General features: G+C 42.8%; 4 protein-coding genes across 7 annotated transcripts; all 4 read right to left on the bottom strand.

The window, feature by feature from the left end:
• Window positions 1–30,542: 30,542 nt before the first annotated feature.
• LOC139535471 (amyloid beta precursor protein binding family B member 1-like) lies at window positions 30,543–49,444 on the bottom strand. Of its 2 annotated transcripts, none has more exons than XM_071334894.1 (14): window positions 49,323–49,444; window positions 47,852–48,645; window positions 47,448–47,653; window positions 41,723–41,785; window positions 41,495–41,571; window positions 41,356–41,416; window positions 41,081–41,227; window positions 40,862–40,989; window positions 39,035–39,149; window positions 38,782–38,866; window positions 37,925–38,005; window positions 37,335–37,450; window positions 37,010–37,186; window positions 30,543–36,194 (listed from the first exon to the last, which is right to left on the bottom strand). In XM_071334894.1, exons 2-14 carry the CDS (start codon window positions 48,624–48,626, stop codon window positions 36,033–36,035), a joined length of 2,193 nt encoding a protein of 730 aa, XP_071190995.1. In that variant the 5' UTR covers window positions 48,627–48,645; window positions 49,323–49,444; the 3' UTR covers window positions 30,543–36,032. The 2 variants fall into 2 exon arrangements, with proteins under 2 accessions (XP_071190995.1, XP_071191006.1); XM_071334905.1 differs by having other exon boundaries at window positions 37,910–38,005; window positions 49,323–49,429.
• Window positions 49,445–49,956: 512 nt separating this feature from the next.
• LOC139535448 (fibroblast growth factor receptor homolog 1-like) lies at window positions 49,957–61,737 on the bottom strand. 2 transcript variants are annotated; one of them, XM_071334866.1, is made up of 13 exons: window positions 61,568–61,737; window positions 57,386–57,541; window positions 57,201–57,297; window positions 56,809–57,061; window positions 56,572–56,710; window positions 55,114–55,212; window positions 54,841–55,001; window positions 54,577–54,714; window positions 54,381–54,492; window positions 53,818–53,917; window positions 52,118–52,217; window positions 51,873–51,979; window positions 49,957–51,104 (listed from the first exon to the last, which is right to left on the bottom strand). In XM_071334866.1, exons 1-12 carry the CDS (start codon window positions 61,578–61,580, stop codon window positions 51,893–51,895), a joined length of 1,455 nt encoding a protein of 484 aa, XP_071190967.1. In that variant the 5' UTR covers window positions 61,581–61,737; the 3' UTR covers window positions 49,957–51,104; window positions 51,873–51,892. The 2 variants fall into 2 exon arrangements, with proteins under 2 accessions (XP_071190967.1, XP_071190959.1); XM_071334858.1 differs by having other exon boundaries at window positions 49,957–51,979; window positions 61,568–61,736.
• Window positions 61,738–62,444: 707 nt separating this feature from the next.
• On the bottom strand, window positions 62,445–96,722 carry LOC139535861 (ubiquitin carboxyl-terminal hydrolase 32-like). Of its 2 annotated transcripts, XM_071335726.1 has the most exons (34): window positions 96,523–96,722; window positions 91,583–91,710; window positions 82,003–82,108; window positions 81,622–81,740; window positions 76,305–76,464; window positions 76,077–76,208; window positions 75,884–75,991; window positions 75,671–75,786; window positions 75,456–75,518; window positions 75,272–75,355; window positions 75,103–75,164; window positions 74,886–74,988; window positions 74,585–74,777; window positions 74,243–74,400; window positions 73,969–74,109; window positions 73,711–73,831; window positions 72,546–72,700; window positions 71,901–71,982; window positions 71,738–71,812; window positions 71,359–71,497; window positions 71,091–71,196; window positions 70,768–70,941; window positions 70,260–70,434; window positions 69,790–69,941; window positions 69,569–69,686; window positions 69,144–69,349; window positions 68,844–69,028; window positions 68,623–68,709; window positions 68,409–68,529; window positions 68,097–68,288; window positions 67,650–67,893; window positions 67,158–67,549; window positions 66,925–67,017; window positions 62,445–66,797 (listed from the first exon to the last, which is right to left on the bottom strand). In XM_071335726.1, the coding sequence occupies exons 1-34, from the start codon at window positions 96,578–96,580 to the stop codon at window positions 66,624–66,626; spliced, it is 4,722 nt and encodes a 1,573-aa protein (XP_071191827.1). In that variant the 5' UTR covers window positions 96,581–96,722; the 3' UTR covers window positions 62,445–66,623. The 2 variants fall into 2 exon arrangements, with proteins under 2 accessions (XP_071191827.1, XP_071191834.1); XM_071335733.1 differs by lacking the exons at window positions 81,622–81,740; window positions 82,003–82,108; window positions 91,583–91,710; window positions 96,523–96,722 and having other exon boundaries at window positions 76,077–76,224; window positions 76,305–76,417.
• A 452-nt stretch (window positions 96,723–97,174) lies between these two features.
• Window positions 97,175–128,201, bottom strand: LOC139535871 (amyloid protein-binding protein 2-like). Its single transcript, XM_071335747.1, has 13 exons — window positions 127,823–128,201; window positions 127,322–127,410; window positions 123,576–123,727; window positions 123,370–123,493; window positions 123,088–123,256; window positions 122,895–122,984; window positions 122,662–122,729; window positions 122,461–122,566; window positions 121,766–121,890; window positions 105,474–105,559; window positions 105,009–105,199; window positions 104,569–104,734; window positions 97,175–104,439 (listed from the first exon to the last, which is right to left on the bottom strand). Exons 1-13 carry the CDS (start codon window positions 127,958–127,960, stop codon window positions 104,183–104,185), a joined length of 1,761 nt encoding a protein of 586 aa, XP_071191848.1. The 5' UTR covers window positions 127,961–128,201; the 3' UTR covers window positions 97,175–104,182.
• Between the last annotated feature and the right edge of the window lie 15,978 nt (window positions 128,202–144,179).

Raw genomic sequence — 144,179 nt, 5'->3', positions numbered from 1 at the left:
TTCCCTGGCCCTGTTGGAAGAGGAGGCTCTGGAGATTGCTGCGGTGTCTCAGCCAAAGACCTTGAGGGAGTTGTGATCTATTGGAGATTTATTCAAATGTATTTCCTGAATAAGTACACAACCCGCTGGGTTGCAGGAATACCAACTGTGCTGACGACTGAGTCAGACCCAAAGAGAGACAGAGCCGGACCCATCAAACCATCCAACCAATCACAGTGATTTAAACTGCTGGAACCAGCAGACTATTATACTCATCTGTAGCCACTGCTACACAATGCTATGAATGCTAAACTTAATCTATTGTGCATAAGCTCTGTGCTCTCCTACCAAGACCTATGACATATGGGCTTTTCCCATAGTCCACCGCAACAGTACCTAAAGGCTGAAAAGGGGTTACCACTGCAGAATAAAGACATCACCCAGGGGTGCCGATAAATATGCATTACAGACAAGCGATTCCTTAGCTGTGAATACATTAGCATTCAAAGTGGAAGGATGAAGAGACAGAAATCCATACATGCCATCAGGCAGCGACACAGTGGTATTGAGTGAAGGCAAGGCAGGAGCAGAGAATGGCTGGATAAGCTTAGATAACTCTACCAATAGCAGGGTGTAGACTGGGCAGTCATTCCCCATCCTTCTCTCCCTTCTTCAGCTAACAAGCCTGGAATTGGCTTGGACTGTATTGAATGGATCAGTGAAATACAAAGTTATTTTGATGCAATAAGTGGTTTACTGTAGGTAGGTTGCTATTACAACAGTTTACATGTAGTGTTCATGTGTCTCAGTCCGCCCTACCTTCACATGTTCTCTCACACACTACTCCCGATGCCCCACCCCCTTGTTTTTTTATGCAGAGGCTCATTGACATTTCTCCACTCGCCACATTCTCCTGATATCTGGTCAGCACCTCTGGCCAGTCACATCATGTAAGGACACACAAAGACCTGCAGAGAGACAGCCAGGATCTGTGGCCACTCAGGCATGAAGTCAAGGTGCTTTCTCTCTGTGTAGCGTGGCGAAGACCAAGATCTGTAAAGACCACACAGGCTTTACATGAGCTGACCACCAACATCACTGGCACAGCCGACATTCTGCTGATACAGAACAACTGTATTTTGTGTGTTTGACACCACAAACAATGCAAACTCAAATACTAGAAATCCAATATGTGTTATTGTGTGATACCAATGTACAGCCATTGTCTGTGTGGCCTACATGGTCATGTTTCATCGTTACCAAACACAGAGAAGTGAAATACAATAGTTTGATTGTGGACCAGCCGCTCCTGCCTCTCCAACTTTGGTAGTGTCACTGCCATACCCATGGATATCCATCACTCATACAGTATCTTATTTATTAAACCATCTCTCTATTTTTACCATCACCCCATCCATCACTATATAACTCTTTGTTTTCATCTGTCAAACCATTCATTCATCTACTCAAGCCTCTCTGTCCATCCCTCAAGGTATTCCAATTATTCTGTCTATTTCACTATTGCTTTCTCTCTATTGTGTGCTCTCTTACCCTATCCTTAGTTTTTCATAAAGAATAATCACCTTGATGATTGTAGTATGCTATTTTTAAGTTCATGCATTCTTGTTGATTAATAAAGGTCAGTGTAGATAAGCATCTCCTTTAGATAACAAAACAACATCATTAATTGGAGGCCTCTTGGCTGTTGGAGACTCCCGGTGCCTCTTTGGCTCCAATACAAAAGCTCATTATCCAACTAAATGAGACAATTAAAAACACATCGAGCTGGCTGTTACCTCCCTGGCCTTCACAGGGTCAGAGTTCATCTGAGCCAAACACCTCTCGATGCTATTGTGACAATAGCCAAATGAAAAGAGAATGGAGGATGTGCTGTTCCTCGACTTAAGTGTCTGGGTGATTAATTCCCTCTCTTATTATGATTGCACGAGTTCAGCTTGTACTGTAGCGATCTGTGATATTAATAAGATGGAGTAGCAGACTTATTCCCTACTCCCCTGGGATTTTAGAGAGGCATTGTTTAATGAGTTTGGTCCATCACAACAGGATCTTTGGGTGTCTCATTTTTAACCCAGAATACAGTTACACAATCAACAAGCAATAGAATAAACAGTTACTGATTCACACGTGAGAGCATACTGGGTAGAAACAACAGTTACGTATATATGGCTGGATTAATGCAAAATATCACTCCATAAACTATTGAACGATAATGATATGCTATTGCTTGTTGATGGCATAAATGAATTGTGAGCAGGTCAAAATGAGACACCTAAATATCTCGTAATTCAATAGCTTATGCAGTAACTTTGTTTATGCGTCAATATAACTGTTGTTTCTACCTCTGCTGCCACCTTCCACATGTGAATCAGTAACTGTTGCTTGACATTAGTAGATGATCTCCAAAGACCACAACTCTTCTTATTTAATCGAATTTAGATTAATCAGATATACAGTAGTTCTGCATGGGAATGGCAATTAAAATAATTAATGGAATTCTTGACCTGTTGTCTTCTTTATCTTCTGTGAAGCAGATAGTTTTGTACAGGTACATCACAATGGCTGAGTGATGGAAGGCTTGGGGAATAATGGAGCACCCTGTCTCTCTGCCTCCTAACGCCAGTCTCTATCTGCGCAGACACAGGCCTTTGAGCTACAGCCATTTCTATGGGAAGAATGGGGCGCTTCTGCAGTCTTTGAAGTCACTGGATGTTAGAAGCCCTAGCCACTCACAGAGACCTGTATGAGTGTGTGTGTTTGGACTGGATAATGACTCGTCGGGGAATATGAGAGAGAGAGAGAGAGAGAGAGAGAGAGAGAGAGAGAGAGAGAGAGAGAGAGAGAGAGAGAGAGAGAGAGAGAGAGAGAGAGAGAGAGAGAGAGAGAGAGAGGGAGAGAGAGAGAGAGGGAGAGAGAGGGAGAGAGAGAGAGGGAGAGAGAGGGAGGGAGAGGGAGAGGGAGAGAGAGAGAGAGAGGGAGAGAGAGAGAGAGAGAGAGAGAGAGAGAGAGAGAGAGAGAGAGGGAGAGAGAGAGAGAGAGAGAGAGAGAGAGAGAGAGAGAGAGAGAGAGAGAGAGAGAGAGAGAGAGAGAGAGAGAGAGAGAGTACCTAATTTCTGCTCCCTAAGAATGTCTGATATGGTTGGCCAGTACAAAGGAGAAGGCACACACACAACCACACATAAATATACATACACTCACAACAAAGACAGGCGGCAGACACGCAGACACGCACGCACACACACACCCCCACAATCCCCCATCACACACGCACACACAACCCGCCCTACACACACACAACCCACCCTTACACACAACCCCCCCTACACAGACTATTTCCTGACCACTTCTGTTATTATCTTTCTAATTCACTATGTAGAAATGAGGCATTCATTTTCAGCCTCATTGTGTCAATATTCAATATGCACTCTTTGTTCATATTGTTGTTTTGCTAAAGCGCTTCTTGTCTAGCCATTTATTTCCATCTGGATTGTGATTCTTTTCAAATTACTGTTGTTATATTTGTCCTTATCTTGCTTCTGATGTGTTTTGTTCATTCAATAGTGTAAGTATGTATACAGCTTTTGCTGTCCAATAAAAAACATAGATTTTGACCAATGGGTAAAATAGTTATCCGTTCAAAAATTATTGGAATTTTTACCCTTGTAGGATGGCCAGAATTAGGATGATTTAATCAATGTAGGCCAGAGAAAAAAAGCGGTCGATAATCAGGAAAGTTGCATAACATCAACTAAACTGGATTCTGTGCAAGAATTACTGCTACTGGCTACCTGCCAGGCTCACTTTCCCGTTAATCTCGTCATCTTTCTTGTCAAATCCGCAGGACATAAAACAATATAAAGGTAAGATGGACATCGATTTTGAGACAGACATGACATAGTATTTTCATATTTTAGTATAAAATTTTCATAATATTTCAAAAGATTTCTCACAAAAACAAGCGTATCTCTGTGAAATGTCAACGTAGCACTGAGCCTTCTACATTAAAACTTTGGAAACAACTTTTGAAGACGACGACAACAAAATCTTCAAAAGGTGTTACCTACACAAGAAACAGAGTTCGGAGCGTATTATCGGATGTATTAGGTAATGAAATCCGACTTTTTGATATACACTGGGTATATAAAACATAATCTTTCCATAACATAGACTGACCAGGTGAATCCAGGTGAAAGCTATGATCCCTTATTTATGTCACTTGTTAAATCCACTTCAATCAGTGTAGATGTAGGTGAGGAAACAGGTTAATAAAGAAGGATTTTTAAGCCTTGAGACAATTGAGACATGGATTTTGTATATGTACCATTCAGATAATGAACGGACAGGACAAAAGTTGTACAGTAAGTGCCTTTAAACGGGGTATGGTAGTAGGTGCCAGGGGCACCAGTTTGTGTCAAGAACCGCAACGCTGTTGGGTTTTTCACGCTCAACAGTTTCCCGTGTGTAACCCAACTCAATTCATCGGAATCCAAGATGGAGTAGCAGTCAGACGTCTTTGTCTTTGTCTTGTCGTGTCCTGAGTATATATCTTTTTTTTCTTTGTATATCTTTTTTATATTTTTAACCTCAATTTCAACATACTCTCCTGCAACCCGCCTCACCCAATGTGGTATGGATCTGCTGTTTTCTATACTTTAGAACCGGAACCCCCAACAGAAGCTAGCCAGCTAACTAGCTACTAGCTAGTAATCAGTTAGCCTCTGCTAGCGGTCATCAGCTAACCTCATCCTGGTCAACTCCTGCCAGTCTGCACAGCGCGATTCAACCCAGAGCATATCGGACTTCTTTTTCTCTACCACATCTCCACATCTCCGGATTCCTACCGCAAGCTCTGAACCTTTTCACCTGGATCATCGTAGCTAGCTAGCTACTATCCGAGTGGCTACTCCTGGCTAACGTCTCTGTCCCGAAGCAAGCATCAGTTAGCCTAGAGCTAGCCTCGTGCTAGGCCCATCTCCCGGCTAGCTGGAGAGGTTCATCAGCCACTTCTTGGGCTGCAATACCTATTATGCCAATTGGCCTGGACCCCTTTTACTGCTGACACGAAGCCCTGCCGATCCATCACGACTGGTCTACCGATGTAATCCACCCGAGGGGGTTTTAACAGGCTCCTCCGTCGCGACATCCTCTGAAGGCCCATCTGATAGTCTGCTAGCCGTGGCCCGCTAGCTGTCTGAATCGCTGTGTCTCCAGCTCGCCTAGCTACTCACTGGACCCAATGATCACTCCGCTACGCATGCCTCTCCCCAATGTCAATATGTCTTGTCATTGCTGTTTTTGGTTAGTGATTATTGTCTTATTTCACTGTAGAACCTCCAGCCCTGCTAAATATGCCTTAGCTAGCCCTTTTGTTCCACCTCCCACACATGCGGTGACCTCACCTAGTTTAAATGGTGTTTCTAGAGACAAAACCTCTCTCATCGTCACTCAATGCCTAGGTTTACCTCCACTGTATTCACATCCTACCATACCCTTGTCTATACATTATGTCTTGAATCTATTCTTCTGTGCCTAGAAACCTGCTCCTTTTACTCTCTGTTCCAAACGCACTAGACGACCAGTTCTTATAGCCTTTAGCCATACCCTTATCCTACTCCTTCTCTGTTCCTCTGGTGATATAGAGGTTAATCCAGGCCCTGTAGCGCCTAGCTCCACTCCCATTGCCCAGGCGCTCTCATTTGTTGACTTCTGTAACCGTAAAAGCCTTGGTTTCATGCATGTTAACATTAGAAGCCTACTCCCTATGTTTGTTTTATTCACTGCTTTAGCACACTCTGCCAACCCAGATGTCCTAGCCATGTCTGAATCCTGGATTAGGAAGGCCACCAAAAATCCTGAAATTTCCATCCCTAACTAAAACATTTTCCGACAAGATAGAACTGCCAAAGAAGGCGGAGTTGCAATCTACTGCAGAGATAGCCTGCAGAGTTATGTCTTACTATCCAGGTCTATGCCCAAACAATTCAAGCTTCTACTTTTAAAAATCCACCTTTCCAGAAACAAGTCTCTCACCATTGTCGCTTGCTATAGAACACCATCAGCCCCCAGCTGTGCCCTGGACACCATATGTGAATTGATTGCCCCCTAACTATCTTCAGCGCTCATACTGTTAGGTGACCTAAACTGGGACATGCTTAACACCCCGGCCGTCCTACAATCTAAGCTAGATGCCCTCAATCTCACACAAATGATCAATGAACCTATCAGGTACAACCCCGAATCCGTAAACATGGGCACCCTCATAGATATCATCCTGACCAACCTGCCCTCCAAATATACCTCTGCTGTCTTCAACCAGGATCTCAGTAATCACTGCCTCATTTCCTGCGTTTGTATTGGGTCTGCGGTCAAACGACCACCCCTCACCACTGTCAAACGCTCAATAAAACATTTCAGCGAGCACGCCTTCCTAATCGACCTGGCCCGGGTATCCTGGAAGGATATTGACCTCATTCCGTCAGTAGAAGATGCCTGGTTATTCTTTAAAAGTGCTATCCTCACGATCTTAAATAAGCATGCCCCATTCAAAAATGTAGAACAAGGAACAGACATAGCCCTTGGTTCACTCCAGACCTGACTGCCCTTGACCAGCACAAAAACATACTGTGGCGTATTGCATTAGCATCGAATAGCCACCGCGATGTGCAACTTTTCAGGGAAGTTAGGAACCAATATACACAGGCAGTTAGGAAAGCCAAGGCTAGCTTTTTCAAACAGAAATTTGCATCCTGTAGAACAAACTCCAAAAAGTTCTGGGACACTGTAAAGTCCATGGAGAATAAGAGCACCTCCTCCCAGCTGCCCACTGCACTGAGGCTAGGAAAAACTGTCACCACCAATAAATCCACGATAATTGAGAATTTCAATAAGCATTTTTCTACGGCTGGCCATAATTTCCACCTGGCTACCCCTACCCCGGTCAACAGCTCTGCACCACCCACAGCAACTCGCCCAAGCCTCCCCATTTCTCCTTCACCCAAATCCAGATAGCTGATGTTCTGAAAGAGCTGCAAAATCTGGACCCCTACAAATCAGCTGGGCTAGACAATCTGGACCCTCTCTTTCTAAAATTATCTGCCACAATTGTTGCAACCCCTATTACTAGCCTGTTCAACCTCTCTTTCTTATCGTCTGAGATCCCCTAAAAGATTGTAAAGCTGCCATGGTCATCCCTCTCTTCAACCTATATCTATCCTACCCTGCCTTTCTAACATGTTCGAAAGCCAAGTTAACTAACAGTTGACCAACCATTTCGAATCCCACCATACCTTCTCCGCTATGCAATCTGGTTTCCGAGCTGGTCATGGTTGCACCTCAGCGACACTCAAGGTCCTAAACGATATCATAACCGCCATCGATAAAAGACAATACTGTGCAGCCATACTCTTTGACCTGGCCAAGGCTTTCGACTCTGTCAATCACCACATTCTTATCGGCAGACTTAACAGCCTTGGTTTCTCAAATGACTGCCTCGCCTGGTTCACCAACTACTTCTCAGACAGAGTTCAGTGTGTCAAATCGGAGGGCCTGTTGTCCGGACCTCTGGCAGTCTCTATGGGGTGCCACAGGGTTCAATTCTCAGGCCGACTATTTTCTCTGTATACATCAATGATGTCGCTCTTGCTGCTGGTGAGTCTCTGATCCAACTCTACGCAGACGACACCATTCTGTATACATCTGGCCCTTCTTTTGGACACTGTGTTAACTAACCTCCAGACAAGCTTCAATGCCATAAAACACTCCTTCCGTGGCCTCCAACTGCTCTTAAATGCAAGTAAAACTAAATGCATGCTCTTCAACCAATCGCTGCCCGCACCTGCCCGCCCATCAAGCATCACTACTCTGGACGGTTCTGACTTAGAATATGTGGAAAACTACAAATACCTAGGTGTCTGGTTAGACTGTAAACTCTCCTTCCAGACTCACATTAAGCATCTCCAATCCAAAATTAAATCTAGAATCGGCTTCCTATTTCGCAACAAAGCATCCTTCACTCATGGTGCCGAAAATACCATCATAAAACTGACTATCCTACCGATCCTCGACTTTGGCGATGTCATTTACAAAATAGCCTCCAACACTCTACTCAGCAAATTGGATGCAGTCTATCACAGTGCCATCCGTTTTGTCACCAAAGCCCCATATACTACCCACCACTGCAACCTGTATGCTCTCGTTGGCTGGCCCTCGCTTCATATTCGCCGCTAAACCCACTGGCTCCAAGTCATATATAAGTATTTTCCAGGTAAAGCCCCGCCTTATCTCAGCTCACTGGTCACCATAGCAGCACCCACACGTAGCACGCGCTCCAGCAGGTATATTTCACTGGTCACCCCCAAAGCCAATTCCTCCTTTGGCCGCCTTTCCTTACAGTTCTCAAATGCCAATGACTGGAACGAGTTGCAAAGATAACTGAAGCTGGAGCCTTATATGTCCCTCACTAACTTTAAGCATCACCTGTCAGAGCAGCTTACAGATCATTGCACCTGTACATAGCCTATCTGTAAATATCCCATCCAACTACCTCATCCCCATATTTTTTTTTCTTCTCCTTTGCACCCCAGTATCTCTACTTGCACATTCATCTTCTGCACATATATCACTCCACTGTTCAAATTGCTAAATTGTAATCACTTCGACACTAAGGCCTATTTATTGCCTTACCTCCCTAATCTTACCTCATTTGCACACACACTGTATATAGGCTTTTCTGTTGTGTTATTGACTGTACGTTTGTTTATCCCATGTGTAACTCCGTGTTGTTGTTTGTGTCGCACTGCTTTGCTTTATCTTGGCCAGGTCGCAGTTGTAAATGAGAAGTTGTTCTCAACTGGCCTACCTGGTTAAATAAAGGTGAAATTAAAATTAAAATATTAGGAAGGTGTTCCTAATGTTTGGTATACTCAGTGTGATGTTAATGATATGGTAGAGAAATACCCCACGAACGATACACGAATAATCATATTTGTCTTAGTAAAATGTATTTTATAACATAAGGAAGTGACATTTCATCACCAAAGCGCGTTTTCAACCAATCTGGGCAGAGTGGGTGGACACACCCTATACAGTATAATACATACAGTATAATGTATGTATTGTATCATCATCATAAAAAATGTAATTGTTTCAGTATGTAGTTATACAAATCTATTTATTCAAAGTACTGTATTATTCATTAGTACTCATTATTTGAACTCATAATGAGAAATCTGAACACTTTAATTAATCAGAAGGAAAACATGAACAAAACCATCAATTCTGAAGTATATCAAAGATAATTACACTCCTTGGAATGCCTCAATGTGTTTGCTGAAGTAGATTGATGTGATTCAGGTTATTGGAGTGGAACAGACACACTTTTGCTTTAATCACATTTGTATGAGGAATTACATTTTGAGGGGAAAATTGCTTGGAGGCCTACTCCATGAACTGACACCAATTTGGTTCCTTGAATCAAGAGAAGGCAATGTGATACGTTTAACTTATATGGATGTGAATATCAAACATGCTACATCTAAAGGTTAATATTGATTAGATTGCCAGGGATAAAGATGTCCTCCAAAAAGATAAAGATAAAAAGAAGCACATCAAAAGAAAATTGTCTTTCTCTAACACAGGGATCATCAACTAGATTCAGCCACAGGCCGATTTTCTTTCTTTGAGTGGAAGGTCAGAGGGCAGGAACATAATTACAAATAATTTGTAGACTGCAAATTGACCTCAAGAAGCCAAAACAGATATAATACTTGACTAAAACATAATAATTTCAAACCTTACTTACATTTATATATGATCACATACAGTGCCTTCAGAAAGTATTCACACCCCTTGACTTTAATTGTATTTTTTTTGTCAACGATCTACACAAAATCCTCTGTAATGTCAAAGTGAAAAAAAATGTCTAACATAAAAAAATATATGGAAAATAAAACGAATATATCTTGATTAGATAAGTATTCAACCCCCTGAATCAATACATGTTAGAATACCTTTCGGCAACGATTACAGCTGTGAGTCTTTTTGGGTAAGTCTCTAAAAGATTTGCACACCTGGATTGAACAATATTTGCACATCAATCTTTTTCAAATTCTTAAAGTTCTGTCTAGTTGGTTGCTGATCATTGCTAGACAACCATTTTCAAGTCTTGCCACAGATTAACACGGCGATTTCGGTCAAAACTCTAACTCAGGAACATTCAATGGTGTCTTGGTAAGCAACTCCAGTGTATGTAGTGCCTTCAGAAAGTATTCATACCCCTTGACATATTCCACATTTTGTTGTGTAAAATATACACTGCTCAAAAAAATAAAGGGAACACTTATACAACACAACGTAACTCCAAGTCAATCACACTTCTGTGAAATCAAACTGTCCACTTAGGAAGCAACACTGATTGACAATAAATGTCACATGCTGTTGTGCAAATGGAATAGACAAAAGGTGGAAATTATAGGCAATTAGCAAGACACCCCCAAAAAAGGAGTGATTCTGCAGGTGGTGACCACAGACCACTTCTCAGTTCCTATGCTTCCTGGCTGATGTTTTGGTCACTTTTGAATGCTGGCGGTGCTCTCACTCTAGTGGTAGCATGAGACGGAGTCTACAACCCACACAAGTGGCTCAGGTAGTGCAGCTCATCCAGGATGGCACATCAATGCGAACTGTGGCAAGAAGGTTTGCTGTGTCTGTCAGCGTAGTGTCCAGAGCATGGAGGCGCTACCAGGAGACAGGCCAGTACATCAGGAGACGTGGAGGAGGCCGTAGGAGGGCAACAACCCAGCAGCAGGACCGCTACCTCCGCCTTTGTGCAAGGAGGAGCACTACCAGAGCCCTGCAAAATGACCTCCAGCAGGCCACAAATGTGCATGTGGCTGCTCAAACGGTCAGAAACAGACTCCATGAGGGTGGTATGAGGGCCCGACGTCCACAGGTGGGGGTTGTGCTTACAGCCCAACACCGTGCAGGACGTTTGGCATTTGCCAGAGAACACCAATATTGGCAAATTCGCCTTTGGCGCCCTGTGCTCTTCACAGATGAGAGCAGGTTCACACTGAGCACATGAGCACATGTGACAGACGTGACAGAGTCTGGAGACGCCGTGGAGAACGTTCTGCTGCCTGCACCATCCTCCAGCATGACCGGTTTGGCGGTGGGTGAGTCATGGTGTGGGGTGGCATTTCTTTGTGGGGCCGCACAGCCCTCCATGTGCTCGCCAGAGGTAGCCTGACTGCCATTAGGTACCGAGATGAGATCCTCAGAGCCCTTGTGAGACCATATGCTGACACCTGCACATTTGTGGCCTGCTGGAGGTCATTTTGCAGGGCTCTGGCAGTGCTCCTCCTGCTCAAAGGCGGAGGTAGCGGTCCTGCTGCTGGGTTGTTGCCCTCCTACGGCCTCCTCCACGTCTCCTGATGTACTGGCCTGTCTCCTGGTAGCGCCTCCATGCTCTGGACACTACGCTGACAGACACAGCAAACCTTCTTGCCACAGTTCGCATTGATGTGCCATCCTGGATGAGCTGCACTACCTGAGCCACTTGTGTGGGTTGTAGACTCCGTCTCATGCTACCACTAGAGTGAGAGCACCGCCAGCATTCAAAAGTGACCAAAACATCAGCCAGGAAGCATAGGAACTGAGAAGTGGTCTGTGGTCACCCCCTGCAGAATCACTCCTTTTTTGGGGGTGTCTTGCTAATTGCCTATAATTTCCACCTTTTGTCTATTCCATTTGCACAACAGCATGTGACATTTATTGTCAATCAGTGTTGCTTCCTAAGTGGACAGTTTGATTTCACAGAAGTGTGATTGACTTGGAGTTACGTTGTGTTGTATAAGTGTTCCCTTTATTTTTTTGAGCAGTGTATATTTTTTCTCAACCATCTACAATACCCCATAATGACATAGTGAAAGATGCTTTAAGAGATGTTACCTAATTTATTGAAAATGAAATACAGAAATATCTATTTGACATAAGTTTTCACACCACTGAGTCAATACTTTGTTGAAGCACATTTGGCAGCGATTACAGCTGTGAGTCTTTCTGGTAAGTCTAAGAGATTTCCACATCTGGATTGTGCAACATTTGCCGATTATTCTTTAAAAAATTATTCAAGCTGTCAAATTGGTTGTTGATCATTGCTAGAAAGCTATTTTCAGGTCTTGCCATAGATTTTCAAGTAGATTTAAGTAAAAACTTTAACTCGGCCATTCAGGAACATTCACTGTCTTCTTGGTAAGCAACCCCAGTGTAGAGTTGGCCTTGTGTTTTAGGTTATTGTCCTGCTGAAAGGGGAATTTATCTCCCAGTGTCTGGTGGAAAGCCGACTGAACCATGATTTCCTTTGCCTGTGCTTAACATGACGCAGCCACTACTATGCTTGAAAATATGGAGAGTGGTACTCAGTAATGTGTTCTATTGGATTTGCCCCAGGCATAACGCTTTGTTTTCAGGACAAAAAGTTAATTTCTTTGCCACATTTTTTGCAATATTACTTTAGTGCCTTGTTGCAAAAAGGATGCATGTTTTGGAAAAAATAATTCTGTACAGGTTTCCTTCTTTTCTCTCTTTGTGGCGTAATTATAATATTGTTGATCCATCCTCAGTTATCTCCTATCATAGCCAATAAACTCTGTAACTCTTTTAAAATCCCCATTGGCCTCATGGTGAAATCCCTGAGCGGTTATCTTCCTCTCCGGCAGCTGAGTTAGGAAGGGCACCTGTATTTTTTGTAGTGATTGGATGTATTGATACACCATTCAAATTCTAATTAATAACTGCACCATGCTCAAAGGGATATTCATATTTATTTTTTTACCCATCTACCAATAGGTGCCCTCTTTGCGAATCATTGGAAAACTTCCCTGGTCTTTGCGGTTAAATCTGTGCTTGAAATTCGCTACTCGACTGAGTCACTGCTCGACTGTCCTTCAAAAGTCATGTTAAACACTATTATTGCACCCAGAGTGAGTCCATGCAACTTATCAAATCAAATCAAATTTGATTTGTCACATACACGTGTTTAGCAGATGTTATTGCGGGTGTAGCAAACTTATTATGTGACTTGTTAAGCACATGTTTACTTTGGACCTTATTTAGGCTTGCCATAACAAAAGGGTTAAATACTTATTTACTGAAGACATTTCAGCTTTTCATTTTTTATTAATTTGTAAACTTGTTGAAAAGGCACTGTATACTGTATATGTGGGAATACTTTGGAACAAATTTCCAAAATTAAAATCACTTGGAGATGATTTGCTGGTATTTTTACAGTCTTTTATGTCTAATGCTCAGAAAACTTGGGGGGCCAAATGCCCACTGGCTGCCAGTTGGGGAACCCTGCTCTATAGCTTGACTTATAGAGCTGAGCCCTGTCTCGGAGAGTTATTCATCATTAAAAAGACATGGCGAGAAAGCACCTGATCAATGTCAGTAGTACAAGGCAGTACTTTTTACAGACTTGGAAATCAGCCAACACAGCCATTTATAATTGCATTATCCCACTCTTAGTCAGGGTGACCTCCCTAGCTGTATTTCATACAGTGGACTCCCTCCTTAGAGCAGATGTCTTTCACTTGGTCACATTGATCTGGTTGACTGACAGCATACACAGCATACACAGGACAGGAACATCCCATGCTGAACATATATGTTACCAAAGGGAATACCATTTATACCAAACATCCCACATTAATTGATTCCCATCCCCACAGTGTTAGTGTTATTTGACAGAGAGACAACCATCACGCTCTCACCATTTATTAACACCCTTGACCAGGGCCAAACAGAAACCCTTACCTCTACCTCTTTGAGTGTCCAGGCTACACAATTCACACGCTCTCGGAGAGAATCCTATTCATCCTCACAGTCAATGAAGAGAGTCTAGAAGTGAGATAAAGATTGTTGCTTGGCTTTTCTCCCTGGACTGTTCAGAAACTAACTGAGAAACTTTCTCTGCAGTGTATCACTGCAGTGTATCATCTCTGCAGGAGAGAGAAATCAAGACCAGTGCATTTTCTCAGTTTCTCAGACATCCGCATCTGACAACATAACATGAGTTGAATGTTTGGATCCATCTGTCTCACTCTCACTACAACCCAGTGCAGAGTTACTGTGATGCAAAGGCTAAAAAGGTTAACAGTTCCAATATAGACTAAGTATACCAAATATCTGAACTACAGTCTGCCTTCATTGTATTCCAGAAAAACTTTATCGACCCGAAATTAGTACTGAATGCAGGTAAAACTAAGTATATGTTGTTCTCTAGAGCGCATAAAATAACTGATGAATTAAGCTTATGTACTTTGGATGGTGTCCATATCGATCATGTCCCTGCTTACAAATATCTGAGCATGTGTATAGATGAAAAGCTGTTTTTTTTTTAAGCATATTGATGAGTTAGTTAAGAAGCTGAGAATAAAAACGTGCTTCTTCTATAGAAATAGATCCTGCCTCTCGTTAAATAGTAGAAAGCAGATTATTCCGTTGACGTTCCTATCGGTCCTAGACTATGGCAACATCATCTATATGAACGCAGCTGCCCCTTCATGAAAGCTGGTAGATGCAGTTTAACATAGCGCACTGCACTTTATTACGGGTGAAAATGTTAGTACTCATCACGGCATTCTCTACAAGAAAGTTGGTTGGTTTGATGTCACACAACATTGATACATTGCTATGTTTTCATTTATAAAGCCCTTTTCCAAAAAAGTTAGTCTGTAAAAAATTGGACATACGAGTCTCAGGAATGGCTAACTCTGAAAATGACTTGTTCTCTACTGAGTTAGATAAGTCAGCTTTTTTTTTTTTTGCAAATTATTTGTGGAACCATTTTCTAAAAGTTCTTAAATGTGATGTTCTGGTGCCTCTAGGGAAATTCAGAAAGCTGATTGAGAACCTTATTACTGACGAATGTGATGTTTTATTTTATTACCATGTTCTTCTATATGCTTGCATTTTGTATTTATATTTTGATGTGTGTATTTTCTGTCATTTATGTCATTTAGGGCTCATCTGTAAAAGAGACTCCCTGATAAAATATAGGTTAAATAAAAATTAGGAACACCTTCCTGGCATCAGTAATGGATCATAGCTTTCACCTAGATTCACCTGGACAGTCTATGTCATGGAAAGAGCAGGTGTTCTTAATGTTTTGTACACTCAGTGTACTGTAGTCAGCCAATTACTACAGTCCTTGATAATCAGTGTTTCCTCTCCTCAGTTGTACATGTGGCTTGTGTTTTTACAGTAGTTGTTAATGCTGAGGAGCAGGAAGTGACTGTCTCTGACTCCACCGTGCAGGCGAAGCTGAAGCTGCTCAGTAAATCTCTGTTACAGCCTCCGTGGCTTGTGGCACTGATAGAGTCTAGGTACTGTTCCCATGTGGGAGGAGGAGTTATTCATCCCAGTCGCTGACCTTCTCATCCTCCGATTCAGCAAAGTGTCACATCCCATCAGGCCACATTCACTCCAATTTTCACTATCAAGCTGTCTGCAAAGACATCCTCCCACTCTATAATGATACCACTGCACATACTCAATCTAGCTATTCCTCTATGTGTCACTCTGTGTGTGTTTATCCCCCCACCCCTCTCTCTCTCTCTCTCTCTCTCTCTCTCTCTCTCTCTCTCTCTCTCTCTCTCTCTCTCTCTCTCTCTCTCTCTCTCTCTCTCTCTCTCTCTCTCTCTCTCTCTCTCTCTCTCTCTCTCTCTCGCCCTCTCCCTCCACCCCACGCCTCACACAGACATGCACCTGTCAAACACGTGGATCCTTCAACAAGGTCAGAGTATAAGTTTTTTTTTTAAACGGACTTGCGATGTCAGCAGAACTGGTCTTTAAGCTAACACTATTTACCGTTTCTATTAGATTACTGTAGAGATTCCAGACCTAACTCAGCACAACTCAGAACCACCCTGCGCGGATGCAGACTGTCAATGGCTCACCGCATGGGCTTCACTAATAGTCAACCCCTGTTGTGATGTGCTGCATTCCAAAATAATGACTATGTGAGATTCATCAGCCAAGCATGACCATGCACTTCCTGATGACCTCACATCTTTACTAAGTCATCTGTATCTAAACACTTACCTCTAAGCAAAGATGTTTCAACTTTGTTTCAACACTGAAAGGGATTGCTTAGTGTCTGTTACAAACAGCTATGCTGGGTAGACTTGCTGACTTGGGTATTGTTGGCATCTAAATCCGGTTGTTGAGAGTTACATTGGCGATTGAGAAAGGATAAATGACAGGATATCCAGTACTTACTGAAAGGTCCAACTAGCAGCTGGAGAATGGAGTATTCAGCCATTTCTCTAAGCTCCAAAGCTTTCTGATTACACTGCTCAACACTGTGGATTTTGCTGAGCGTGATGTAAAAATTAAGCACACACTCAATTACAGAATAGGGGCTTTTCCGCTGACAGATCTGCAGGTGAATCCCTCACACCTAACAGGACTTTCAAATGAGCCATAAAACCCTGTTAGGACATTCATTGTACACACAGCACAATGAGGAAAAGTAAGTCATTTCAAAATCAGAAATACAGTACTTAGTTAGTACAAAGAACCCTACCAAATCATTGAGTTACAATGGGATTGTGCAGTCAAGATACTGTACCTATCAAATCCAGCTATAATGGCCTCATCCCTACCTGTTCCTTGTAAAAATTGTAAGATTTGCATGTAAGAAATACATTATCTCCAAGAAATTCTGGTGACAGTAAATTGATAGATAATATAACATATATTCATTTTCCTCCAAGTTTTCATGAAGGTTTTTTATTATGGATAGTGACGTTAGATAAATTATTACTTTGGCAATCTGTTGAAAAGTCCTCTGTGAGTGTTCCTCCTAGATATGAGACTGAGAGAAAGACCGACAGCTAACACTCAGTAACTTGAGGCAGACAGTAATAGAACGAATGCATCTAACCTGTCTCAGCTCTGTGCCATGCATCGTCTCCTCTGTGACACATTCTGCACAGGTTCTGCTTTGAATCTCACTTTTCCTTCGTACATTGGGGTTTTCAGAGAGATGCCCTATCTTTTGGTGGTACTAAACTTTCTGTGTCCAACCTGTGTTGGAACTTTTCTCTCTGCATTATTGAACCGTGTTATTGACCTGCATGCCTGTCAGCTTCTGTGCTGGATACTGCAGTGGCATTACAGAGCTGCCTGATGGAAAGATCACACACACAGGCAGGAACACAGGCAGCATACACAAACACACACAGACTCGCACGCGCATATGCACTTGGGTTTGGTAACTATGGGTTTAAAACCACAAGCTCCTTTGTGTTAAAGAGAATTCACAAGGCTGTCACATCCCTTTCTAATATTACATCCTCTATTTAAAGCTCTCTTTTAGCACACACACTCTAATTACTGATGCAGTGCCAGGGTAGATCACCACAAGCTAGTAACTGTCAATCAGCATGGTTGCCCAGGTAACCCTCCCTCTCCTGGGTGGCATGTGAGCTTCAGTAAGCAGACCCTCCCTGTTGTTCCACCTGGCAGCGCCTCCCCCAGGCTATACCAGGCAGGCACAATCCTCCGCAGCAGAGTGGGCTTCTGGGAAGCCAAACTCATACTCACTCATGCATAGAGACTGGCTCTTAATTTACCCCCTCGAGGAGTGAGGAAGTCTCCCTCGTGAACGGCCTAAACAAAACAGCCCGTCAAATGGTTGATACGCTCTCACTAGCCTCTCTTATGCCCCCCTCTTCTCCATCAGTAATTATGGTTCTGCTTCAGAAGGATATTATGATGACAAAGGGAAACTGAGAGAGCGAGAGAAGAGAGATGAGAAAAATAGAATTATTCTTCAAATCAATGTTGTAATTACACAGATAGAGGCCATGTGTTTGTGAACAGATAGAGGTACTGATGAGGAGAGTTGAAACATGGGGAATGATTGCTCCATGACCTGGGATACATAAACTATGCAGCAAAATGCTAAATCCCGACTGGTTATCAAATTGGCATTACAACATTTTAATTTGAAGATACACACACCTACATACTATATAAAGAACTAAAGAAAGGAAGAACACTGTACAGCAATTACCCAGCTACAGACCAAGCTATGACTTTTCAGCCACTTTTCTCACCACAAAGCCATGGTTGCAGTGTGAATTTCTGATGAAGGAAAATAAAGTATTGCCTTACTTTTGCGTCAGAATGCTCTGCAGTTTGGTTGTATGGTATCTGTCTAGAACTATCAGTTAGATGTGATGGTGAGTCACATTCTGTTCACCTGCCGGAGAAGCATATCCCCTGATTGTGTCTGGTACCTAATCCGGAGAAACCCTGGAGAATAGGGAAATATGACGGAGTTGATTGTGAATGAGACAATCAAGAGCAACAATACAGAGATGAATAGTGTCAATCACAGGAGCAGGAAGTAGATTAGAATGCTGCAGTGTCTGGTTCAGGGTGTTAGACAGTGTTTGGGAGGCCTGTGGTTCGTTGGAGAGGAGGGCTATGTGCGGATGTAGTGAAAGGAAGGGCATGTCTCTGCTCTGGGCCTGACCTTTACCTGTGGGGAGCCAGACAGAGCAGACAGAGGGCCTCGATAGCACCAAACACTGATAACATCCTGGGATTGAGCGGCTGAAGACATGACAGCCATACAAAAAAGTCTAGCCGTCTGGTGATATAAACAAACATAAACAAACACTGGCTTCATGCCCCCACACCTGGCCTGTTGAATATCTAGCTCCAGTCATGCTGCAGGGCCCACAGAGCCATCTGAAAGGATAAAGGATTGACACTCAGATGTCTTCTCCTTTATGTCTCCTTAAATGTTGTTCCCTTTCTATGGGAATGCCTTTGTTTGGTCGAAGCATTCATCAACGTTTTTTGGGAAACCAAGCAGTAAATATTTAAAGTGGCAGCATTTGCATATGACAAATGAGACAGATGATGGAGATGAGAGGTGATGATAGTAGAATAGAAAAGCAATGATCAGACAGAGGAGATGAATCGCCCAGGTTTCGCTCAGGTGAGCGTGACCTGTCTGCTTGATGACAAAGAGACGTGTGATTTCCGGTGCATAGCCCCTTCTGTCAACTTCACAAATAGCCTCCATTATGAAAACACAAACACAAAATGGTATCATTGTAATCTTTTATCCTTTTATGTTGCAATATCCTTTTGAAAGTTCTCCACTAGAGTAAAACCCATAACTTCCTCATCTTTAAGCCTCATACACTCTCCTGGTAGGTTTTTGTGCATTCCTCTTACAGGTTGGAGGAGAGGAGATAATTCGATTATTTTATCATCCATCCAGAATTGTCATTCCTCTCCTCTTTAGACCAGTGATTCATAAGTGAGCTAGCATTAGCATTCATGAGCTATGGCAGTCCTACACCTCCACAGTTCTCCACATTGCTGATCCCCCCTAACTTCGGCTCTCCTGATGTGCATGTCTCTGTGTTTAATTTCAGCCATAAATCTTCTCTTTCCACCTCTACGCACCCCCAAAGTCCTGTTCTGGGCTTGGAGGAGAGGCTGGGGGAGGGGAGGGGCTGTGAGCCTAGTGGGGCCACAGTGGAGGAGATATGGGAGAGAAGCTTTGGGGGATACAAAGAGACCACAGTGGAGAAGCATTATTCAACACTGGCTCCACCTGCTTATTATGTCAATATCACCACAGGACTTGGTGCACTGGGCCAACTGTGAGAAATCTGACCAGCCTCCCAACCCAGAATCAAACGTTCACTCAACCGTGAAACATCATCAGTGTACTTGGAGCACAACCAATTAGTCAATGAGATCAATTACAATTACACTTTTTGCTATTTATTCTGCATTGTGATTGGCTGACCTTTTTCCATTGTTCAATAGCCCAACGCGCAATATTCATCTCACCCAACGCAGGAAGCAATTGATGCTTAAAACTGTTTAAAAAGATTATTGTCCAAACACTTCAGAAAGTCTGAGGTACTGAGCTGCCAATCTAGTGGAAAGAGCAACTGGCACATTTATATACTATGTTTAAGGTTTTAGAACAATGTATGCGCAATATCAATTTTTTGGCATTTTTCACAAACTCCCTCCACCTTAAAGGAGAGAGTAAGAGTACATAATGATGTTGTATTCCTCACCGACAGGGTCTTTGATGCAGGATGAAGTCTTGGAAATGTTTGATCTTGTGTGGCGAGTGAAGGGGAGGCTGTACCTTTAGTGTGTGTGTCTGCCTCTGTCTGTGTGTGTTTGTGTGCTTGCGTTTACGTGCAGGTGGTTATGTGCAGCTGGTTACATGTGTTTTTCTAACAAGCCGTGTGATGGTCTTTCTTTGATCCAGAGGAGCTCAGAGAGACATGTTTTTCTCCTCATTCACTATGTGATGTATTATGGTACACATGCCTCAGTCAACTACTGTAGCAACTCCTCCCTCTCTCTTTCTGTATTTCAAAATGTGGACAAAGGAGAGTTCCAGCCTACAAGCTCCAAGCTAGCCTAGCATTGCAGACTGAGCATAGTGACATGGAAATAAAGGTTGGTGCAATATATAATTTGGTTTAGATGTAGTCATGTCTGCTCTGTAAACTATGTAGCTATTTACATGCTATTTTCTCTCCAGGTCTACCACCCATTCCTTCTGTTGCCATACAGAGACATTACCCATCAACAGAGGTCACATGGAATGCTCACTTTTTATTTCACGAAACACTGGATTAGCACAGAAATAAACATGCACCAAAGCACACTGACTGATGCCCCCCATGCCCGTGTGTGTGACTCCATCTCTCCTCTACTCTCAGCATCTGCTGGGACAGCTGGCTGTACAGGCCATGTGTGTCCCCACATCCACTACAGGGATTAGCGTGTTCCCACACTGCCCCAGTCCCCCCCAGTGGGGTCCCCGCCCGTACTGGAGCTCAGCTGCACCATGTCCTGACCATGTTCAAAACAACAAGACAGTAGAACTGCACAGATCAGCAGAAAGATCATTGCCAATAGACCTCCACCTCATTGAGGTCTGACTTAGATGCTTGGTAGACAGTTGACTAATCAAGATAGGCTTATTGATTAAGTGTGAGAGAGACAGTGATCTGGCATCTGCCTCTGACACACATAAAGCCAAATAGAAAGCCAACATCTATGGCTGGGCTGGCCCAGAATTCAACCTCCCACTGGACAACAGTGATGGTTAGGAGCAGGTATAATGCTGAGGATCATGCATTACAGAGGACCTAAGCCCTGTAAAACATACACTATTCCTCCTTTGAGTGGCTCTCAGGTATATCTAATCCATTGGTAAAATAGTATGACAGGATCAGGTACATCCAGAGGGTCTGGACTCACAAAGGAGAAGAGAAGAAAGGTGAGGCTCATGATTGCCCTCTGCTGGTATCTGATGAATGTGCATGTATGTGGGTGCAAATGTGACTCTGTGAGCTTAGAATGAGTACACTTTTGAGGGGCTTAGGCGTAAACAACATCCTCAGATAGATTTCCATGGTGCTCGGTCAATGAGCTTAGGTCATTTAGTCATAAGGGGACGGGTGTTTGAGAGGAAGACAAAATGCCACTCACGGAGCTGCCTAGCTCACACTCAAGCTCATTCAAGTGGAACTCAGCATCTATTCTGACAAGCCTCTCAATACCGCAAAGCTGCTGCTTCTCAGATAACATGGAACTAGAGCCCATTTCGGTATTCAGACCATAACCTACAATATTTTCTAATCTGTAATGTTCTCCTCCTGAGAGTATAATTTCACAGACTCAACTGAGAATGGTACTGTAGTATTCATAAATAGCCTCCAACCCACTCAACACCCTGGGGAGTATACATTCACAGAAGAGAGTCAGTCATATGTCCTTAGTTTAGCATCCACCCACATTGGATTTGACGTTACAAACTTTCTTTGCCATGAAAATTACTTCACACCTTCATGGATAGGTGAGTGAAGTGGCTAAATGAATGAGTATATGTATATACGTCACCCCGCTCCTCCGCTCTCTCCACTGGCTTCCAGTTGAAGCTCGCATCCGTTACAAGACCATGGTGCTTGCCTACGGAGCTGTGAGGGGAACGGCACCTCCGTACCTTCAGGCTCTGATCAGGCCCTACACCCAAACAAGGGCACTGCGTTCATCCACCTCTGGCCTGCTCGCCTCCCTACCTCTGAGGAAGTACAGTTCCCGCTCAGCCCAGTCAAAACTGTTCGCTGCTCTGGCACCCCAATGGTGGAACAAACTCCCTCACGACGCCAGGTCAGCGGAGTCAATCACCACCTTCCGGAGACACCTGAAACCCCACCTCTTTAAGGAATACCTAGGATAGGATAAAGTAATCCTTCTAACCCCCCCCCCCCCCTTAAAAGAGTTAGATGCACTATTGTAAAGTGGTTGTTCCACTGGATATCATAAGGTGAATGCACCAATTTGTAAGTCGCTCTGGATAAGAGCGTCTGCTAAATGACTTAAATGTAATGTAAATGTATATGGACACATGGCTAAGGGAATGAGAGGACTGGATTTATTCCCTTCAGCTCCTAGTGGAGCAAAGGGCCTAAATAGTATATCGCCACTCTCCAGTGAACTCTGGTCTGGGCGGTTTTCTTGACCTCATTCCATGTGGTTCCTGTCTTCTTCATCTCCTGCTCATTTGTCCTTCTCCATGTCTTCTGAGAATGAGAGGAGATCATGTCGTCAAACATACCGTCATAAAACTTACTATCCTACCGATCCTTGACTTCGGCAATGTCATATACAATATAGCCTCCAACACTCTACTCAGCAAACTGGATGCAGTCTATCACAGTGCCATCCTTTTTATCACCAAAGCCCCATATACTACCCACCACTGCGACCTGTACGCTCTCGTTGGCTGGCCCTCACTACATAACCATATCCAAACCCACTGGCTCCAGGTCATCTATAAGTCTTTGCTAGGTCATCCCCAAAGCCAACACTTCCTTTAGCCGCCTTTCCTTCCAGTTCTCTGCTGCCAATGACTGGACCAAATTGCAAGAATCTCTGAAACTGGAGTCTTATTTCTCCCCCTCTAACTTTAAGCATCAGCTGTCAGAGCAGCTTACCGATCACTGTACCTGTACACAGCCAATCTGTAAATAGCACACCCGACTACCTCATCCCCATATTATTACTTATCCTCTTTCTCTTTTACACCCCATTATCTCTACTTGCACAACATCATCTGCACATCAATCACTCCAGTATTAATTGTAAATTGTAATTATTTTTGCCTCTAGTGCCTATTTATTGCCTTCCTCCCTACTCTTCTAAATTTGCACACATTGTGCATAGATTTTTCAATTTTTCTTTTATTTGGTGTTATTGACTGTACGTTTGTTTATGTGTAACTGTGTTGTTGTTTTTGTCGCACTGCTTTGATATATCTTGGCCAGGTCGCAGTTGTAAATGAGAACTTGTTCTCAACTGGCCTACCTGGTTAAATAAAGGTTAAGTATATTTTTTTATTTTATTATTTTAAATCACGGTACAACGTATCATTGTTCTAAACTACAATAGTGGAGCAAGTACAAGAGTTGTTCCTTTCATGAGAGTTTAAAGCTGTATTTGGTATTGCTACATGTAGAACTCTTTCCACACATGCCATCTGATCTCTAGTCTTGCCTATACCAAGTCCAAAAGGATTTAAAATTGTGGATATTTCATGCCAGCAAAAACAGAATAGAATGAGCATTTCTGTAAATTGAGGAACTGTGAAAGTGTGTGTGGAATTGAGTGCTTTAAGGGTTGAAGGTGAGGACACAGGTGAACTCCAAATCACCCCGTTCTATTTCAACAGAACCATCACTCATGTGGATAGATTGGTCCTGAATCTGAGCTGATGATGCCGTGCAGGTGAGATATGGTGTGCCCACACTCCTCTATCAGTCAAAGCTCCTTCAGTTGTCATACATTTTTAAAAATTATCTCCTTCAGCTCTCCCCTCTCTATAGTGTTCAGTTTGTGTGTGTGTGTGTGTGTGTGTGTGTGTGTGTGTGTGTGTGTGTGTGTGTGTGTGTGTGTGTGTGTGTGTGTGTGTGTGTGTGTGTGTGTGTGTGTGTGTGTGTGTGTGTGTGTGTGTGTGTCTGTGTCTGTGTGTGTGGTTGTGTGTCTGTGTGTCTGTGTGTCTGTGTGTCTGTGTGTCTGTGTGTGTGTGTGTGTGTGTGTGTCTAACAGAAAGCTCACTGCCAGCAGCTAAAAAGGTGATTAATGAAGCACCATTAAATCTTTAATCATCAAGTAGGAGATCATTTAAGTCTAATGAGTCTATGAGCATAAACATCTGAACCAAAGGTAATACAAGGAGAGTAGGACTGCATGGTGGAGGGTCAAAAACAAATATGTCTTTGATAGTCTATAGTGATTTTAAAGACTTACAATTTCACCGCAATACAGTATTTTAAGGAACGTAATTCCTTAGTCTATACGCATTCATTCTGTGACATAGGCAACAGAAATGTAACTTGTTACATGGTAAATTACAGGTTCCTTATCCAGGCGTGAACAAAATGTCCTGTATTCAGTACCATGAATGTTGTATCTCTGTGCTTCGACTGCGAGCTGAAAACAGACTATCGTTGTGGGTTCATGTTTACTAGATTTCTTCTCTTGGCTGTGCGATGGGCCTCTATTCCCCCTGGCTCTTATAGGCAGGCAGCATCCTCCGGTTTTGACAATAAATCATCATTAGGTGATCCTCAACATTTTATTAAACTCACACATTTATATGCAATTAGAGGCATCCCCTAGGAGTGACTGCTTCACAGCAGAGAGCTGGGGGCCATATCTCACTGCTGCCAGAACCACACACACTCAGGCATGCCACACCAAGATAAATACAAACAACAGTTACAGTACACTCTATGTTCTCTGTGTGTCATCCATTGCTCCAAGGCGTCAAATTCAAGGAGAAAACACAAGGCAGAAATTGAGAAAAAAAAGAAGGTAGCTGGGTAAAAAAGGAGAGATGATCAAGAAAGTAAGTGTTTAGAAGCACCTTGGATGTGTCATCTCATGTCATTCCCAGAGATTACTGCCCATGGAAACCCCCTAACAGGCTAGCAGACTCCCTCTGGAGCCAGTGCTGTGGATTAAGGCTAGCTTGCCCCTGCCTCACATCCCCCTCTCCCCATCACCATTAACCCAAGGACAAAAAATATATAAAAAATTCACTCACCAGCTTCAGCATCATCACAGCCATGGCAGGGCTCACCAGGGTAATCAAAGGCTTTTGGCAGGTATACTGTATGCTGGAGGAAAAAGGACAGGTTAGAAAAGGATGGAGGGAATATATTGTCTTGGAACAAAGTGCTTCTTAAACAACAGACAGATGTTTTGCATAAAGATATTAGAAGTATCTGGCAACTGTCATTCTCTCAATGGTGGAGGTGAAATGAGGAAATTATTATTCATGCATTATTCCACCGTGGTGATTCTGAGAGCCTGGGTGTATGAATAGCACACCGTTGCAACATCGGCTTTGAGGCAAGTGGCAGCTAAAGTGAAAATAAAGAAGCATACATTTCTGTTTTGTCATTCATTTAAAAATGTAATCAGGCAGCCCTGTACATGGCTAAGTCTTTTCATTGTGCTGCTGTGACAGTCTCTGTGAGAGCATATCCTATTTAAAAGACTACCTCGGGATGTTTCCCTGCTGTGCTCTGACAGAAACTAACATCAACATGTGTATTTGCTGTTTAGACACCCCCAAGATTAATAACATCAGCATGTGCACAGCTCAACAGCAGCATAAACCGCTTGCAATTCCCTTTGGTGAATTTTGTGATTAATGGAAGGAAACTATTCTGTTGGAAATCAGAATTGTGGAAGAAGTGAATTTCAGAAATAGGAAGCATAAGGAGAAAATTCCTGGACTGGGAAGATACTTGAAAGGTCAGAGAGTGTGCAATTCCCTGAACTAAGACATTTTATGAAACCATTTGCATAATTAACATTTCATGTCAACCCACAAAATTAAATTAGCACACATTAATGACCTTCATTTGGTGAAAATCAATCTAGACTCGCTTGATAACATATTTCACGCATGCCTGTAATAAACCCTCATGGAATAATTACAAGATAATCTAACTGTTTTGATTGCAAGTCATTTTAACTCTGAGTAACATTTATAAGACTTTTAATTTCTCGTTTGTGCTGGGCTGGCATGTGGTGCAGTTTGAATAGAGATACAGTACTTTGTGAATGTGGATCCTTCCTCTATGGTCCTTCTCACTCAGACTATTCCATCTATTCTCATTCATGTAGAGGAGAATGTACAGTAGGGACACTTTACAAACACCACATCCCCTTGGAGACACAGACTTCTTATTCCTCGTTCTAACAAGACTCCAAATAGAGGAGACAATTATGGAAATAATTAATGATGTGATTAGCATCTTAGGAAGATGAATAATATCAAATCATGATTGGCAGAGTATCAAAACAGAGCTTGTTTCCCAATTCCTCCCAGGGAATCTGTAGGCCTATCAGCTACAGTGCCTTCAGAAAGTTTTCATACTGCTTGACTTATTCCATATTTTCTTGATAAATTAAAAATTGATTAAATATTGTTTTTTTCTCATCCATCTACACACAAGTGTTTTTTACAATACAGGTATGGAAAGCTCTTAGAGACTTACCCAGAAAGACAGTGTAAAAATATTTGTCGAATTTTTTGCAAATGTATTGAAAATTAAATACAGAAATATATAATTTACTTAAGTATTCACACCCCTAAATCAATACTTTGTAGAAGCACCTTTGGCAGTGATTACAGCTGTGAGTCTTTCTGGGTAAGTCTCTAAGAGCTTTCCATACCTGTATTGTAAAAAACACTTGCCCATTATTATTTTCAAAATTCTTCAAACTCTATCAAATTAGTTGTTGTCATTGCTAGGCAACCATTTTCAGGTCCTGCCATAGATTTTCAGATAGATTTAAGTCAAAACTGTAACTCGGCCACTCATTCACTATCTTCTTGGTAAGCACTCCATTGTACACTGAGTGTGCAAACATTATGAACACCTCCCTAATATTGAGTTGCACTCCCTTTTGCCCTCAGAACAATCTCAATTAGATTGGGGCATGGACTACAAGGTGTCAAAAGAGTTCCACAGGGATGCTGGCCCACGTTGACTCCAATGTTTCACACAGTTGTGTCAATTTGGCTGGATGTCATTTGGCTGGTGGATCATTCTTGATACACACAGGAAACTGTTAAGCATGAAAAACCCAGCAGTGTTGCAGTTCTTGACACTCAAACCGGTGCACCTGGTACCTACTACAATACCCTGATCAACACTTAAATCTTGTCTTGCCCATTCACTCTCTGAATGGCACACATACACAATCCATGTCTCAATCGTCTCAAGGCTTAAAAATCCTTATTTAACCTGTCTCCTACCCTTCAACTACACTGACTGAAGTGGATTTAACAGGTGACATCTATAAGGGATCATAGCTTTCACCTGGATTCACCTGGTCAGTCTATAGCTAGGTTTCCATCCAATTTGCGATATATTTTCATGCAAATATTTAAAAATCCACATAAAGAAAATATGCTAAGTTTTCCATCAGTGGACCCCATTTTGCTCCTCCATTCCTATAGGCAGAAATTCAAACAGGAAGTACCCGTGTTAAGGTATTCAACGCTGGTCTGACCAATCGGAATGCATGCTTCAAGATTGTTTTGATCACGCGGACTGTGATATGTTCTGGGTAGCCTTGGATAATAACATCGATGTATACACGAACACGGTGACTGAGTTTATCAGGAAGTGAATTGAGGATGTTGTTCCCATTGTGACTTTTAAAACCTACCTAAACCAAAAACCATGGATAGATGGCAGCTTTCGTGCTAAACTGAAAGCACGAACCCCCACATTTAACCATGGCAAGGTGACTGGGAATATGGTTGAATACAGTGTAGTTATTCCCTCCGTAAGGCAATCAAACAGTCGGTGTCCGCGACGTGGCTGTGCAGAGACAAAGTGGAGTGCAGTTCAACGGCAAAGATACGAGACGTATGTGGCAGGGTCTACAGACAATCACGGATAACATAGGGAAAACCAGCCACGTCGCGGACTCCGACGTCTTGGTCCCAGACAACCAAACACCTTCTTCGCCTGCTTTGAGGATAACACAGTGCCATTGACGCGGCCTGTTCCCAAGTACTGTGGGCTCTCAATCTCCGTGGCTGACGTGAGTAAGACATTTAAGCGTGTTAACCCTCTCAAAGCTTCCAGCCCAGACGGCATCTCTAGCTGCGGCCTCAGAGCATGCGCATCCCATTGTTCCTGTACACAAGAAAGCAAAGGTAACTGAACTAAATGACTATCACTTCTGTCATCATAAAGTGCTTTGAGAGGCTAGTTATGAACCATATCCCCTCCACCTTACCTGACACCCTAGACCCACTACAATTTGCTTCCCGCACCAATAGATCCACAGACGATGCTGAGGAATACCTATGTAAGAATGCTGATCATTGACTACAGCCTTGCCTTCAACACCATAGTACCCTCCAAGCTCATCATCAAGCTCAGGGCCCTGGGTCTGAACCCCATCCTATGCAACTGGGTCCTGGACTTCCTGACGGGCCGCCCCCAAGTGGTGAAGGTAGGAAACAAAAGCTCCACTTCACTGATCCTCAACACAGCGGCCCTACAAGAGTGCGTTCTCAGCCCCCTCCTGTACTCCCTGTACTCCCTGCTCACCCATGACTGCGTGGCCACACACGGCTGCAACTCAATCATCAAGTTTGCAGACAACACAACCATAATAGGCCTGATTACACACAATGACGAGAACCTCCTACAAGGAGGAGGTGAGGGCCCTGGCGGAGTGGTGCCAGGAAAATAACCTCTCCCTCAACAAAATGAAGGAGCTGATTTAGCTTGGCCCCTAAGACCCTCACAAACTTTTACAGATGCACAATTGAGAGCATTCTGTCGGGCTGTATCACCGCCTGGTACGGCAACTGCACCGCCCGCATCCGCAGGGCTCTCCAGAGGGTGGTGCGGTCTGCCCAAAGCATCACCGGGGGCACACTGCCTGCCCTCCACCTACAGCACAGGAAGGCCGAAAAGATCATCAAGGACACCAACCAACCGAGCCACGGCCTGTTTACCCCGCTATCATCCAGAAGGCGAGGTCAGTACAGGTGCATCAAAGCTGGGACCAAAAGACTGAAAAACAGCTTCTATCTCAAGGCCGTCACTAGCCGACTACCACCCAGTTACTCAAACCTGCACCTTAGTGGCTGCTTCCCTACAGACATGGAATCACTGGTCACTTTAATAATGGAACACTAGTCACTTTAATAATGTTTACATACTGTTTTACTCATTTCATATGTCTGTACTGTATTCTATTCTACAGTATTTTAGTCAATTCCACTCCGACATTGCTTGTCCTAATATTTATATATTTCTTAATTCCATTATTTTACTTTTAGATTTGTGTTTATTGTTGTGAATTGTTAGATACTACTGCACTGTTGGAAATAGGAACATAAGCATTTCGCTACACCCGCAATAACATCTGCTAAATATGTGTATGCGAATCAATAAAATGTTATTTGATTTGTTTCTACCAAACAGACTTGAGGGTAAAAGTCAGTGCGGGATGACGTAGCGCACACAAAAAAAACGATAGTTTTGTTCCAGAAACTGTTGTGTTAAATAGCAAGTGTGCGTACCCTGGCCTTGGCACATGCGCTCTAGCCAACAACAGATACAGTGCAGTTAGGCTAGTCTTCATGATGAGATTATTAGGAATAGCGAGAATATTTGTATTTGTCAAACTGCAGTCAAGCATCGATCATCATGTCACCAGAATAAGACCCTCGGTATTTATTGGGAAGGAGTATTAATCTCACCATTCACTTTCACCACCCTATGGAGTATATCATCAATTATTTAATCTATAGCAGACATAACACTTTGTATTCAGGACAAAAAGTGAATTGCTTTGCCACATTTTTTGCAGTATTGCCTTGTTGCAAACAGGATGCATATTTGGAATATTTCTTATTCTGTACAGGCTTCTTTTTCACTCTGTCAATGAAGTTAGTATTGTAGAGTAACTCCATTGTTGTTGAGCCATCTTCAGTTTTCTCCTGTCACAGCCATTAAAGTCTAACTGTTATAAAGCCTCCCGGTGAAATCCCTGAGCAGTTTCCTTCCTCTCCAGCAACTGAGTTACGAAGGACGCCTGTATCTTTGTAGTGACTGGGTGTATTGATGCACTATCCAAAGTGTAATTAATAACTTCACCATGCTCAAAGGGATATTCAATGTGTTATTTTTTTCTATTTTTACCCATCTACCAATAGGTGCCCTTCTTTGAAAGGCATTGGAAAACCTCCCTGGTCTTTGTGGTTGAATCTGTGTTTGAAATCCACTGCTCAATTGAGGGACCTTACAGAAAATTGTATGTCTTGGGTACAGAGATCAGGTAGTCATTCAAAATTCAAAAAATTCAAAAATCACTATTATTGCACACATTTTTTCCATAACAAAGGGGATGAAAACTTGACTCAAAGATATTTCAGCTTTTCATTTTAATGAATTTGTAAACATTTCAAAAAACATAATTGCACTTTGACATTATGGTGTATTGTGTATAGGCCAGTGACAAAAAAATCTAAATTTAATCCATTTAAAATTCAGGCTGTAACAAAAAATTTGGAAAAAGTCAAGGGGTGTGAACCCTTTCTGAAGGCAGTGTACATCTAAAAGTAATGCCCTATGATGACCGACATAAAGGTCTGTGAGACAACAGAGGAGTTTGGACTGAGGAGGCTGCATACTGAAAATCAACAGAAGCACTGCTAGGACAATTAGAAAAACGAGAAGAAAGCAAATACAGGGAGAAGAGGCTATGGAAATGGTAATCCACTGACTGTCAACTGGAACACAGCATATTTACATGTGATTATATTTACCCCTCCGGTGCGTAACTCATTTAGATTATTAACAGCAGCGTGGAGAGGAGGAAATAAAATGTTGAAATAATTGTAGATGGTGTTGACTTTGTTTTATTGACACAGCCTCATAAATATTCATGTTAGTTTTTTTTGTTTCAGCTGTAAACTGTGACAACCAGGAGCATGAGGAGAATTCCCAATATTCTTCAGTCTCTTGAACAGAGGCACTCACATTGATGATGAAAAAAACATTCCAAGTCATTCTTTGCAAACTATGTATGCATCTGGTCTTCTACAAGTAATCCGATTTTTGTTTGTTTTTAAACCATGCTTGGAGTGCATCCTGAATGAGGTGATGTACCCAGGTACTCACAGTGCTATTCAGCAGACAACGGCCCACAACGCAACAGCTCCACTTTTTATTTTGTCCTGTGACAGTTGATTTTAATATACATGTAAAGTACCAGTCAAAAGTCTGGACACACCTACTCATTCAAGGTTTTTATTTTTACTATTTTCTACATTGTTGAATAATAGTGAAGACATCAAAACTATGAAATAACACATATGGAATCATGTATTAACCAAAAAAGTGTTAAACAAATCAAAATATATTTTATATTTGAGATTCTTCAAAGTAGCCACCCTTTGCCTTGACAGCTTTGCTCACTCTTGGCATTCACTCAACCAGCTTCATGAGGTAGTCACCTGGAATGCATTTAAATTAACAGGTGAGCCTCATTAAAAGTTAATTTGTGGAATTTATTTCCTTCTTAATGCCATTTGAGACAATCAGTTGTGTTGTGACAAGGTAGGGTTGGTATACAGAAGGTAGCCCTATTTGGTAAAAGACCAACTCCATATTATTGGCAAGAAAAGCGCAAATAAGCAAAGAGAAACGACAGTCCATCATTACTTTAAGACATGAAGGTCAGTCAATACAGAACACTTCAAAAACTTTTAAAGTTTCTTCAAGTGCAGTCGCAAAAACCATCAAGCGCTATGATGAAACTGGCTCTCATGAGGACCGTCACAGGAAAGAAAGACCCAGAGTTACCTCTGCTGCAGAGGACGAGTTCATTAGAGTTAACTGCACCTCAGATTGTAGCCCAAATAAATGCTTCACAGAGTTCAAGTAACAAACACATCTCAACATAAACTGTTCAGAGGAGACTTTCATGGACTTTCATGAAACAGGCTTTCATGGTCAAATTGATGCAAAGAAACCACTACTCAAGGACATCAATAAGAAGAGACTTGCTTGGGCCAAGAAACATGAGCAATGGACATTAGACCAGTGGAAATCTGTCCTTTGGGCTGATGAGTCCAAATTTGAGATTTTTGGTTCCAACCGCTGTCTTTATGCGACGCAGAGTAGGTGAACTCCGCATGTGTGGTTCCCACCATAAAGCAGGTGGTGTGATGGTGATTTGCTGGTGACACGGTCTGTGACTTATTTAGAATTCAAAACACACTTAACCAGCATTCTGCTGCGAAACGCCATCCCATCTGGGTTGCACTTAGTGGGACTATCATTTATTTCATAGTTTTGATGTCTTGTAGAAAATAGTAAAAATAAAATCCCTTGAATAAGTAGGGTGTCCAAACTTTTGACTGGTACTCATATACAGTGGGGAGAACAAGTATTTGATAAACTGCCGATTTTGCAGGTTTTCCTACTTACAAAGCATGTAGAGGTCTGTAATTTTTTAATCATAGGTACACTTCAACTGTGAGAGACGGAATGTAAAACAAAAATCCAGAAAATCACATTGTATGATTTTTAAGTAATTTTAAGTTAAGACCCACTGTACATAACATCTAATTTACATTCTTTAGATATAATAAAAAACGAACCCTTTTTTCTTGCATTACAGTCATCAGTGGATATTAAAGGAAACAAAACATTAAATGCTCACATACTCTCACGTGGCTCACATATAGTATGAACAAAAGCTATCGCTTCAAGGTTTTCTTAATACTCTTTGAACACATCATGCAAAACAAACAAAAGGCAGACAAAAGTTCAGGTTTGTCAAGAGAATGTACATATATTTTCCATGGCTTATGACAGAGGACATGATCACATCCCTATCATATTAGTGTTGCAGTTGATTTGGATCAAAGTCTGTTTCTCATCCTTAACATGTAATCATTCAATAATATTAATCTTAAATTAAAGAAAAGCATATGACTTTTTTTTATTGCCAAGACTAATCCTTAATTAGACAAATATTTATAATTTAATGTCACCAAAGCAACCTAAATATCTGAAACGTACACAACAAGGCATATAAATAGACAATCCAATGGGTACGTTAAACGTATACTCAAGACTTCCTATCGTGTCCTATAGTTGTCCTTACAGAGCTGAAACACACTGAAGACCTCTGAGCTCCCCTGTTCTGAGTCTGGGGTCAGTCCTTATATACCATTTATGGGTCAGCCATGCAATGTGCTCCCATAGGTTGACATCTACATTGTAGTGAATATATATGGGTGAAAACAGGTTTCTCAGCAAAACTGAAAATAAACAGGTGAGAATTAAGTGGATGAGATGTGTAGTGACAGTCACTATTGAAATGGGAGGAAAAACATTTGAATTCATGTAGTCATATCTATAGCCACAACACACAACATTTCTTGAAAGTATTCTTGAGGCCTCCAGAAGCAAAGCATGGTACAACATTACACAGTGTGCATTCAAAATCAAATAGAACACCAGGAAGCTCTGTTTGTATAAGGCAACCAATGTCTGACACTTATAGTAAGTAGTGGAGTACATAGTGTGTATAGTAAGGAGTAACAATTATAGGAGCAAAGGAAATTACACAGACACAAATTCAGTTAAAAACATTTTGTTTTAAATTAATTCTGAATGTGTAAAACCAAAAAACTAAATTGTACATACACTTGTTTTTATGAGTCAATACTTAGTGACAGAGCAGCTGAAGCAAGGCATTAGCCAAATCCATTATTGTCTGGTCAAATGGCTGTCCAAAACAGATCAGAGAGAGGAAGGAGAACTGTGGTTCTATAATGCGAAGGAGGATAATTATAGTCTACTGATACAGATTTGGAAACACTGCTGCACCAGTGACCACAGTGGTAAGAACCGAGGCTAAAAAAGGCATGTCTACCTCACAGATACAGTATATTATACACACTTAGAAAAATATAATTTCATAAAAAATATAACTTATTTTGAACCAACTGCATTCAAAAAAAGGGGAAAATCTAGTCAGTCAACTATGGGATAGAGTATTTTAAAGATATCGTGTTCATATGCAGTGAAGTGTTCGTAAGACTTACACACACCGCCAGGAAGAAACTCCAACACATAGTCTAAGTCAGTCTCTTTCACAGACAAACACTGTCTGTGGGTAAGCAATACTTTCCGTATTGCAATCTCTGCATAACAAAATGCCTTCTGAAGACTGAATGTGTCCGGCTTCTTAGCTCTCCTATAGTCTTGTAAGACACACTGCTCATGAACAAGACTATTTGAAAGCCCACCCGAGGGAGGTCATACATTTCAGAAACGTAAATGTAAAAAATGTCGGTGTTAAATGAACAGTGTGTGGTAATGACAGACTTTGGTGTAATTTGAACTGTATTGTTGGTTAAGGGCTTGTAAGTAAACATTTCACTGTTGTATTCGGCACATGTGACAAATACAATTTTATTTGTCAGTGTCAGGTCTATCGCAACAATACTAACGTTCCATCTGCCCTTACACCCAATTGGTTAAGAGACAAAAGTTGGCAGATGTTAGTGTGCAGGGACACCTCGGTAGCGAACAGTAGCTCTGTCACTCTGCTTAGACGTAACAAAAAACATACACTAAACATGCATAGAGAATGGAGTAGAGGGAACAACGTATAACACTTGACACGTTTGTGTAAAAACATACACGAAAGAAAAATGTCGTTAAACAGATTGAATTTTTTTTGGTTATCTGAACATAACAAAATGATGGTAAAATCAGCTTCAGGTCGATTTCCACACAATAGATCTGAAGAGGAACAGCATAAAAACACATGATTCTTCTAGCTTTGGCATCACAAAGATGATATATTCCTTGACTCCAACATACAGTACCCTCCACTTGGTATACAGCTGGAGTGCAGTAAGAGATAGCCAAAGCTTTCTTTGAGATTTGAGGTTTCATTAAAACTTGAGCCATGCTCTAAAAGTATGCCATCTCCATTTCAGATTTGAGGAGCTGAACTACACTTTTTAGTGCAATTTGCAATACACATACAAATAAAAATATAGCTATAAAATAAAGATAATGCACTTGCTGATTTACCAGCTCCATCAGATGGAAGAGGGGATGCTAAGCTATTTAGGCATTAACAAATGTACTGTACAAAGTATAGATTTTAATGACCCAAACGATTAGCATTTTATTTGCCGAATATTATATTCGTAGCTAGCAAGTCTTAGTTCTTCCACCACTGACATTCACCATGATGCATTTTATACAGACTTCTCATGCCATTTTATTTCTCAATCATTTCTTTCAAATCTACTTTGAAATGAAAACCAACATGATAGTTCCACAAGCAAATGGCATGAGTTCAACATTCACAATTCAATTGCACATCTTCCATTTCTATCTTCACAAATAATATATTTGTTCTGCAAAACAAATAGCAGACACAATGTTACAGAACAGTACTGTTTTCCTAAGCATAATTAGTGTTGGTACTTTGCAAACTAGACCAAGTTTAACCAACTATTGCTGTCATTCAAACCACTGTCCATGAGTCCAGCAGTTTCCTCTTAATAACTCACAGATTAAATAAACAATGGAAGGAAAACATGGCCTACTTGTCCAACCAAGGATGACGTGAAGGAAGTGAAAAGCGTGGAGCAGCTGTGAGCAGTGCTAGGCTCACTGGTACCCCAACCACACCGGCAGCCCACACTGCCCACGGCTCTGACATCACATCTAAAAGAGATGACAGGTGTTGAGAGGGAAGCAGGTTATACCATAACACCTCAGGGTGGGGGGAGAGAGAGGGAATGGAGGAGTGAGGAGAGCCATGGTTGGCATGGTGGGCTGGGCCTGGACTGGAGTGGGTTAGTTGGTTGGCACCTCTCAGGGCGTCTGGGACCCAGACCTCTTGAAGCTGCCCAGCAGGCTCTGAACCCCCTTCTTGACACTGGAGCCCACACGACGTGCCACGGAGTCGGCCGGTGGGCCTGGCAGGCAGGAGCTGGTACTGGGGGGCCTGGCATCCAGACACTTCTGGTAGCGCAGCTGTCAAAAGTCACACAATATAAGCACCAAAGCACCTGAATAGAAAATTAAACTTGGACTCAAAATATTTGGTGCAACAAGGCTGTGTATGTTTAATATTGGCGCATAGTAAAACAGTCCAATCCCTGCAAACTCCTCCCATTTAGAAGAACCACTCACCTAATGTTTCTACGGAAGTGACAACAATAATTATGCAAGGAGGAATTACCAAGTGAATGTTGGCTCCTTGCACATCTCTCTGTCCATCTGGCTTATCAATATCCTCTGTTTCAGTGTCAATTTATTTGTCCACTTATCTGTGCTTCCATCCTTGGTACCATAGCTAGTTAGATAACTTAATTTGCCCTGTTTTTGGCATTTTTAAGCGAACAACACAACCAAGCATTAGACTAGCATGAGAAGGAAGCAAAATGACTTCATCTAAATACTCCATGCTGGACTCGTATGACATTTCTGTACATTCTCTTACAGGGATGTCTAGCAAAACATAAAATAGCAGAACCCTTCTCCCCTGTGTGCATAGAGCTGTCACGAACTCACTGACATGGGTAGCTTTGCGGGGCAGCACCAGTTGATACAATGTTGAAAGTTTGCTAGCGACAGTGTGAGCTCATCACAGACAGGCGGAGTAGAGAGAAGATGTGACTGAAAGACAACCTCTGTGCATAGCCAATGTACTTCATAAAGGATATTTATTTGTATAAGGATATTTTCTGCTGGACAATGTGTCCGACAAAGTTTTTATTTGTCTGCTTGTATTCATTTGTATTGGCCAAAAACCATCAATTGTTGGCTGACAGAAACGTTGCACTCACCATGCAGGCGGCCTGCACAGCCTCACTAAGGCTGGCAGCGTTGGGCTCACACCAGAACATGTGGCAGATGAAGTCCCCGGGGCCCTCGGCCATGATGAAGGCAAAGGTGTGGACGTCCTTCCCCACGCCCATGAAGGACAGGAACCGCACCCGGCACTCAGAAAGAACCTCCTCTGTCTGCAGTGAACACAACAGAACACCTTGGGTCAGACTATTCCCACAGCAATTTAAACAATCTCAGAGCTTCAAATTGGAAAGACATTAAAAATACATTTTTGAGATTGTGCGTGTACATTTGTGTGTGACTATCTGTGTGTGTGCTCACCTCAGCTGTGACTATTGTAAGTGTGGCTGAAGCCACGTTCACAGTAACTGGCGTCCACTCTTCCTTCTCTTTGGAATTGATTGCTGTGTTGAGGGCTACATTGACTAGGTCCATACCTGGATAGGACATACCACTCAGGTTAGCTGCACATCTGAGTACACTCAATACCTGAGAATTTCAGGAAAAAGGAAGGAATTACAGGAATTGTGTTAGTTCATACTTCACAGAAAACCAAGTGTTAGTTAATAGCTCAATATCCCTAACAAGAGGATAGCTCATAGCAGTCGAGACGTCACACAATAAGACATCAGTATCACAACCTGTAGAAGAAATCAGTAGAACAGATGCAATACTTTGAGACATTCAATAAGTCAATGTATATTGAGTGCATTGCATTAAGTGAATCCCAACTTAGTTGAAAGTCAGTATTCATTTAATTACAGTACCAACATATGGGAGGACAAGTGGAAGGTTAAATACAGGCAGTGACTGAGAAACATACACAAGTTTACCTGAAATGTAATTCAATACACACCATCACAACTCTAAGAAAGAGAAGAAAAAGCATTCCTTACCAAAGCGTTCCTTACCTACGGGTTTAGCCACCGGCACGTTACCCAGGTAACGTACCTGGAAGGACTGGACTAGCTCATTCTTTGGTGCAGGGAATTCTGTAGGGAGAGGAGAGAGACAGAAAACCACTGTGACATCCTGCTAAAACCATACAAAGGACCTGAAGTTGCCCATAAATACATTTGGATTTAGATTATACAGTAAGTATATAGTCATACTAGGCTCGGGAAGTATCCAGATTGTCATACCGACCTTGTACCATACCAGGATATTTGGTAATACCGGCACTGAACACAAGGGACGCTGTTTTCAAACCCCACTGATAGCATTGCTAACCTTCAGATTACAGAGTAACAAGTATATGTAAAATCCCATACAGAATGCTAACTAAATGCTAACGAGCGCAAAGCAAACATTTTATAGCATCTGACCTATACTATACAAGTATACAACTAACTCAAAATGCTACTCACAGTTTTCTTGCACGTACAAAACAAATATTAGGCACTTGATCTAGGAAGAGATTTTCTGCTGTTACCAAGCAAATGCTTGATTCTGGAAGAAGCTAACCACTTAGCTAGACGGCTAACTAGCTACTAAATTAGCAGAACAAATGCACAACTGCAGAGCATTTAACACATTTTAGACAGTAAACTTAATTGTTATAAGATATCTAGCTGGCAAACATTTAGTTGTGAATTCCATACTGTAATTAGATCACATGGCGCATGCTGCACAACAGTGAGTGACTCACATGGCTCCAGTCTCTCGTTATTCTGTGCTTGTAAACAAACACCAAGTGACTAGGGACTAACTCACAAACACACCGGTATACCACCAAACCTAAGTCATACATCAAGTGGCAGTGTTTTACCCTGGAAAGGAATGTCCACCAGTTTAGAGGGGTCTATGTTGAGTCTGTTCAGAGAGGACTTGGATGATTTCCTCTGGGCCATTATCTACAGAAAAGGAATGACAGGAAAGAACCGATTCAACATGTCAAAATATAAAGACACAAACAACCCCTGAACCACAGTCCCGACGTTATGTGAAAAAAAGGGAGATTTCATTCAGGTTCAATGTGGAGGCCTGAGTATGGTGCAGTGCACCAAAGCAGATGGGCTTACCTTAGAGCAGATGTCATGCATGCTCGTGGCAATGTTCTTAGCAGGTGTGTCACACCTGAACACATGGCACTTCAGAACATGAGTCAGTTTGTCTCTCGCCACGTAGGCAAAGTCCCTAAAGTTAACACAAACAAGGAGGCGTCTCTTGAGAGGCCGTTATAAAGGCTGATCATGACAATTGAGGCAGATGAAATGGACAATGCTGAAATCAATACATTTTGATAATATCAGGATTTTTTCAAGAGAACTAGCAACCTAATAGCGTAAGCTTTCACAAATACAACAATGAACAAATGTACTAACAATTAGGACTGAGAACACTTAGTGTTGTCACACTATTATTAATAGCTAAGCAAACATTCTCGTCTATAGAAACTGATCAGAAAGTCATGGGTGTGATTGAGAAACATTGAACATTATGGGATAGGGGTGTGGAATCAATATGCTAACTATGACAACCACAACTATGATCTATTCTACGTGACATGACGGAAGATGGTAGATACGACAATGACAATACCTCTCCCTGTGTGCCCAAGTGCAGCCGGTTAGAGAGAAAACCCCAAATCAATCAATTCAACAGAAAAAGCAGGGTTCACAAAATAAGGCAACAAAAGCCAGACAAATAAAACCAAAATAAGAAACATTGTCTATAGCAAACTGGCACACATTTTTCTAGTATTCAAATATGAAGAAAATATACAGAAATGTATACTGAAAATATAAACGCAACATCTTTAAAGATTGCACTGAGTTACACTTCATATGAGGAAATTAGTCAATTAAAATAAATAAATTAGGCCCTAGTCTATGGCTTTCACATGACTGGAAATACAGATATGCATCTGATGGTCACAGAAACCTTAAAAAAAAAGGTAGGGGCGCGGATCAGCAAACCTGTCAATATCTGGTGTGACCACCATTTGCCACATGCAGCACGACACATCTTCTCATAGAGTTAATCAGGCTGTTGATTGTGGCCTGTGAAATGTTGTCCTACTCCTCTTCAATGGCTGCGCGAGGTTGCTGGATATTGGCGGGAACTGGAACACACTGTTGTACACGTTGATCCAGAACATACCAAACATGTTCAATGGTGGAAGAACTGGGACATTTTCAGCTTCCAGGAATTGTGTACAGATCCTTGCGACATGGGGCCGTGCATTATCATGCTGAAACATGAGATGATGGCGGCGGATGAATGGCACGACAATGGGATTCAGGATCTCATCACGGTTTCTCTGTGATCTCAAATTGCCATCGTTAAAATGCAATTGTGTTCGTGGTCCATAGCTTATGACTGCCCATAACATTGCCCCGTGGTGGTGGGGTTCTCTGTTCACAACGTTAACATCAGCAAACCACTCTCCCACACAACGCCATACACATGGTCTGCGGTTGTGAGGCTGGTTGGGCGTACTCTAAAAACAACATTAGAGGCGGCTTATGGTATAGAAATGAACATTCAATTCTCTGGCAACAACTCTGGTGGACATTCACTGCACGCTCCCTCAAAACTTGACATCTGTGACATTGTGTCGTGTGACAAAACTGGACAACCCCAGCACAAGGTGCACCTGTGTAACGGCCATACTGTTTAATCAGCTTGTTGATATGCCACATCTGTCAGGTATTAATTTGGCAAAGGAAAAATGCTCACTAACAGGGATGTAAACAAATTTGCGCACAAAGTTTGAGCGAAATAAGCTTTTTGTGCGTATGGAAACTGTTTAGGATCTTTATTTTCAGCTCATGAAACTTGGGACCAACACTTTACAAGTTGCGTTTTGGTTTTGTGAAGTGTAGTTAGAGTAGCAGGGGACTGACCTGCCGTTGTCCCGGCCCACTCCCCACACTCGGATGCTGACGATAGGCTGGGTGTGCAGCAGAGTCTGGCCCAAAGGATCAATCAGGTTCAAGGTCTCATTCTCCAGAACAAGGAGCATGTCTTTTCCCTGTGTGAAAACACATTACAGAACATTCCTCTTAACATTGTTCTACCAACACTATCCAGGTAATATTCCCACACACAAGCCATTCTCTGACCTCTCCCCAGATCCCAGCCGTGTCGTGCAGGTTGTGTTTGTGGTAAGAGAGCTGTCTGATGCAGTTGTTGACAGCCACGCTGCTCTTCCCTGGAGCCATCTCCTCCTCTGATATCTCCACCCAGCCCAGAGACCGCACCGCAAAAACCTTTTGAGAGACACGAGGAGAGGGAAAGAGTGATTAAGAGCATGTTGAGTGTTAAAAGAGAAAAAAGTGTATGTGGGATGGGAGTGGAATGATTGGTTATATCTATTTGTCTGAGTGAGAGCACATACCTTAGCGTCCAGGTCATTGATGAGTGAGTTCATCTTCTCCTTTCCTTCAGACTGTGAACAGCTGGATGTGAAAGGAATCAGACAATATAAGCATATAATGATAATACACTGTACCTGAAAGGGGGGGGGGGGGGCTCACCTGAGATTGATAGACGCATAACGCAATGTGGCTCCTTCAAAATCCTTCAGGGTCTGATCAGCCATTGCATCTTCCTCCTGAAGACATACCAACAACAGTAAGAAGTCACATTTCCACATTTGAGATAAAAATTAATAAGCAGTTGATATCTAAACATTGAAAATCTCTGAATGAAGGTTTGCAAACTGCATTGATGTTAGGTTTGTTTCAAGTACATTTGGCACTTACCTTCCAGAACTCCTCGTCATTAAACCTGTTGGGGCGGGACTGGGTGAGACTACTCCACGTCAACTGAAAATACAAAATAGAGACAAGGACCAATTAGAAGTAGGAAACTAAATCCGTTAGCACTAGCAGTGGGAGCTTAAATGGAAATACAATGACTGTGTGGCTCTAATTGACACAGGCAGGCCAAAACCTAGTGTCCACAGACATGGAAGGAAGCTAAAGTAATTCCACTGCCTAAAAATAGTAAAGCACCCTTTGCTGGTCTAACAGCCGCCCAATCAGTTTGCTGCCTGTTCTTCGAAAACTGATGGAGAAAATTGTGTTTGAACAAAAAATATATGATATTTTTCAAAAGAACAAGCATGCAAATAGGAAAGGGCACTCAACTTGTAATGCACTGACTGAGATGACTGATGATTGGCTAAAATAAATGTATAATCAGATACTGTAGTTGGAGCGAGGGCTGTGGCGGTCATTACATTTTATCAGCCGGTTATTGTCATGCAAAAGACTGCCGGTCTCACGGTAACTGACAGTTAATTCAAATAAACACGTTTAACATCTCCAGGCCTCCAAGCTGTATTCAAGCCACAGATGTGCGCCATTGAATCTAATAAAAAAAGTTTAATAAAATCAATTTAATATACACCATCAGAAAAAATCCATTATTTATTTTAGGCAGGTCTAAATAAACAACGATATGAAGAAAATGTATTTCAGAAGAGCAGAATATGAGTTGGCCTACTGTATATTACATGGCTATGTGCCATGCCACAGGCTTGTCCATTTAGCAGACAAGATATTCTTATAAGTCCTGTGCCATAATTTTATATTATATGACTTTATAGTAAGAAGAATAAAATTGAACTTAGCTGAAAAAATATATAAAAAATATTTTTCCCATTCCGGAGCGAAGTGGCTATGTTGAACGCAAAAGTGATCATTTCAAACCGGTCCTACATTTGAAGTCGGAAGTTTACATACACTTAGGTTGGAGTCATTAAAACTTGTTTTTCCAACCACTCCACAAATTTCTTGTTAACAAACTATAGATTTGGCAAGTCGGTTAGGACATCTACTTTGTGCATGACACAAGTCATTTTTCCAACAATTGTTTACAGACAGATTATTTCACTGTATCACAATTCCAGTGGGTCAGACGCTTACATACACTAAGTTGACCGTAACTTTAAACAGCTTGGAAAATTCCAGAAAATGATGTCATGGCATTAGAAGGTTCTGATAGGCTAATTGACATAATTTGAGTCAATTGGAGGTGTACCTGTGGATGTACACTGCTCAAAAAAATAAAGGGAACACTTAAACAACACAATGTAACTCCAAGTCAATCACACTTCTATGAAATCAAACTGTCCACTTAGGAAGCAACACTGATTGACAATACATTTCACATGCTGTTGTGCAAATGGAATAGACAAAAGGTGGAAATTATAGGCAATTAGCAAGACACCCCCAAAAAAGGAGTGATTCTGCAGGTGGTGACCACAGACCACTTCTTAGTTCCTATGCTTCCTGGCTGATGTTTTGGTCACTTTTGAATGCTGGCGGTGCTCTCACTCTAGTGGTAGCATGAGACGGAGTCTACAACCCACACAAGTGGCTCAGGTAGTGCAGTTCATCCAGGATGGCACATCAATGCGAGCTGTGGCAAAAAGGTTTGCTGTGTCTGTCAGCGTAGTGTCCAGAGCATGGAGGCGCTACCAGGAGACAGGCCAGTACATCAGGAGACGTGGAGGAGGCCGTAGGAGGGCAACAACCCAGCAGCAGTACCGCTACCTCCGCCTTTGTGCAAGGAGGTGCACTGCCAGAGCCCTGCAAAATGACCTAACTAAAATCTGAAATAAATCACTCTACTATTATTCTGACATTTCACATTCTTAAAATAAAGTGATGATCCTAACTGACCTAAGACAGGGAATTTTTACTAGTTTTAAATGTCAGGAATTGTGAAAAACGGAGTTTAAATGTATTTGGCTAAGGTGTATGTAAACTTCCAACTTCAACTGTATTTGTTAGATTTAGAGTTATTTGGCAACTTTAGTTGTGAATGGTACAAACCTTAGAAATAAAAACATATGGGCTGCATGATTTGACTATAGGCTATTGATGATTTGAGAAAGTCTCAACAACAACAACAAAAAGCTTGCGCTCTGTTCCTTGCTTCAGGCTGCACACACCGTTCTCTCCTCAAGTGATCATATTTTCACCCATCAGACTATTCTCAATGTAATCTTGTCTTTACTATTAAGTCAAATCAGTTTAGATTTAGAATGGCCCATTATCAAGTGGGAAGGAACAGGGGCACCTTTCCAGGCGGTTCATTTTTTAATCATTCCGGATAGGCTCCTCCGGTTATTTCACTCCATCAACCCCTGTTTGTATGCCATCAACCCCTGTTTGTATGCCATCAACCCCTGTTTGTATGCCATCAACCCCAAACTTTGTATGCCATCAACCCCAAACTTTGTATGCCATCAACCCCAAACTTTGTATGCCATCAACCCCAAACTTTGTATGCCATCAACCCCAAACTTTGTATGCCATCAACCCCAAACTTTGTATGCCATCAACCCCAAACTTTGTATGCCATGGGCTCTCCAACCCTGTTCCTGCAGCTACCCAGTGCTTAATTTGGGAAACCAAGTGAAATCTGTTCAGGAACATCGTTTTCACAACTAAACATATTTCTGTTGTCAGCCCCTCTCTTTGCAGCTCGAGAAAAGAATGAAGGATAGAGAGAAGATGGAAACACATAGTAGTGAGATATTCTGTAGTTAAGGTATTGTCAGCCTATTAATTATGAAAATATATATTTTTTATCCTTATCCTCAAATTCACTCTAATTGTAGGCTAACTAAGCCAAATGAATCTTTGCCTTAGAAAGCACTGTACATTTCGTTGTGTTAAGCTTTGAAACAACATCTACAACAACCATGTTTTCCACTGTTTCAACCTGTTGTTGAACTTTTTTCAAATTGATCAATAACTGTGCGGTGAGTTTTAAAAGCATGATACTGTTTTGATAGTAATAGTGATAGTGTTTGATGTGATTTTCAATTGTATTTACACTGATGTCAGAGTGGTTAGAGGGACAATAGATCGCCGAGTACCAGGCCATTAGCGACCTAATGGTTGTTAGCGAGTTGGGTACTACCAACGCATGTCCAGAGTGCATAAAAGGAGATTACCGTGACTCAATGGTCACGTGGAATTTTATTGCGGTCATGACTCATGACTGCCGGTGCGGTGGTAATACGGTCACCGCAAAAGCCCTATTTGGAGATGTATTGTTAGATTTCAGTGCAGCCTTTGATGTTATAATTTCTTATTGAAAAAAACGAACTTGTTACGGCTTTACGTCCCCTGCCATCACATGGTTGGAGAGTTACTTATCCAATAGAATATTCTTCAATGGAAACTTCTCTAACATTAGATACAGTGGGGCAAAAAAGTATTTAGTCAGCCACCAATTGTGCAAGTTCTAACACTTAAAAAGATGAGAGAGGCCTGTAATTTTCATCATAGGTACACTTCAACTATGACAGACAAAATGAGAAAAAAAAATCCAGAAAATCACATTGTAGGATTTTTTATGAATTTATTTGCAAATTATGGTGGAAAATAAGTATTTGATCACCTACAAACAAGCAAGATTTCTGGCTCTCACAGACCTGTAACTTCTTCTTTAAGAGGCTCCTCTGTCCTCCACTCGTTACCTGTATTAATGGCACCTGTTTGAACTTGTTATCAGTATAAAAGACACCTGTCCACAACCTCAAACAGTCACACTCCAAACTCCACTATGGCCAAGACCAAAGAGCTGTCAAAGGACACCAGAAACAAAATTGTAGACCTGCACCAGGCTGGGAAGACTGAATCTGCAATAGGTAAGCAGCTTGGTTTGAAGAAATCAACTGTGGGAGCAATTATTAGGAAATGGAAGACATACAAGACCACTGATAATCTCCCTCGATCTGGGGCCCCACGCAAGATCTCACCCCGTGGGGTCAAAATGATCACAAGAACGGTGAGCAAAAATCCCAGAACCACACGGGGGGACCTAGTGAATGACCTGCAGAGAGCTGGGACCAAAGTAACAAAGCCTACCATCAGTAACACACTACGCCGCCAGGGACTCAAATCCTGCAGTGCCAGACGTGTCCCCCTGCTTAAGCCAGTACATGTCCAGGCCCGTCTGAAGTTTGCTAGAGAGCATTTGGATAATCCATAAGAAGATTGGGAGAATGTCATATGGTCAGATGAAACCAAAATATAACTTTTTGGTAAAAACTCAACTCGTCGTGTTTGGAGGACAAAGAATGCTGAGTTGCATCCAAAGAACACCATACCTACTGTGAAGCATGGGGGTGGAAACATCATGCTTTGGGGCTGTTTTTCTGCAAAGGGACCAGGACGACTGATCCGTGTAAAGGAAAGAATGAATGGGGCCATGTATCGTGAGATTTTGAGTGAAAACCTCCTTCCATCAGCAAGGGCATTGAAGATGAAACGTGGCTGGGTCTTTCAGGATGACAATGATCCCAAACACACCACCTGGGCAACGAAGGAGTGGCTTCGTAAGAAGCATTTCAAGGTCCTGGAGTGGCCTAGCCAGTCTCCAGATCTCAACCCCATAGAAAATCTTTGGAGAGAGTTGAAAGTCCGTGTTGCCCAGCAACAGCCCCAAAACATCACTGCTCTAGAGGAGATCTGCATGGAGGAATGGGCCAAAATACCAGCAACAGTGTGTGAAAACCTTGTGAAGACTTACAGAAAACGTTTGACCTCTGTCATTGCCAACAAAGGGTATATAACAAAGTATTGAGATAAACTTTTGTTATTGACCAAATACTTATTTTCCACCATAATTTGCAAACAAATTCATAAAAAAATCCTACAATGTGATTTTCTGGATTTTTTTTTCTCATTTTGTCTGTTATAGTTGAAGTGTACCTATGATGAAAATTACAGGCCTCTCTCATCTTTTAAAGTGGGAGAACTTGCACAATTGGTGACTGACTAAATACTTTTTTGCCCCACTGTATATACAGTACCTCTATTTTTACAAATGATTTGCCACTTGTCTTCCAAGAACTTAAAATGAGTATGTATGCTGATGATTGCACACACTCTGCACATCAGCACCTACAGCCAGTGAGTTCACTGAGACTCTTAGGAAGGAGTTACAGTTAGTGTCAGAACAGGTAATTAACAATAAACTGGTCTTAAATACATCTAAAAGCATTGTATTTGGTTCAAAACATTCTCTAAGACCTAAACCTCAACTGGAGATGTGCATAAAGGGTGTGGCCATTGAACAAGTTGAGAAAGCTGAACTCCTAGTAGTAACATTGGATGGTCAGTTATCATGGTCAAGTTATAATGACAAAGTTGCTGTGAAGATGACGAGAGGTATGTCTGCTATAAAAAGATAATCTGCGTTTTTGACACAAAGATCAACTGTACTATTTGTTCAGGCTCTGGTCTTGTCCCATCTTGATTACTTTCCGGTAATATAGTCAGATGCAGCAAAGAAAGACCTAGCAAAGCTTTTAATTTATTTATTTGAAATGTAATATCTTATAACTGTACTTTGTCATGTATTTGTACATTTTATGTGGACACCAGTAAGAGTAGCTGCTGCACGTGCAGTAGCTAATGTGGATCATAATAAACTAAACTCTCTCTGCCCTCTAGCTCTCACCTGTGGCTCCTCACTGGGTGTGATGACAGGGGAGGTACTGGAGGGTCTCTCTGGGGCTTCTCCCTCCTCTAGGGGAGAGGGGGGCTCCCACTGGGTGGTGCCTGTGGGGATGTGCCAGTAGTAGGTACCGGACTCGTCTCTGACCCGCATCCACCCCGCAGGCAGGTCTGTGTCAGTCTCAAACGCACTGCGATCCCAGTAAGATTCTATACAACGAGGAGGAACAAGTGAGATAAATGTAAAGAGATAACTAGGAAATAAGAGATGACAATAAATGCTCAAACCCGGAAAACAATTTGATTGTATCACAATCCCTGTTTACGGCAAAAGCAAAGCACAAGTCTTATACACAACCCTGCACTCAAAGCCCATCCATTGTTAAGATATTTTGTTGCCCCTCTTACCTGGGTCACCATCCGGCGTGCTGTTGGCTGTGCTGCCCTGAGACAGTGACATACAGCTGGAGTCCTCATCACTGGGTGCTGCATTTCTGCCCTGAAACAGCAGGCAGGTTTCCTTGACTTCTCTACTGTCATCTCGCCGAGACTCGCTGCTACTTTGCGCCTCAGACGAGTCTGTGTCCCTCTCTCCACCACTTGGAAGAAGTAGAGGCTCTTCCTCATCTTCCTCTTTCCCATGAGGGGCTTCTGAGGTTTCGATCAGCAGAGGCTCATTCAGGTCAGAGCACAGGGACCTCAGGGTCTTAGAAGAGTGATTCTGCTCACTGACCTCCACCTGCTGGTCCACCACTAAAGAGTTCTGGTTGGGGTTTCCTTCTGGGCTCTCGTTGTGATTCAGATCTTGGTCAGAATTTCTATTCTGGTCCTGCTGCCTCTCTGCCACCTTGCGCAGTTGATTCTGATCCTCCTTGAGCCACTTGGCATTGGTCCCTGTGCTGTGCTGGCCCTGCTCGTTCTCCTGGTTCCGGACCCTCTCCTCCTCTCGCTGCTGACTGCACTCATCCTCATCGATGTCATTGCCGCCCTTGGTGCCATTCAGCAGATCCAGAGGAGTAGATGTGGCATAATTGTGGCGCTTCTTGGTGGAGGTGGTGCCTTTGGCCTTCTTGCTCAGGTCAGAATCAAGCAGAGCACTATGTGGGGAGCGGAGGTCAAGGGTCAGTGAGGACGGCAGACATGTGTTCTCATTGGCCAGATCGGAGGTCTTCTCCAAAGACATAGCAGAGAGCTGAGAGCCACTTTTTGGTATGTGGGGAAACATAAACAGGAAATCACACAGAGGTAGGCCTACAGGTGTTTGTTTACCACAACATACACAAATGTATGGAGACTGAGTCCATTTATCAGTGTTTAAATGGTCTGCATTAGATAGATCTCATCTGATTACAAAAATATAGCAGGCATATGGTTGCCAACCGCTAGCTAGCTACTGGCAACGATTGTTATGCAGAGATTTCAGCTCCTCCCACCAGGAATCCAAGGCTACAGGCAACACAAACTGTATGCTAGTTAGGTAAGGGCCCACTGCATATTAGCTAGATGCTACTATGCAATAAAAATGAGGGACAGAGGACAGCACATCTAGCAAGCTCTACAGAAGAAAATACAGTTTCTTGGAATGTAGCCAGCTAACGTTAGTTTTCTAGGCTATCACTATTTATATCTAATCACGTGTGGCACACGTCTATCTATCTAGCTTTATAACTAACATTAGATTGTGTGTCATAGCTTATATGCCGTCAAAATGAATCGAGTTGGCAAGCTAGCTAGCTAATGTTTGCTAGCTAGCTAGTTGACTCGTAACACCATTATTATCCCATTATAAACACACCCGTGTGTAAATAACTTAAATGACCTGGTAACTGATACCTGGCCAGAGCCAGGTATCAAACGGGCAATTCCTTACATAACTTACCCTGAATTGTATTTTCCTCTCTTTAGTTTTCCTCCCACCTTTATATCAGTGGTAAATATATCTTCTTCGTGTGGCTTTCCGGCAGACTCGAAGCTTTGTTGCGTATTGCTGCCTTTCGCAGGTCGGAGTGCGGATTGCACATTTTGCCCAAAAAAAAGGGACATGGGAAAAACTGAAATTGCACCCCATCCCACTTTGGCCCTAAACCAGTGGTATTCATGACCGGAAGTGTCATTCTAAAGCATATGTCTGAATTTGATTAGAGCTTTGATCAGCTTGTAAAATCAAGTCTGATACTACTTGAGCCTGATGAGCCATACAATAAATATATTTATTTTATAATCCCTACATTAAAGGCATTTTATGAGCCCAAGCCCAAAAAGCCCAAAGGATTGTGCCATTATCTATTATTTATTTTTACCAATACATAGCCTATGATAGGCTACCGCACATTACACAAGACAGAAAAACATAAATGCCCATAGATGTAGCTATGCTCTCTTGGGTAAGTAAATGAAACAATCTCCAGTAAACAAATCTCTTTGAGTGTGGATTGAATAGAGTACCACAGTATGAGTCATAATACTGTAATGACCTGACAAGATCATAAATGAACAATTGTCCAGACAGAGGCTTGAGTTTGCGAATTGACGGTTTATTAAACCAACTTTACACAGGCTACTGTTTGGGCCGTAGCACACGCCAAATAAATGACAGATAACCCACAAGCCAATCGTGACCTTCTCTTGTGAAGCCCAGACGAAAAAGAGGGAGAACAAAGGCTAAACCTGGTCTTAACTTCCAATGCTCCATCCCCCTGCCCAACCCCCCTCCACGCCACTCCGCCAACCGCCAGGATGCCCGGCATCAGAACATTCCAGGCATTCCCGTGATTGGCAGATAGCAGGTTGATTGGCATGTCGGACCCCGCGAACACTGGGTACTGGTCAGTACAACACAACCCTCTACTACCCTACCACATAACACACTGACTGTCTGTGCGGGTCGCTACAATACCCATAAAACCGAAGTTTCCAATCGTTTTTCCACCATTAATATTTCCCCAAATGGGATTTTTAGCAACAATATTCAACTGATATGAAAAAACTATACAGCTCAAATAAATAAAACATCATGTTTACAATAAAAAAATAGGTTGACCCCCGAAAGCCAGATGGAGATGTGTAAATTAGACACGCATTTAGTCCATATATTACTAGCATATGCTGCAGCAAATGTAGGGACCACAATGGAAATTAGTCCCTGACTTTATTGTGCAATCCCAGTCACTTTTACAATTATTTGTTTATACTGTATATGTATTTTTTTTACTGACAAATAAATCAATCCAAACTGTCCAGCTGCAATTTGATAAACAGAAAGAGACCAAAAAGTTTAATGACATTCAGAGATTGTCAAGCCAAACCTTTGATACTTGGTAAGCCTAAGGTAGGGAGGGATGTGTTTTCTGTTTGTCGAGACGGTATATTTATTGTTGTGTTGAAAATGAAAACCGTGATATTGAAGACCAGAAGTCGGTATGTTTTGTTTATTGGTTGTGTGGTGCATTGGCACATAAACCTGTTGGTGGAAAATTTGTTGCATATATTTTATATTATAAAAAATATGGCATCAAAATGTTGAAAATCTGATTCCCCCTAGCTGATCATTGTCTGCAACCGGCTTTGATCTTGAAGTAACGAAACAGGCAGGGAGAGTGAGCTCTTCTGTGGTTGTCAGCAAATCCTCAACCTTCTGGCCCGTAGCCCTGCATGACACCAACTGTGCCACAAAAACATGCAGAAGTGGCAAAGTTGATATCCACGTTTATAAACACAAGGTCGCTACAGTTATTGTTATTTTAGTTAATTCTATGAGGGGGGGTGTTCCATTTACTTTACAGTACAAGGGGAGGGTCATGCATTTATGACACCTGGAGTTGAACCAGGTGAAAGCTATGATCTGATATTGATTTCACTTGTTAAATCCACTTCAATCAGTGTAGATGAATGGGAGGAGACAGGTTAAAGAAGGATTTTTAAGCCTTGACAAGTGAGACATGGATTGTGTATGTGTGCTATTCTGAGGGTGAATGGACAAGACAAAAGATTTAAGTGCCTTTATACAGGGTATTGTAGTAGGTGCCGGGCGCACTGGTTTGAGTGTCTCAAGAACTGCAACACTGCTGGGTTTTTCACTCTCAACAGTTTCCTGTATGTATCAAAAATGGTCCACCACCCAAAGGACATCCAGCCAACTTGACACAACTGTGGGAAGCATTGAGGTGAACATGGGCCAGCATCCATGTGGAATGCTTTTGACACCTTGTAGTCCATGCCCCGACGAATTGAGGCTGTTCTGAGAGCAAAAGGGGGTGCAACTCAATATTAAGTAGCTGTTCCTAATGTTTTGTACACTCAGTGTAAGGTCATTGTAGTAGACCTACTTCCCTAAGTAAAAGCAGATTTTGCAAACATGCACATCCAAACATGTTATGCATGAAGTAACTTGTCGCACATATCAAAGATGATCTATATACTGAGGCTTCACCTCTTCCTCTCTGCACATATTCAGTCGTCATGAAGGAGAGTAAGGCAGATTTGATCTTGGTCACCATATCCAACATTGGCTAGTCCGTTGTTCACTTTGATGTAATCCTGCAAACAATATACAAACACAAATAACTGCATGGAAAGGTAACATTTTGCATGCCTAGATTGCCTCTTAAATACGTTTTTACCACAGAGAACGATAGGAGATGCAACGGGAACGGTAACTGAAAACGCCACACTCACTGCATCATCCTCCAGGATGTTCTCCAGGACACTGACTATGTCGTTGAAGGAGGGCCTTTGGGTGTAGGGCTCCAGCCAGCAGTCCCTCATCATCTGCAGTCTAGAAGGAAAGGGGATCCATATAAACTCAGCAAAAAAAGAAATGTCCTCTCACTGTCAACTGTGTTTATTTTCAGCAAACTTAACATGTGTAAATATTTGTATGAACATAACAAGATTCAACAACTGAGACATAAACTGAACAAGTTCCACAGACATGTGACTAACAGAAATGGGATAATGTGTCCCTGAACAAAGGGGGGGTCAAAATCAAAAGTAACAGTCAGTATCTGGTGTGGCCACCAGCTGCATTAAGTGCTACAGTGCATCTCCTTCTCATGGACTGCACCAGATTTGCCAGTTCTTGCTGTGAGATGTTACCCCACTCTTCCACCAAGGCACCTGCAAGTTCCTGGACATTTCTGGGGGGAATGGCCCTAGCCCTCACCCTCCGATCCAACAGGTCCCAGACATGCTCAATGGAATTGAGATCCGGACTCTTCGCTGGCCATGGCAGAATACTGTCATTCCTGTCTTGCAGGAAATCACGCACAGAACGAGCAGTATGGCTGGTGGCATTGTCATGCTAGACAATGCATGTCAGGATGAGCCTGCAGGAAGGGTACAACATGAGGGAGGAGGATGTGTTCCCTGTAACGCACAGTGTTGAGATTGCCTGCAATGATAACAAGTTCAGTCCGATGATGCTGTGACACACCGCCCCAGACTATGACGGACCCTCCGCCTCCAAATCGATCCCGCTCCAGAGTACAGGCCTCGGTGTAACGCTCATTCCTTTGACAATAAACGCAAATCCGACCACCCCTGGTGAGACAAAACTGCGACTCGTCAGTGAAGAGCACTTTTTGACAGTCCTGTCTAGTCCAGCGATGGTGGGTTTTTGCCCATAGGTAACGTTGTTGCTGGTGATGTCTGGTGAGGACCTGCCTTACAACAGGCCTACAAGCCCTCAGTCCAGCCTCTCTCAGCCTATTGTGGACAGTCTGAGCACTGATGGAGGGATTGTGCGGTCCTGGTGTAACTCAGGCAGTTGTTGTTGCCATCCTGTACCTGTCCCGCAGGTGTGATGTTCGGATGTACCGATCCTGTGCAGGTGCTGTTACACGTGGTCTGCCACTGCGAGGACGATCAGCTGTCCGTCCTGTCTCCCTGTAGCGCTGTCTTAGGTGTCTCACAGTACTGGCCACATCTGCAGTCCTCATGCCTCCTTGCAGCATGCATAAGGCACGTTCACGCAGTTGAGCAGGGACCCTGGGTATCTTTCTTTTGGTGTTTTTCAGAGTCAGTAGAAAGGCCTCTTTAGTGTCCTAAGTTTTCATAACTGTGACCTTAATTGCCTACCGTCTGTAAGCTGTTAGTGTCTTAATAACGACCGTTCCACAGGTGCATGTTCATTAATTGTTTATGGTTCATTGAACAAGCATGGGAAATAGTGTTTAAACCCTTTACAATGAAGATCTGTGAAGTTATTTGGATTTTTATGAATTATCTTTGAAAGACAGGGTCCTAAAAAAGGGATGTTTCTTCTTTTGCTGAGTTTACTAGCGCACCAGTATCATGCAAATACACATGAGCAGTCAGATATGCCTGGAAATATTCCATGTAAAAAAAGTATCTGAAGGGGGGGGATCATTACTCACATCTCTGGCCTACATGTCTCTGGTTCTGAATTCTTGTGTCCAGAGCAGATGTAGCGCACCACCAACTCTGAAGTCTCCAGGTTGGGATATGGTAAGGTCCCTAAGATTAAGACGAATCATTACAGCACTGTTAAAAAATACATGGCAAATAGAAATCCAGTATGGATGGTGTTAAGAGCTAGATGGGAGGGGTTGAATGGAGCTGAAGGGTGGGACTAATAACAACAAGATAACAAATGTAAAATATACTGTGTCTGTTAAATTGATATATTTTCAAAACTTTTGTGAAACAGCAAAGTTAAAAATCTACAATGTAGAGAATAGTAAAAATAAAGAAAAACCCTTGAATGAGTAGGTGTGTCCAAACTTTTGACTGGTGCTGTATACATTTACAAAAAAATATATATTGGGGATTGGAAATGATGCAGACAATTACATTGATGGAAGCTACAATCTATCTTTAATATTAAATCTGATCTACCCCCTAAAAAATAAAAATAAATTATTAATACGTTAGTGAATACATTTTTCTCAGTTAATCTCAGGTGCTCTTTCCATTTTACCAAATGTTTGCATCTCCCACAGCACAATGCCAAATGCCCAGACATCCCCTTTGAAGCTGTAGTAGTTGTTTCTGAAGTACTCTGGGGGATACCAACGCAGGGGCACATTTTGCTGCGAACAGAACCAAAAAGAACAGCCAAGTTAAATTATGCTCTGGTCACAACGTTTCAGTGACTCCAAGACAGTCCTCCTCACCATGTGGTCTCCTTTGTGGCTGCTGCGACGGCTCCTCATAAGAGTCAGGTCTTGGGCCAGTCCAAACTCTGCCAGCTTCACCTCTCTGGGGAAATGGTTCACCATGATGTTCCTCAGGGCTAGGTCACAGTGCACCACCTGGAGTATGAACAATTATGCAACAGAGATGATGGGGACTGTAGTCAAATATGTATGTGTGGTGACCACAGACAAAAGCTACATATATTACATTGTTGATGGATTTTTGGAAGGATTCTAATGTACCATTTTAGAGCGCAGGTGTCTCATTGCATGGGCAATGTGATATGCTGCTGTGGTGAAGTGCTTTTGCAGTTCACTGTCCCTGCTCAGTTGATGTTGATTCACTTGCAGGAAACTGCGCAGGGTCCCACTGCTCACCGACTCCAGGATCAGCATGTAAGGAGCTGGAGTAAAGGAAAATTAAACACACACAACACCACCTTACTGTATAACTTTTTGCCATGGTCCAAATTTCAGAAACAAAGAATGCTTAATAAACGAGTATGTGACTCTTACCCTGTGTGATGTTCCAGTCTAGCAGCTGCAGCACATTCTTGTGGGTACCCAGCTTCCTCATGATGTTCACCTCTCTGGCTACCCTCCTGTGGGTAACCCCTAGAGAGGACAAACCACGCTTATCAACTGTTTTGGTAGGTATAAGCTCCTGGGTGCATTTCAAACAGTAAACCTCTGATGGTGAGGGCTGTGATTGGTACATGTATTATTGTGCATTGTCTTTTTGGTATTGACTAACAACGTTAAATAAACTCAGCAAAAAAAAGAAATGTCCTCTCACTGTCAAATGCGTTTATTTTCAGCAAACTTAACATGTGTAAATATTTGTATGAACATAACAATATTCAACAACTGAGACATAAACTGAACAAGTTCCAAAGACAAGTGACTAACAGAAATGGAATAATGTGTCCATGAACAAAGGGGGGGGGGGGGTCAAAATCCAAAATAACAGTCAGTATCTGGTGTGGCCACCAGCTGCATTAGGTACTGCAGCGCATCTTCTCCTCATGGACTGCAACAGATTTGCCAGTTCTTGCTGTGAGATGTTACCCTACTCTTACAACAAGACATTCCTATCTAGCAGGAAATCACGCACAGAACAAGCAGTATGGCTGGTGGCATTGTCATGCTGGAGGGTCATGACAAGATGAGCCTGCAGGAAGGGTACCACATTAGGGAGGAGGATGTCTTCCCTATAACGCACAGCGTTGAGATTGCCTGCAATGACAGCAAGCTCAGTCCGATGATGCTGTGACACAGCGTCCCAGACCATGACGGACCCTCCACCTCCAAATCGATCCCGCTCCAGAGTACAGGCCTCGGTGTAACGCTCATTCCTTCGACGATAAACGCGAATCCGACAATCACCCCTGGTGAGACAAAACTGTGACTCATCGGTGAAGAGCACTTTTTGCCAGTCCTGTCTGGTCCAGTGACGGTGGGTTTGTGCCCATAGGCAACGTTGTTGCCGGTGATGTCTGGTGAGGTGTTGTTACACGTGGTCTGCCACTGCGAGGACAATCAGCTGTCCGTCCTGTCTCCCTGTAGCGCTGTCTTAGGCGTCTCACAGTATGGACACTGCAATTTATTGCCCTGGCCACATGCGCAGTCCTCATGCCTCCTTGCAGCATGCCTAAGGCACCTTGACACAGGTGAGCAGGGACCCTGGGCATCTTTCTTTTGGTGTTTTTCAGAGTCAGTAGAAAGGCCTCTTTAGTGTCCTAAGTTTTCATAACTGTGCCCTTAATTGACTACTGTCTCCAAGCTGTTAGTGTCTTAATGACCGTTCCACAGGTGCATGTTCATTAATTGTTTATGATTCATTGAACAAGCATGGGAAATGCTGTTTAAAACCCTTTTGGATTTTTATGAATTATCTTTGAAAGACAGGGTCCTGAAAAAGGGACGTTTCTTTTTTGCTGAGTTTAGTAGTAAGCTTGGTGGATTTGTCCTTACCCTCTTTGGTCATCTTGCAGGTGACAATGGAGTGGCCCTTGCAGGTGCCACGTGTCATCTTAGCCTTGTAGTACACCCCTTCCCTCCCTGCTTTGATTAGTTGCTGTATGCCCAGCCCTGATGTGTTGAATGAGGAACCCTGGGAAATGAAGTCCCCGCTGTTACAACATTCTACAGCTTGATTTAAATATGAGAATGTTTTTTTACCCTGTAGCTTTTTCTTCAAACTGAGTTTACCGTTTGCTGTGGTCTCCAGAGAGACCTAGAAGCTGACTTGGTTGTCTGCCTGAGCAGGGGAGTGGGCGAGCTGGTGTTCTGATACTCCTGTCCCAGAGTGACAGAGACAAGCTCTAGTGGGCTTCTAGTCTCACGCACTAGACACTTCCTCAAGGTTAGGGGACTTATAGCTGGGGGGTTGGATGGAGGAGCTCTGCCCAATAGACCCTCAACACCCTGCAGCTCTCGAATGGTGTGAATCAAAGTGCGATACCTGGAAAGGGTATGAAGAAAGTTAGTGTTATACTGTATATTACTGCATCCAGTATGGAATTAACACATCCACTGCTGATACTGTATTAAGGAAAGGTACACGTTTGATATGTTAACAAGTAGTTGAGCTATAAACTTACTTCATTGTCCACAGAATGGCCAGTAAAAGGACAATGGTAACAGTAAACCCAGAAATACCGATTAAAATGTAGAACATCCCATTAAATTTGACACCATCTGAGAAAAGACATGTTCACCGTTACATCAAAGCATGAGAAACCGTCATCAGTAAACTTCTCACATGACATATGATTACATGACTCACCTACTACAGGATCTGTTGAGAATGTATTATCAAGATTATTTGAAGGTCTTGTTACGTTGCTGATGAGGGAGGTTTTTGTGTGATTGTTGCTTGCATTCACATATGACATTGTTCTGTTGAGTGCACACATTGCCTTCATCTGAGGAATCAAGGAATCTGAGGAATCAAGCAAAAATATGAAATGATGAGGAAGGAGTTGTTCTAAAGTCCCCATCCACATCGATGGGACCACAGTGGAGAAGGTGGAAAGCTTCAAGTTCATCAGTGTACACATCACTGACAATCTGAAATGGTCTACCCACACAAACAGTGTGTACCTCAGGAGGCTGAAGAAATTTGGCTTGGCCCCTAAGAACCTCAAACTTTTACAGATGCACAATTGAGAGCATCCTGTCGGGCTGTATCACCGCCTGATACGGCACCAGCAACTGCAGGGCTCTCCAGAGGGTGGTGCAGTCTGCCCAACACATCACCGGGGACACACTGCCTGCCCTCCAGGACACCTACAGCACACAATGTCACAGAAAGGCCAAAAAGATCATCAAGGACATCAACCACCTAAGCCACGGCCTGTTCACCCCGCTATCATCCAGAAAGCGAGGTCAGTACAGGTGCATCAAAGCTGGGTCCAAGAGACTGAAAAACAGCTTCTGTCTCAAGGCCATCAGACTGTTAAATAGCCATCACTAGCCAGCTACCACCCGGTTACTCAACCCTGCACCTTAGAGGCTGCTGCCCTATATACATTGTCATGACGTGGCCCTTTCTGGGTATAGATCGGGGCTTCCCCCTCTCTGTCTCTCCTACACCCAGGTTCTGTAATCTCAGGTCGTAAATTCCTGGCGGAGACTCTATTCCCCTTTTCATGTAGAGAGACCACAGAGTGAACAAAGGATTTCACATGGCCGAACCCCTAAATCCACAAAATGGGAAAATGAAACACAATGTCCACTTGTGAGAAGGTGGGAATGGTCCGTGGACACTTAAGGGACGGGTATGACGAGCGTGTTTCATTTGGTGACCTCAGAGAAGACAGGAAACATAGATAACTACAGTTGAAGTCGGAAGTTTACATACACCTTAGCCAAATACATTTAAACTCAGTTTTTCACAATTCCTGACATTTAATCCGAGTAAAAATTCCCTGTTTTAGGTCAGTTAGGATCATCACTTTATTTTAAGAATGAGAAATGTCAGAAAAATAGTAGAGAGAAAGATTTATTTCAGCTTTTAGTTCTTTCATCACATTCCCAGTGGGTCAGAAGTTTACATACACTCAATTAGTATTTGGTAGCATTGCCTTTAAATTGTTTCACTTGGGTCAAACATTTCGGGTAGCCTTCCACGAGCTTCCCACAATAAGTTGGGTGAATTTTGGCCCATTCCTCCTGACAGAGCAGATGTAACTGAGTCAGGTTTGTAGGCCTCCTTGCTCGCACACGCTTTTTCAGTTCTGCCCACAAATGTTCTATAAGATTGAAGTCAGGGCTTTGTGATGGCCACTCCAATACCTTGACTTTGTTGTCCTTAAGCCATTTTGCAACAACTTTGGAAGTATGCTTGGGGTCATTGTCCATTTGGAAGACCCATTTGCGACCAAGCTTTAACTTCCTGACTGATGTCTTGAGATGTTGCTTCAATAAATCCACATAATTTTCCTCCTCATGATGCCATCTATTTTGTGAAGCGCACCAGTCCCTCCTGCAGCAAAGCACCCCCACAACATGATGCTGCCTCCCCCGTGCTTCACGGTTGGGATGGTGTTCTTCGGCTTGCAAGCCTCCCCCTTTTCCTCCAAACATAACGATGGTCATTATGGCCAAACAGTTCTATTTTTGTTTCATCAGACCAGAGGACATTTCTCCAAAAATTACGGTCTTTGTCCCCATGTGCAGTTGCAAACCATAGTCTGGCTTTTTTATGGCGGTTTTGGAGCAGTGGCTTCTCCTTAATGAGCGGCCTTTCAGGTTATGTCAATATAGGACTCGTTTTACTGTGGATATGGATACTTTTGTACCTGTTTCCTCCAGCATCTTCACAGGGTCCTTTGCTGTTGTTCTGAGATTGATTTGCACTTTTCGCAGCAAAGTACGTTGATCTCTAGGAGACAGATCTCGTCTCCTTACTGGGCGGTGTGATGGCTGAGTGGTCCCATGGTGTTTATACTTGCGTACTATTGTTTGTACAGATGAACGTGGTACTGTCAGGCGTTTGGAAATTGCTCTCAAGGATGAACCAGACTTGTGGAGGTCTACAATTTTCTTCTGAGGTTTTGGCTGATTTCTTTTGATTTTCCCATGATGTCAAGCAAAGAGGCACTGAGTTTGAACGTAGGCCTTGAAATACATCCACAGGTACACCTCCAATTGACTCAAATGATGTCATGGCTTTAGAAGCTTCTGATAGGCTAATTGACATCATTTATCAGAAGCTTCTAAAGCCATGACATCATTTTCTGGAATTTTTCAAGCTGTTTAAAGGCAAAGTCAACTTAGTGTATGTAAACTTCTGACCCACTGGAATTGTGATACAATGAATTATAAGTGAGATAATCTGTCTGTAAACAATTGTTGGAAAAATGACTTGTGTCATGCACAAAGTGGATGTCCTAACCGACATGCCAAAACTATAGTTTGTTAACAAGAAATTTGTGGAGTGGTTGAAAAACGAGTTTTAATGACTCCAACCTAAGTGTATGTAAACTTCCATCCTCAACTGTATATCTCTGATTGTACACATTTCTCAATCATGGTGTTTTCATCTAATTCTTGTATAAAATGAATGAGTTGAAGATGAAACTATTTGTGAAATGATGTAATGTGATGTTAAGCCTTTAATGTGAGAGAATTGTATTCCCTTTAAAGTTTAACTAAGTCATTGGCCTGCCCCTGTGAGCACAGACATGATCAGGCATCATAGAACTGCCTTTTCTACTGTTACGAATAAACCCCCCCTGAGGAAATCCTCTGAACACACGTACCTCTGTGTAAACTGAGGTGGCACAGGTTTGAGTACCAAGACTAAGCAAACCCACAGCGTGAGCTGTGATTGCGAATAGTTATTGAATTCCTAACCATATCACGTGGAGCATTGGCTATACGGCTGGAAATGGTTAAACTCTGAGACTATCGATCCCTACAGAATAAGAGCAAATCTTAGATACTAATTACTAGTCTGTAGCTAGAAATTATGTAAACCTGGGATGCGAAGAGATCACGACGACACATGGGTGTAAATATATATTGATCGCTATTATTCCCGAATGAGTGAGCGTTCATGTGCAAAGGATTAGCATTTCAATTAATATAATTATCAACTGTGTGTAGTGATCCCTTTTGTCTTTCCCGCTCTTTCTGTCCACACACTTCCCTTTGTCCACCAAGCCGTCATATTGGCTTAGCCCACTGGGGAACCTTCCCTATCCTTGTTAGCAACCTATCTACTGTTTGTTTGTTTATGCATTTCTCTGATTATTTAGTTAGTAAATAAATAAATTATTAAGCCAATTGGTGTATGAATGATTCATAGTAAAGGCTGGGTTCGTGCAGATAACCAACAATTTACGGCGTTTGGAATGAGACTGACGTGAGGTAAAGAATAATTCATTAATAGAAGACTAATTGATCAGATATTAAAATATCTGAAGAGTTATATTCGGGAAAATTATAACTTGGTAATCTGAAGATTTTCCTTGGTGTCCCGACTTCCTAGTTAATTACATTTACATGATTAGTTTAATCACGTAATAATAATTAGAGAATTGATTTGATAAAATAACAGTCTTCACTTTTAATGATGCCAAAGACACGACAACATAGTCATGGAATCACTGGCCACTTTAATACTGGAACACTAGTCACTTTAATAATGTTTACATACTGCTTTACTCATCTTATATGTATATACTGTATTCTATTTTATTTTAGTCATTGCCACTCCGACATTGCTCGTCCTAACATTTATATATTTCTTAATTCCATTGTTTTACTTTTAGATTTGTGTATTGTGAATTGTTAGATACTACTGCACTGTTGAAACTAGGAACACAAGCATTTCGCTACACCTGCAATAATATCTTCTAAATATGTGTATGTGACCAATAAAATGTTATTTGAAGTAGGCATTGAGCTATAATTACTTTTGAATTAGTTATATTGAGCTGATATAGAGAGGAGATCTCACCCATAGAGCCCATGCAGGTAGATATTCAAACACCTTCTATCCAAATTCATGTGAAATCTTTTCTATTGTGATCACTGTGTGGACCACCTACATATGTTCTTCACCTCACTTCCTGTTGTCCCTCACTCACAGGAAAGAGGAGCGCAGTCTTCAGAAACACTGTCTCGCTGCAACAATTTAACTTTCAAGTCATCCTACATTCATGCACTAGTATGAGCTTTTGGGTGACAAATAAAAGCGGCTGTTGATTAACACTTTGACGGGCCACTTATCGTTTTAAATTTAACATTAAGCGTTAAAGCTGGAAATTTGGCCATGTGTAAAAAAATTAATTGTTCCATTTAGTCATCTCTCTGTGGTTATCAAGTGTGTGTCAGAGGGCTATGAGGTGGGAGGCATTTCCCTGCAGTGCTCTGATGTTTACATTCACCAACAGTTACAGATGTCTAAGGGGGATGGGTGTCTATTTTGTGGTTTCCTTTGAGGAAATACTTCTACAACAGTTCTTTGAGCTTTGCTTGTCAAATATATGTGGTCCTAAGGTTTATTAACAGTCCATTCTGAGAATATTGTCTAGCTTAGGCTAGTTATGACATTGTTATTAAGTCATGACCATTAGACATTTACATTACATTTTTCATGTTAACCATCCCAATTTTTTTTAACCTTTATTTAACTAGGCAAGTTAGTTAACAAATTCTTATTTTCAATGACGGCCTTGGAACAGTGGGTTAACTGCCTTGTTCAGGGGCAGAACAACAGATTTACCCTGTCAGCTTGGGGATTCGATCTTGCAACCTTTCGGTTACTAGTCCAATGCTCTAACCACTAAGCTACCTGCCGCCGAATAAGTCTGTACAAGAAAAAGGGAGACAGGTTGTATAGTTCATTGGCTGCTTTAATAGTCACAGAAATTAATTCACTCCATATACAATGCAGATCTTCACAGTTCATATTCCAATACATCCTTTTTCCAAAAGTATTTATGTACATTTCAGTTTTTCCTCAAGGGTTATTGCAAAATAAAATTTGAATTTAAACATTTTACAAAAGTACATGAAATAAATTAAAAAACTAAAACTAAATAGACATAAAAAATAAATAAATCATTCAGTAGTATTCACTGCATCAAGCTTTTCAGGGGGACAATACTAAAAATGACCACGGCAATAGCTGGCTAATGTTAAAATGTAAGAAAATATAATTGTCATCAGGATGTGTATCGTTCTACCATCATAGGCCAGGTAGAGTTGGTAGGTTTCTGTCCAGCTGTTATAATCAGTAATTGATTCACCAAATAAAGCATATACCTCAACAAGACTTTTAAGAAATGAGAGCTGTGTATTGTAATGGATATACTATAGCTCACAGCCTAAAGAGTTAGATTTTTTTCTCCATCTGATTAGATTCAATTCAACTCCTATGTTTCACATAGTGTATGTCAATATAGTTATAGTAAATACATCTTTCAAAGCTCAGAGGGAAAAGCTACCTATTCACTTGTTGCATAACGGTAAGGTACAACTGCTCAAACGTCCCACTCTGCCTAAATCAAATACCTCATACCCATGGCATTCAAAAAGATGCAACATTCACAACTTCTGCCCTTCGAAGTTGTGATCTCATGACTAGCATTAGGGCTCCCGAGTGGCGCAGCGGTCTAAGGCACTGCATCTCAGTGCTAGAGGCGTCACTACAAACACCCTGGTTTGAACCCAGGCTGTACAACAACCGGCCGTGATTGGGAGTCCCATAGGGCGGCGCACAATTGGTCCAGCGTCGTCTGGGTTTGGCCAGTGTAGACGGTCATTGTAAATAAGAATTTGATCAAAACTGACTTGCCTAGTTAAAAAAAACATTAAGATAATATACAGTTGAAATCGGATGTTTACATACACTTAGGTTGGAGTCATTAAAACTCGTTTTTCATCCACTCCACAAATTTCTTGTTAACAAACTATAGTTTTGGCGAGCCGGTTAGGACATCTACTTTGTGCATGACACAAGTCATTTTTCCAACAATTGTTTACAGACAGATTGTTTCACTTATAATTCACTGTATCACAATTCCAGTGGGTCCGAAATGTACATACACTACGTTGACTGTGCCTTTAAACAGCTTGGAAAATTCCAGAAAATGTCATGGCTTTATAAGCTTGATAGGCTAATTGACGTCATTTGAGTCAATTGGAGGTGTACCTGTGGATGTATTTCAAGGCCTACCTTCAAACTCAGTGCCTCTTTGCTTGACATCATGGGAAAATCAAAAGAAATCAGCCAAAACCTCAGAAAAAATTGTAGACCTCCACAAGTCTGGTTCATCCTTGGGAGCAATTTCCAAACGCCTGACAGTACCACGTTCATCTGTACAAACAATAGTACGCAAGTATAAACACCATGGGACCACGCAGCCATCATACCGCCCAGGAAGGAGACGAGTTCTGTCTCCTTGAGATGAACGTACTTTGGTGCGAAAAGTGCAAATCAATCCCAGAACAGTAAAGGACCTTGTGAAGATGCTGGAGGAAACGGGTACAAACGTATCTATATCCACAGTAAAACGAGTCCTATATCGACATAACCTGAAAGGTCGCTCAGCAAGGAAGAAGCCACTAATCCAAAGCCACCAGTAAAAATATCATACTTTTTGGAGAAATGTCCTATGGTCTGATGAAACAAAAATTGAACTGTTTGGCCATAATGACCATCGTTATATTGGGAGTAAAAAGGGGGACGCTTGCAAGCCGAAGAACACCATCCCAACCGTGAAGCACGGGGGTGGCAGCATCATGTTGTGGGGGTGCTTTGCTGCAGGAGGGCATAATGCACTTCAAAATATAGATGGCATCATGAGGGAGGAAAATTATGTAGATATTTTCAAACAACATCTCAAGACATCAGTCAGGAAGTTAAAGCTTGGTCGCAAATGGGTCTTCCAAATGGACAATGAACCCAAGCATACTTCCAAAGTTGTGGCAAAATGGCTTAAGGACAACAAAGTAAAGTTATTGGAGTGGCCATCACAAAGCCCTGACCTCAATCCTATAGAAAATTTGTGGGCAGAACTGAAAAAGCTTGTGCGAGCAAGGACTGAGTTTAAATGTGTTTGGCTAAGGTGTATGTAAACTTCCAACTTCAACTGTATACACTACCATTCAAAAGTTTAGGGTCACTTAGAAATGTCATTGTTTCTGAAGGAAAATCACATGTTTTGTCCATTAAAATAACATCAAATTGATAAGATATACAGTGTAGACATTGTTAATGTTGTCAATGACTTGTAGCTGGAAACGGCAGATTTTTTATGGAATTTCTACATAGGCCCATTATCAGCAACCATCACACCTGTGTTGCAATGGCACGTTGTGTTAGCTAATCCAAGTTTATCATTTTAAAAGGCTAATTGATCATTAGAAAACCCTTTTGCAAAGATGTTAGCACAGCTGAAAACTGTTGTTCTGATTAAAGAAGCTCAACTAGTTTAAAGAAGGCCAGTTTTATTGCATCAGCATTTGTGGGTTCGATTACAGGCTCAAAATGTCCAGAAACAAAACTTATTTCTGAAACTCGTCAGTCTATTCTTGTTCTGAGAAATGAAGACTATTCCAGATCTCGTACAACGCTGTGTACTACTCCCTTCACAGAACAGCGCAAACTGGCTCTAACCAGAATAGAAAGAGTGGGAGGCCCCGGTGCACAACTGAGAAAGAGGACAAGTACATTAGTGTGTCTAGTTTGCGAAAGACGCCTCACAAGTCCTCAACTGGCAGCTTCATTAAATAGTACCCGCAAAACACCAGTCTCAACGTCAACAGTGATGAGGCGACTCCGGGATGCTGGCCTTCTAGGCAGAGTTGCAAAGAAAAAGCCATATCTCAGACTGGCCAATAAAAATAAAATATTAAGATGGCCAAAAGAACAGACAGTGGACAGAGGAACTCTGTCTAGAAGGCCAGCATGCCAGAGTCGCCTCTTCACTGTTGACGTTGCTGATAATAGGCCTCTGTACGCCTATGTAGATATTACATAAAAATCTGCCGTTTCCAGCTACAATAGTCATTTTCAACATTAACAATGTCTACACTGTCTATCTTATCAATCTTATGTTACTTTAATGGACAAAAAGTGCTTTTCTTTCAAAAACAGACATTTCTAAGTGACCCCAAAATTTGAACGGTAGTGTATATAAAGAATTGTGTTAAATTGGGCACAATGATAAAGTATGATACTGGTGGCACTACTGTAATGACACGACTGTTGATGTGATAACATCACAATGTTGTGATGGAACAGACTGATATGTTGTTGGAATGGACCTGCACACAAATGGTACAAAGCAGATGCTACAGGAAGATTCTCTCAGATACTCTCACCTGAGGCTTTGTTCTTAAAAGACCTGACACGATAAACAAACAAAAGGTACATTGCAATGCAAATACATAAATGTAGTTCAGAAACACTGACTATAATCCAGGCCTATCGGTCTGGAGTCTAAATCATTTACATTTGAGGAGGACAACAAAAAAGGGAATTTTAGAATTGTGACATTGCATTTGACTACTGTCCAAAGCAGGGTATGATGAGGTAGTGAACACTTGCTTCTACTGCAATAATTTTTTGTATTATTCAATGAGGGGATGAAACTGCAGAGCGTACCAATCAAAACGTGTCAAAACATTAATGGCATATTGCAACTGGCATTGGTTTACAAAAAAAAACATACACTCCCACATTTGTCACATCTGGCCTAGGACCAACACCATGGGCCAAAGCATTGTCACTCCCCGACAAGGTGTTTGTGCCAAAACAAACCAATACACAGCCCTCCGTTTTGTTTGACAGAAATAACTTGAGTACCATTACTTGAAAAAAAAAAGGTCCATCCACTATGAAGGTGTAAAAACGGTTGGTTGTCCACTTCTAACCACCAGGGATGATTTCTAAGCTTCAGCTCATCTCAACCTGAGAGATTTCAGAGTCAAATAGTAACGTGGTTTTGTAGCACAAGCATGTTGATGAACCGGCAGCACATTGACACATATCGACAGACAGTCCATTACTGAAGAACACAGTACTTCTTATAGTCAGACTCAAAGTCCTCGTCCATGCAAGTTGTGTCGGCCATCTTTTTACCATCAGTTTTGGGCATGAACAGAGAATAATCCACTTCCTGCTGCTCATAGAACAGGATATAGGCAGAGTCTGCATCAATCTCCTCTGACCGCAACTCCTGAACACAGAAAACACAGTTTGAGGTTTGTTTATACTTGTGAACTTTAAATAACTGAGTTACAGATGACAATGGACACTGCATCACATAGCAGAGATATAAGTTCTGTTTTTGGCATACAGCTTACCTTACAGCTACTGTCGTTGTAACAGTACCACTTTTCATTTGGGTTTTTGGCGTATGTCACATAGTGGCCTCCGCCTAGGATCCCTGAATGGCACTGCAAACCCAAAAGTGATTGGGGGTTAGAGGATATTTCAGATGGTAGATAGACAGTCACTTTACTATGAGGCTTCAGGCTAAAACAGTACAATTCTTACAGATTAAAAAAACGGTTAATTTGACCCGCTTAATACTTACTGAAATTGCATACAAGTTGTACATGGCATCCAGGTAGATTTTGTCTCTTTGGCCCTGGGAGGCCTCCAGATCCATGCTGTCCTCGGGGTAGCCATTGCTGTTTAGCTCAGACACAGACATTGTGTTGTCACATTCTCTGGCCGTGTCCTCACCAGAGGTGGAGTCACTGAGGCCTTCTCCCATGCTCCCCTTCCTCATCCTGCTGGCCTCAAGCTCCATGGGGCTCTCCCTGCCACTGTCCAGGCTCTCCTTACTGAGGGACAGTTGGTACCTGCTTCCCGTGGGAAACACCAGCCCACGGCCCTGCCTCCTGCCCTCACTCTGAGGGCTGCAGTTGGGGCAGACGTCTCTGCTGAGGGGGGTGCTGGCCATCCTCCCTGAGCACAGAGAGTCTGCAAACAGACACATATTCATAGAAGAACACCAGCCTCCTTTAAATAATAAGTGGGATATGACAGGTACATCTGAAACCCGTCAAGATTCTATACAAACCTTTCCCATTGTTGAGAGTCAGGGCAGGGTTACAGACAGTGTCTCCACCCCCAGACTTTTGCACTCCTCCCTCTGTGTCGTGTAGCTCCTCCCCCAGCTTATCCCTCCAGCTCTCTTGGCTTTGGTCTGCATCTCTTGGGGTCAGGAAAGCACTGGGGTCAAACGTCTCCCTGGGAAACCTAACAATCTTCTGGGATTTGATCCACCGCCCATTCATAAACTGGAACCGTTTTAAATGAATTATCTGCAATTCAAATGGACAGAATAAAGGGGTTTTAGAGTGGGTGGTGTCATGTGCAATCTTGCACTTCAGACATAGCATTGAAAATGTTTGAGTTGGGGTTTATTCATGTATATTTGAATAGGTTTCAACTGTTGCCTATTGACACATATGAATAGGGAGAGGACAGGGAAGTTAACGCAGAGGGAATGAGCTCTATGTCTGACCAGGATGGGCGGCAGCCTCCACAGGTCCAGTTTCTTGGTGGCCAGGCGGTGGGTCTTGCACTTGGAGCAGTAGTAGAGCTCATCTTCTCCCAGCTCTTCCTCACTGGTAAAGGCCTGCAGACAGCTGTCCAGACTGATGGGCTCTGCCTGGGCCCTGCGACTCTGTTCCACACTGGGGTGCTCCTCCACGATCTGCAGGACAGACAAACATTACTTAGTGTATGACGTATATCCATTAGATATCTAATAAATACATTGATATGACCCCTAGGGTTCCTGCTGCTGTTATCCCCAGCCTCATGTCTCTCTTACCCTCTCCTGAGAGGTCTGGTAGCGGAGGTGCAGAGCAGTGGGGTCCCAGTCCACAGCCATGAAGGCATTTCCCACAGCAGCCCTCTCATCGTTACACTCCACTGTGCAGCCTCTGCAGAACCTGAGGGGGACAACAATACAGGGTATCAATGAACAGATTCTCTATCTTCAACCGTATAGTGATATGTTGTACTGTGGTGACAGACTAAATTACCTGTACCACGGACACCAAGCGCAGGAGTTGCCATCTTTCTGCACCACGCGCAGGGTGAAGGGATACTGGTAGCCCATGCTGTCATCACTGTGTTCACACACACACACACACACCACACACACACACACACAGATCAGCATCACATACCTGTACCTTTAGGAGAACACTGAACACTGCAAAGCCACCTGACAAAATACAGAGAGTGGTCTGGAGAGACTGACCAGTCCTGGGCGTGGTTGCTGGCCTCCTGAGGGGGCAAGGGACTGGCCAGGCGTGACACCTGGGTCCACACAGAATCATACAGGTCCCTGGTCCTGGTGTGGACTGTACATGGCACGATTAACGGCATCCCAAACAGGCTGGGGCGGTTCTTCTGACTGGACAGGAAGTATAACTCTGCCCGCATCTACGAAACAAACACAAATGACCCATGGTTTAGAAGTGAGCATTATATAGACTTTGACTAATCTTGATGCACTGCTAATCTTCTCTCCATCTTTAGCCCATCCTGCAGTTCTTACCATCTTCCTGTGGATGGTGATAATGTACCCAGTGAAGGGGCTGTCTGAAGGGAGCACCTCGGGGCCGTCGGGGAGACCGTTAGCAAGGCTGCCCTCTGTGCCACAGGGAACCACAGTGCTGGGCATGCCCTTGGGGATCAGTCCCAGGTTCAGAGAGTTACTGTCAGCTACCATGGTAGCGTTCCCATAGGCTAGTGCTTGAGCTTCTGGAGATGACACGAAGAACAAATGTTATACGTTATATTTTCTAGTGTCAAAGTATCTACCTTTTTTCATCTGTTTTATAGAACCTGTGCATTTGTTTACATTCCAAGGTGTTTGGTTGCTACTTCTTTGGATTCTAAACCCCTTTCATCACTTCTTACGGATTGCCTTTAAAAAAGGAATGAAACGTCGCTAATGAACAGAAGAACCAATTGGTATACCATCTGTTTGTGTGGGAGTGGACACCACAGACGTGGGTGCACTTGGCACCGGGATCTCAAACGCACACAGGAAGCCGCACACCGCCCGACACACTTTCTGGTTGTCCAGTGGAAAATTCTAAAAATAGGGTAGACAGACAATCATTAGTCTACGTGCAGACTGTGATATTGACAGTGTGATGGATGGATGTACAGTGCTGGAGGATAGATGACGGCTCCACCTTAATGTTGGAGGCATGTACTTCAGCCAGGAGGATCTGCTCAGGATTCAGGCAGCAGAGCTCACTCAGGAGTCTCTTCAGGCCTGTGTACTTCTCATCCGCATTGAGCCGGAGCCCATACCGCACTGGGCATGACCCATCCAGCTTAATGACTGGACAGAGGAAGCGAAGAGAAAAGTGTTTCAGAGGCATGGGATCCAATATACATTCCCTCAAAAGACAACAGGAACAAAATAGCTTTCTGTTCAACACCACACTGTTACTGTAAAGCTCAGAGTCCAGTACAAGAAAGGGTGGACAGGCGACAGACTTCGAGACATATCTCCAATATGATGCTTATGTTTCATCTTTTGGAATGTATTTTCTGGATGTTGCACTGTAGTACTGTATACACTGCATTTCACTAAACCCACAATAAGATCTGCTAAATATGCGTACGTGACCAATACAATTTGATTTATAAGGCTCACCTATGATCTCTAAGTGCATGGAGTTATCCATGGGCAGAGGGAGAGAGAGGAAGTTGAAGGGATCAAAGCGTGCACTGACGTGGCCACAGGTCTTGCACTTGACCTGTGACCTGAGCTGGCCATGGAACAGGTCCACCACAATGGAGCGGTTTCTCCTCAGGTGATTCTCCCACGCCTGGGGGAACACAATTCACCATCATCACACCAGACAATAATATACGCCATTTAGCAGACACTTTAAGCCAAAGCGACTCAGTCATGCGTGCATACATTTCACATTTGGGTGGTCCCCGGGAATCGAACCCACTACCCTGGCGTTACAAGTACCATGCTCTACCAATTGACCTACAAAAGGACAACTTCTAGCAGTTCAAGATGACACAGAAAGCTAATATTACACCTCCAAATCAATATTTATACTCCAACAGCTACATGAGGTGATTCACCTGAGGCCTTATTTCTGGATCTCCCCACCATGACGATAGGAACAGTGTGTATGAACTCTGACCTCAGAAGCAACCTCCCAGTCTGGTCGTCCGTCGCTGTCCTTCAGCTCCACGTAGGGCTTCTCGTGAACACGGTTCAGGTCCTCGTGAAGGCCATCCAGCAGGAAGGCCAGCAGCTCCTGGGAGTCCTGCTGCTGGAAGCCATTGAACCGGGGAGCGTACTTCGCTATCGTCCACTGAGGGAAGAGACAGAGGACAAGGAGAAAATGGAAAAAGACAACCATTTGACTCTTTATTTTTTAGGGTGAAAGAAAGTACTTTTAGGTTGGTAGTCTGTAGTGTTATTGGGGGGGGGTGTCAGTTGGAGGCTTGTTTGTGGACATACTCTGAGTTTCAGAGGGGCCAAGTTCTTCTGTGTTCCGCTCCACAACTCCTGAACCAGATCACCATAGCATTTGGCCATGTGACCCCGCATCCCAATTGGATTGGTCCTGTTATGGACACAAACAGCACAAATTAAAAAGAAACTCACACAATTAATCTCTGCTTGCTGTGGATTTATCTGCCCAAAGAGTATAATAAGCATGTATAATAATACTTTCTTGTATAATAAGCATGCATTCTTTTAAGTCTAAAATAATGCACACGCATACCTGTTGAGCTCGTAAAGGTGGTTTCCTGAGGTGAAGTAGTCTGTGAGAGGCTTGGTGTTGCTCACACACTGGATACTGGAGTTCATGAAGCACGTGTTGCCAAGGTTGCTCAGTCCAGTCGCACCTTTCTCAGTAGGGACTGTGAACAACAGCAGGAGGCAACAGTCTGAGGACGCTATTCAACCATCAAAAGCTTCTACAGCAGTCAGTAGGACCCCTTCAATGTGTTTGGACAGCAAAACAAGTACTGTCTGACAGACTTATCTATAATACATCCAAGTAGCAATCAGCCCAGTTAATGTTAAATTATCAATAATGATTACATATAGGAGTGCTAATGTTGTGTTGGTGCTGTAACTGTATGCAGTGACGGTCTTACCATTGTGTCTGTTCATCCTGTTGCTGTTAGCGATGAAGGACATCTCCTCTGGCCAGCTCATGTCCTTGTTCCGAACTGATGAAAACAAAAAAGTGTCTTCATCTATTCATCCTGACAATACATGATGGAGCTATTAAAAACACAGAGTTGTTATGATGCATACCTTCTATGACCATGTACTGTTCATCTGGGATCTTCAACCCCTCCAGGGAATGGTCTTCATCATCAAGGAGGGTCAGATAATTCTGTGGAATACAATGTTTTGAACTGTAAAATTAGCGTGTGTGTGAGTATTTGAGTTTGAGTGTTTACTGTGCACGTCTGTGTGTGCAGTGTAGGGTTCTCCCCAGGATTTCTTTTAACAAGGTGTTGCTGATGAATCAGTCGAGGGGGAGGTCTCAAGGAGGGCCGTGGCCCCCTTTGGACTCAGAGATGTGTGTTTCTTGAACAACTAAGTGCCATTTCCTGCAATCTAGAGCCTTAAATGATAACAAATAAAGCAGCGCACACTGGTTAAGTGCAAAAGAATTATTTAATATTCTTCACAGTATTTTTTCTAGAATTATCCTAGTAATGTCATTATTCAATGATCTACAGAACAGGGACCATCAGTATGAGGTCCAGGCAAGAGCAATTCAAGTAATTCACAGTGTGTGTGTTTACATTTTGTATTTATTTATCTGTATTTATTTTTTGAATAGTGGCACAGCCAAGTCCACAAGGTGGCGCAGTGCCCCTCTTACATTCTTTGGGGAGAACCCTGCCATGTATGTTGACAAAGGGTCAACCTTCTATGAGTCACACCCACCTCATTGTTGTAGAGCCAGAGGCGCATGTCTTCCTCCTTGATGCGGAGTCTCTGGGACAGGTATTCATGGATGTCCTTGATGGTGCCCACCCTACTGAAACAGCCCGTGTAGACCAACACACGCTTTAGGGGGGCACTAGGTGAGGGAACGTTACCTGGGGGAGTTCAGGGAGACACCACGGATACATTGAACTGCTCTGCACACATGATTGGTAAAAAGCACAGGAATGGGTGTGGAAGAAAATTCACAGACCATGTTGCGGTGGCCAAATGCTCTGACATATAATGAGGCCCAGATCCTACATAGCCTATTTCAGCTCACACTGCAACACTGCCTGGCTGGGGCTGTGCAAACGTGATGAGCGGAGTGAAAGATTTATTTTTAGAAGCGCTGCGCACAGGCATGAAAGTTGGTCTAATTTACTTAAAATGAAAGTCTGCTGAAGTGAGACTTTTTGTCCTTGTGTTTCTTGGCTATTTACATTGTTTTGTTCACAAGCTAGGTTGTTTTTCTATGTTTGAGTTTCAACAGCTAGGGAAGAGAATACAACGCTTCTACTAGACAAACTCAATCTCAGACACAAACATGACTCTAGTCGTGCTACCACGGTAACCTCCCGCCCTTAAAGGGGCATGTGGACATCTGTCGTCTCATCTGTGATATTTTGGTTAAAAGACTCAGGTCACAAAAAAGGTAATTAAACATTTTTGTGTCCCTGTGCTGCCCCAAGTCTTGTGATGAATGTTCCCTCTAAGTGCCTTCCTCCTCCTGGACTGCTGTGCAGAAGAAATGCCAGCCCGCACAGAGAATTCTAGTGATTAAACTACTTTGCCAAGTTACATACTTCCTTAAACAGATCAACGCTTCCCTCTAACGTGGGAATTATGTTTGCATCAATATAATATCAGCCCCCTTCAATGCAACCAACCAAATCTAACTTTGCAAGATTGAGTCGTGATTGTGTTGTAGGCAGAACGCATCTATCGCACGAGCGGTCTTTCAATCATCCGCAGTCGGGAGTGGACGTGCTTTTCAGATCAACATGCTGAATGGCCCTGGACACTCTTGGGCAGAAAGTCACTAGGGTACTCTGCTATTCTTGTCCCTCCATTGCTTTGTAACCTTTGGAGAAGTGCTGGAGACACATGCAGGGAAAGCTGTTACCCATATTGACCCAGACGTTGTTCTGGGGGGTGCGTGCGGGGGGCTGCTGCTGCCTCAGGAAGAGCAGGTGTCGGGGGAACAGCTCCAGCTCAGCACAGTCTGTCTTGGTGTTTCTGATCACCTGGGAATGCCAACAGGAGAAGAGGGGATGGGGAATGTGAGGTTATCACAATGTCAGGATCAATAGGGATGATAATGGTGACGGTTTAATGGAAAATCCACAAGTGGTCCTGCTTTACAGAGTTGAAATGTACGTACCGGCCTGGGGAGACTCAGGTTGGCTCCGTACCAGTGGTAGAGTGCCCTCCACACAGGCTCTGGCACAACCTCAAAGTCCCTGCCTAGAATCAGGGACGGGGAGCGCCTCAGTAGGCCCCCCTCCATAGTCAATGTGGGAGCCTAGGGGAACAGTTCAAGATAGACAGATTTAAAACTGAAACAATATGGCAAGGCCAGTTTGAAGAAGAGGAACATTTTAATCTCTAATTGAGTCCATCCCCTTCCACAGTGTTGTTTGTGGTGCCTAACTTACCTTTAAGGGCTCTGATGTGACCAGAGGCTGGTTATCGATGGCCCCAGGCCTTAGAACCACCATGTTCCCATCAGCCCCCAGGAAGCACTGGTTGTCTGTGTCATCATGCTGACGGGCAAAGCAGATATCCGTAGCAGTCGAGCCCCGGGGTAGAAGGCCTGAGGAGAGCAAATTAATGGTTTTCAATGACATTCAGTTGTACACTCACTCTCAGCACACAGTATGCAAGGCAAGGCAGGTATAATGAGTGGTACATTTCCTTATTATTAAGCTATACTAGTATCCAACTGTTTTGCTAATACTAAGTGTAACACGGGGTGCTGAGAATTCTTAGCCACTCACTGCCGCTGGTTGTCTCGGAGGCCTCTGATGCACTGGAGATGTTGTCTGCGAACTTCTCCTCTGTGGAGCTGTAGGAGCTGGCCATGCTCTCCCCCTCTGGGCATTGCTCTGCCCTGGCCTGGGTTCCGGCCCCTACACCACTCCTCACTGTGCCAAACACTAATGGCTGCTCCACCACGATATGCTTGTTATCCTGGAAGAGACGCCAACAACCACAATCACATCAGCAAAGAAATGTAGAATGGGCACAGTATGATAAACAGATGATCATGGTGTCAAGCAGCAAAAAAGCCTTGCTTACATATTTGACGTAGTCCCTCCACTGCTGCCACCACGGCACTGCTATGAGGAACCAGTAGTCTCCTGGCTGGAGGCCGTGTCTGCTCGCCCTCTCCAACCAGCCCCTGCAGACACAAGTGAGTGAGTTTGTGAGTGTTTGATTGATTGATTGAGGGGATAAGGAAGCATGTGTATGACAGCAGGAAAGGACACTGACATGGTGACACAGACACACATACCTGATTATCTGTCCCTCCTCTTCAGGGGAAGCAGGCCGCAGCCCCAGGACAATATGACACACCTAGAGACCAACACGATAGCAGAAGACTGGTGATCCAGCAGAACAAGAAAAGCACACAAAGCACATAATGTTGACCAAAGTAGAAACACATGGTGGCTGGCTGTTACCTGAAACAGCAGGTTGAGGAACTCATTGGCAAATGCACTCTTCACACTCCATATTTGGTAGTCCTCCAGGGTCAAATGCCCTTGCTAAAGAACACAACAACCACCAATAACAGGTTTCAAAATTTTCTGACAACATTAAAGAAATCTGTATGAATCCAAAGTCACGCAAGCAGTAAGGTAATACCTTAGTGGTGTCATGCTCCTTCAGGATGTCTTCCACAATGGCATGGACATTAGTGTCCGCTTCCTTAAGGGACAGAGGCAGGGTAAGGCTTAAGTAAGAACCCAGAGTAGTAATGGGACAGGTTAAAACGAAACAATCTAACTACAAACATTACAACAGTTATCATTATCTACAGTATGTCCATCATATGTCCAGTCTGGCCAAATGGTACTTACAGGTAGAAGGTCTGTGCGATTGTCTTTCCACACCTCCAGTAATGCTCCAAACATTTCTGTGATTTCCTCCCGAGACAGAAGCCCATCATGGTCAACGTCAAACACTTTGAAACAGACTGGGGAAAAGAAACAAGAGGAAAGTCACACATTGAAACTGTCAATGTCATGAAAGAATGACAAACAGCAAGGCTTAGTGCTTGTGTATCTACTTACACTTCTGTCTCTCTGCCAAAGGCCCTCTGCAGCAAGCAGATAGTCCACATGAGATTTCCTTAAAATCTATGTGATTGTCCCTGTTTTCATCAAAGGCATGAAACAAACCTGCACAGAAGGAGAAATGGACGTAACGATCGCCTTCAAAAGAAGTATCCAATAAATCAAATCCACATCCTGCGTGTTCTCTTACCTTCACTTAGGGATGTATGAATAGTGGGAGAAACTAAAGCGACAAATGTTTCCAGGTCAAATCGTCCTGTCCGAGACTGAGCTTTCAGCAGCCAGTATCTCTTCTCCAGGTCAATGATATCCGATTCCTCTACTGCAAGAAAGAACATCTATAAGTGGCATGACAAGACCCCTAGCCTAGGCTATTATTTAGTATATCTCCCAAAGGATCAGGATGACAGTCACTCACAGTGTGTTACTCCAGCCAAGGTCTGGTAGAAGGTGGGTGTGTCACTATCGTCTGTCAGGGTGACACACACCCCACTGGACAGGAGCCAGCGGGAGAAGGTGAAGGCATCCTTGTTCTGTAGGAGCCAGCTCTTAAATTTCTCATAATTTACCTTCTCACCCTGGTAAAGAAAATAACAGGAACTCCACTAAGCCTTGAACAAAGGTGCAAAACACATAGTGGAATTATCTTTCTGTGTCAAGTAGCATTAGCAGCCCTGTGCACTTTTATTTTATTGAACCTTTATTTAACTAGGCAAGTCAGTTAAGAACAAATTCTTATTTACAATGACGGCCTACCGGGGAACAACTGCCTTGTTCAGGGACAGAACGACAGATTTTTACCTTGTCAGCTCGGTGATTCGATCCAGCAACCTTTCGGTTACTGGCCCAACGCTCTAACCACTAGGCTACCCGCCACCCCAAACAGGTAACATAAGTTCTGTCAGCAGCTTACAATTAGATAAGGATACATTAGGATATGTGGCATGTTTGTAGTGAACAAATAAAATATACCTGGTAAGCGTGTAATAGCAGATTTGCACCCACCCTGGTGGTCATACAGTTTGTGAAAACATGGCTGTCAAAATGTCTACCGTCTACCGAATAGCAGCACTTTGGTCCGCAGGTAGTATAACTTTTCATTACATTTCATTACATTTCATTATAGTACAACGGTTTAATTTGTCTAATCTTAGCAATTTCTTCTTAGCTAGCTACATAGCCGTCTTTGTATCAAAGATAATTGCGTAATTATCGTATTTCGTCGTCCTAACGCAGTCTACACTGCTATCTGCCATCTGCCCAGCAGCTAGCCAGCTAGCAAACGTCCACCGTCTACCGAATAGCAGCACTGTAGCAACTATTACACCCAACTGAACGACTTGATTAGTGTAGTGTTAGCTAGCTACATAGTTGTCTTTGCTGTCTTCGTATCCAAGATAATTGTGTAGTTTAGAGTGTGTAGTTTTAGAGTGATTATCTTAATTTACCGAGGCTAGCTAGCCAGCTATCTGTCGTCCTTAACGTAGGAGACACTGCTAGCTAGCCAACAGCTAGCCAACGTCTACCGAATAGAACTTCTGCACTCAACAACCCGGTCGCATTCCGCTTCGCTCCACAGGTAGTATCACATTTTCATTTCATTTCATTACAGTACAACGGTTTGATTTGTTTGATCGTAGCTAGCTACATAGCTAGCTACATAGCCGTCTTTGTATCAAAGATAATTGTGTAGTCTAGAGCGATTTTCTAGGTTAGCTAGCCAGCTATTGTCGTTCTTTTAACGCAACGTAACGTAATCAACACTGCTAGCTAGCCAGCTAGCCCCCGAATAGCAGCACTGTAGATACTATTACACTCAACGGAACGACTTGATTAGTGTAGTGTCAACAACGCAGCCACTGCCAGCTAGCCTACAAAGTCAACAACTGCCAGCTAGCCTACAAAGTCAACAACGCAGCCACTGCCAGCTAGCCTACTTCAGCAGTACTGTATCATCTTAATCATTTTAGTCAATAAGATTCTTGCTACGTAAGCTTAACTTTCTGAACATTCGAGACGCGTAGTCCACTTGCCACTCCAATCTCCTTTGCATTAGCGTAGTCTCTTCTGTAGCCTGTCAACTATGTGTCTGTCTATCCCTGTTCTCTCCTCTCTGCACAGACCATACAAACGCTCCACACCGCGTGGCATCGGCCACCCTAATCTGGTGGTCCCAGCGCGCACGACCCACGTGGAGTTCCAGGTCTCCGGTAGCCTCTGGAACTGCCGATCTGCGGCCAACAAGGCAGAGTTCATCTCAGCCTATGCCTCCCTCCAGTCCCTCGACTTCCTGGCACTGACGGAAACATGGATCACCACAGATAACACTGCTACTCCTACTGCTCTCTCTTCGTCCGCCCACGTGTTCTCGCACACCCCGAGAGCTTCTGGTCAGCGGGGTGGTGGCACCGGGATCCTCATCTCTCCCAAGTGGTCATTCTCTCTTTCTCCCCTTACCCATCTGTCTATCGCCTCCTTTGAATTCCATGCTGTCACAGTTACCAGCTCTTTCAAGCTTAACATCCTTATCATTTATCGCCCTCCAGGTTCCCTCGGAGAGTTCATCAATGAGCTCGATGCCTTGATTAGCTCCTTTCCTGAGGACGGCTCACCTCTCACAGTTCTGGGCGACTTTAACCTCCCCACGTCTACCTTTGACTCATTCCTCTCTGCCTCCTTCTTTCCACTCCTCTCCTCTTTTGACCTCACCCTCTCACCTTCCCCCCCTACTCACAAGGCAGGCAATACGCTCGACCTCATCTTTACTAGATGCTGTTCTTCCACTAACCTCATTGCAACTCCCCTCCAAGTCTCCGACCACTACCTTGTATCCTTTTCCCTCTCGCTCTCATCCAACACTTCCCACACTGCCCCTACTCGGATGGTATCGCGCCGTCCCAACCTTCGCTCTCTCTCCCCCGCTACCCTCTCCTCTTCCATCCTATCATCTCTTCCCTCTGCTCAAACCTTCTCCAACCTATCTCCTGATTCTGCCTCCTCAACCCTCCTCTCCTCCCTTTCTGCATCCTTTGACTCTCTATGTCCCCTATCCTCCAGGCCGGCTCGGTCCTCCCCTCCCGCTCCGTGGCTCGACGACTCATTGCGAGCTCACAGAACAGGGCTCCGGGCAGCCGAGCGGAAATGGAGGAAAACTCGCCTCCCTGCGGACCTGGCATCCTTTCACTCCCTCCTCTCTACATTTTCCTCTTCTGTCTCTGCTGCTAAAGCCACTTTCTACCACTCTAAATTCCAAGCATCTGCCTCTAACCCCAGGAAGCTCTTTGCCACCTTCTCCTCCCTCCTGAATCCTCCTCCCCCCCCCCCCCCCTTCTCCCTCTCTGCAGATGACTTCGTCAACCATTTTGAAAAGAAGGTCGACGACATCCGATCCTCGTTTGCTAAGTCAAACGACACCGCTGGTTCTGCTCACACTGCCCCACCCTGTGCTCTGACCTCTTTCTCCCCTCTCTCTCCAGATGAAATCTCGCGTCTTGTGACGGCCGGCCGCCCAACAACCTGCCCGCTTGACCCTATCCCCTCCTCTCTTCTCCAGACCATTTCCGGAGACCTTCTCCCTTACCTCACCTCGCTCATCAACTCATCCCTGACCGCTGGCTACGTCCCTTCCGTCTTCAAGAGAGCGAGAGTTGCACCCCTTCTGAAAAAACCTACACTCGATCCCTCCGATGTCAACAACTACAGACCAGTATCCCTTCTTTCTTTTCTCTCCAAAACTCTTGAACGTGCCGTCCTTGGCCAGCTCTCCCGCTATCTCTCTCAGAATGACCTTCTTGATCCAAATCAGTCAGGTTTCAAGACTAGTCATTCAACTGAGACTGCTCTTCTCTGTATCACGGAGGCGCTCCGCACTGCTAAAGCTAACTCTCTCTCCTCTGCTCTCATCCTTCTAGACCTATCGGCTGCCTTCGATACTGTGAACCATCAGATCCTCCTCTCCACCCTCTCCGAGTTGGGCATCTCCGGCGCGGCCCACGCTTGGATTGCGTCCTACCTGACAGGTCGCTCCTACCAGGTGGCGTGGCGAGAATCTGTCTCCTCACCACGTGCTCTCACCACTGGTGTCCCCCAGGGCTCTGTTCTAGGCCCTCTCCTATTCTCGCTATACACCAAGTCACTTGGCTCTGTCATAACCTCACATGGTCTCTCCTATCATTGCTATGCAGACGACACACAACTAATCTTCTCCTTTCCCCCTTCTGATGACCAGGTGGCGAATCGCATCTCTGCATGTCTGGCAGACATATCAGTGTGGATGACGGATCACCACCTCAAGCTGAACCTCGGCAAGACGGAGCTGCTCTTCCTCCCGGGGAAGGACTGCCCGTTCCATGATCTCGCCATCACGGTTGACAACTCCATTGTGTCCTCCTCCCAGAGCGCTAAGAACCTTGGCGTGATCCTGGACAACACCCTGTCGTTCTCAACCAACATCAAGGCGGTGGCCCGTTCCTGTAGGTTCATGCTCTACAACATCCGCAGAGTACGACCCTGCCTCACACAGGAAGCGGCGCAGGTCCTAATCCAGGCACTTGTCATCTCCCGTCTGGATTACTGCAACTCGCTGTTGGCTGGGCTCCCTGCCTGTGCCATTAAACCCCTACAACTCATCCAGAACGCCGCAGCCCGTCTGGTGTTCAACCTTCCCAAGTTCTCTCACGTCACCCCGCTCCTCCGCTCTCTCCACTGGCTTCCAGTTGAAGCTCGCATCCGCTACAAGACCATGGTGCTTGCCTACGGAGCTGTGAGGGGAACGGCACCTCAGTACCTCCAGGCTCTGATCAGGCCCTACACCCAAACAAGGGCACTGCGTTCATCCACCTCTGGCCTGCTCGCCTCCCTACCACTGAGGAAGTACAGTTCCCGCTCAGCCCAGTCAAAACTGTTCGCTGCTCTGGCCCCCCAATGGTGGAACAAACTCCCTCACGACGCCAGGACAGCGGAGTCAATCACCACCTTCCGGAGACACCTGAAACCCCACCTCTTTAAGGAATACCTAGGATAGGATAAAGTAATCCTTCTCACTCCCCCCCCCCTTAAAAGATTTAGATGCACTATTGTAAAGTGGCCGTTCCACTGGATGTCATAAGGTGAATGCACCAATTTGTAAGTCGCTCTGGATAAGAGCGTCTGCTAAATGACTTAAATGTAAATGTAATGTAAATGTGTTTAAAACAGTCAAATACAGGTAACTGCTAAAATAAAGGAAATACTTGAGTAAATGAGGGATACAACGCATATTGAAAGCAGGTGCTTCTACACGTGTGGTTTCTGAGTTAATTAAGCAATTAAAATCCCATCATGCTTAGGGTCACGTATAAAAATGCCTAGTTGCCCAATATTTTGGATACCATGGCTAGAAGAAGAAATCTCAGTGACTTTGAAAGAGGGGTCTCAAAGGAGCATAGGGGGTTTGAAGTGTGTGTCTCTCTCAACCACCAGATCTCAAACCAATTTAACACTTCTGGAGTGGCACCCGAGACAGCGTTTTCCACAACCATCAACAAAACTCCAAATTATGTAATTTGTTGTGGAAGAATGGTGTCGCATCCCTCCAATAGAGTTCCAGACACTTTTAGAATCTATGCCAAGGCACATTGAGGCTGTTCTGGCAGCTCGTGGTGGCCCAACGCCCTACTAAGACACTTCATGTTAGCGTTTCCTTTGTTTTGGCAGTTACCCATACATATTCATTCAAATAAGGCATATGAGCTAACCTCAGAGAAACACTTTCTGAGAGAAAGTGGGATCTCTCCATCCACAGTCTGCAGCATACTTTCCATGTCCTCTCGCGTTGCATGATTGCCCAAATCGCTGGCAAACAGACTGAAAATGTCTGAAGGAGAACCACAAAAAGAAGCTTAGCCTTATAAGCAACTCTGTCAGGTGTGATATTCACAATGGGGGTGAATCGCATTATTAGACATTATCAAGAATACAAATTAGATACCACTACAAAAGAGGGGTCATTTTGTGAAGGTCTATTTGTTTGTTTTTATTCTCAGAGATCCTATTAAATTATATGATTATTCTTGTAATTACATGGTCAACACAAGCATCTATAGAGGTTCCATAAGTCTGTCGGTTACAATACTCACATTTAGCTTTTTCTTCATCACGTCCTCTAGTCAACAGAACCAAGCCAACAATTAGGTTGTTGAAGTGCAGGCCTTTAGAGGTCCCACCGAATGAGCTGTATATCACCTAGAAACAGGGGAAGGGAGCTGGGTTCAATTCAGGTAAACCTGTCAACTCATTCTGGTCCAGTCCTGACCTACTTGTTGTTGTAATTTGGAGAGTGAGTTCCCTTTCAGAAACCGATAAAAAGGTATATTATCTTTGATAACCCTGTCAGGTGGACTAAAGTTGAATTCAAATATGCAAGGTTGTCCAGGTTAGTAAGCTAGTTAGACTCATATCAGAAGAGCACAATAGGCTACAATCACTAATGAGTCATTCCACCTTAAAAAACACAAGAAAGAGGATTGACACCCACCATCTCAGATTGTTCTGAAATTATTTCTGTAGTTTGAAACAGATAAGCGTTCCTGAAACATTTTGTTGAAAGACCATTTGAACGCCCATTATACAACCTGATACTACCAGGTTCTGACCACTAGACGGTGGTGTTGCTGCTAAACAGTGTCACTATTATATCCAGTTAGAAGTTGTCAATAAATAAAAATATTCAATAGAAATGAATGGTTAAGATTAGGATTGGTTGAAATTCGGAACGAGGACAGGATAACCTCCCAATCAGAACAGCTGAAGTTGGGTACTACCCAGGTAGAGGTATAGGCGCAGGGGTTTTCAACCTCATGAGCAACATTTTATTGGTTGAGAATACATTGAGTATGTGGCCAAATCCCTTCAAAAGAGGTCTGGAGCAGTTAGACCTTTTCCGGTGAACAAGCAAACCACTAGGCTACAGCAGTTCTAATGGTTCTGGTCTCTAAATGGTCTTCAAAAAGGTAAATATCCCCAAAGCACATTGTGTTTTGCAATAGTTTCTATTGGTGAAGGCTTAATTGTTTATATAATGGTGTATTGCGTAGGTTTAACAGTTTCTAATGGTAAATGTCCTAATTGGTTCTCTTTTTTTAATAGGGTTGTCATGCTCAGCATTTCAGTCACTTGCCAATTGCGCCAACGTTTTGGGCTAGTAGGAAACCCCTTAATGAGAATTGCACCATAGGGAAATACCTCAGAGTTGCCATTCAATGGACTATTCAAGGGCAGTTAGTTTGAAGCATGAGGTAGCTAAGAGTACAAACTAAAATTGTTTTCATGGAGGACAGGTTTGACTTAAGGATGACCACACAATTTGCAAAAGCTATTGATTATCTACTCAGACTTCCAAAGAAACTGTTGTGATCCATTTAATAATCACTAGAAAGCAGTAAATAGATCACTCAGAAGTAAATGTGGAGGTAGCTAAGAATTAAGGGAATGTTCAGTGAGCATGTCATCCCTGGAATTAAATTGCGTCCATGATGTCGCATTGCTTTCAATGAAAAGTGACAATGGAGATCCACATAATTCATCTGGTCATGATGTTGACAGTGAACAGGCTGCTAAAAGAATGAAGTCCTGTCTTGACTCCAGTTTAAGTGACATTGGTGTTAAGTCCACTACAGCTCAAAGGAGAGGCATCTCATTCCAAGGTATCCTGCGCAAAAATAAATCTTCATGTGCAGATCAAGTTCAAAGATGCACAATACACCATACATCAGCAGGCTGCTCAAGCTGTCAATGTATCTCCTGAGGAACTGGCGCCTCAGAGCAGCCTGAGATCTTTAAAGAAATTAATAAAAATGCTGAAGATCTTGACAGGCTCATTTACTTAATGAAAGAAAAAAAAGAATTATCCAGCAGAAAGTAAAAGACACATTAATAAATGGCTCCACCATCATGGTCTATAGTCAAAACTAAAAGAGGTCTTTAATGTCAGTGTTTACATAAGGGCAACAAGAAAACTGGCTTCAGAGAAAGGTATCATGGAGTTGCCAAAGCAGAACACTCTTTGGCAATAATTTTCCAGTTGAGGATTTGTTAATTAGATTCTACAATGACGATGTATATAGTAGACTTATGCCAGGAAAAAAGGATTTTGTCAAATTCAAAATTCATGAGGAGACAATAGTCATTCTGTGCAACCTTAAAGAACTGTATGCAGCTTTCAAAAAGAAACTGCAGTCTGTCCGAAGCATTGTGTGGCAGTCGGCTCATCTGGAACACATTCTGTGTGCATGTACAATACATCAAAATGGCACTAATGTTAAATGCAGTAAAGGTGGACAAGTACTGCCATGCATTTGTGGGATGGTGTGGTGCATAGATGTGATGTGAAAGTGTTTTTCATAGAACAGGACATGGAAAATTTGCACATAGAACTCAGGGAATGATATGCGAACACAATGACTCTGCCAGGACCCTGCAGCTTCCATCACTTTGTTCCACTCTACAAAAGCTTCATAGGTGCAGAGTTTCCAGTAACCAGGTTTCTATCCAACCACTTCATGAGGATAAATTACCTGATGAATGAAAAAAGTCACGACCGGGCTGATGGAAACAGGATACGCCAGTACAATTTCCTATATGCCGACAGACAATTTGTTCATTTGACATGGTGTCGGTAAAATTTCTTATGTGAGAAATGGCAGTGGAAATGCGCAAATATTGATATAATAACCATCATTTCGAAGTAAACTTGTGTGGTCCTCCCACTATTACTCGGGAAACCATGCAGTTTATTAGGCTACAGATTAAATAAATTATGACCTTCACAGGGTGGTGAAAGTGCATTTGATGTGCTTGATGCTCCTTTAAAAAGTGAGGGTCTTATTCTAGTGACGATGATCGATGCTTGGCTGCCTTTTGACAAATACAAATTATATCGGTATATGCATAATATTTTCAATATAGGTAGCCTGTATCTGCGAGCTGTTGGCTAGAGCGCAAGTGGCAAGACCAGAGTGGGCACGTTTGCTATATAACGCAACAGTTTGTGCCAAAACCATCAGTAGCATTAAATGCGATGAAACCCATTTAACTTGTATTTTACATTCAGTAATTTAACCGCAAAAGTTATTTTATGTGCACTACGTCAAAAATGCCAACTTTTATCCACAATAAGTGAGATATATGGTGGGAAAATGCACATTGTTTTATGCAGATTTTAAAATATTTGCATGAAAATCTGTCCAAAATTGAATGGAAACCTAGATACTGACACAGATTATGCCATTAAATTTGACTTAGTCCTCGGAAAATCCATAGATATAAAATGGTGAATGTGCGAGCATCTAATTTTCTAGTTTGCTGCTATGATGAATACTAGATTGGAATTGTGGATGATAACATGGACGTAAAAGGTGAAATTCATGCATCCAAGTTATCCAGCAAGGTTATTTTCTTGGCCAAATAGAGAGGACACGTTATGTTCCAAAACAAGCATCATCTGCACCATTAAAGGGTTACTTCATGCTAGCAGATAGCTCAATGACTGAAAGTCTATGGGTAAGGCTAGTTAGTGTTGGATCGCAAAACTACCTCAACTTCCTTCATACTGGACACAGAGATATGGATATATATTTTTTTTAACTTTCACCTAATGACAGGAACTGCACCATCTAGTGGTCAGAATTTGGTAATATCAGGTTGTATGTGGGCCATAAACCTAACTTTAATGACTCATTTCTTTGAACAGGGGAAAAAACATCAGATTAACAAGGAATACATTACAAAGGATGAAGAAGCAATACTCCCAAGCCACAGCTCCATACTGCTTGTCAGACATAAAGAACTGATACTGTATACTGGTTGTTATGGTGGGATATGTGGGTGGCTTTTGGAACTTTGGATTCCTCATGTAAGAAAAAAAAAAAAACGTTTGGTCAAAATCGGATGTTAGGTACTATATTTATTGAATATTATGTGAATCCTATAAATTAAAATGGCCTATATGGGTGCAATCAATTAGCTTAATTTCTCAGAGATCAAATAACATTACAGCATAATAATGTTGCAAGAATTAGAGGTCTTCACGTGTCCAAAAAGGAGGAGGGAGAGACAGCAACCAACCAAGCCAACTCACGCTATAGTAGACTAATAGTTGCCATAGCTAGGTTATTTATTATCAAATATGAATACATTGTACATTTGACTGCATCAAACTGGGAGAAGCTAGTTAAATTAGCTAAGGTTAGCTAGCTAGGATAACTGAGGCTGCAGTGCATACACTTTCTCATCCTACAGTTGAGTGATAATGCCCTCGAAGCCGGTGTTTGGAGGATATTGGCACAGGTGTTGTTAGGCAACCCGTGCTAATATATCCTCCAAACACCGGCTTCGAGGGCATTATCACTTTAATACAACGGGTTACCAACGTATTAAAATAATGACTGACATATTTTCATTAATAACCTTATTTTGATTAATACTATTTCATCCTTCCACAAGATGTAGTCCCAACACAAATCTAGGGTTGCTACCCAAGCCAGCTTGTCGGTCGTTCTATTCGTTCGGTTACTAGAGACGCCTATCCTTCACCTTTAACCTTCAATTTCGTATTTTTAATTCCATCTTCCATTTACTAGATATCTATTAACTTTTGCCACACATGGAGTCGAGGCTATATGGCTGTAGCCTAGTGCCAATCTACAGTACCAGTCAAAAGATTGGCAACACCTACTCATTCCAGGGTTTTTCTTTATTTTTACTATTTTCTACATTGTAGAATAATAGTGAAAACATCAAAACTATGAAATAACACATATGGAATCATATAGTAACCAAAAGTGTTAAACAAATCTAAACCGATTTTTGATTTCTTCAAAGTAGCCACCCTTTGCCTTGATGACAACTTTGGACACTCTTGGGATTTTCTCAACCAGCTTCATGAGGAATGCTTTCCCAACAGTCTTGATGGAGTTCTCACATATGCTGAGCACTTGTTGGCTGCTTTTCCTTCACTCTGCAGTCCAACTCATCCCAAACCATCTCAATTGGGTTGAGGTCGGGTGATTGTGGAGGCCAGGTCATCTGATGCAACACTCCATCACTCTCCATGGTCAAATAGCCCATAAAAAGCCAGGAGGGGTGTCTTGGGTCATTGTCCTGTAGAAAAACAAATGATAGTCTCACTAAGCACAAACCAGATGGGATGGCATATTGCTGCAGAATGCTGTGGTAGCCACGCTGGTTAAGTGTGCCTTGAATTCAAAATAAATCACAGACCATGTCACCAGCAAAGCACCCCCACACCATCCGTTCACCTACTATGCGTCTCACAAAGACACGGCAGTTGGAACCAAAAATCTAATTTGGACTCATCAGAACAAAGGACAGATTACCACCGGTCTAATGTCCATTGCTCATGTTTCTTGGCCCAAGCAAGTCTTATTATTGGTGTCCTTTTTTGCAGCAATTCGACCATGAAGGCCTGAATCACACAGTCTCCTCTGAACAGTTGATGTTGAGATGTGTCTGTTACATGAATTCTGTGAAAGATTTATTTGGGCTGCAATCTGAGGTGCAGTTAACTCTAATAAACTTATCCTCCGCAGCAGAGTTAACTCTGGGTTTTCCTTTCCTGTGGCGGTCCTAATGAGAGCCAGTTTCATCATTGTGTTTAGTTTTTGCGACTGCACTTGAAGAAACTTTCAAAGAAATTTACCACATTGACTGTCTATGTCTTAAAGTAATGATGGATTGTTGTTTCTCTTTGCTTATTTGAGCTGTTGTTGCCATAATATGGACTTGGTCTTTTACCAAATAGGGCTCTCTTCTGATTGGCTCAAACACATTAAGAGAAAATATTCCGCTGTTTAACTTTTAGCAAGGCACACCTGTTAATGGAAATGCTACCTCATGAAGCTGGTTGAGAGAATGCCAAGAGTGTGCAAAGCTATCATCAAGGCGAAGGGTGGCTACTTTGAAGAATCTCAAATATAAAATATATTTTGATTTGTTTAACACTTTTTTGGATACTACATGATTCCATGTGTTATCTTATTGTTTTGATGTCTTCACTATTATTATACAATGTAGAAAATAGCAAAAATAAAGAAAAACCCTGGAATGGGTAGGTGTGTCCAAACTTTTGACTTTCCACTCTCGTGAAAAGCAAAACCATCAGCATAAATTATAAAATGTCTCGCTCTCTACTGCAGCAGTCATGTTCGGCCTTCCAGACAAGTCAGTTAAAATTACACATAGCCGATACCTGTCACAATTATATCAGATCCAAACCAGAAGGGTCGGAAACTTTCCGATAACTTCCCATGGAAAATGTCCGGAAATTTAAGTCCTGGAATTTGGGCGGTTTTGCTTAAATTCATCAAAAAAAGTTAGCGACCCTTTTTTGTGAGATACACATAAGGCAATTTTAGGTCTTGTGGCATATTTTGGTAAACTATCCCCAATTCAATGGAATCGCAACCCTCTGCATGCACAGTGCATTCTTCGATCACATTCGCAGTGCACTCTTCCATCACATGTACAGCTGATTCTCAAGATCTTGCACACTAATGAGATGCTATTGAGCCCACACAACTACACTGTCTGAGCCAAGGACTACATGCATTCTGTTAAGTTTTGATTACAATAGTGGGTGGGGTGAATTTATTTGATACGACATACATGATTTTTTGTTAACTAGTAAATAGTAGCCTACAGCAAAGTGTGTTTAAATAATTTCTAACTTGTTAACAATTTCTGCTAGTTAGTTTTTGCTACCATGTGGGTTTTAGCTTGCTTGAGCCTGCTAACTGAGGAGTGTTAATTCCCCTGTTTCCATACATGTTTAATTTTTTAAACATTTATCTTACAAAGGAGTTGTTTTATTTAACTACATGGAATTGTATTTGTTGTTTTTTTTTAACTCATTTTTTCAAATCTTTACAGGAAAATGCCACGGGCACTATCTGATGTGTGGAGACATTTCACTGCAGCTAATGTAGAAGGAAAAGCTGTGTACATTTTCAAATACTGTGCCAAATCATATGTGAAGAATGCAACAAAGAGGCAGAATCATCTGGCCAAGTGCATAAAGTTCCCTCAGCGCTCACAATAAGCAATCCCTGACAAATGTCCCTCTACCTCTATTTGAGGTGAAAATGATGAATCAGACACCTTATCGATAGCAACAGCTTATGGTCCTTCTGGAATCAGAAGTTTTTTTGACTGAATGGAGGAACATAGTCAGAGAAATGCTGATGAATGTCTTGCTCGAGCTGTGTATGCATCTGGTTCACCTCTGATGCTCACAGGCAATGTGTATTAGAAGAGATTTCTGAATATTCTTCGCCCAGCATACACCCCTCCAACCAGACATGCTTTATCTACTCATTTGCTGGATGCAGAGCAGAGTTCAAGTGAAGGTCAAGAAAATCATAGAGAAAGCAGACTGTATTGCAATCTCTGATTGGTGGTCGAATGTTTTCGGGCAAGGAATAATTAACTATATCATCTCCACCCTTCAAACAGTATTTTACAAGAGCATAGACACAACAGTCTCTACATTGCAGATGAGCTGAAGGCAGTCAATGACCTTGGAACACAGAAGGTATTTGCACTGGTGACAGACAATGCTGCGAACATGAAGGCTGCTTGGTCTAAAGTGGAGTAGTCCTACCCTCACATCATACCCATTGGCTGTGCTGCTAATGCGTTGAATCTGCTCCTCAAGGACATCATGGCACTGAAAACAATGGATAACCTCTACAAGAGAGCCAAGGAAATGGTAAAGTATGTGAAGGGTCATGTAGTTATAGCAGCAATCTCACCAAGCAAAGACTGCTGAACAATTAATAAAATCGCCACCGGACAATTTACATTGATGACCCCCCCCCCCCCTCCCTTTTGTACACTGCTGCTACTCGCTGTTTATTATCTATGCATAGTCACTTCACCCCCACCTACATGTACAAATTACCTCAACTAACCTGTACCCCCGCTGACTCGGTACCGGTGCCCCCTGTATATAGCCTCATTATTGTGTTACTTTTTACTTTAGTCTACTTGGTAAATATTCGAACTCTTCTTGAACTGCACTGTTGGTTAAGGGCTTGGAAGTAAGCATTTCACGGTAAAGTCTACACTTGTTGTATTCGGTGCATGTGACAAATAATGTTCGATTTGAAGTGAGAAGAACAAGAACACCACATTGAAGCTGCCCAGCAACACCTGTTGGGGTGGTGTTGTCATGATCATGTTTCACAGTCTCCTGGGGGGGGGGAGTCTCTCCAAGAAATGGCCATATCACAGTCTGCCGATATGGACAGCCCCATCAAGAGAATCCTTGTGGATGATGTATTTTGGGAAAGAGTGGTAAGCAGCCTGAAACTCCTGAAACCTATAGCAGTAGCCATTGCACAGATTGAGGGAGACAATGCCATCCTGTCTGATGTTCAGACTCTGCTTGCAGATGTAAGAGAAGAAATCCACACTGCCCTGCCCACTTCACTGTTGCTCCAAGCAGAGGAAACTGCAGTACTGAAATACATCAAAAAGCGTGAAGACTTCTGCCTGAAGCCCATACACGCCGCAGTGTACATGTTGGACCCCAAGTATGCTGGCAAGAGCATCCTGTCTGGTGCAGAGATCAACAAGGCCTATCGTGTCTCGCCACCTTGGCCTGGAAGAGGGCAAGGTTATTGGCAGTCTGGCGAAGTACACTTCTAAGCAAGGGCTTTTGGATGGAGATGCAATATGGCAGTCGTGCCAACATATCTCATCAGCCACCTGGTAGAAGGGACTTTGTGGATCTGAGGTGCCTTCCCCTGTTGCCTCAATCAATCATTCTCCAAATTCCACAAACATCAGCCGCCTCAGAACGCAAAAGGTCCTTGTTTGGGAACACACACACCAAAGCACGCAACAGGCTGACCAATACATGGGTTGAAAAATTGGTGGCCATCCGGGCAAATTTTTGGGCTTTTTGAGCCTGACAATGAGCCATCCTCAACAGGGTTGGAAAGTGACAGTGAAGATGAGGCCTCAGAGTCTGATGTTCAAGAGGTGGACATTGAGGAGGTCCAGGGAGAAGAAATGGAAGCCTGAGAGGAAGACAACCAAAGCTTTAGTTTCTAGACTATCATTTTACAGATGTTTGTTGAAAACGTTTTTGGGATCCTCGATGAGGCAGTCAATATCGGCAGATGCGATGGATCAGTGGGGATCATTCAATATTCCCTTTTGTTGTTCAGTGAAATCATCCCATGTGAAGAGTCAACTAATTTAATTAAAGTTCAATTTTTTTTTTCTATTGGAAGGATTTTATAATTTGCAATTATGTCTACTTATAAGATAAAAAGGTTTGTTTCTGTCTCCATATGATAAGGTAAATATATTCAATGCAAAATACATCTACATTTAAATGGTATTAATATTAATTTGCATAAATTCCCGTTAAATCCCACAGGAAGTTTCCACCTCTGAATATTCCCCAAAATGTGCAAACCGACTTGTGACATAGAATTCTGGATCCGGAAAGGTGGTCTCGGGTACAGGTGGATCCGTGAAGACCTCTGGCAGGAATGCTCCTCTATCTGTTTCTAACTACAGAAACGATGTCAGAACAATCTGAAATGGTGGATGTCATGGCTTGCGGAAATGACATGGAGACTCTCCCATCAGACCTCATGTGGGGCCGTCTGTCTGTTGAACAAGGCTCACCTCAGCAATCCTGGGTGGTACGACGTCTCCCAGCACCTCCCTGAGGAAGCACTGCTGGCTCATGTAACAGGACAGGCCACTGGTCCTCCGGAAGGCATCCTTCAGACGCTGGAGCTCCACATTAGTTACTGGGAGGGATAGAGACACAGAGATTGTGAAGAAGCTTTTCTGTGAATTAAAACATGGACTGTATGGTCAGGCAGAGCATTAAACCATGGTCACCAATACAATCTTAGGCAGTCTAAACCAAACCCACAACCACAAAAGCTATTAAATTGTATTACCATAGCAACTATCATAACTAATCAGTAATTGCGGGAAGGTATATGTCTGCCACCCAGCCAGATTTAGAAATGCTTGCAAGTGCTCAGCACTACAATAGGGAACTGGCAGACACACATACACCACCATCATCATCATCAACAACAGCAGTATCTGCTAGTTAACTTCGTCAGCTGTTAGCTACAGTGCCTTTGGAAAGTATTCAGACCCATTTACGTTTTCCACATTTTGTTACAGCCTTACTCTAAAATTAATTAAATAAAAATCCTCAGCAATCGTCACACAATACTCTATTGTGACAAAGCAAAAACTGTTTTTTATTCATTTTTGCAAATGTATTACAAATAAAAAAACATAGCTAATTTACAAAAGTATTCAGACCCTTTGCTATGAGACTTAATTGAGATCGGGAGCATCCTGTTTGCATTGATCATCCTTGAGATGTTTCTACAACTTGGAGTCCACCTGTTGTAAATTCAATTGATTGGACATGATTTGGAAAGGCACACGTCTAAATAAGGTCCCACAGTTGACAGCACATGATACAGCAAAAACCAAGCCATGAAGTTGACGGGATTGTCCATAGAGCTCCGAGACAGGATTGTGTCGAGGCACAGATCTGGGGAAGGGTACCAAAGAAATTCTGCAGCATTGAAGGTCCCCAAGAACACAGTGGCCTCCATCATTCTTATATGGAAGAAGTTTGGAACCACCAAGACTCTTCCTAGAGCTGGCTGCCCATCACCCCACCAATTAGGCCTTTATGGTAGTGGCCAGATGGAAGCAACTCCTCAGTAAAAAGCACATGACAGACCATGAGAAACAAGATTCTCTGGTCTGATTAAACCAATAATGAACTCTTTGGCCTGAATGCCAAGTGTCACCTCTGTAGGAAACCTGGCACCATCCCTACGGTGAAGCATGGTGGAGGGAGCATCATGCTGTGGGGATGTTTTTCAGCGACAAGGACTGAGAAACTAGTCAGGATGCAGGCAAAGATGATCAGAGCAAAGTACAGAGATCCTTGATGAAAACCTGCTCCAGAGCGCTCAGGACCTCAGACTGGGGAAAAGGTTCACCTTCCAACAGGACAACAACCCTAAGCACACAGCCAAGACAACACAGGATGGAGGCGAAGATGTATACTAGCAGTATACTGCTAGTACATCACCAGGGCCAAGCTTCCTGCCATCCAGGACCTCTATATCAGGTGGCAAGCGGTACCAGAGCGCCAAGTCTAGGTCCAAGAGGCTTCTAAACAGCTTCTAGCCCCAAGTCGATCGGACTTGAACCCGATCGAAAATCTCTGGAGAGAACTGAAAATAGCTGTGCAGCAACACAGTTGCACAACACAACATCTGTCCAGTGTCTGTTCTTTTGCCCATCTTAATCTTTTATTGGCCAGTCTGAGTGTTGCTGCACAGCTATTTTCAGTTCTCTCCAGAGATTTTCGATCGGGTTCAAGTCCGGGCTCTGGCTGGGCCACTCAATGACATTCAGAAACTTGTCCCGAAGCCACTCATCAAGTTGTATGTCACATGGGCCGAATACAACAGTGAAATGCTTACTTACATGCCCTTATCCAACAATGCAGTTAAGAAAATACCCCAAAAACTTAAGATAAAAGTAACAAATAATCCAACCTGACAGAGCTTGAGAGGATCTGCAGAGAGGAATAAAACACTTTTTGCTATGTCATGAAGGGGTATTGTGTGTTGATTGATAAGGAAAAACAAACATTGAATCAATTTTAGAATAAGATAACGTAACAAAATGTGGAAAAAGTCAAGGGGTCAGAATACTTTCCAAATGCACTGTATATGGCTTTTCTAGGTCCCTGATTGCACAAGTTCCAGCTCTAGGCTAGGCCTGAATATCATATCATAACTAGAAACATTGGCACAGCAGATGGCAGACACAATGTCAACAATACAGTATTGGCAGAGACAAATACACCAACATCAGTATACTGCTAGTTAACGTTAGCTCGGTCAGCTGTTAGCTAACTATACTGAAGAACGCAACATGTACGCAACATGCTACAATTTCAGTGATTTTACTGAGTTAGTTCATAAGGAAATAGATCAATTGAAATAAATTAATTAGGCACTGATCTATGGATTTTACATGACTGGGCAGGGGCACAGCCATGGGTGGGATTGGGAGGGCATAGGCCCACCCACAAGTCCTCAACTGGCAGCTTCATTAAATAGTACCCGCAAAACACCAGTCTCAACGTCTACATTTACATTTACATTTAAGTCATTTAGCAGACGCTCTTATCCAGAGCGACTTACAAATTGGTGCATTCACCTTATGATATCCAGTGGAACAACCACTTTACAATAGTGCATCTAACTCTTTTAAGGGGGGGGGGGGGTTAGAAGGATTACTTTATCCTATCCTAGGTATTCCTTAAAGAGGTGGGGTTTCAGGTGTCTCCGGAAGGTGGTGATTGACTCCGCTGACCTGGCGTCGTGAGGGAGTTTGTTCCACCATTGGGGTGCCAGAGCAGCGAACAGTTTTGACTGGGCTGAGCGGGAACTGTACTTCCTCAGAGGTAGGGAGGCGAGCAGGCCAGAGGTGGATGAACGCAGTGCCCTTGTTTGGGTGTAGGGCCTGATCAGAGCCTGAAGGTACGGAGGTGCCGTTCCCCTCACAGCTCCGTAGGCAAGCACCATGGTCTTGTAGCGGATGCGAGCTTCAACTGGAAGCCAGTGGAGAGAGCGGAGGAGCGGGGTGACGTGAGAGAACTTGGGAAAGTTGAACACCAGACGGGCTGCGGCGTTCTGGATGAGTTGTAGGGGTTTAATGGCACAGGCAGGGAGCCCAGCCAACAGCGAGTTGCAGTAATCCAGACGGGAGATGACAAGTGCCTGGATTAGGACCTGCGCCGCTTCCTGCGTGAGGCAGGGTCGTACTCTGCGAATGTTGTAGAGCATGAACCTACAGGAACGGGTCACCGCCTTGATGTTAGTTGAGAACGACAGGGTGTTGTCCAGGATCACGCCAAGGTTCTTATCTTGTCTACAGTGACAAGGCGACTCTGGGATGCTGGCCTTCTAGGCAGAGTTCCTCTGTCCAGTGTCTGTGTTCTTTTGCCCATCTTAATCTTTTCTTTTTATTGGCCAGTCTGAGATATGGCTTTTTCTTTGCAACTCTGCCTAGAAGGCCAGCATCCCAGAGTCGCCTCGTCACTGTTGACGTTGAGACTGTTGGCATTATGCATTTGGGCAGGTAGCGTTCTACTGGCATCCGCCAAACCCAGGTTCGTCCGTCGGACTGCCAGATGGTAAAGCGTGATTCATCATTTCAGAGAATGCGTTTCCACTGCTGTTTCCTGAGTCCAACAGCAGCGAGCTTTACACCACTCCAGTCGACGCTTGGCATCGCGCATGACGATCTTAGGCTTGTGCGAAGCTGCTCTGCCATGGAAACCTATTTCATGAAGTGCCCGACAAAAACAGTTATTGTGCTGATGTAGCTTCCATAGACAGTTTAGAACTCGAGGACAGACAGTTTTTATGCTCTTTAGCACTCTGCGGTCCCGTTCTGTGAGCTTGGGTGGCCTACAACTTCACGGCTGAGCAGTTGTTACTCCTAGACGTTTCCACTTCACAATAACAGCACATACAGTTGAACTGACTTGTTAGAAAGGTGCCACGTTGAAAGTCACTGAGCTCTTGTTTGTCTATGGAGATTGCATGGCTGTGTGCTCGATTTTACACACCTGTCAGCAACGGGTGTGGCTGAAATAGCCAATGGGTGTCCATATACTTTTGTATATATAGTGGATCATGAATATTTAACATTTTAACACTGAGGGGGTTAAATTAATCTCACACGGGTGGCCTGTGTGTGTTTTAGATCTGTTGAAAGTTGATTTGGAACTGGGCTGCCTCCCAGGCATGAGCCAGGAGACCCTTTCAAAGCCCACCTCGATGTCAGCTCAAAACAATTGTGACATAATTAAGCACGTGTAGTCATTAGTGGGATTCTGTGTTATCCCATGCAAAAGTTATTGTTTTTGATAAAAACGCTTCATCTGCCTTCCCAATAAAAAATAGTTCGAAAATTGAAAGATTTAGGAAACGATGCGTTTCTGGACGATGCTTTGTTGACAAAATGACCAAGCTATTACTGTTAGATTTGAGAATGGCGCTCCTCCCTCCCATTTTCGCCCGATGACGTGACTGGCCTTTGCCTGGTGCCCCGCGGCTCAGCATAATCGAATCCGCCCATTCACACAGTACCACCAGGCACACACAATGTCAACAAACAGCGGCTACTTGGTGTCATTAATTTACTTCTAGTTGACCGAAGTGGAGATAGCTCTAGTTCTTAGTTTCCGGTCGTTGGCCTCTACCTGATCCCGAGGGCAGTAGCGGTTTTAGGGTCAATTAGGTAGCCTGTTAATTTACCTAGCTAACCGCCTAATACCTGGACCCCTGGTATATTTGAATTACACTTTAGTACACTTGACACGGTTATCTAACTAGTTAGTTGCCTGCCCCAATGTTGTTCGCCATCTAGCTAGTAACGTTAGTACTGTTAACACATTACCCATCCAACAGTTAGCTAGCCTTACCTTCATTAGCTAGCTGTCTATCACGCTAATGTTTACAGCTAGCCAAGGTTAGCAAATGATCAATTGTTACCTCTGTTGATGGCCTCTTCGTACGAGAGGAAACCTATCCTTGACTCTTTGGCTCCCATGTTTTTCTCATTTCATAGCAACATCTTAACAAATAAAACAGGTTGTTAGGAACTGCTTTGTTCGTTTAGCTTATACACGGCAGTCAAAACTATCTAAAAATGTAGCCAGCTATGCGTCTACTGGCGCCTTGCCAACGCCAACCCCTCGAGTCACGTGATCACCTGTCAAGGCCCTTGAATTATTTCAGGAATGTGCGTTTACATATTCAATACTTACTGACAAGCTATTTAGTAATCATTGTAATATTTATTAGCAAATAATAACGGACACAGAGTCATGTACAAACAAGTTTAATATCTTAATGGTGGTGCATTAGACTGTGCAGTGGCGGAGTCCTAGCCTGGGTAGCAGTTTAGTTAGCTAACATTCCATTCCTTGCTACTGCCACTGGAATGTTAACTAAAAAGACTGCTACCCAGTCTAGCAGAGTTCTGCTGGAGCTTGCGTCACATACACAAGCCAAATAACGTTCATGTATGTAGCCATAAAAGTGCGCACTGTGGCACTAATGATGTCAATGTTTACATGTTAGTGCTTTTTGAGGTTGTTTCGGTTTAATTATAAAAAAAAATAATCACGGTTATCGATGTCGATTGTTTTTGTTACATTTAATGCATTATGAAATAATTAGTGAACATTCAATTGCCAAAACATTTGAAGTATTTCATTCTCTGTCAGGTCCAAATAGAAAACTAGGACATTAGTATGAAATAAAATATTTCAGTTGTGTACATTACTTGGTTTTATTTGACTACTTTATTATTTTTCATTCCTTAAACTCATTTAATCTCCGCTCACAGCCTGGTCTCAGACTATACGTAACATAGTAAATGCAATTTCTCAAACTAGTATATGTTAAGTTTGGTATGGTTACATAAGACAGAAGGTTACTTAAGGCAACTAAAGTAGGGTGGTTGGTCGGGGTGGGTGTATAACGTGAATGTCGAGCAATACAAAGGTTACGTGTTCAAATATCTTCTTGACAACTTCAGCATTTTAGAAACTTCTTTACAACTTTGTAGGTACTTTGCAACTACTTAGAATGTTAGTTAACTATTTTATCTAACCCAATTCCTAACCTTAACCCCTAGCCTAGTTAACGTTAGCCAGCCAGTGAACGTTAGTCCGAACAAATTGGAATGATAACATGTTTAGAAATTTAAAGAAATATATGGTACTTTTGGCTAATTCGTAACATAGCATACAATTTGCAATTGGTAACATATGATACGAAATGGATGATGGATATTCCCAAACTAATACACACCAGATGAAACGTAACATACTAAATGTAAGGTTCGTATTTACGTACAGAATAATACGAAATGCTGCGAGACCAGGTTGTTTGCAGGTAGTAGTAGCCAGCCAGACAACCATCTAACTTTATCTCTGTTCTCCCCAAACTGTACTGTATTTAGTCATCCTATTTAGGTAGGCTAGCCTACCTAAGTCTGCTGCAGAGATGTCCGACAATAATTTCTCGTTTTTGAAAGTAGATAAGGCATACTTCACGAACTGTCTCCATCACACTCTCTCCTCGTTGTGTTGTGTACCGTACATTCCCCTTGCAAGCTGCGGTGTATGCGTAAGCATATAAGCAGTTCCTAAACATACACTTTTACCAAAGACCGTAGAGTATCTAAGCAGGAAAATATACGCAATGGATTATGGTCATTGTAGCTAATTACAATATTTCTGTGCTGAACTAGTTTGAACATTTGCTTAATGAAAAACGACAAATCCCTTCAGCGCAGCGTCCCATATGGTTCTTGATTTCATTTCTCTAGTGAATTATCTCTAGAGAAACGGCGCGTTAAAAAAACGACTACTTGGAATTCAAGTAATTGAACTTACGTCTGTCAATTAGTTGTTTAATAAACGAAACAAATTGTTTCATCGCTCTGCACTAATACATGTCTTTAACTTTTAGACATTTTAATATTCGTATTTTCTGAGCTTTGAAGAGAACAATATTTCCAATGTAAAATGTTAATGTACAAAAACATGGTAGCTACAGTGTTGACATGAAGCAAAAGAAGATTCTTGAAAGCCCTCATTTAATATTTTTTTGTTCTATTTCATTTTAAGAACCCATCCCATTACTGAATAATGGGCTGACACACTTGCTAACTGTCAGAATTTGTTTTGGAGGTACTGCAGAAGGCATTCAAATAATGGAGAGAATACATAAAATGACAACTATTTCCATGTTTTCAGTACACACATTACAATAATTTCATTTTACCTTTCTGGGTAGACATGGACAGCGTGAGGAACGAACAACCACTAAGACCACTCTTAACTAGAGGACTGTATACACACCTTTGCAGCAGGCAGCAATACACACAGTATGCAATGAATACATACATATCAAAAGATCACTTCAACGCACACCACAGTTCCTTAAACTCAGATAATGCATGCATGGAATATCAGCAATCTAGTTCTGCAAATCCTGCCAGATACTTCTCTCAGGGTCATACCTAAACTCAATGTGTCTACACTTGTAACCCAGAGGCACAGTACTTATACTCCTCTTAACACATGTAGGAACAGTTTCACAGACCAAGATTAAATTATTCCAGGATTTGGCCAAATTATCTGTTAATAATCAAATACCTTTAAATGTGAATTCAAGAACATAGTTAACTATGGATTAAATACAGGTGATGCAAACCTCTTAAAATGAAGTTTAGCCATCTCATCATAACCTTAATCAAAACTTTAGTCCAAGAGTGGCCTTAATGTAGGTCTATGAAACTTGCCCATATTTATACTTGTAGAATTGGACAACCTTCCATATACAGGAGAGTTTCAGTGAGCAATGGTTAAAATGATGTTAGTGTGGAAATAAATGTGCCGTAAAAAAAGGCTGGCGCATTGCAATGCATGTGAGAATATAGGCAGCACATGTATTAAAAACAAAATAAAAAAAGCTTAATGGGCTGTATTTGCTCCAGTTCCAGTGGAAAACTTGTCTTGAAGAGAAACTCTCAACAGTTGTTCCACCTATAACAAACCAAGATGAAACTCCTGATTTAAGAGCTGTCTGCTTCCAGAGACACTGTCAATGAATCTTACTGCAGTCTTGCTGACATTGACAGAAAGGATAGGGTGTGTGCTGCAATCACAAAAACCATTCGATTTTCTAAGGATCCCTTCCAGTAACATTCACAAGAAACAATTAGAGCCTTGTAAACAAAACTAAGGACATACAGTAGCCATATAACAGCCAGGGTGGACCACAACCTCCGATTACAAGTTGGATCTCCTCTTTCAACATCTAATTTCTTAAATCAACACTTTCTATTGTAAGATTTACACAGGCAAAGCACTTGGGGGTGAAAGGGTTAGAAATTAAGATAACAACAATGTCTATTTAGTTCACCTGTTCAGATTATGACTTTGTAGCTAATCTGTCTGTCCCTTGTTCTGCAGTGTTCATCTCTGTAACTCGGTTCATCTTAATGCATCGCCCATGGTTCAATACTTTTCATAACAAAGCTGTTGAGGAAAGCTGGCTGACAAATGGGGCTGGTGGTCTTCACTCAGAAAGACTGGGTGTCCTTGATTTGAGGACAACATGAATCAGTCTTAGCTCAAAGATACACTACATGGCCTGCTCGTCAAACAACTAATTCCAAAATCTTGGGCATTAATATGGAGTTGGTCCACCCTTTGCTGCTATAACAGCCTCCACACTTCTAGGAAGGCTTTCTACTAGATGTTGAAACATTGTTGCAGGGACTTGCTTCCATTCATCCACAAGAGCATTAGTAAGGTCGGGCACTTATGTTGGGTGATTAGGCCTGGTTCGCAGTCGTCGTTCCAATTCATCCCAAAGGTGTTCGATGGGGTCTAGGTCAGGACTCTGTGCAGGCCAGTCAGGTTCTTCCACACAGATCTCTACAAACCATTTCTGTATGGACCTCGCTTTATGCACAGGGACATTGTCATGCTGAAACAGGAAAGGGCCTTCCCAAAACTGTTGCCACAAATTTGGAAGCACAGAATCATATAGAATGTCATTGTATGCCGTAGCATTAAGATTTCCCTTCACTAGAACTAAAGGGCCTAGCCTGAACCATGAAAAACAGCCCCAGACCATTATTCCTCCTCCACAAAACTTTACAGTTGGCACTATGCATTCGGGCAGGTAGGGTTATACTGGCATCCACCAAACCCTGATTGGTCCGTCGGACTGCCAGATGGTGAACCATGATTCATCACTCCAGAGAACGCGTTTCCCTTGCTCCAGAGTCCAATGGCGGCGAGCTTTATACCACTCCAGCCGCCACATGGCATTGTGCATGGTTATCTTAGGCTTGTGTGCACGGCTGCTCGGCCATGGAAACCCATTTAATGAAGCTCCCAACAAACACTTCTTGAGCAGACTTTGCTTCCAGAGGCAGTTTGGAACATGGTAGTGAGTGTTGCAACCGATGACAGACGATTTTTACTCGCTTCAGCACTCTGTGGTCCTGTTCTGTAAGCTTGCCACTTCGCGGCTGAGCCGTTGTTACTCCTAGACGTTTCCACTTCACAATAACAGCACTTACAGTGGACATTGCAGCTCTAGCAGGGCAGAAATTCAACGAACTGACTTGTTGGAAACGTGGCATCCTATGACGGTGCCAAGCTGAAAGTCACTGAGCTCTTAGTACAGGGCAATCTATTGCCAATGTTTGTCTACAGAGATTGCATGGCAGTGTGCTCGATTTTATACACCCGTTCACAACGGGTGTGGCTGAAATAGCCGAATTCCCTAATTTGAAGGGGTGTCCACATACTTTTGTATATATAGTGTATACTACCGTTCACAAGTATGGGGTCACTTAGAAAAGTCCTTCCTTTTGAAAGAAAAGCACAATTTTTGTCCATTAAAATACCATCAAATTGATCAGAAATACAGTGTAGACATTGTTAATGTTGTAAACGACTTTTGTAGCTGTAAACGGCAGAGTCCCATTATCAGCAACCATCACTCATGTGTTAGAAAACCCTTTTGCAATTATGTTAGCACAGCTGAAAACTGTTGTGCTGATTAAAGAAGCAAAAAAAATGGCCTTCTTTTGACTAGTTGAGTATCTGGAGCATCAGCATTTGTGGGTTCGATTACAGACTCAAAATGGCCAGAAACAAAGACCGTTCTTCTGAAACTCGTCAGTCTATTCTTATTCTGAAAAATAAAGGCTATACCATGGGAGACATTGCCAAGAAACTGAAGATCTCGTACAATGCTGTGTACTACTCCCTTCACAGAACAGAGCAAACTGGTTCTAACCAGAATAGAAAGAGGAGTGGGAGGCCCCGGTGCACAACTGAGCAAGAGGACAAGTACATTAGAGTGTCTAGTTTGAGAATCAGACACCTCACAAGTCCTCAACTGTCAGCTTCATTAAATAGTACCCGCAAAACACCAGTCTCAACGTCAACAGTGAAGAGGTGACTCCGGGATGCTGGCCTTCTAGGCAGAGTTGCAAAGAAAAAGCCATATCTCAGACTGGCCAATAAAAAGAAAATATTAAGATGGAAGAACACAGACACTGGACAGAGGAACTCTGCCTAGAAGGCCAGCATGCCGGAGTCACCTCTTCACTGTTGACGTTGAGACTGGTGTTTTGCGGGTACTACTAGAAGAAAGGTCTTTGTTTCTGGCCATTTTGAGCCTGTAATCGAACCCACAAATGCTGATGCTCCAGATACTCAACTAGTCTAAAGATGGCCAGTTTTATTGCTTCTTAAGTCAGAACAACAGTTTTTAGCTGTACTAACATAATTGCAAAAGGGTTTTCTGATGATCAATTAACCTTTTAAAATGATAAACTTGGATGAGCTAACACAACGTGCCATTGGAACACAGGAGTGATGGTTGCTGATATTCCATTAAAAATCATCCGTTTCCCGCTACAATAGTAATTTACAACATTAACAATGTCTACACTGTATTTCTGATCAATTTGATGTTATTTTAACGGACAGCTTTTCTTTCAAAAACAAGGACATTTCTAAGTGACCCCAAACTTTTGAACGGTAGTGTATGTCAGGTCAAACATATGATCTTCCTGTCTCTCTCCAGTGTGGGTATTTGGAAAGCAAGCATGCTAAGAACCAGAACAAGAGCACCTTTGGCTGATCGTCCTTTAAGGCGAAGGCTTGGACTTCAGTTGAAACATAACAGCACATGTAACATTAACATCCATTAGACAGACACGCATTTGTTCAAAAACAAGGCAATAATTTCCATTGACCTAGTCCATACACAATAGGGTACTTACTACATTACTTTGGAATAGGTAATCCTTCACTAGACAAATGGTTTCTAACATGAAAACACAAGGCCTATTCTATTGTTAATGGTGTGTTTGAGGACCCCTAATCTCGTTCCTAGACACTTCAGTCCAAATGCCCGAAGAGTCTGGTAGTCCAACGGATCAAACTTGACCTTCGTTAGCCAGTACAGAATGCCCGGGAGAAACTCCTGAAGCATAGGCTTAATCTACCAACCAATCATCTCCCACAACCTTCCCCCTAACCCCTCCCCCGTACGCTAGCATACCACAAGCACAGAGCCATGCCTTGCAATTGTGTGATTCGCTAAAATTAAATGACATACTTTACTCAGTACGGTCACTTTACTCAGTACGGTCACTCCCACTAAGGCCAACTTTGAATCGATGTACCAGGCTTATATGCACAATAGCCTGGGGACGATGTCAGAGGACCTCCGTCTGAGACGTCATCTGAATAGCAGGTTTAAGCTCACTTGTTTTTGGTTTAGCTCTATGAAATTCCTTATAAATACTTGTCATTATAATTCCTCAAAAAAAGGTACCTATGTACACTTTCAAATAAACTACACGTCAGCACACCAACAACAAATCTACTGAGCACAATTGTGGTCAAATTTAAACACACACACTGGTGCATTGCAATTCATCAAATCACGGACAACCTTTAACCACAAGCATAAAGACTGTGCCAACGTCTTTAGATGGAGACAGAAACAGGTGTTACAAAAAGGAAACTGAAGATTTGGTCCATGGATGAAAGCTTTTTTGTAAACTCCCTCATGACATTAGAACAATAAAATAAGGATTCCACCCAGAAAAAGTAACTTGCTCTTTATAATTGGCCAAAGCAAAAAGGTGCTCCATCCATGCTTGTAGGGGATATCCCAATGGTCAACAAAGGGCAAGCGCTGACCAAAAATGAAGCCGAAAACAAACCAATTCCTATTCTAGAGCTAGAACACACTATGATGTTGTTGTTTTATTTCCCCCCCTTCTCTCAATTCCTCTTACAGAAGACTGAAGGTGATGAAAGCAATGTTAGGTGATGCAAAGTGGATGGCAAGAGGTTCCTTCCATCAAATGTTCAATACCGGGTTGATCACGGGAGAATGCCCCCGTTGGGAGCGAAAGTGAGGACAAAAACACTAGATTATATGCATTCCACAGGCGATAGTGCATTTTCCCATAGCCAGGTGTCCCATTGCAAGGCCAAACATGTAGCTTGATGTGGAGAGGGTGTGTTCAACAAATGTAAGTGAGCCGTGAACACCTTTAGCGTTTCTATCAGTGTGTGTCTGTGTGGTGAGCCTAAGCAGGTGGGCCAGCCCCATTGTTCTGTGACAGTAGGAAGTACTGCACCACCTCCCCGGTGGCCTGGGGGCTGGTGTTTACGTCCTCTAAGGCATCAGCCACAGCAAACTGCCGGTCCCTCAGCCGGTTCCAATTGGATAAAATATTGTGGTACTCAAAGACTTTCTCATAGTTCCCCACAGAGTTGTAAAGTTTAATTAGGCCCCTGTAGTCGTATTCCAGTCCACTGTAGCCCTCGCCAAACAGCTTCTTACCTGCAGGGGGGAAACACACACACACACACACTAGTAAGAATGTGGAATGGTAGAATGAGGAAGAATAGATTACAAAAAAAGAAAAGTACACAAGGGAAGAATAGACCCCAATCTAGCCTGAAGACTGACCGATAGCAATGGAGCGCAGGTAAAGTCTCTCTGCATCTTCATACTGGTTCATGTCGTAGTTGTAGAGAGAGGCCAGGTGGCCCACAGACAGAGCCACCTCATAGTCCTCCTGACCCAGAAGCTGCTCCTTGATCTGGATGGCCTTGATGTGCATCTCCTCTGCCTCCTGAAACAAACAGGGTAAGTGAGACCTCAGTCACCCACAGCCTTGGGGTCTGCATTTTCAACTACCATAAAACCCCAGAGCCCCTGTGACATTTAAGCCTCCTTAGAAAGAGGATTCACTTCCTGGTATCGAAGTGAAATCACAGGGTTGGTAAACACTGTGGAGAAGATTTGGATGGAAGTTTACCAGACAGAGCATAGGATGACAGTGTGTCAGATGTCAACCACTGCATGTTTTCTACAGACACTTGGATGAAAGGGAGGGATGATCTGACCTTGAACTTCCTCATGGACTGGTAGAGGCGGCCCAGGTTGCCATAGTGCTTCGCTGTCTGAACATTGAACTCCCCGAAGGCTTTCTTGGCCAGCTGGAGAGAGGAGAGGTGGAGGTCATGGGCATCCTGGAGCAGCCTCTCCTCTGTCTCCTTGTTGTGGCAGTCAATCGCAATCTCCTCCAGGATCAGAGCTGAGGGAATAGCACAACACAGTCAGAAAGAGGACAGAGTCAGATGGTCAACTGAACAAGTTAGTTAGGAAATGAAAGATATCTACTGATCCAATCTATTTATTCTCCAAATTACAGACCTCTCATCACCTCCATGATAAAACAAATCCTCTACATTAATTTACTCTACCGCAGTGGAACGTATTGGATACCCTTGAGATTCACAGACATCCGTGTGCCCATCACGGAGGCCGGGGAACAGGAGTACACAGATAGTTGTGAAAGCCGTTTTTACCTTTGACTCTTTTGGAGGAGGCCAGCAGCAGATGATCCTCAGGGAGAATGTGAGTGATGATGTCTATGGCCCGCTCTGCATGGAATCTGTACACAAAATACCCAGAGGGCACAGCAGGGGAACAGATTGAACTCAGCGACACAGTTACATCAGTAGCTAAAGCACAAACATGGCCTGCATGAACTTCAGAGGTTGAAATACAAGTAAGAGTACATAACATGAAGAGAAACCAAGTACCTTGGTCTAAATTTAAGGTCATAAGAGATGTTGACATAGGGCTGAGCGACATGGCCTAAATATCAGCACAATATTGTTCACATTTTTTTTATAATTAAAGTTCTAAATATGCTTTATGAGTAGGGTATGATGGGGGTGGGGCTCGGTGTGTGTGGAAGGAGGGAGAGAGACAACTCAAGAAGCAAACATAATAAACTATAAAAATGGACATTACACGGGGCAGAGTGGCATTTACACACTTAACAAACCAAACATTAAAATACCGTTATACAAGGTAAAGTAAAAATCCAAACCAGTCCGTGCATCAATACTGGTGTATATACTAAAATATGGTATATTTCCGAGCCCTGTGGAATTTGTATTTATTATGTATCCCCATTAGCTGCTGCCAAATCAGCAGCTACTCTTCCTGGGATCCAGCAAAATTAAGGCAGTTTATTCAATTTTAAAAACATTACAATACATTCACAGATTTCACAACATACTGTGCCCTCAGGCCCCTACTCCACCACTACCACATATCTACAGTACTAAATCCATGTGTATGTATAGTGCGTATGTTATCGTGTGTGTGTGTCTCTGTGCCTATGTTTGTGTTGCTTCACAGTCCCCGCTGTTCCATAAGGTGTTTTTTATAATCTGTTTTTTAAATCTAACTTTACTGCTTCCATGAGTTACTTGATGTGGAATAGAGTTCCATGTAGTCATGGCTCTATGTAATACGGTGCGACTTCCATAGTCTGTTCTGGACTTGGGGACTGTGAAGAGACCTCGTGGCATGTCTTGTGGGGTATGCATGGGTGTCCGAGCTGTGCGCCAGTAGTTAAAACTGACAGCTCGGTGCATTCAACATGTCAAAACCTCTTAAATACAAGTAATGGTGAAGTCAATCTCCTCCACTTTGAGCCAGGAGAGATTGACGTGCATATTATTAATATTAGCTCTCTGTGTACATCCAAGGGCCAGCCGTGCTGCCCTGTTCTGAACCAATTGCAATTTCCCTAAGTCCTGTTTTGTGGCACCTGACAACACGACTGAACAATAGTCCAGGTGTGACAACTAGTGCCTGTAGGACCTGCCTTGTTGATAGTGCTGTTAAGAATGCAGAACAGCGCTTTATTAAGGACACCCTTCTCCCCATCTTAGCTACTGTGGTATCAATATGTTTGACCATGACAGTTTACAATCCAGGGTAACTCCAAGCAGTTTAGTCACCTCAAATTGCTTTATTTCCACATTATTTATTACAAGATTTAGTTGAGGTTTAAGGGTTTAGTGAATGATTTGTCCCAAATACAATGCTTTTAGTTTTAGAAATATTTAGGACTAACTTATTCCTTGCCACCCACTCAAACTAACTGCGACTCTTTGTTAAGTCTTTTAGTCATTGCAGTCGCTGTAGTAGCTGACATGTATAGTGTTGAGTCATCTGCATACATAGACACTCTGGCTTAACTCTTTATCCACAATATAGCAGGGGGTGTAAAGCCATAACACATACGTTTTGCCAGCAACAGACAATGATTGATAACGTCAAAAGCTGCACTGAAGTCAAACAAAACAGACCCCACAACCTTTTAATCATCAATTTCTCTCAGCCAATCATCAGTCATTTGTGTAAGTGCTGTGCTTGTTGAATGTCCTTCTCTATATGCATGCTGAAAGTTTGATATCAATTTGTTTACTGTAAAAGCATTGTCTGGTCAAACACTATTTTTTACAAAAGCTTACTAAGGGTTGGTAAAGGGGACTTCACTAGTCTTAGGTAGCGGAATTACTTTTGCTTCCCTCCAAGCCTGGGGGCACACACATTCTAGTAGGCTTAAATTGAAAATATGGCAAATAGGAGTGGCAATATCATTCGCTATTATCCTCAGTAATTTTCCATCCAAGTTGTCCGACCCCGGTGGCTTGTCATTGTTGATAGACAACAATCATTTTTTCACCTCTTCCACACTAACTTCACAGAATTCAAAGTTACAATGCTTGTCTTTCATAATTTGGTCAGATCTACTTGGATATGTAGTGTCAGCATTTGTTGCTGGCATGTCATGCCTAAGTTTGCGAATCTTGCCAAATAAAAAAAATAGAATCAAATTTTAATTAGTCACATTAGTCACAATTTTAATTAGTCACAGTGAAATTAAATGCTTACTTACGACCCGATAACCAACAATGCAGTTTAAAAAAAAGAAATAAATACGAATAAGAAGTAACAATTAATTAAAAGGCAGTAGTAAAATAATAGCGAGGCTATTTACAGGGGGGTACCGATACAGAGTAAATATGCGGGGACACTGGTTAGTCGAGGTAATATGTACTTGTAGGTAGAGTTATTAAAGCGACCATGCATAAATGATAACAAAGTAGCAGTGGTGTAAAAGAGAGGGGGCAACGCAAATGGTCTGGGTAGCCATTTGTTTAAATGTTCAGGAGTCTTATAGCTTGGGGGTAGAAGCTGTTTAGAAGCCTCTTGGACCTAGACCTGGCGCTCCGGTACCTCTTGACGTGTGGTAGCAGAGAGAACAGTCTATGACTAGGGTGGCTAGAGTCTTTGACAATTTTTAGGGCCTTCCTCTGACACCGCCTGATATAGAAGTCCTGGATGGCAGGAAGCTTTCCCCCAGTGATGTACTGGGCCGTACGCACTACACACTGTAGTGCCTTGCGGTCAGAGGCCCGAGCAGTTGCCATACCAGGCAGTGATGCAACCAGTCAGGATGCTCTCAATGGTGCAGCTGTAGAACCTTTTGAGGATCTGAGGACCCATGCCAAATCTTTTCAGTCTCCTGAGGGGGAAAAGGTCTTGTTGTGCCCTCTTCCCGACTGTCTTGGTGTGCTTGGACCATGTTAGTGTGTTGGTGAGGTGGACACCAAGGAACTTGAAGCTCTCAACCTGCCCCGTCGATGAGAATGGGTGCGTGCTCGGTCCTCTTTTTCCTGTAGTACACAATCATCTCCTTTGTCTTGATCACATTGAGAGGTTGTTTTCCTGGCACCACATGGCCAGGTCTCTGACCTCCTCCCTATAGGCTGTCTCGTCATTGTCGGTGATCAGGCCTACCACTGTTGTGTCATCGGCAAACTTAATGATGGTGTTGAAGTCGTGCCTCGCCGTGCAGTCATGAGTGAACAGGAAGTACAGGAGGGGACTGAGCACGCACCCGAGGGGTCCCTGTGTTGAGGATCAGCGTGGCGGATGTGTTGTTACCTACCCTTCCCACCTGGGGGGCAGCCCGTCAGGAAGTCCAGGATCCAGTTGCAGAGGGAGGTGTTTAGTCCCAGGGTCCTTAGCTTATTGATGAGCTTTGAGGGCACTATGGTGTTGAACGCTGAGCTGTAGTAAATGAATAGCATTCTCACATAGGTGTTCCTTTTGTCCAGGTGGGAAAGGGCAGTGCAATAGAGATTGCATCATCTGTGGATCTGTTAGGGCAGTATGCAAATTGGAGTGGGTCTAGGGCTTCTTGGATAATGGTGTTGATGTGAGCCATGACCAGCCTTTCAAAGCACTTCATGGCTACAGATGTGAGTGCTACGGGTCGGTAGTCATTTAGGCAGGTTACCTTAGTATTTTTGTGCACAGGGACTATGGTGGTCAGCATAAAACATGTTGGTATTACAGACTCGGACAGGGAGAGGTTGAAAAAGTCAGTGAAGACACATGCCAGTTGGTCAGCGCATGCTTGCAGTACACGTCCTGGTAATTCATCTGGCCCTGCGGCCTTGTGAATGTTGACCTGTCTAAAGGTCTTACTCACATTGGCTGCGGAGAGCATGATCACAGTCTTCCGGAACAGCTGGTGCTCTCATGCAGGTTTCAGTGATATTTGCCTTGAAGCGAGCATAGAAATAGTTTAGCTCGCCTGATAGGCTTGTGTCACTGGGCAGCTTTCGGCTGTGCTTCCCTTTGTAGTCTAATGGTTTGCAAGCTCTGCCACATCCGACGAGCGTCAGAGCCGGTGTAGTACGATTCGATCTTAGTCCTGTATTGGCGCTTTGCCCGGTTGATGGTTCGTCAGTGGGATTTCTTATAAGCTTCCGGGTTAGAGTCCCGCTACTTGAAAGCGGTAGCTCTAGACTTCAGCTCAGTTGTGGATGTTGCCTGTAATCCATGGCTTCTGGTTGGGGTATGTACGTACGGTCACTGTGGGGACAACGTCATCAATGCACTTATTGATGAAGCCAATGACTGATGTGGTGTACTCCTCAATGCCATTGGAGGAATTCCGGAACATATTCCAGGCTGTGCTAGCAAAACAGTCTTGTAGCTTAGCATCTGCTTCATCTGACCGAGTCACTGGTGCATCCTGCATTCATTTTTGGTTGTAAGCAGGAATCAGGATAGAATTATGGTCAGATTTGCCAAATGGAGGGCGAGCTTAGTATGCGTCTCTGTGTGTGGAGTAAAGGTGGTCTAGAGATTTTTTTCTTCTTGTTGCATATTTAACATACTGATAGAAATTTAGACCGATTTAAGTTTCCCTGCATTAAAGTCCCCGGCCTCTAGGAGCGCTGCCTCTGGGTGAGCATTTTCCTGTTTGCTTATGGCGGAATACAGCTCAATGAGTGCAGTCTTAGTGCCAGCATCAGTCTGTGGTGGTATGTAGACAGCTACGAAAAATACAGATGGAAAATCTCTGGGTAGATACGGTGGTTTGTCCTTTAAAAGTTGCAGCGTACTGCAGCACAGCTTGTGTGGTGCCGCAGAATTCTATGGAAAATATAGCGCTGTACAACGTGACGGTCGGGAGTCCCCGAGTCGTGCGGGCCCGGGATTCAATTCCCCGACGGAGAGGAAGGAGTAGCCTGTCCTTGTAAATAAGAATTTGTTCTTAACTGATTCCATGTGTGTTATTTCATTAGTTGTGATGTATTCACTATTATTCTACAATGTAGAAAATATAAAAAATATAGAAAAACCCTGGAATGAGTAGGTGTGTCTAAACCTTTGACTGGTATTTGCTTAATTCATTTGATTAATATTATGGTGTTTCTATTCCAAGAAAAACTGAGGATTGAAGGATTCTAAATTAAAACCAAAAGCCGCCTCGTGGGTCTCCCGGTGGTGGCCGGCACGGGTATCGAACCTGCATCTGTAGCAATGAATTTTGCAGTGTGCCACTCTGAAGGCCCCATCCACAAAGTATCAAAATACAGAGAGGTGTTGGTAAAGGTATATTGTCCTGCTAATAGCCTGCTAATAACATAAATGGGCTATTATAATATCGTACATGCTGTCCAGGTCAGGATAACCAAAACATTTCTTTATTAAAAGACTATCAGAAAGAATGTTGGTACTTATTTATTTTGATCTAAAGCCATGAATGAGTGAGTCACTCAGCTTTATGTAGGTGCCCGCTATATGACTGTCAACTTGATAATATATAACGATATTTTGGAGGTTATTTCGTTTTCAAAAAAACAATAGTGAGCGATTGTAATCTGAATAAAGGACAAAACATTTTTCAGTTTTTAGAGGGAGAGAAACACTTGTGCGCAGCCCTATGGGACTCCCAATCACGGACGGATGTGATACATAATAATATTAATACTTAGGTTCTAAGTTAACTTAGAAATAAATTTGACGATAGAATTCTCCCCCTACCCTCCATCTATGCAAATCTATTGTCCAGTTACCTGCTAGAACAGCGGAAACGTTTCCCTAGTCAGCGCCATTATTAGTGCAATGCCCCTTAAAAAAGTGTTGCTCTGTACTACCCAGTGTGGTGGGGGTCCACCCCCCTCCTCCCTTCCCCATTGGCTAGGTCCGTCTCCTGTGCACGGCTCTGCGGCCCATCCCATGCCCACTGCCCTCGTGCCTTGAACCTCACGTGCTTTCAGTGGATACAGCTGGAGAACTGCAAGGAAATCCTATTGTGCGTCACTCAGGAGCCATGACCAATATACACTGCTCAAAAAATAAAGGGAACACTTAAACAACACAATGTAACTCCAAGTCAATCACACTTCTGTGAAATCAAACTGTCCACTTAGGAAGCAACACTGATTGACAATAAATTTCACATGCTGTTGTGCAAATGGAATAGACAACAGGTGGAAAATATAGGCAATTAGCAACACACCCCCAATAAAGGAGTGGTTCTGCAGGTGGTGACCACAGACCAATTCTCAGTTCCTATGCTTCCTGGCTGATGTTTTGGTCACTTTTGAATGCTGGCGGTGCTTTCACTCTAGTGGTAGCATGAGACGGAGTCTACAACCCACACAAGTGGCTCAGGTAGTGCAGCTCATCCAGGATGGCACATCAATGCGAGCTGTGGCAAGAAGGTTTGCTGTGTCTGTCAGCGTAGTGTCCAGAGCATGGAGGCGCTACCAGGAGACAGGCCAGTACATCAGGAGACGTGGAGGAGGCCGTAGGAGGGCAACAACCCAGCAGCAGGACCGCTACCTCCGCCTTTGTGCAAGGAGGAGCACTGCCAGAGCCCTGCAAAATGACCTCCAGCAGGCCACAAATGTGCATGTGTCTGCTCAAACAGTCAGAAACAGACTCCATGAGGGTGGTATGAGGGCCCGACGTCCACAGGTGGGGGTTGTGCTTACAGCCCAACACCGTGCAGGACGTTTGGCATTTGCCAGAGAACACCAAGATTGGCAAATTCGCCACTGGCGCCCTGTGCTCTTCACAGATGAAAGCAGGTTCACACACACGTGACAGACGTGACAGAGTCTGGAGACGCCGTGGAGAACGTTCTGCTGCCTGCAACATCCTCCAGCATGACCGGTTTGGCGGTGGGTCAGTCATGGTGTGGGGTGGCATTTCTTTGGGGGGGCCGCACAGCCCTCCATGTGCTCGCCAGAGGTAGTCTGACTGCCATTAGGTACCGAGATGAGATCCTCAGACCCCTTGTGAGACCATATGCTGGTGCGGTTGGCCCTGGGTTCCTCCTAATGCAAGACAATGCTAGACCTCATGTGGCTGGAGTGTGTCAGCAGTTCCTGCAAGAGGAAGGCATTGATGCTATGGACTGGCTCGCCCGTTCCCCAGACCTGAATCCAATTGAGCACATCTGGGACATCATGTCTCGCTCCATCCACCAACGCCACGTTGCACCACAGACTGTCCAGGAGTTGGCGGATGCTTTAGTCCAGGTCTGGGAGGAGATCCCTCAGGAGACCATCCGCCACCTCATTAGGAGCATGCCCAGGCGTTGTAGGGAGGTCATACAGGCACGTGGAGGCCACACACACTACTGAGCCTCATTTTGACTTGTTTTAAGGACATTACATCAAAGTTGGATCAGCCTGTAGTGTGGTTTTCCACTTTAATTTTGAGTGTGACTCCAAATCCAGACCTTCATGGGTTGATAAATTTGATTTCCATTGATCATTTTTGTGTGATTTTGTTGTCAGCACATTCAACTATGTAAAGAAAAAAGTATTTAATAAGAATATTTCATTCATTCAGATCTAGGATGTGTTATTTTTATTTATTTATTTTTATTTATTTCACCTTTATTTAACCAGGTAGGCAAGTTGAGAACACGTTCTCATTTACAATTGCGACCTGGCCAAGATAAAGCAAAGCAGTTCGACACATACAACAACACATAGTTACACATGGAGAAAAACAAACATACAGTCAATAATACAGTGAAAAATAAGTCTATATACAATGTGAGCAAGTGAGGTGAGATAAGGGAGGTGAAGGCAAACAAAATATATATATAAATAAAAAAAAATATTTTAAAAAGGCGAAGTAAATACAATATAGCAAGTAGAAACACTGGAATGGTTGGTTTGCAGTGGAAGAATGTGCAAAGTAGAGATAGAAATAATGGGGTGCAAAGGAGCAAAATAAATAAATAAATACAGTAGGTAAAGAGGTAGTTGTTTGGGCTAAATTATAGATGGGCTATGTACAGGTGCAGTAATCTATGAGCTGCTCTGACAGCTGGTGCTTAAAGCTAGTGAGGGAGATAAGTGTTTCCAGTTTCAGAGATTTTTGTAGTTCGTTCCAGTCATTGGCAGCAGAGAACTGGAAGGAAGAATTGGCCAAAGGAAGAATTGGTTTTGGGGGTGACCAGAGAGATATACTTGCTGGAGCGCGTGCTACAGGTAGGTGCTGCTATGGTGACCAGCGAGCTGAGATAAGGGGGGACTTTACCTAGCAGGGTCTTGTAGATGACCTGGAGCCAGTGGGTTTGGCGACGAGTATGAAGCGAGGGCCAGCCAACGAGTGTACAGGTCGCAGTGGTGGGTAGTATATGGGGCTTTGGTGACAAAACGGATGGCACTGTGATAGACTGCATCCAATTTATTGAGTAGGGTTTTGGAGGCTATTTTGTAAATGACATCACCGAAGTCGAGGATTGGTAGGATGGTCAGTTTTACAAGGGTATGTTTGGCAGCATGAGTGAAGGATGCTTTGTTGCGGAATAGGAAGCCAATTCTAGATTTAACTATGGATTGGAGATGTTTGATGTGAGTCTGGAAGGAGAGTTTACAGTCTAACCAGACACCTAGGTATTTGTAGTTGTCCACATATTCTAAGTCAGAGCCGTCCAGAGTAGTGATGTTGGACAGGCGGGCAGGTGCAGGCAGCGATCGGTTGAAGAGCATGCATTTAGTTTTACTTGTATTTAAGAGCAATTGGAGGCCACGGAAGGAGAGTTGTATGGCATTGAAGCTCGCCTGGAGGGTTGTTAACAAGGTGTCAAAAGAAGGGCCAGAAGTATAGAATAGTGTCGTCTGCGTAGAGGTGGATCAGAGACTCACCAGCAGCAAGAGCGATATCATTGATGTATACAGAGAAGAGAGTCGGTCCAAGAATTGAACCCTGTGGCATCCCCATAGAGACTGCCAGAGGCCCGGACAACAGACCCTCCGATTTGACACACTGAACTCGATCAGAGAAGTAGTTGGTGAACCAGGCGAGGCAATCATTAGAGAAACTAAGGCTGTCGAGTCTGCCGATGAGGATGTGGTGATTGACAGAGTCAAAAGCCTTGGCCAGGTCAATGAATACGGCTGCACAATATTGTTTCTTATCGATGGCGGTTAAGATATCGTTTATGACCTTGAGCGTGGCTGAGGTGCACCCATGACCAGCTCTGAAACCAGATTGCATAGCGGAGAAGGTATGGTGGGATTCGAAATGGTCGGTAATCTGTTTGTTGACTTGGCTTTCGAAGACCTTAGAAAGGCAGGGTAGGATAGATATAGGTCTGTAGCTGTTTGGGTCAAGAGTGTCCCCCCCTTTGAAGAGGGGGATGACCGCAGCTGCTTTCCAATCTTTGGGAATCTCAGACGACACGAAAGAGAGGTTGAAAAGGCTAGTAATAGCGGTGGCAACAATTTCAGCAGATAGTTTTAGAAAGAAAGGGTCCAGATTATCTAGCCCGGCTGATTTGTAAGGGTCCAGATTTTGCAGCTCTTTCAGACATCAGCTGACTGTATTTGGGAGAAAGAGAAATCGGGAAGGCTTGGGCGAGTAGCTGAGGGGAGGGCAGTGCTGTTGACCGGGGTAGGGGTAGCCAGGTGGAAAGCATGGCCAGCCGTAGAAAAATGCTTTTTGAAATTCTCAATTATAGTGGATTTGTCGGTGGTGACAGTGTTTCCTATCTTCAGTGCAGTTGGAAGCTGGGAGGAGGTGTTCTTATTCTCCATGGACTTTACAGTGTCCCAGAACTTTTTTGAGTTTGTGTTGCAGGAAGCAAATTTCTGCTTGAAAAAGCTAGCCTTGGCTTTTCTAACTGCCTGTGTATATTGGTTTCTAGCTTCCCTGAAAAGTTGCATATCACGGGGGCTGTTCGATGCTAATGCAGAACGCCATAGGATGTTTTTGTGTTGGTTAAGGGCAGTCAGATCTGGAGAGAACCAAGGGCTATATCTGTTCTTGGTTCTAAATTTCTTGAATGGGGCATGCTTATTTAAGATGGTGAGGAAGGCATTTTTTTTTTTTATAACCAGGCATCCTCTACTGACGGGATGAGATCAATATCCTTCCAGGATACCCCGGCCAGGTCGATTAGAAAGGCCTGCTCGCTGAAGTGTTTCAGGGAGCGTTTGACAGTGATGAGTGGAGATTGTTTGACCGCTGACCCATTACGGATGCAGGCAATGAGGCAGTGATCGCTGAGATCTTGGTTGAAAACAGCAGAGGTGTATTTGGAGGGCAAGTTGGTTAGGATGATATCTATGAGGGTACCCGTGTTTACGGATTTGGGGTGGTACCTAGTAGGTTCATTGATAATTTGTGTGAGATTGAGGGCATCAAGCTTAGATTGTAGGATGGCTGGGGTGTTAAGCATGTTCCAATTTAGGTCGCCTAGCAGCACGAGCTCTGAAGATAGATGGGGGGCAATCAGTTCACATATGGTGTCCAGAGCACAGCTGGGGGCAGAGGGTGGTCTATGGCAGGCGGCAACGGTGAGAGACTTGTTTTTAGAGAGGTGGATTTTTAAAAGTAGAAGTTCAAATTGTTTAGGAACAGACCTGGATAGTAAAACAGAACTCTGCAGGCAATCTTTGCAGTAGATTGCAACACCGCCCCCTTTGGCCGTTCTATCTTGTCTGAAAATCTTGTAGTTAGGGATGAAAATGTCAGAATTTTTGGTGGTCTTCCTAAGCCAGGATTCAGACACGGCTAAAACATCCGGGTTGGCAGAGTGTGCTAAAGCAGTGAACAAAACAAACTTAGGGAGGAGGCTTCTAATGTTAACATGCATGAAACCAAGGCTATTATGGTTACAGAAGTCATCAAAAGAGAGCGCCTGTGGCCTCCCGGGTGGCGCAGTGGTCTAGAGCACTGCATCGCAGTGCTATGCTGCGCCACCAGAGTCTGGGTTCGCGCCCAGGCTCTGTCGCAGCCGGCCGCGACCGGGAGGTCCGTGGGGCGACGCACAATTGGCTTAGCGTCGTCCGGGTTAGGGAGGGTTTGGCCGGTAGGGATATCCTTGTCTCATCGCGCTCCAGCGACTCCTGTGGCGGGCCGGGCGCAGTGCGCGCTAACTGAGGGGGGCGGGTGCACGGTGTTTCCTCCGACACATTGGTGCGGCTGGCTTCCGGGTTGGAGGCGCGCTGTGTTAAGAAGCAGTGCGGCTTGGTTGGGTTGTGCTTCGGAGGACGCATGGCTTTCGACCTTCGTCTCTCCCGAGCCCGTACGGGAGTTGTAGCGATGAGACAAGATAGTAATTACTAGCGATTGGATACCACGAAAATTGGGGAGAAAAGGGGATAAAAATTTAAAAAAAAAAAAAAAAAAAAAGAGAGCGCCTGGGGAATAGGAGTGGAGCTAGGTACTGCAGGGCCTGGATTCACCTCTACATCACCAGAGGAACAGAGGAGGAGTAGGATAAGGGTACGGCTAAAAGCTATGAGAATTGGTCGTCTAGAACGTCTAGAACAGAGAGTAAAAGGAAGTTTCTGGGGGCGATAAAATAGCTTCAAGGAATAATGTACAGACAAAGGTATGGTAGGATGTGAATACAGTGGAGGTAAACCTAGGTATTGAGTGATGATGAGAGAGATATTGTCTCTAGAAACATCATTGAAACCAGGTGATGTCATCGCATATGTGGGTGGTGGAACTGAAAGGTTGGATATGGTATAGTGAGCAGGGCTAGAGGCTCTACAGTGAAATAAGCCAATAAACACTAACTAGAACAGCAATGGACAAGGCATATTGACATTAAGGAGAGGCATGCTTAATCGAGTGATCATAAGGGTCCAGTGAGTAGAGGTTGGTTGGGGTCACGGCGATCCAGACAGCTGGCCGGGTAGCTGGCTATCGGTAGCAAGATAGCATAGGATGGAGGTCTATTTTTAGTCACCTCGTGCGTTTCCGTCGGTAGATTAGTGGGGTTCCGTGTGGTAGAGGGGATCAATCCAATTGGCAAAATAGATATAGTTATAGTGACCCAAGAAAAATTGTCCGATATACTTATTCAGATAGCAGCCGATAAGACAGCTAACGATTAGCGGGCCCCAAATGAGCGTTCAGGTAACGTCGCGACGGAGGTGCCAGTTGGATAACTCCCTCGGGCAGATAACGTCGGTAGTCAGTCGTGAAGGCCCGGTGGGGCTCCGCATTTGTAGTAAAACGGGTCCGGATAAGTGATTGTTGCCCAGGAATGGCTGATGGAGCTCTTCAGCTGGCTAGCTCCGGAATAATTTAAGTTTGCTCCGGGATCAACGTAAGCCAATAGACACACGGTTTGCAGCTAGCTAGCTGCGAAATCAAGGTGTAAATGTCCAGAGCTTGCGGTTGAAATCCGGGGATATTGAGAAAAATAGGTCCGGTATGTTCTGCTCTGAGTCGCGTTGTGCAAAAGTGCCGATAGATTATCGAGCTAAAGGAATAGCTGATGACCACAAAACGTGGTTAGCTGAAATACTAACGTTAGCCAGTAAACCGGCTAACTTCTGGGTAGCTTCTGGCTAGCTTCTATTGTGGATTTTCAGATTTGAGGTAAATAATACTTTTTCTTTTGTAATTGGTGAGGCGGGTTGCAGGAAAGCTTTTTGTAGTTGAGTTCTTGGATAATAAAATATATAAAAGATATGCGAAGAAAGGTGTAAATATATATATATATACAGGACACGACAATACGAGGACAAAATGACGTCTGACTGCTATGCCATCTTGGATTAAAGTACGAGTATTTTAGTATTTTAGTGTTCCCTTATTTTATTTTAGCAGTGTATATAGTCCTGCTAATAACAGGGTTAATAATATATCTGTGAGAATATCCAAGGAGATTTAATATAATTCTAAATTAATAATAATAAATCGCGTTGTTTAAAAAATTATATTTTGTTTTCAAATAACATAAAATGAGTGAGAAAAGGCCATTCTTGAACATGGGGTGAGACATTGTTACTAATTTGTAAATAAAGCCAGTTTGTTATTTAATATTATTTCTGTTTTTAGAGGGAGAGAAACTAAAAACCTACAGTCATCTCATGAGTCTCCCAGTCGAGGCCGGCACGTGTATCGAACCAGCATCTGTAGCAACACAGAACATTGCACCACTCAGGAGCAGTACAACATGACCGGTCGGAAGTGGGCTACAGTACTACAGTAAGAGCAAAATATTCCTAACACAATAAAAACCTTAGTGTAACAGTTTTAGTAAGTAATAATGACGTTTAAAAAAAAAAGTGCACAATTATCAGTTTCTATTTAGGTTTATGTCACCCATTCATTGTCAGTTTGTTACACAGTAGGACCCAAAAGCCTAATCAGTGCTCTAACTCCCCCTTGCGCTGGTCTGGAGCAATGAAGTGGTGACGCAGGGTACCGTACTAAACCACAAATTACCTCTAAATCCCACAGCATAATTGCAAAACTTTTAGTGGAGCAACCACTGTAGATAGAGTATCTCATGATAAGCTGTAGACCACACTAACTCAGGCGAGCAAAACCTTGAGACTCCTTAGATATTGTGCACCAGCTGTTATTTACAAAAATACATAGTCCGCCACCCCTGGTCTTATCAGACGCCGCTGTTCTATCCTGCCGATACAGCGTATAACCAGCCAGCTGTATGTTGATAATGTCGTCGTTCAGCCACGACTCCGTGAAGAATAAGATATTACAGTTTTGAATGTCCCGTTGATAGTTTAATCTTCCGCATAGGTCATCGATTTTATTTTCCCAAAGATTGCACGTTTGCTAGCAGAATGGAAGGCAGTGGGAGTTTATTCGATCGTCTACGAATTCTCAGAAGGCAGGCCGCCCTCTGGCCCCTTTTTCTCTGCCTTCTCTTCACGCAAATGACGGGGATCTGGGCCTGTTCCCGGGAAAGCAGTATGTCATTCACGTCGGGTTATTTAAAGGAAATAAAGGATTCTGCCAGTTCGTGGTGAGTAATCGCAGTTCTGGTTTCCAGAAGTTATTTTCGGTCATCAGAGACAGTAGCAGCAACATTATGTACAAAATAAGTTAAACACAAAGAAACAAACAAAAAACACAATTGGATAGGAACACGTAAAACGTCAGACTTCTTCTCCGGCGCCATCTTTTCAACATTAAAGTAGTTGGCAATATCAGATGGTTTTGTGATGAATGAGCCATCTTATTCAAAGAATGATGGAGGCCCTTTCCCCCAAAATGTCATTTAAAACCTCTACAGGATCGGTATCCCGACCTCGGGACGGTTGAGCTAACGTAGGCTAATGCGATAAGCATGAGGTTGTAAGTAACAAGAACATTTCCCAGGACATAGACATATCTGATATCAGCAGAAAGCTTACATTCTTGATAATCTAACTGCACTGTCCGATTTACAGTAGCTATTACAGTGAAAGAATACCATGCTATTGTTTGAGGAGAGTGCACAGTTATGAACTTGAAAATGTATTAATAAACCAATTAGGCAGTCTTGATACAAAATTTGGAACTGAAATTAAATGGTTCATTTGATCAGTCTAAAACTTTGCACATACACTGCTGACATCTAGTGGCCAAAACCTAAATTGTGCCTGGGCTGAAAATTAACAAAAAAACATGTTTGTATTTGTCTTATCTTTTACCAGATCTAATTTGTTATATTCTCCTACATTCATTTCACATTTCCCCAAACTTAAACGTGTTTCCTTTCAAATGGTATCAAGAATATGCATATGCTTGCTTCAGGTCCTGAGTTACAGGCAGTTAGATTTGGGCATGTCATTTTAGGCAAATATTGGGAGAAAAAAACGTGCGAATCCTTGGTGCTCCAAAGCTTTTTACTATCATTCTTTATTTAATTTATCTTTGTTTCATAGTGTAGTTTCTTTTTATTCAGTTTAGTCACATGATTTCTCAATTTGCAATAAGTTTGCCAATCGGTTGTACAGCCAGACTTATTTGCCATTCCTTTTGCCTCATCCCTCTCAACCATACAATTTTTCCATTCCTAATCAATCCACAGGGATTTAACAGTTTTCACAGTCATTTTCTTTATGGGTGCATGCTTATTAGTAACTGGAATAAGCAAGTTCATAAATATGTCAAGTGCATTGTCTGTTTTCTCCTCATTACACACCACGGACCAACATCTTCTTTACATCAATAACATAGGAATCACTACAACACTTCTTGTATGACCTCTTATACACTATATTAGGCCCAGCCTTTGGAACTTTGGTTTTCGTAGATATGGGTACAATATTGTGATCACTACATCCGATGGATCTGGATACTGCTTTCAAGCAAATAGCTGCAGCATTAGTAAAGATGTGATCAATACATGTTGATGATTTCATTCCTGTGCTGTTTGTAACTACCCTGGTAGGTTGACTGATAACCTGAACCTGGTTGCAGGCACTGGTTACAGTTTGAAGCTTTTTCATGAGTGGGCACATTATCAAGCACACGTTATCCAGATACTGACTGTTTGCACTCTGTGATCTATAGCAGCTTCGCACTAGAATGGGCTTTAAGTGAGGCAGATGAACCTGTAGCCATATTACTTCAACAGTATTTAACATGAGATCCTCTCTAATCTTTACAGGAATGTGGTTCTGAATATAAACAGCAACACCTCCACCATTGGCATTTCTATATTTTCTGTAAATGTTATAACCTTGTACTGCTACAACTGTATCAAAGGTATTATCTAAATAAGTTTCAGAAATAGTCAGAATATGAATGTCATCTGTTTCGAGCAAATTATTTATTTCATGAACCTTGTTTTCTAAGCTACATATGTAAACGTGGGCTATTTTGAGCACTTTTCTTCTGGGATGCTTGCTTGCTTTATTGGGAAGCTTAGCAGCAGTAGACGTGCTCATGTTCTTTGTGTTAGTGCAGGGTGAGCTGCTCACAGTGGACTTCCTCCTAGGGCTCACCGGCTCAATGCTAACAGTATAAATCTGGTTCAAAGGCACATGATTACTGCATGCAATAGCTGTAGGATCAGTAGAGGCATTCAGGGCAGTTAAAGGGACATCAATTAGGTTACTTATATTGTGTCTACTGACGCCCCTGATGTAATGTACATTTGCTGAAGCATTATGACAACTGCGTCACAATGGTAGGGATTAGCTGAGGTGGGCTTGGGTCATTGATAAGTCATTGTCTCAATGGTGACAAAACGACTACTCACAGTGCATTGTCAAATTTGCCAGAGCTGTACAGATGCACATAGGAGGAGTATGCCAGGTCCTCGTGTGCTGTGGCCACATGGATATTCTTTCCCCCGAAAACCGACTGCCGGATATCTAGAGCCGTCTGGAATATTAACACAGTTTCAATATCACACATTTGACACACCTCCCCTCTCTGCTGTCTATCTACAGTTGAAGTCGGAAGTTTGCATACATCTTAGCTAAATACATTTAAACTCAGTTTTTCCCAATTCCTGACATTTAATCCTCATAAAAAAATCCCTGTTTTAGGTCAGTTAGGATCACCACTTTATTTTAAGAATGTGAAATGTCAGAATAATAGTAGAGAAAATTATTTATTTCAGCTTTTATTTCTTTCATCACATTCCCAGTGGGTCAGACGTTTACATACACTCAATTAGTATTTGGTAGCATTGCCTTTAAATTGTTTAACTTGGGTCAAACATTTCAGGTAGTCTTCCACAAGCTTCCCACAATAAGTGAAATAATCTCTGTAAACAATTGTTGGAAAAATGACTTGTGTCATGCACAAAGTAGATGTCCTAACCGACTTGCCAAAACTATAGTTAATAAACAAGAAATTTGTGGAGTGGTTGAAAAACGAGTTTTAATTCCAACCTAAGTGTGTGTAAACTTCCGACTTCAACTGTACATCTCAGACCAACTCTCTCACCTGGTATATTGCAACTGATTGGCAGATGTTATCCACATTCAGCAAATAAAACCCATAATCAAGGAGAGTGTCTGAATATTTGGGATGCTTGTGTCCAAAATGCTCACTGCAAAACAATAAGGAAACAAGACATTAGTGAAGGAGACAGACAAATACTAGCTTATACATTTTACAACACACAGTGTTGTGAAACTAACCTACCGTGCCAGGAAAACAGCATGCTTTATCAGATGCTCTGCCTTCCTGAACTCCCTCTTTACTACACAGGCCTGTAGGTCCAAACACATGAAACCACGCTAAGTGCCAACTACAGTCTGAGGCAGCATAAATTACCAATACAGCGTTACAGTGGCTCATGTGACTGTAGGGGAACATCTCAAAAAGTATTTGTTTATCCATTCATAGTCTAACACAGGAAAAGGGAGCACTCATACCTTGGAAGCCTGCCTTAGGACATCTACCACGACCTTAACAGGCAAACCCACTGTGATCTCTTTCATTGCCTCTATGCACCACCTGTAGGCCTGCACAAGACATGATATAGTTGATGATTTCTACATGAAAAAACAGAACACCAAAAAAATCTAACAACCACTTGATATACAGTATCTCTTTAAGGCAAAATACCTCATCATAAAGGCTCTTAGCAAAGAGCAGAGCACACAGCTCTCCATAGAGTGCAGCTTTGTTGGCCTGATGACCATGTTTGGCCAGTTTGTCCATGTACAGCTGGGCCAACTTGACAGTCTCTTCACCAAGATGGTACTTGCAGTTGCCATTCCGGACATGAAGCAACCTAAGAGAAAGTGTTGAGTCTACTAAGCTTTTGTGGGCAAATACAAACTAGGAGTTACCAGCCATAGAACTAGAATCAGAACAGAATATACTAACTCTCTGGGACCAACTGACCTGACACAGCACTCCACAGCACGGTACCAGTGCAGAACCTCGTCATGCAGTGTGCACAGCTGCAAACACGCCAGAAACACATTCTCTGCATCGCCATACCAGCCTGCGTCAGACAGAAAGCCACCTACAGGACAGGGTCAACATTAGTACAACCAGACACAAAAGTTGAAGAAAAGTGAGGAAAGTTGATGGGTGCAGGGGCCTACCTAAAACAAAGCCAAAGTGAATGGCCTTCACTTTCACATGGGCATCAGACTCTGCAATGTAGGAGCAGCGGCGGCTGAAGGAGTTGGCCAGGACGGAGGCGACTTTCACCCCATGATCCATCAGGGCCTGGAAGCAGTGGTGCAGGAGGTGTCTGCAGGCACACATACAAAGACAGGGCATAAAGATGTGATACAAACATACAGTTGAAGTCAGAAGTTTACATACACCATAGCCAAATACATTTAAACTCAGTTTTTCACAAATCCTTACATTGAATCTCGACACCACTACGCAGACGACACCATTCTGTATACATCTGGCCCTTCTTTGGACACTGTTCTTCTTTGGACACCTCCAAACGAGCTTCAACGCCATTCAACATTCCTTCCGTGGCCTCCAACTGCTCTTAAATGCTAGTACAACTAAATGCATGCTCTTCAACCGATCGCTGCCCTCACCTGCCCGCCCGACGAGCATCACTACTCTGGACTAGAGGTCGACCGATTATGATTTTTCAACGCCGATACCGATTATTGGAGGACCAAAAAAAAGCCGCTGGTGGTTCCTTTTAACATGAGTCGTCAATATTCCCAGGTAAGAAGTTTTAGGTTGTAGTTATTATAGGAATTATAGGACTATTTCTCTTATACCATTTGTATTTCATTAACCTTTGACTATTGGATGTTCTTATAGGCACTTTAGTATCGCCAGTGTAACAGTATAGCTTCCATCCCTCTCCTCGCTCCTACCTGGGCTCGAACCAGGAACACAACGACAACAGCCACCCTCGAAGCAGCGTTACCCATGCAAAGCAAGGGGAATAACTACTCCAAGTCTCAGAGCGAGTGACATTTGAAACGCTATTATCGCGCACCCCGCTAACTAGCTAGCCATTTCACATCGGTTACACCAGCCTAATCTCGGGAGTTGATAGGCTTGAAGCACAGCGAAGAGCTTCTGGCAAAACGCAGGAAAGTGCTGTTTGACTGAATGCTTACGTGCCTGCTGCTGCCTACCACCGCTCAGTCAGAATGCTCTATCAAATCATAGACTTAGTTATAACATAATAACACACAGAAATACGAGCCTTAGGTCATTAACATGGTCGAATCCGGGAAACTATCATCTCGAAAACAAGACGTTTATTCTTTCAGTGAAATACGGAACCGTTCCGTATTTTATCTAACGGGTGGCATCTATAAGTCAAAAATGACTTGTGTCATGCACAAAGTACATGGCTAACCAACTTGCCAAAACTATAGTTTGTTAACAAGAAATTTGTGGAGTGGTTGAAAAACGAGTTTTAATGAATCCAACCTAAGTGAATGTAAACTTCCGACTTCAACTGTACATGAGAACAGCAGCATAAAGGCTCATCTGTCAATGTGTGACAAGGGCATTCAACATTGGCTTAAGGCTCTTGTCAGATCCCTTTCATTTCACGTAATTATGGGGTCAGATTCCTATTGCGTGGTGAGGAGGAGCTCCTTGGCTCCTTCATGTCCAGAAGTAATTTATCCATTCATTGTAGTCATTGTGCTCTGTAGAGTCGCTATTTTCTCGTGTCAATTAACTTGACATTCCTGGATTACTCATTATATTAATAAAGTCTGATTTAAATCAAGTATAAAAAAAAATAAGGGTACAAGACTGTGTACATATGTGGCTGTGTTGACAAAATCCCTACATATCCCATCGAGCTAAGCGGGGAGAGGATGCCCGTTGTCACAGTTCCAAGACCAGTTAGAAACATCCAGCTAACCCTATGCCAATGGATCTCAAAACTGAACTTGGATCCGCGTTAAGTAGCAATGATAACCAGTCATGACTATTCAACAAAACAATAAATAATTTTTACATTTATTTCAAGAATATTTCTTAGGTACATGATTGTATAACTAGCAAAGGAGTTTTGAAGTTGGGGGTGCAGTATTTATGAAGTTTGGCAATGAGGACGAAAACTGGACATATTTAAGTTTATATGCCCTGATATCAGGAGCTGACTTGAAAAGTTTGATTAAACAATTCAGAGAGTGAATATACAATCCTAAAATCAGCTCTAACTGTCAATAGTAAAACAAAGCTTAAAACGATGTTCGAGTGAACCCTGAATACAGAAAATTAATGGTGGACACGGTAGACTCCTCCTCCTCACCACTCTATAGGTCATTATCAATAAAACAGCACAATTAGGTGCAGAGATTTTGATTTGCCTTCAGGGGGGCAAGGAGATCCCCAGCTCTGCTAAAACCATTGACAACTGCCTGCAGTTTTCAAGGGATCGTTAAATAAAATGTTAACTATTTTGTTATAATATCAACAACTCTTGATGAGCATAGTCCGAACGACAAATGTCTGATTATACCATGCAACACAATTGCGCACATTTAGATCTATCAGAGTTATACAGCAATTAACTGCATGCTTTTCAGTAAACATAATTTGATCATGTAATTTCAGATATGTGTGGGTAGCCTCACAATATCGTTCAATATTGGCCAACATTAATTGGATATTTGAGTGAATTTAATTTATTTGAGTTAGAGAGAAACACAGAAACATTTACAATGTGGACCCAAAGGATAGCACTTAAAAGTAAGAATCAAAAAACTTGTTTCCAAAGTGGTCCTCGATGGTAAAAACTAACACATTATTATTAAAAGGCAATCCAAAATAACAAACAATGAATACAATCATTTATATTAACATCCTAAAGTGGCAATTTTCATTGCACTTTTCCTTAACCTTAAAAAACAAAACATATTCATTACACATTTTCTAATCTTAAAAACAATCATACCCTTCTTTCAAATAAATAAACCTGACCAGCAGTAAGGGCACAAGAAGACAGTGGAGTGGTTTCTCTTAGTTGGACAACCTTTGCTTGCTTTTTAAAGCAATTCTACTTTTTCATTGCTTGATCTCCAAGGGGAGGCTATTCCATAGACAAATGTCTGTAGAGAAAAAAAGTGCTCCTAGCAGTACTGTTAACTCTTGTGATTTTACAAGACATAACACTAGTTCTGGTATTGTAACTGTGCTGGTTATAGACCATATCAATGTGTTTTTTTCATATAACTTGGGGCACGATCATTTAAGATGTCAAACATATGATTGAGTTTAAGTTGGTCCACTCTGAACTCCAAAGGCAACAAGCAGGACTACCTATTGAAGTTAACATTATCCCCTTTTCAACATTGTTTTCAAGAGTGTTTAATCCCGATTGCTGCTGACAGGCATGACTGATGGACCACGTCAGTTTGCAAATTGGCTAGCTAGCTAATAACAGATCATTACTGACAACAATTAATGACAACATTACCAGGACTTGCCGATGTCAGGCTCTTTCCAAAAGCCTAATCTCTGATGAAGCAAGCTAAATGATAAATGACATAAATTTGCTTAGCTAGTTACATGCCAAATGGATAAGTTACCCTCACATATCTGAAATGACATGATCAATTGATGTTTACTGATCATGAAAAGCATGCTGTTACTTGCTGTATAACTCTAATAGAGCTAAATGTGGAATCAAATTAAATTCATAGATCTATCTATGCTATTCAAGAGTTGATTATATTGAAACCAAATAGACCTAGTTATAACATGTATTTATCAATTCCTTAAACATCACGCAGTTGTCAATGGTTTTAGCAGAGCCATGCCCCCCAGCAGCCAAATGGAATGCTCTGCACCATATTGTGACATTTGATTGATAACGACCTATACAGAACCAAACAAGTACCTTTTATCAGATGCCCGTAGAACTTTGGCAAACACCTCCAGCTCACAAAACTCTCCCCCCAGCTGGCACAGCCGACCCTGCTGGTACAGCTGGGGAAACATGAAAACAGGTTATGAAAGCAAAAAAAGGACAGGAGTGTCAGAGAATGATTATCAACATGCAGAATATGAGTGTGAGATCCCACTAACTACTGTCCAAAACACAATGTTTTCACAGATCACAAACATAAGATGGTTAGAGACACCCCCAATTAAAATCATGAACACATGTGCTACTATTTAGGACTTCAGCAAGAAATGCACTTTTAAGACATGTTAACAAACAATTTTTGTCGTCAGATGGCTATTAGTCTTTGGTTTATGGTTAAGCTTGCTAAATAGCAGGATAGCAAGTAATCAGTTGATTTTCTTTGCAAAGCGTTTGATAGCTAAGGTTAGCTAAAACGAGTCACATCTCGCGAACATCACGTTATATAGTTAGCAAACTAGACTATGAACGTACCTTGTAATACACATCAAATTGAATATTCTCAGGGATGCAACGAATATCCCTTCGCGATCGACTGTAATTGTCCACCACTGCTGATATAGCAGTGTTGTACAGCGTCTCTGGGATCCATTCGAGCTCCAATGCCGCCATGTTGTTTTCCTTTTCTCCAGCAAGCAACACCCTCTCGATCTACCGTAGCTAGCTAGCTAACCACCTTGCCAAGTTTGAACTCCTTTTTCTTGTACCTTCGCATGTAGCAAAACAGTTTTTAGTCTTTCATCGGGTTAAGCACCAGCATTAACTAACCATCGGCCATGTTCCTAGGAGGATACGCACTGAGCCAGTCCCATCAGACAGAAACAGATGTTTCACCGGATGTATAAATTTGAAGCATCCGGTTGGTGTTTACACTCACACAGCTGTGAAGCAGGAAAAAATAAATAAGTACTCCCGGGTCAAATGTTTTTTGGACAGAATAATTCCGTTCTGCATACATTGTAAATGAATAATTAGGGTAAAAATTATAACTTTGCACAATTATCGATATATTTCGTACTAGTTATAATACAAATAAAATGACAAGTATTTCTATGTGATTTATAAAAACAGTATATATATATATATGCTGAAAAAAAAATAAACATGAAAGGGGCATGAAAGGGGCTGTATATATGCTTATAATACATATACATATATAAGGTTTGGGGTCACATAGAAATGTCCATGTTTTTGAAAAAAAAGCTAAATTTTTGGTCCATTAAAATAAGATCAAATTGATCAGAAATACAGTATAGACATTGTTAATGTTGTAAATGACTATTGTAGATGGAAATGGCTGATTTTTTATGTAATATCTACATAGGCGTACAGAGGCCCATTATCAGCAACCATCACTCCTGTGTTCCAATGGCACGTTGTGTTAGCTAATCCAAGTTTATAAATTTATAAGGCTAATTGATCATTAGAAAATCCTTTTGCAATTATGTTAGCTGAAAACTGTTGTGCTGATTAAAGAAGCAATAAAAATGTCCTTCTTAGACTAGACTAGCCTGGAGCATCAGCATTTGTGGATTCGATTACAGACTCAAAATGGCCAGAAACAAAGACCTTTCTTCTGAAACTCGTCAATCTATTCTTGTTCTGAGAAATTAAGGCTATTCCATGCGAGAAATTGACAAGAAACTGAAGAGCTGGTACAACGCTGCGTACTACTCCCTACAAAGAACAGCGCAAACTGGCCTTAACCAGAATAGAAAGAGGAGTGAGCAAGAGGACACATTAGAGTGTCTAGTTTGAGAAACAGACACCTCACAAGTCCTCAACTGGCAGCTTCAGATAAGTCTCCAGTATCAACATTTCCAAGCAAACAAAAACAGGGAGAAGGGAAAATCTGTAGACATGCTGAGATAAACGAACATACTAGTTGCCAGAACTCTGCCAGCCTCCACAAGACCATAACGTATGCAAGTATGTCCCCTTTTGTGTTTTACAGCTCCAGCAGAGGAATGACATTTCTGAAAGCATGTAATTCTGTTTCACTGGCATATAGTATGCTCTTTTGATGCCTTAAACTGCAGTCATTTATGTCAAACATATCTGTATCCAGTCATCATCAATAGCTTCTCCCAGGTCTTCCTCACATTTTTGTTTTACAGGTTTTGTGTCATCGGGGAAAGCCTCGATCAACCCTTGATACAGTTTGGAAATCAACTTTGGAGGTTTGTCAGACTGCCTTAAAAAAGTATCTGGCTTGTCCAGTGTTTGCTGCTCAGAGAGAATAAAGTGTTGTATCTGTAAAAATTCACCTCACCTCGATCACAGACTGGTCTTCCTTGGCTGCATGAGCCTGCTGAGACCCCTGTCACAAACTGATCCCCCTAAAATGAGGCATGACAAATAATAACCTTGCTGTACATTTATCCATTATATTATCCAAGAATATAATGAATGGTTAAATAATTGAAATTACTATTATTTCCCAGATTCCAGACTGTAGCTTTAAGCTTAAGTTGCTGTCCTGTAGCTACTGTAGGTCTCCCCATTAATTCAAGATGTAACTTTGTATCATTCACTGATATTTTTATTATACTGCAAAATTCACCTGAGCTCTGTAGACTGGTCTTCCCTGGCTGTCTGACTCTTGTCGTGACCTGACTTCCATTAATGTGATGACTGTTATTTTATCAAATCAATTAACTATGTTTAATTATTACGTGATTAAATGAATCATGTAACAATTATCTCATTAGCAATCTTGGGGCACCACAGGAAAAGTTATTTAATGAGTTAATATCTCCTGACTTAAACTCTAAAGATATAAATATCTCTTACATCAATACAAGTCAATTATGAATTATTATTACTTCATATCAGTCTCAATCTGAACGTCGTTGACTTCATAAATCTGCATGAACCTTAGGCTAAATGATGATTCAGCAATACACAAATTGGCTTAATTATTTATTTACTAACTAGCTAAATAATCACACAGAAATACATAAACACACACAACATAGGTTAAATTGATTACTAACATAATGCAATGGAAAGCCCCTAGTGGACTAACCCGATACGACGGCTTGTTACACAATGAAATGGGTGGGGAAATAAAGAGCGGGAGAAGGAGAGACAAAGAAATTCAACTATCGTACATAAAGTTGAATAATACGCTCACCATAAATATGGATATTTAGCACCCTAACAACCGCTCATTCAGATTTAGAAATGCAACATATATTTATGCTAAGATGTCTTTGTCTGTCATCTCTCTGTTGAAACCACTCGATCCGTCTGTGACGAATAGTTCGACAGAATGTCTCTGGTTGTGTAAATCTCTGGTTGTCCACCAGAGGTCACAATGTCCTCAGTTGTAGTAGGCTTCTTTGTCTCAGAGTGTTCGTTAGACTGGATACATCAGACATACCGCACGGTGTTGAGAGGGAAATGTTTTTATTTTCTCGTCTTCTGTCGAGTTTCCTAGACTACGTTACATGCAGAGCTGCAGACAGTGCATGTCTTAGTCTAGTCTTCTTCTTCTCTGTTGAGTTTCAGAGGGTCTTACCATTTTGTAACATCCAGCTGATGCTGTCGGTCACGCTGGTCTGTATTTAAATTGAAACCATTTCAACGTGGTCTAATATGTTAATTCTTCAGCGAGTCCTTTTAAGCACTCGCTTTAGAGGACGGTTTCATCACGTTGCCACAATGTCTGTGCTCACATGGGCATGGTTACTGACTTGGCAAATGTTTATATGACAAACAGTTCTCATTTAGAAGGGTAAAATGTAATTTCATCTTCACAAAAGTATTCTTATACTTAATCATATCAGTTTCACAACATTTAGATGCAAACCTGGTCCCTTGAATGCGTACACTTTCAGAGATACAGTTATTTAGTTATACCATCCTTAATGATATCACAAAACAAAACACTTTCGACAGGATTTATTATTTAGATCCACACCAAACATTTCCTACATCCTTTATGTTAGAAATATTGTTTCAATGTCCAATCTTTTGATGTTAAAGTACTCCATTCTTTCTCTGTCATTAAGACATAAAACCAGCCCAACTTCCCCCCCTTCCTCTCTGGTGGGATAGAGGGGGTGGGGCCTGTATTTGATCCTCACCCAGGAGCGAGGTTCATGACAGTCCCCCTCTGGTGGTTTAAATCTTGTAATTATCCTGCAAGTTGCACACCACTATAAAAATGAACACGGAATGTCCTGGTTGGTGATCACCGTTGCGGTCCCCCTCTGGTGGTTTACACTGGTAGGCTTTCTGCCAACAGAGCAGTCCACCACCAGAATGGGCAGCGGATGTCCGGATTGGGGATTGCCGTTCCAGATCCGTCGTCTGGTCGTCCAGGCTGGTAGATCTGGGCAGTAACTTAGGCAAATGTTAACAATGCACACACACTCACAAAATATCTAATTACATTTCTTCCTAAATGAGCGGGTTGGTTTCACCTTAGGGTCATGAAAGGGGCTGTACCAAATGTTTGATGTATTATAATAATTGATTATGCTTATGTTGTATTAATAGAAGGGGAAGGGTTATAAGACCCCTCCCCCTTACATTTATAGGGTCCTAGACTACAGATTAACAATATATATATGCATTATAAGGTTTAATATTGTTCCACAGTACTTTTCTAGTCTCTGCTTCTTATCAAAAACGGTCTGAGAGATGTGTGAGTTATGGCAGTCAAAACAGGGTGTCTGTGAAAAAGCTCCTCAAAGATAAAAGAGATGCATAAACAAAGAACTCTGCAGGGGAGTGAAAGAGATAAGAGACTAGTCAGACACTTTAAATCAACTAGGGGAGTGGACATTTACTTCTGAGCCTTTAGATAACATTGAAACTCTTGTTTGTATAGCTGTGTAGGCATGGGCTTGATCTCATGAGTAGAAGGTAATGACGTAGGCAGTGACATCACTAAAGGATGACTGCAAGCATAATAAAACAACTTGGACCCTTTTCCTGTTTTACAGAACTTACTCAGAAACATGCGTGCTATGTTCCTGTTGTCAACTTCTGTCTGCAATTGCATTAATAAAGGTTTTTGATTGATTTACTTAAAGATATTGTCTGGATGCTAAATTCACCAATGAGCCAATGATTGACAAGAAAAAAGGAACAAACCCCAACAGCGGCGTTGTTGCACTAACTGATGGTGGTATGGGGAACTTGTTTATGGCTCTATCACTTCCTAAGTGTCAAAGAAAATGAAACAAAAAGGAATAAAAGCATAAACAAAAGATAAACAAAATATAGTTATCACACCTTAACCATCTAATGGAACTGTATTCCATATACAGTTGAAGTTGGATGTTTACATACACCTTAGCCAAATACATTTAAACTCTGTTTTTCACAATTCCTGACATTTAATCCAAGTAAAAATTCCCTGTCTTAGGTCAGTTATGTTCATCACTTCATTTTAAGAATGTGAAATGTCAGAATAATACTAAAGAGAATGTTTATTTCAGCTTTAATGTCTTTCACCACATTCCCAGTGGGTCAGAAGTTTACATACACTCAATTAATATTTGGTAGCATTGCCTTTAAATTGTTTAACTTGGGTCAAATGTTTTGGGTAGCCTTCCACAAGCTTCCCACAATAGGTTGTGTGAATTTTGGCCCATTCCTCCTGACAGAGCTGGTGTAACTGAGTCAGGTTTGTAGGCCTCCTTGCTCGCACATGCTTTTTCAGTTCTGCCCACACATTTTCAATATGATTGAGGTCAGGGCTTTGTGATGGTCACTCCAATACCTTGACTTTGTTGTCCTTAAGCCATTTTGCCACAACTTTGGAAGTATGCTTGGGGTCAATGTCCATTTGAAGACCCATTTGCGACCAAGCTTTAACTTCCTGACTGATGTCTTGAGATGTTGCTTCAGTATATCCACATAATTTTCCTCCCTCATGATGCCATCTATTTTGTTAAGTGCACCAGTCCCTCCTGCAGCAAAGCACCCCCACAACATGATGCTGCCTCCCCCGTGCTTCACGGTTGGTGTTCTTCGGCTTGCTAGCCTCACCCTTTTTCCTCCAAATATAACGATAATCATTATGGCCAAACAGTTCCATTTTTGTTTCATCAGACCAGAGGACATTTCTCCAAAAAGTACGATCTTTGTCCCCATGTGCAGTTGCAAACCGTAGTCTGACTTTTTTATGGCGGTTTTGGAGCAGTGGCTTCTTCCTTGCTGAGCGGCCTTTCAAGTTATGTCGATATAGGACTCGTTTTACTGTGGATTTAGATACTTTTGTACCTGTTTCCTCCAACATCTTCACAAGGTCCTTTGCTGTTGTTCTGGGATTGATTTGCACTTTTCGCACCAAAGTACGTTCATCTCTAGGAGACCGAACACGTCTCATTTCTGAGCAGTATGACGGTTGCGTGGTCCCATGGTGTTTATACTTGCGTACTATTGTTTGTACAGATGAACGTGGTACCTTCGGGCGTTTGGAAATTGTTCCCAAGGATGAACCAGACTTGTGGAGGTATACAATTTTTTTTCTGAGGTCTTGGGTGATTTCTTTTGATTTTCCCATGATGTCAAGCAAAGAGGCACTGAGTTTGAAGGTAGGCCTTGAAATACATCCACAGGCACACCTCCAATTGAGTCAAATGATATCAATTTGCCTATCAGAAGCTTCTAAAGCCATGACATCATTTTCTGGTCAACTTAGTGTATGTAAACTTCTGATCTACAAGGAATCTGTCTGTAAAAATTTTTGGGAAAAATTACTTGTGTCATGCATGAAGTAGATGTCCTAACTGACTTGCCAAAACTATAGTTTGCTTACAATAAATTTGTGGAGTGGTTGAAAAACGAGTTTTAATGACTCCAACCTAAGTGTATGTAAACTTCCGACTTCAACTGTATCTACAGTACTAAATCCATGTGTATGTATAGTGCGTATGTTATCGTGTGTGTGTGTGTGTGTTGCATGTGTCTGTGCCAATGTTTGTGTTGCTTTACAGTCCCTGCTGATCCATAAGGTGTTTTTTAAATCAAATTTTACTGCTTGCGTCAGTTACTTGATGTGGAAAAGAGTTCCACGTAGTCATGGTTCTATGTAGCACTGTGTGCCTCCCATAGTCTGTTCTGGACTTGGGGACTGTGAAGAGACCTCTTGTGGCATATCTTGTGGGGTATGCATGTCAGAGTCCTTGAAGAACAGTGGGTTGGAGTCAGGTGCAGAGAGCAGAGGGTTCGAATAAATGTATATATTTTATTCCCAGGAAAAATGGTCACGCCACAAACACAAGGCGCATAAACAGACCGGCCCATACACAGGACCCAAAATGTCCGGGAAAACAGAATACAAAACGAACATCCACAACCTAACAGAAAAACAATCCCGCACAAACCTAGGCGGGCCTAACAGGCTTAAATAGACAAAAATCAAGAAACACAATAAGGAACAGGTGCAACTAATGAGACCAAACAAACAGAAAAGGAAAAAGGGATCGGTGGCGGCTAGTAGACCGGCAACGACGACCGCGGAGCACCGCCCGAACAGGCAGGGGAGCCACCTTCGGTGGGAGTCGTGACAGTACCCCCCCCTGACGCGCGGCTCCCACAGCGCGCCGCCACCGGCCTCGAGGGAGACCCGGGGGGCGAGTTGCCGGGCGATCCGGGTGGAGGTGGTGGAAGTCCCTCAGTAGTGAAGGGTCCAAAATCTCCCCCACGGGTACCCAGCACCTCTCCTCCGGACCGTACCCCTCCCAGTCCACGAGGTACTGTAGGCCCCTCACCCGGCGTCTCGAGTCCAGAATAGCATGTACTGTGTACGCCGGGGACCCCTCGATGTCCAGAGGGGGTGGAGGGACCTCCGGCACCTCACCTTTCTGCAGGGGACCAGCCACCACCGGCCTGAGGAGACACATGAAACGAGGGGTTAATACGATAGTAAGTAGGAAGCTGTATAACACACCTCGTTTATCCTCCTCAGGACTTTAAATGGCCCCACACACTGCGGCCCCAGCTTCCGGCAGGGCAGGCGGAGGGGCAGGTTTCGGGTCGAGAGCCAGACCCGGTCCCCCGGTACGTACACGTTGGTCTCACTGCGGTGACGGTCTGCGCCAACTTTCTGGCGCAGCACGGCACGCTGAAGGTGGACATGTGCGGCGTCCGATGTTTCCTCCGCGCGCCGGAACCAGTCATCCACCGCAGGAGCCTTGGTCTGACTCTGATGCCAAGGAGGCAGAATTGGCTGATACCCTAGTACACACTGGAAGGGAGAGAGGTTAGTGGAGGAGTGGCGGAGCGAGTTTTGGGCCATCTCTGACCAGGGCACGAACGCCTCCCACTCCCCCGGCCGGTCCTGGCAATAAGACCTCAGACACCTACTCACCGCCTGGTTAACTCTCTCCACCTGCCCGTTACTCTCGGGGTGAAAACCTGAGGTAAGGCTGACCGAGACCCCCAGACGTTCCATGAACGCCCTCCAGACCCTTGACGTGAACTGAGGACCCCGATCAGACACTATATCCTCAGGCACCCCGTAGTGCCGGAAGACGTGAGTAAACAGGGCCTCCGCAGTTTGTAGAGCCGTAGGGAGACCGGGCAAAGGGAAGAGACGACAGGACTTAGAAAAACAATCCACAACGACCAGGATCGTAGTGTTACCACAACGACCAGGATCGTAGTAAACACAAAACGGGTGAAAAACATGGCCCACCTTGCCTGGTGAGGGTTCAGTCTCCTCGCCGCCCGGATATACCCCAGATTGCGGTGGTCAGTCCAGATGAGAAAAGGGTGTCTAGCCCCCTCAAGCCAATGTCTCCACGCCTGCAAGGCTTTGACAACAGCCAACAGCTCCCAGATAGTGCACGAGCGGGAACCCCCTCCGGTCTCCCTGCGCACCGCCCCTCCCAGCTCCATGGGTATCGGAGAGGGGGTGCGGGAGGATGGACCCACCAGACCCCGATCTGAACGTCCGCGAGTAGCCAGCAGGTTGTCCAGCCGGATGGACAGGTCCACCAGCTGGTCAAAGGTGAGGGTGGTGTCTCTGCAGGCCAGCACCCGACGGACGTCCGCGCACAGACTGCAACTGTAATGATCGATCAGGGCTCTGTTGTTCCATCCCTCAGGGCCCTGTTGTTCCATCCCGCGCCGGCAGCCAGGGTCCTAAACTCTAGTGCGAACTCCTGTGCGCTCCTCGTCTCCTGCCTCAGACGGTAGAGGCGCTAACCCGCCGCTCTACCCTCGGGCGGGTGGTCGAAGACTGCCCGGAAACGGCGGGTGAACTCCTCAAACTGGTCCAACGTCGCATCTCCCTCTCTCCACATGGCGTTGGCCCACTCCAGGGCTTTCCCGGTGAGGCACGAGATGAGGGCGGACACCCTCTCCCGATCCGATGGAGCCGGGTGAACGGTGGCCAGGTATAGCTCAAGTTGCAGTAGAAACCCTTGGCAGCCCGCAGCCTCTCCGGTGTAGTCCTGGGGCAGGGAGAGACGAATCCCACTGGAACCAGATGGAAACGGAGCGCTTGGGGGAGACCCCGGTTGTGCTGGTGGAGGCGCTGGAAGAACTCCCTGTCTCTCCCAGCGGTCCATAGTCTGGACAATCACAGAAATGTGATTTTGATGTAAGAAAGCAATTATTTTGACCAAATTTGTTTTGTGATGGTATCAACTGCTTTTTAGTTCCATTCACCAAACATATATCAGGTTTAGAACCAGTCTGTGTAGAGATATTTGATGCAAGTTAGTAACGCTAAAGTTTTAACATTTAGCTAAAATGGAAGCTATCTAATGTCTGCAAGGATCATGGTTAATTGTAACAACTTGTGAGAAAATGTTACAATTAACCCTGAGTAAAACTGAATGTGTTTGGTACATGTTTTGTTTTACTTTCAGCATGCCTAGATAATGGAAAAGAAAGGCAGACAGGGTAGTACCGCTCCACACTTTGAAACAAGCGTCAAATGATGTAGTAGAACAAGGGAAGTCAATCAGATCGGTTGCAAACGTGTATGGCATATGTCATGTGACGCTGTACAGATTCTGCAAAGAGAGAAAGAAGCTACTGGAGAAGGGGTCGAGAGAGCTTCCTCATGTAGGCTACCGTAGTGGAAACAGGGTCTTCATGGATAAGCAGGAGCAGAAGTTATCAGAGTATCTCTTGAGGGCAGCTGATTTATGGCCACTGTGCCCACTGCTATCCAGCCCACCTCTCCAGCTGCCTCCCAGGCCACCTCTCCTACTACCTTCCAGGCCACCTCTCCAAGTGCCTTCCAGGCCACCTCTCCAGCCACTTCACAAGGCACCTCCCCACATATTTCAGACTGTGGCTGGGAAACACCTCATTATTCTTCTGATTTCAACCCAGTTGATGTACGCCCCTTCCCAAAAGCAGGGCCCAGGAAAATTACAACAAGGGGTAGGATAAGGAGGAAAACAGTGATTTTGTCGGATACACCCGTCAAGCAGGCACTGGAAGAGCAATAGATAGTCTAGCACTCAGAAGGCAAAAATAAAAATTGCCCTGCATAAAAAAAACAGCTGGAAAGAAGCAAGGCAAGACAAATCACACTGAACAGTAACAAAAAACTGTCTTGCTTAAGAAAAGAGCCAAAACAAAGCCCCTTGAACCAGAAGATTCTGATTCTTCCAACGAGGAAAACTTCTGAATTGTGAGCATGGAGCACTTTAACAAGTCCAAGGAGGTCTGGGTGCAATGCTGGGAATGCAAATTATGGGCCCACCAAGCCTGTAAACCAGGACAGCTATACCACTGTCACAACCGTGACTCTGATTATATGAACATGTCCAACATTCAGTCACACACTCAGACACGCACGCACGCAAACCACACACCCACACACCACAAACGTTCAGGTGTTTAGTTTAGCCTAGTTGTTGTTTGGTTGAGAAATACAATTTAGTGGAGGGGAATATAATAAAAAATGTATTATTTATATTTGTTATTATTTATGCCAAACGAAATGTTGAACATGGCAATGCTGCTCTCATGATCTTAATAAAGACATACAATAAATAGTTGCATGTCATGATTTATGCACTTTTTCATTCTGTTACAATTCACCCCAAGCACTGTTATAACTATCCCTGTCACGTTCTGACCATAGTTCTTGTGTGTTTTACTTGTTTTAGTGTTGGTCAGGATGTGAGCTGGGTGGGCATTCTATGTTGTGTGTCTAGTTTGTCTGTTTCTATGTTTGGCCTAATATGGTTCTCAATCAGAGGCAGGTGTTTTGTGTTGTCTCTGATTGGGAATCATATTTAGGTGGCTTGTTTTGTGTTGGGATTTTGTGGGTGGTTGTTTCCTGTCTTTGTGTTTTCTCTGCACCAGATAGGGCTGTATCGGTTTGCAAGTGTTCACGTTTATTTGTCTTTATTAAATATGTTGAGCACAAACTACGCTGCGTCATGGTCCGATCCCTGCTACACCTCCTCTTCAGACGAAGAGGAGGAAGGCTGCCGTTACAATCCCAGACCATGGGGTAAATTGTAACACTTCACTCCTTGTATTTAAAACAACACCATGCATTTGCAGTTTGATTTACATATATAATAACCACACCAATTTGAAAAGAACAGGTGTAGGTTGTTTGTATCAAGTTTTGAATACACTACCATAAACAATCTCTGAGAAACTGATGAAAAGGTGAAAAGTGTTACAACCATCCCTGTTCTCCCCTACTTGAACAAAGTAAAAAATCGATCTTTAACCAGAGATCACACTTTGTTCAAATACTGTAAAACTATTTGGTCGAAATGTTGTCTTGAACACAACGATAACATGCTTTGAATCATTTGTACATGTGCATTTGCGGGACATCACAAAAAAGAAACCAAGCAAAGAATCACACTTCTGCTCCCTAAACGTCCTTTCCTCCTTCAAGTCTGACTCACTCAATTGCGTTCCGACCGCTCCCTCTACCCATGCGTGCTGCACCTACATAAATAAATGCCTATAAAAACTGATGGGATACACGAGCTACATTCCTTGCCAAATAACGACAATTTTATCACAAATTCAAAATGGACTGGTTATCTGAAGTATGGAAATATGTGTTCCGACAATGAGCTGTGGTTTGGAATAATTGCTTCATTTTCGTTTAGGGTACTTTGTGGTTGTCACTAGTTACCACAGCCACCAAGTCGACATTGGCTATAATTATCGTAGAAATTCAGGAAAACAAAAATTTGCTTTTTGGTCTTAATTTAAGGTTAGGGTGAGGCATAAGGTTAGCAGTGTGGTTAATGTTATGGTTAGGTTTCAAATCAGATTTTAATAAGCGAAATTGTAGAAACAGACAGGGTTTGTGACTTTGTGGCTGGAGTAACTAACGTCAGTGATGAATCTACTTTGCGAAGTAGCCTACTAGTGTAATTTAGAATTGGTTAGCCTAAGCTATTACCTCCCTAAACATAGACAGGTTCCACATGGGAAATATGCAAACACATTAGTTTGATAAAGACAAAGAGCATATTTTCATCAGAATCATTAAGCCTAGGCCTACTCACCAGACAGATGTCCTGGCCATAATTCATCCCCATGTAGTGTTCAATATATAATTGTTCATCCAATTACAATTTACCAAGGAAAAGGCATAATAAACTCAATCGAACTTCTGTATATCGAAAAGAAGACAGATTTTGGTATATAACACTGACATTTTTGTCTTTCAACTTGCAAAATTGAGCACCGTTTCAAATTATCACTCTTTATAAGAATAACTGTTCTAGACGCTAGAATCGAGAAAAAAATATGTAGCCTAATTAACAGCCAATGTTTACTTTTTTATTTGGGGCTATGGCAGTCAATTGAAAAACCTCGATCGATATTTGGTTTTAATTCAAACGAGAGCTTCACACAGATATGAGCTGGCGAAGGGTAGCCTACTATGACTTTTATGGTGCTTAGATTTTTTTTGAGAAATAAGCTTTTCGTGCATATGGAACATTTCTAGTGTCTTTTATTTCAGCTCACGAAACATGGGACCAACACTTTACATGTTGCGTATATATTTTTGTTCAGTATATTTCCCCTAATGTTATTAGCCTACCTCCTATTTTTCTCTCTATTGTTGCTTCATTCCTTTCAACAGTTAAATTATATTAATTTAATTGTCTTTATCTTCATCATTGTAATGACATGCTTGAATAATATAGTACTAGAATAAGATGCAGGCGGCTTTCACTTCTCTTCACGAAGACTGATGGTTATGGGTCTGAATAGATAACTGCTATAGCTACCGCCATCGCGCGTTCACTCTTCTTTCCATCTACCCGTGAGTTATATTGGCTGCTGTATTTAACATTCTAATAGTCTATTGGTATAAGAAATTCTTAAAAAATAAAAGTCAAGCAAGCTATTCTAGGCTAGCTTTACCTGGGACTCCAAGAGCTAAGAAGTGTTTTTTAAGGAGAGGCCAGCGGAGCACCGGTGAGTATTGTGCAAGAGACAAGCTGTAAGTCAGGGGTTCCCAAACTCTTTTGGCCAACGACCCCAGTTTGATATCTGAAAATTCACAGAACCCCACCCATGTGACAAGCTGGCGAAGGGTAGCCTACCAATAGTGTTATGGTGCTTTCACGACAACTGGGAACTCAGAAAAATATGTGATCAAATCATTATGTCAGTCAGTGATATTTAGGTTAGAAATATCTAGAAAGAGGCCCGAGTTCCCGAGTTGGATGAACGTTCAAACGATTTTTACAGTCGGAGCTCGTTTCTTTCTGAGTTCCCATTTGTTTTTAACGCACTCAATAATGAAGTCGGAGATTTCCGAGATCCGAGTTCCCAGTTGTTTTGAAAGCGGCATTAATGCTTAGAGGGAGACAGCAGGGTATACCCTTTGAGTCCCTTCGGCCTGCCCTCACAGGAGGATGTTTGTTTTGGAGGATGTCTATTTTGATAAAGAACATGGGGAATGGAGACACCTAGAATGGGAGTGAGGTGACTGGCCATTCAGTGAATTGTGAATGAAAGTGTATCAGTGTGTGAATGACATCTGTTCAAATGAAGTCCAACGGAAGAGCATACAAATTAACATTTGTTGTAATTAAAAACAGTTCAAAGGTATTTACAGATGTAGGGAACTGTAAAAACAATAGGCGTATACAGCTGGTGAATTGAAACATTTAGCAGTGTCCTTAGCCTAAACCGTTAGCTTTCCTGCTAGGCTACATTTTTGTTATTGTGATCACACCAATCAACTGGAGTGTCGCTACCCTAATGGATGCTGTTTTTGCCCATTGAGACACAAAAATACTGATGATGAGTGGGCCCCAAATGTTGTATTCACATATTCCCGAGGGCTTCTTTACTTTGTTAACTGAAGACCTGTGCATCTAGTTTGTGTACTGTTGACCCACTCAAAGCATCAGCCGTCTGATGTGTTGGTAAGAGAAGAAAACTGGAAAGTAAGCAGATGTACAACAAATAAAAATAATGATATTTAAGTGGAGCTGGGGATTTTTTAGAAGAAGGGGGTGGGACTCTTTGATCTTCCCCTATTTTCCCTGCAGTGCTGTTGCAGTTCTGGTAATGTGAAATTGAAAAAACAACAATTAGACATAGAGAAGCTAAAAAGGCAGCTTTGGGGATTGGCTATGGTTGTTCATCTGGATCCAGTCCAGCCCTCTGGTTTAGGGCTAGTTGGTGAATCTTGGTTAATTGCATATCTGCATCCTCTTATCATTCTGATTAAACAAATGAAATTATGTTGACCAGAACTCCAGGAGTCGACCTGGAGGATGTCTATGTCATTCGCAGATAGATTAGACATGAAGGCATCCACCTTCTTTTCTCATTTATGTGTTGCAATAATCCTTAATTTCTGGAATCTACTCTGGGGTGCTTTGTTTGCTACTTTTCAAGAGTAATGGAATGTAGAATGTTCACCTTTGTCTGTTCGTTTATCTGCCCTGTTCCAGCAGAGCTCAGAGTTTGACACTGTTCCCTCTGTGGGTGGACCTCTCCCCCTCCCAGCTCTGGAGTGGAGGAATAGCCTGTATGAGGCTGCCCTCTGTTTCCATTTAGAGCCTCTGGCAGAGGTGGAAGCTCAGAAAGCTCCCCCAACAGACAAAACCTTGAACGTTTGTGCAAATGAAGGCACAGGGATTCCAGGGGTCTCGGCACCCTCCACCCCTCTTGTGAGGAGGTCTTGTAGGCCCCCACACAGTCCCCTCTCCTCCATACCAGCACACCACAGCCTTGGTCGGTCCCCTCACAGTCCCCTGTCCCCCAGGATGCCTCTCTGCAACCTGGCCCGTTCTCCACGCAGTCCTTTGTCCCTTAGAACGTCTCGCCGTAGACTCGGGGTCAGGACCCCTCTGAGGTGTGACGGGACAGAGACGCTCCTCCAATGTTCCCGTAATTCTAGCGCAGAACCACAAAGCTGCCTTATGTGTGTGTGTGTGTGTGCTGAACCTCATCTCACCACAGACGGACAGATTACCTATATCATTCTGCATAGAGAAATGCACAATGGCTTCTTAACATTGTGTGGTCACAGATATCAACAGTATTTCACTGTTCTATTCATAGATTCAGTAAAGTTTTATAGTTTAGTCTGGTACCATCTCATATTTTTGTAAAGATTTAAAAATTGTATGTTTGTGTGTGTATATAGCAACTTTTAGATCATTCATGTTTTTATGATATTTTATTTATTGTTTTAATGTAATACATACTGTATCTGGTTTATACTTCTGGTCATATTTCCAACCCCTTTATGTATACAAATGGATTTCCCCAATACCAATGGAGAAAGATTACATAAAATAATTTCAAAACTCTACATTCTATTTTCATAATTCGCAATATGCATATTTTCTGAAGTACACATCATACACTATCTTTAAATCATAATGAATATGACTATCCTGAACTTAACCAGAGCTAGAATGCTTCTTGACTTTGGTGATAAGCTCCATACATCCTGTGGTTTTGGCATGCAGAGATCAGGGTGCCTCATTTCCATCACTGGACAGGTGAAGAGCAGTCAGGAATGCCAAATAAGTGTGTTTTGAATGAGGAGGGATTCATGGATTGTTTTCAGTATCCACTGGAGGGCACCCACTGAAATTTAAACATGGTGACTGTGCTGTGAGATTTACTTTGCATGTGGATAAATATCCCAGGTACATATAGTACAGTGGATTGGAAATGATGGAAGTTATTTTGTTGTCACAGTTTTATAATGATCTATTTGGATTTCTGAATCCTTAAGTGTGGATTATATCTTAAAACAATCAAGAAATGACAGCTCATGACTCCACCACTTTTTAAAAATTTGCCTTTTTTGTATGATAAGACATTATATTTGGAGTTAGAATATTTTACTCAGCTAAATGTGTGACAATTTCCCAAACTTAAATCAATCAAAAGTGCTATGTTTACAAAGCTGAGTTTTCATAACCAGACCACATTAGAATACCCCTCTTAAATATTTTACCATGGCTCATTGGACTGACGAATCGGATAATTGCACATTTGCAGCACAGATTAATTGTGCTTTACATACACCAACAATTATTGTACCATTGACACTCTGCAGAATAATGTTGATCTTGTACAGGCGTAGATTAATAAAATTATGTGTTATTTTGAATGCAGTAATATTTCCACAAAAGCAGCATTGAAGTGCTATAGTAAATTTGTACAGTACATTATTATCCAAAACCAGGCATTTGGGTTTTACATGAATTTGGTATGCTCAGCTCTGTTTGTTGTAAAGTGTATAAAGTGATGGCTTTATTAATGGCCATAATTATTTGCTATTACATAGCAGTTTCCACTTTAAATCCATTACAGTGATAATCAACGTATGCCCAGTCTTGGAGAGACGTCCTGGCAATGTATGCCCTGCCTTGAA

The sequence above is a fragment of the Salvelinus alpinus genome, chromosome 1 (genome assembly GCF_045679555.1).
Source record: "Salvelinus alpinus chromosome 1, SLU_Salpinus.1, whole genome shotgun sequence".
Taxonomy (NCBI): Eukaryota; Metazoa; Chordata; class Actinopteri; order Salmoniformes; family Salmonidae; genus Salvelinus; species Salvelinus alpinus.
Note: the sequence above shows the minus strand (reverse complement) of the source record. Positions and strands in the feature narration are given on the sequence as shown.

Bases quoted from the DNA above. Each gene is read 5' to 3' on its own strand.
- LOC139535471 (XM_071334905.1), bottom strand. From the start codon at position 48,626: ATGTCTTTGGAGAAGACCTCCGATCTGGCCAATGAGAACACATGTCTG. The intron at 39,150-40,861 runs GTCAGTCCCCTG...TGTTAACTTTAG, and splicing joins GTGGGCCGGGACAACGGCAG to GGACTTTGCCTACGTGGCGA. The intron at 38,867-39,034 runs GTAAGCCCATCT...CCTTTTCTGTAG, and splicing joins TGCATGACATCTGCTCTAAG to ATAATGGCCCAGAGGAAATC.
- LOC139535448 (XM_071334866.1), bottom strand. The intron at 57,298-57,385 runs GTGAGTCATGTA...GTCTTTTCTCAG, and splicing joins CTCAACAGATCCTGTAGTAG to ATGGTGTCAAATTTAATGGG. The intron at 54,493-54,576 runs GTGAGGAGGACT...TTCTGTTCGCAG, and splicing joins GCCACAAAGGAGACCACATG to CAAAATGTGCCCCTGCGTTG.
- LOC139535861 (XM_071335726.1), bottom strand. From the start codon at position 96,580: ATGGGAGCCAAAGAGTCAAGGATAGGTTTCCTCTCGTACGAAGAGGCC. The intron at 75,165-75,271 runs GTAACAGCCAGC...GTTGGTCTCTAG, and splicing joins TCCTCAACCTGCTGTTTCAG to GTGTGTCATATTGTCCTGGG. The intron at 68,289-68,408 runs GTAAGAGAGACA...TCTGTCCTGCAG, and splicing joins ACCAGACCTCTCAGGAGAGG to ATCGTGGAGGAGCACCCCAG.
- LOC139535871 (XM_071335747.1), bottom strand. From the start codon at position 127,960: ATGGCGGCATTGGAGCTCGAATGGATCCCAGAGACGCTGTACAACACT. The intron at 122,730-122,894 runs GTATGAGTGCTC...TTGGACCTACAG, and splicing joins TCCTAAGGCAGGCTTCCAAG to GCCTGTGTAGTAAAGAGGGA. The intron at 104,440-104,568 runs GTCAGTCTTCAG...TCCCCCCTGCAG, and splicing joins CCTGCGCTCCATTGCTATCG to GTAAGAAGCTGTTTGGCGAG.